Source organism: Lithobates pipiens, unplaced genomic scaffold (assembly GCF_037356315.1).
Source record: "Lithobates pipiens isolate NorthernLeopardFrog02 unplaced genomic scaffold, aLitPip1_a1.2 Scaffold_13, whole genome shotgun sequence".
Taxonomy (NCBI): Eukaryota; Metazoa; Chordata; class Amphibia; order Anura; family Ranidae; genus Lithobates; species Lithobates pipiens.
In genome coordinates this window covers 163349492-163493670 of record NW_027507718.1, presented here as the reverse complement: position 1 = coordinate 163493670, position 144179 = coordinate 163349492, and the positions used below count along the sequence as shown (strand labels likewise).

The 144179-nt window shown below is 45.5% G+C and overlaps 1 protein-coding gene and 1 pseudogene across 1 annotated transcript; both read left to right on the top strand.

The window, feature by feature from the left end:
- The first annotated feature begins 43195 nt into the window (after window positions 1-43195).
- On the top strand, window positions 43196-103269 carry MYDGF (myeloid derived growth factor). Its single transcript, XM_077475782.1, has 6 exons — window positions 43196-43348; window positions 74823-74873; window positions 78127-78188; window positions 78283-78364; window positions 78515-78569; window positions 102689-103269. Exons 1-6 carry the CDS (start codon window positions 43214-43216, stop codon window positions 102766-102768), a joined length of 465 nt encoding a protein of 154 aa, XP_077331908.1. The 5' UTR covers window positions 43196-43213; the 3' UTR covers window positions 102769-103269.
- LOC143979084 (5S ribosomal RNA) lies at window positions 58075-58183 on the top strand (annotated as a pseudogene).
- Window positions 103270-144179: the final 40910 nt, after the last annotated feature.

Genomic DNA, 144179 nt, shown 5'->3' with positions numbered 1-144179 from the left:
TAGGAGTCCTGGACCAGAAAATCAACAGCAGGGGAAACAAGATAAGTAAAAAGGAGAGACCTCCGATCAATCCAGAGAAGATATAAGCGCTGAAAGCGAACTGGAGACAAGTAAAATGGAAGAACAGCATGGAGGTGCTCAAATTCCCACAAAATCAGAAATGTCTGACATGTTATTAAGATTGGAAAATGCTATTAAAGGGGAAATAACTACACTACGAGTGGATCTGGGACAATTGCTGTCTCGTGTGGAGGAGACAGAGGAGGGAACGGACAGGCAGGCTCAGGAACTAAGTAAATTAAAAGAGCAAATCAAAATAACGCAAATAAACCAGTGGAAAATCATGTATAAATTAGAGGACTTGGAAAATCAAAGTAGAAGACAAAACCTGAGAATCCATGTGCTACCCAAGGAAAAAGGTGAGGATCTGAGAAATATTATGAATATAATATTTAAACCTTTGTTGGATAAAGGGGAAGAAGATGACTTTAAAATCGAGAGAATCCACCGGGTTAGAAAACATGCAAACATAGCAGCAGATCGTCCTAGAGACATCTTTGTGAGATTCCAATTGTATGAAGAAAAAGCAGAAATGTGGGGCAAGACCCCTTATAAAGTACGAAAGGATCGAGCTTCACATTTTTACAGATCTGGCACCTGAAACGCTTGCCAGACACCGACTCCTTAAACCACTACCTAAGCAAATGCGCATACAGAATATCAAGTACAACTAGGAATTTCCAGCATGCCTTATAGGCCAGAAAGATGGCAGATCTACGAGATTAAGGTTTCCGGAAGAACATCAGGAATTTTGTAGTAAATTGGACTTACATGTCCCATTCATCCCAGGTTGGCTGGAAGGAGAAAATGTTTTGTAGGGTGACGAATAGTATAGAAGCTCATTAAAAGATATCAGGGAGTAACACCTTGCAGGGACAAACAGTAACTACCCACAGTAGACAGAATCTCTATCAAAGGGTTCAACACCCTCAGACATGTAAGAGTCCTGAGACCCCTAATGTAAGTGAGAGATGCATTGGGTGGGGGAAATCCGGAATGATTGGTGGAGGACAGAAACCCTATATTAGGGTCTACCAGCCACCAATCTGTAAGAGGAAAGGAACCACCCAGGAAAGACTTTAGACTTATTGGGCCGCACCTAATTGGAGGTCTGGAGACCCCCTCAAACAGTCCAAATTCAGAAGGACAGAGGAAAACATAAAGGGGCAGTGACAAAAAAACAAATGACAGAAACAAATTTCCTGACATATAATGTTAGAGGTCTAAACTCTCCAGCTAAAAGACATAACATTTTACCTGTCAAATGAAGGATGTGTGGAGAATGCAGCACCCAAAGACACAAGATTACATGTTTATCTCCCCTGTACACGGGACGTACTCGAGGCTGGATTATATAATAGTGGATCATAGGTTATTGGAGCTGGTAATGGAAACAAACATAGAAATTCTACGCTATCTGACCATTCCCCTGTGTCAATGAGGATGAGGATACCAGGTACTCAAAGACAGCCGTACTCATGGCGAGTGAACGAAGCCCTTCTACAAGATGAGAAAATAGCAGAAGCAGTTAAGAAATAGAACACTATTTTCTATTCAATGATGCAGGTAAAATTTCAGGTGCTACCCTGTGGGAGGCACATAAATTCTACATTAGAGGTGTCTTTATCTTCATTGGCATGGGGGAAAAAAAGAGAGAATTAAAAAAATGTATACTCTAATAGAAGAGATACATAGATTAAAACAAGGACATAAAAAGCATAAAGGACAACATCAGGAGATATTTCACCAATTAGTTATTAAGAGAGATGAACTCAAAGATATAATGGAACAGGACTCAAAAAGGACATTTAATAGAATAGCAAAAGAAAGATACCAATGGGGAAATAAAGCAAGCAAACACTTGCGAGAATGTTGAAAAAGAAAAGAGAAATTAATTATATAGAAAAAATTCAAAACAAGAATGGGGAAATGGTATAGACAACTAATGAGATTGTGAAAGTGTTCAGGAGCTATTATGGGGCTCTATATTCTGTAAATCAGAAGGGAAGACAGGAAATAGAGAAAACTGAGAAGATCAAAGAATTCTTAAAAAGTGCCAGATTGCCTCACCTATCAGCAAGAGACAGGTCCATTTTAGACCCATAACAGAGGAGGAAATCCATAAAGCACTTAAAGATTCACCCCCGGGTAAAAGCCCAGAAACAGAAGGGTTTACGACCTGTTATCTCAAAAAAAAAAATAAAGACATTTTAGTCCCGTTTTTGTCAGCATATGAACGGGCTGTGTGTAAAGTATGAAATGGGTGGGGGTGCCCTGTCGGCATTAATAACGGTTATTTTGAAGGAGGGGAAGGATTTAGCTTTGTTCAAATTATAGGCCAATAGCCTTATTGAATGCAGACATCAAACTTTATGCTAAATTATTAGTGACCGGCCTTGTTCACCAGGACCAGGTCGGGTTTATCCCAGGGAGGGACAACGGTGTGAGAACGTTGCTCCTCCTTCAGACTATTAAAACTAGTAAGTCCCCAGGCCTATTCCTGTCCATAGATGCTGAAAAAGCATTCAACAGGGTAGACTGGGGACTTATGATACAAACGTTAGAAGTCTTGGGCCCAAGAATGATCCAATGGATTAAAGTTTTGTACAACCATCCTACTGCCTCTGTAAAGGTGAACGGCGTGTCGTCGTCCCTCTTTGATATGGGAAGTGAAATCAGGCAGGGGTTTCCGCTGTCATCGCTTTTGTTTGCCCAGATATCAAAGGGATTAAGACGGGGAAGGAAGAGCACAAGCTGGCAGCGTTTGCTGATGATGTGCTGTTCAACATTTCAAACACAATGCCAAATTTACTGAAGATATTAAAACAGTACGGAGTAATTTCAAACTTCAAAATGAATCTTAGTAAATATGAGATCCTAAGTATAAATATAAGTAGCCAGGAAGAAGCGAATTTGCAAAAAGAATTACATTTTCCATGGGGAAGGACTTAAAAAATATGGGAGTCAGATTAACTACCTCTCTACGAAAAATATATTTAATAAATTACATTCCCTTGTTAGATGATATTAAGAATGAAATTAAAAAAAATATATCCACTCCACCCCTTTCCTGGATAGATGATACTGGTCCCGAAATTTTTTTTTATAAGTTCCAAATGTTGCCTTTATCCCTGCCACAACTATATTTTAAAACTTTAAAAACTATAATACCGAAGTTCATATGGCAAAATAAAAAACGAGAATTGCATCAGCTGTACTAGGAAAGGGGAAAAAACGGGGGCTTAGCCGTCCAATATCTCAAAAAGTACTATAATGCAGTGGCACTTACACATGTGGTGGAATGGGCGAAGGAGGACAATGAAAAGAGGTGGGTTAATTTAGAGAATGAAATAGGTAGCACACAATTGAGAAGCATAATATGGAACCCTCAACAATACAGAACACTGGGAGTGAACATGCATGAAATGACACGAAACGCACTAAAAATTTCGGACATGATTCATAAAAAAAACAAATGGGCATACAACTCATCTTTGATTTTTTTAAAGGAAAAAGATTATTTTGCACCAGGGAAAAGGTCAGTTGGGGGGAATTGGATAAAAAAAGACAATGCACAGTTGAAAGACATATTAAATATGGGTAAAATATGCACTTACCAAGACTTAAGACTTGACACAGATCTAATGGTGATTGACAGATGGCGGTGCCTCCAGTTAAGGCACTTCGTGGAGAATTTGCCTCACCCAATAAGATCTGGGGAAGATCTTAGGCCGCTTTGATGCGGCTTTGCTTGAGGGGAAAAATCATGAAACAATATATCTCGGATATATAAAATAATATATGCAGGGGAAGACCTGGAGGTTCCGTCATATAACAAAAAATGGGAAAATGAATTGGGGTCACGAAGCAATAAATAGATTATTGAACAGATTATGAAATTAACACATAGTTCCGCTGTAGATAAAATGATGGCTGAAATGAACTACAAGTGCCTGGCAAGGTTGTATGCGTTCCCAGATAAAACACATAAATACCAACCAGGGAAATCCTCGGAGTGCTGGAGACGGTGTAAGGCAGTAGGAACAATGGCCCACTTGTGGCGGGAATGCCCTATAATTAAAAAATACTGGAAAGCAGTTTTACAGTTAATTAAGGAAATCACTAATAAAGTAATACCGGAAGATCCTTGGGCATGCTTGTTCCATGGGTGGACGACTCCGTTAAACAATATAAAGCATCTGTAATCCCCACTCTGATTAACGTAGTGAAAAGTCTCATACCCAAAATATGGCAGGCAGCCGACAGCCCCAAAATCCGGGACTGGATACGCGGTATAATTTCAACATAACCCGGAGAGTTTAAATTATAGTAGGGAAGAAGATATGGTAGACTGAAAGGATAAATGGGAAAGTTGGAAAGTGTTTAAAGCGGGAGTCCGCCGGGACTCCGCGTTTTTTTTTTTAAAAGCCAGCAGCTACAAATACTGCAGCTGCTGACTTTTAAAATAGTGACACTTACCTGTCCAGCGCGCCCGCGATGTCGGCACCCGAAGCCGATCTCTGGATCGTCTTGTCGGGTGCTGCCGCCGCCATCTTGGGTATGGGAATCAGGAAATGGAGCCTTTCGGCTTCATTTCCCGGTTCCCTACTGCGCATGCACGAATCGCGCTGCGCAATAAGGATGGTCCCCGCTACCTCTGGGATCTGTGTGTTTCCCAGCAGGCAGCGGGGCACTTGCGGAAAGGGGCGGGCACTTGCGGAAAGGGGCGTAATCTACGCCCCTTTCCGCAGAGAGCTATCCCGGAAGTGGGTGCAGAATACCTGTACTGTACAGGTATCTGCACCCCCTCCCCCCTGAAAGGTGCCAATTGTGGCGCCGGAGGGGGGGAGGGTTCCGATGAGCGGAGGTCCACTTTAGGGTGGACCTCCGCTTTAAAATGACGTGGAGATACATCAAGGCAATAAGTCAATAATAGAAGGGGGTATTGGTTGAAATGGGTGAAAATAAAAGTTAACTTGACTGTTCCTTAAGCATGAGGTAGGGTGTGGGGGGTGGGGTGAGGAGGTTGGAAATACGAAAAATGTTTAAGATGTTAGTAAACATGTGGTTTGTATTATTGTATTATGACATTTTTATAAATGGATTTGCCTCGGTCTCACTGCAATCTCTTTCCCCCACCTGGAACTGTGTTCCTAAGCTTCAGGGTATGCATTACAGCCCGGGAACCATGGGAGGAGGAGGAGGCGCCGGCGGGGCAGAAGCATTAAGGGGAGGGGGAGCCACTGCGCGACTGACTCTGAGAAAGTGGTCGGCAGCTTTGGAGCTGGTGCATCAATATCACTTTGAAGCCGGTCTCTGGCTGAACAAAACTCACACAGCCTGTGATTAAGGGTTCACTCTTTGGACATATATAATACTTCCAAAAAGCTCAATAGGTTAAAGTGTCTGTGAACATAAAATAAGAAATCATGTTCCTGTCTCTTTAAGACACAATAATTATTTTTAAATAACAAACATGTTATACTTACCTCCACTGTGCAGCTCGTTTTGCAGAGTGGCCCCGAACCTGCTCTTCTGGGGTCCCTCGGCGGCTGTTTCGGCTCCCTCCTGCAAGGACTCCACAACTTCATGCAAGCTTCCTCTTATACTGTGGAGCGCTGTATCCCCGCCGGTGTGCTGCGTCATTGGATGTGATTGACAGCAGCGTGAGCCAATGGCTGTGCTGCTTTCAACCCATCCACTCTAGCCAATCAACGGCCAGGATGAGCAGCAAAGAGGATGTCGGGGTCGAGGGGTGAGGTAAGTAAAGCGGGGGGGCTGGGGGGCCGGTATTGTCATATGTTTTTTCACCTTAATGCATAGAATGCATTAAGGTGAAAAAAGGTTTACCTTTACAACCCCTTTAAACTATCACAGTACTGAAAATTAAACACTTCAGCCCCGGAAGAATTTACCCCCTTCCTGACCAGAGCACTTTTTGCGATTCAGCACTGCCTCGCTTTAACTGACAATTGCGCGGTCATGCAATATGGCTTCCAAACAAAATTGACATCCTTTTTCCCACAAATAAAGCTTTCTTTTGGTGGTATTTGATCACCCGGTTTTTATTTTTTGCGCTATAAACAAAAAAAGCGTCAATTTTGAAAATAACGCATTATTTTTTACATTTTGCTATAATAAATATCTCCCAAAAATCTTGAAAAAAATTTTTTTTCCTCAGTTTAGGCCAATACATATTCTTCTACATATTTTTGGTAAAAAAAAAAATCACAATAAGCGTTTATTGATTGGTTTGCACAAAAGTTAAAGCGTTTACAAAATAGGGGATAGTTTTATGGCATTTTTATTAATTTTATAAATTTTATTTTTATTACTAGTAATGGCGGCGATCAGCGATTGTTATCGTGACTGCAACATTATGGTTGACACATCGGAAATTTTGACAAATTTTTGGGTCGATTGTCATTTATACAGCAATCAGTGCTATACAAATGGAATTAATGAAATGGTATCGGGTTAAATGGCGCTACCTAAAAACAGGTTTCCATTCCAAAGTGGACTCATAGAGGATAAATAGATAGAAATAAAAGCCAAGGTCTTTATCCAAAGAGCCCAATAGCCTCCCTCAGCCTAATGCTAATGAACCTCTATGTTGATGAACCCAGGAAAACAGAAAGAACCTCAGCTTCACCCAGAGAAGGTTATATCAAACAGTGAGTGTAATAAATCTATAGGCCACCAGGGATAGTGGTCACAAAACATAGAATTCTAATATCGGGGACTAATAATCAAGCCCATTACATATTACATCTCCAAAACAGCGGAAATATCAGGAACTGATGGTTCCTGATATTTCCGCTGTTTTGGAGATGTAATATGTAATGGGCTTGATTATTAGTCCCCGATATTAGAATTCTATGTTTTGTGACCACTATCCCTGGTGGCCTATAGATTTATTACACTCACTGTTTGATATAACCTTCTGTGGGTGAAGCTGAGGTTCTTTCTGTTTTCCTGGGTTCATCAACATAGAGGTTCATTAGCATTAGGCTGAGGGAGGCTATTGGGCTCTTTGGATAAAGACCTTGGCTTTTATTTCTATCTATTTATCCTCTATGAGTCCACTTTGGAATGGAAACCTGTTTTTAGGTAGCGCCATTTAACCCGATACCATTTCATTAATTCCACTCTTAAAAAGAAACCCTATTAAGGGATTCCTTTTTTCCGGGGGGCAGCAGCCTATGTAGTGTTTTACATACAGGTATACTATATTTATACAGAGGTTTTATATTGATCTGGCTTAAGTTACTCCTGGTGTTGAATAGCGCGGTTCCTCTATATTTTTATTTTTACTATTAGTGCTATACAAATGCACGGATTCCTGTGTAAATGACACTGGAAGTGAAGGGGTTAACCACTAGGGGGCAGTGTATGGGTTAAGTGTGCCCTGGAGAGTATTTCTAGCTTGGGGGGGCGTGGCTACGTGTAACAGGTCACTGATCTCTGCTCCTGATCACAGGGAGCAGAGATCAGTGACACTGTCACTAGGCAGAACGGGGAGATGCTTGTTTACATTAGCATCTCCCCGTTCTTCCTCCCCGTGAGGCGATCGCGGGTATCCCCACGGCGATCGAGACCTGAGACCCAACTCATGGAGCTTGCCGCTGGCTGCCTCTTAAAGGACAACGTACAGGTACGTTCGTTTGCCTGTACGAGCCCTTCTGCTGACGTAAACGGTTAAAAACAAATCAAGGGAGTGTAACATGCTGTTACTGAGGACAAGAGCGCCTGCAGAACTTTTTTTGGGGGGCATCATTTTAAAGTCATTCATTCTCCACCCCTTTTTGACAATGTTGTGAAGGGGAGAGGTTTAGCCATTCATGATTACATAAAGCGCAGGCCAGGGTCCCCCATATAGATCCCCTTTAGAGCAGGCCAGTGCAGGTCCCCCTCTTTACTTAGTCTGCTTACCTTTTTTTCACCACTCCGCATTACATGGTTGGTACAGCACATTACACAGTGGGCACACCACAATACACAATACAGTGGGCACAATACACCACATTACATATGGGTACACCACACGACATGGTGGGCACAGCACATTACACAGAGGGCACACTACACTGCATTACATAGTAGGCACTGTACAGCACAGCACATGACATGGTGGGCACAGCACATTACACAGAGGGCACTCTACTCCGCATTACATGGTGGTCACTGTACAGCACAGCAGATGACATAGTGGGCACAGCACATTACATGGAGGGCACGCCACTCAGCATTACATGGTGGGCAGTACACATGGTGGGCACAATACATCACATGGTGGTCACTGCACATGGTGGTCACAATACATCACATGGTGATCACTGCACATGGTGGGCACAATATAGCACATGGTGGGCACAATACATCACATGGTGGTCACTGCACATGGAGGGCACAATACATCACATGGGGGTCACTACACATGACATGGGGGAAGCAGCAGCTTGCCCCCCAGTACAATCACTTCACCCCCAAAGGACAGTTTCTGCACAATCCCGCCTGTTTACTGACCTAATTTTAGCAGCATGGTAGATCTTCTTCCTCCCGGGCTCCTGCTGAAGGGGGTGACATCAGCACCCCTCCCCCACAGAGCTGCCTGAAGCTCCTGGAGACTGAGAGGATCTGTGTGTGCAGATCCTGTGATAGGAGCTGGGCAGTACTGGCAGTTCAGCTCCCCTTCTCTGCCTCAGATTGCAGCGCCTGGGTGCAGTGCACCCAGTGCAGCCACTTTCTGGGGGGCATTTGACCCCCCCTTACCCCCTCCTGTGGAAACTTATGACTGAGGCAGTTAAAGCCCATATCTTGGCATACAAAAACAAGGAGACCTTGTCATGTGACCCCCTGTAGTTTCTTCTCTATGGTTCACACTGACTGCAGGAATGAAATCATTCGAGTTCAGCTGAACTTGCACGATTTCATTCCCGCATGTCAGTCCCAACTTTGGGGGTGATTTCAGAGACATCTGTGAGGGTTTCTGCACAGATGTCAATAAAGATCACACCCTGAAATCGCCAAAAGTAGTACAGAAACTACTTTTGGGAATCAGCGCGGTGTCATTGCCGACAATTGCCACTGATTTGAACCAGGGCTGAAGGCTAGAGATCAACTGCTGGAGTCCAGTTTTCCACCAATTGGTCTTTGTGACTAGTGATGGACGAACTTCCGACGGGACGTTTCGCGAACGCGAAATGCGAACGGACCCAAACGTTCGCGAAACCGAACGTTCGCCGCGGGCCCCATTGACTTCAATGGGAGGCGAACTTTGCAAACCTTCATGTCGAATTTGCGGCCACGTGGTAATTATTAGGGGGTAAAACGTAGTCCCACCATCTGGACAATGACATAATACATGTATGAGGTGAATTTGGGATCGATAACTACAAGCATTTTTATTTTATTTGGGAAATTGTTCTAACAATTCAGGACTATGGAGCTAATGAAGGCAATGGAGGAGAGGGAAGGTCAGGGACCAGGGTAGGCAAAGAAGAGGGTGCAGGAGATGATCACCAGCAGCGTGACATACCGGAATGACACATGCACCGTGATAGAGGCATCTGACAGCAGCACCGTAATACAGAGCACTGACAGCAGCACCGTGACATACAGCGCTGACAGCAGCACCGTGACATACAGCGCTGACAGCAGCACCGTGACATACAGCGCTGACAGCAGCACCGTGACATACAGCGCTGACAGCAGCACCGTGACATACAGCGCTGACAGCAGCACCGTGACATACAGCGCTGACAGCAGCACCGTGACATACAGCGCTGACAGCAGCACCGTGACATACAGCGCTGACAGCAGCACCGTGACATACAGCGCTGACAGCAGCACCGTGACATACAGCGCTGACAGCAGCACCGTGACATACAGCGCTGACAGCAGCACCGTGACATACAGCGCTGACAGCAGCACCGTGACATACAGCGCTGACAGCAGCACCGTGACATACAGCACTGACAGCAGCACCGTAAGCAGCCCCAGGAGGAAGTCAGCACAGCACAGGGATGGTGTGATCCCCTCATAATAAGAACCCCCAGGAGGAAGTCAGCACAGCACAGGGATAGTGTGATCCCTTCATAATAAGAACCCCCAGGAGGAAGTCAGCACAGCACAGGGATATCATAAGCAGCCCCAGTAGAAATATGACACCGCTCAACCTCTTCAAAGAGGAGGGTAGGGGCATATAGTACGGTGTGCTTTTTTGGGTCAAGGAAGTGAGCCAAATGAATTAAGAAGGTCTGTGTGCTTGATTAAAAAAATAGTTTATAGACATATACATGGTCTACTGGTCACATGTGTTGAATTCCTCCGAGATCCATGCCTCATTCATTTTTAGAAATGTGAGGTAGTTAACACTGTGGTGAGCTAGGCGAGTACGCTTATCGGTCACAATCCCCCCTGCTGCGCTGAACGTCCTTTCGGACAGGACACTGGATGAGGGGCAAGCCAACAGTTCGATTGCAAATTGGGCAAGCTCTGGCCAGAGGTCAAGCCTGCCCACCCAGTAGTCTAGGGGTTCATCACTCCTCAGAGCGTCCACATCGGCCGTTAACCCAATGTAGTCGGACACCTGACGGTCTAGGCGTTCCCTGATGCTGGATCCGGATGACACCTGTCGATGGGTCGGCTGAAAGAATGACCTCATATCCGAAGTCACCAACACATCTTCAAACCGGCCTCTTCTTGCAGGCGCTGTTGGATTGGTACCCGCAAATCCTTCTCTGGGAGTGGGAATTGCTCCTCTGCCAGCGCACGCAAAAGCAGAATGCAGCATTTCTCGAAGCAAGGCCTGGAAGTGCTGCATTCTGACAGCCCTCTGCGACGGCGGTAACATTTCCGCCATTTTGTGTTTGTACCGGGGGTCTAAGTACGTTGCCACCCAGTACTGGTCCTTGACCCTCATGCTTTTTATACGGGGGTCCCTATTAAAACACTGGAGCATGAAGGCCCCCATTTGCACTAAAGTGGAAGCGGTGTGGTGGCCTGGCTCCTGCTCATCATCCAGGATAATGTCGTCCTCTTCATTCTCCTCTCCCCATCCTCGCACAACAGGGATCCCAGAAAGGTTTAAAGCATGCTCTTCTTGCTCCTGCTCATCCGCCCCGGCACCATCCTCCTCTGACTCCTCATCAGACTCCTGTTGTTGACTTGTCTCAGATAGAGTAGCCCCCCCTGGGAATTCATCCAGCATTGCGACTTCCTCATCTTCCCGCTCCTGCTCCTCCACAGCCTGATCAATGACACGACGCAATGCACGCTCCAGAAAGAAGGCATAAGGTACCATGTCACTGATGGCGCCATGGCTGCGACTGACCAGTTTGGTGATCTCCTCAAATGGCCGCAGAAGTCTGCATGTGTCGCGCATGAGCAGCCACTGGCGCGGTGAAAAAAAACCCAGCTCCCCAGAACCGTTTCTTTCGCAGAGTTCATACAGGTAGACGTTAACTGCACGTTTCTGCTGGAGCAGCCTATCAAGCATATAGAAGGTTGAGTTCCATCGCGTGGGGCAATCGCAAATAAGACGTCTGACCGGCAGATGGTGTCGCCGCTGAATGTCAGCAAGGCGAGCCATGGCCGTGTAAGATCTTCTGAAATGGGCCGAGATTTTCCTTGCCTGCCGCAAGATGTCCTGGACCCCAGGGTATTTGACAAGGAATCGCTGCACGACCAAGTTTAAGACGTGTGCCATGCACGGCACGTGCGTGATTTTGCCCTGTTTCAATGCGCTAAGCAGATTGGCACCGTTGTCACACACCACTTTACCAACTGTCAAATTGAGCGGTGTTAGCCACTCATCTGCCTGTGAACGCAAAGCTGAAAGGAGTGCCGGGCCAGTGTGGCTCTTTGCTTCCAGGCACAACAGACGCAGCACGGCATGGCAACGTCTCACCTGGCATGTGGAATAGGTTCTGGGGAGCTTGGGCGGTGCAGTGGAAGAGACGCTAGCAGCGGAAAAGGAGGAGGCAGCTGAGGAGGAGAGGGAGGAGGATGGAGTAGGAGGAGGAGAAGAAGAGTCAGGCCTGCATGCAATCCGTGGCGGTAAAACCAAATCTACACGGGTGCCACGGGTTACATGCTTGACGGCCGTCAGAAGGTTCACCCAGTGGGCAGTAAAACTGATATACCTTCCCTGCCCGTGTTTGCTAGACCACGTGTCTGTGGTCAGATGTATCTTGGCACCGACACTGTGTGCCAGAGATACATTCACTTGCCGCTGAACATGGCCATATAGCTCTGGGATGCCCTTCTCTGAGAAATACTTCCTTCCTGGGACCTTCCATTGTGGTGTTCCAATGGCCACAAATTTGCGAAAGGCCTCCGAGTCCACCAGTTTATATGGCAGTAGTTGGCGGGCTATGAGTTCTGACAAGCCAGCCGCCAACCGTTGGGCAAGAGGGTTATCCGGCGTCATCATTTTTTTACGCTCAAACATTAGGCCCACGGAAGCCTGCCTTTTTGCAGAAAAATGTGAGCTTGGCGTGATGGAAGGTGGAGTGGAGGACAATTGTGAGGAGAGAGGAGAAGGAGAAGTAGAAGACGAGGCTGGACGGTGAGAGCCTGCAGTGTGGCTTTGTGTGTTCCGTTGCTCCCACTGGGCTCGGTGATGGCTGCTCATGTGCCTTCTTAAGGCGGTCGTCCCTAGGTGAGTATTGGGCTTACCGCGACTAACGCGTTGACTGCAAAGATTGCAGATGGCAACGCTATTGTCAGCAGCGGACACGTTAAAAAAAGCCCACACTGCGGAGCCATGTGCCGGTGTCCTGGGAGCGCCAGATGTGACCGTACATGGTCGATGACTCGCTCCTGATACATTTGCAGTCTGCTTTGTCCCTGCTGTGCAATGTAAGTCATTGCTGCTTCTCCTCCCTATCTGCTGGTCCATATCTCCCTCTGAACTCCCCTCCTCTTCCTCTCTTGTGGGCACCCACGTGACATCACTAGACACGTCATCATCAACGTCACCTTCCCCACCGCTATAAGTAGAGATCTCGGAGTAGGCAGCAACACCGGGGACCAACCTCCTCCTTGGGCTGATCTGGGTACTGGCGTCAGACTGCTGAGTAGCGCTTGTTGCTACCTCCTCTTCCTGATCCAATACCAAGAGTGGCTGCGCATCAGAAATGTCCTCTTGATATGGATCGGAAAATAATTCCAGTGACTCAAGCGGAAGGTATGTGGTGGTGGTGGTGGTGGTCGTGTTGTTGGTGGTAGTGTCTTTGGGGGTGCACATAGCAGAGAGTGAAGAAGAGGGTGCAGATCGAGAGGATGAGGAGGGTGCAGAAGAGTAAGGCTGAGCGAGCCACTCAACCAAGTCTGGTGCATCCTTTAAAGTAATTGAACGCACCTTCTGCAACTTCCCACTTTGGCTCAAGCCTGTTGCTCCTGCCCTACCCCTACCACCCCTGCGGAAGGGCCTGCCTCTTCCTCTGCCTGTCATTTTTTAAATGACCCTGTGACAAAACTCTTAGTCCCTATACCGATGAAGGACTGCTGCAGTATAGGGCAGCGGTCAGCAGTGGTGCACGTCAACCCTATCTATTGTGGACCGATAGCGGTCCTTACAGAACAGCAGACTGTACCGCACTCAAGCCTATGTACCGTAGCACCCTATACCAAGTTACCAGTCCTTATAAGAACTTTTGTGGACCAAGCAGGTTGTGTGTTAGTGTTTAGCAGACTGTACGTCAGTCCCTATACCGCTGAAGGACTGCTGCAGTATAGGGCAGCGGTCAGCAGTGGTGCACGTCAACCCTATCTATTGTGGACCGATAGCGGTCCTTACAGAACAGCAGACTGTACCGCACTCAAGCCTATGTACCGTAGCACCCTATACCAAGTTACCAGTCCTTATAAGAACTTTTGTGGAACAAGCAGGTTGTGTGTTAGTGATTAGCAGACTGTACGTCAGTCCCTATACCGCTGAAGGACTGCTGCAGTATAGGTGAGCGGTCAGCAGTGGTGCACGTCAACCCTATCTATTGTGGACCTATAGCGGTCCTTACAGAACAGCAGACTGTACCGCACTCAAGCCTATGTACCGTAGCACCCTATACCAAGTTACCAGTCCTTATAAGAACTTTTGTGGAACAAGCAGGTTGTGTGTTAGTGATTAGCAGACTGTACGTCAGTCCCTATACCGCTGAAGGACTGCTGCAGTATAGGGCAGCGGTCAGCAGTGGTGCACGTCAACCCTATCTATTGTGGACCGATAGCGGTCCTTACAGAACAGCAGACTGTACCGCACTCAAGCCTATGTACCGTAGCACCCTATACCAAGTTACCAGTCCTTATAAGAACTTTTGTGGAACAAGCAGGTTGTGTGTTAGTGATTAGCAGACTGTACGTCAGTCCCTATACCGCTGAAGGACTGCTGCAGTATAGGTGAGCGGTCAGCAGTGGTGCACGTCAACCCTATCTATTGTGGACCTATAGCGGTCCTTACAGAACAGCAGACTGTACCGCACTCAAGCCTATGTACCGTAGCACCCTATACCAAGTTACCAGTCCTTATAAGAACTTTTGTGGACCAAGCAGGTTGTGTATTAGTGTTTAGCAGACTGTACGTCAGTCCCTATACCGCTGAAGGACTGCTGCAGTATAGGGCAGCGGTCAGCAGTGGTGCACGTCAACCCTATCTATTGTGGACCGATAGCGGTCCTTACAGAACAGCAGACTGTACCGCACTCAAGCCTATGTACCGTAGCACCCTATACCAAGTTACCAGTCCTTATAAGAACTTTTGTGGAACAAGCAGGTTGTGTGTTAGTGATTAGCAGACTGTACGTCAGTCCCTATACCGCTGAAGGACTGCTGCAGTATAGGGCAGCGGTCAGCAGTGGTGCACGTCAACCCTATCTATTGTGGACCGATAGCGGTCCTTACAGAACAGCAGACTGTACCGCACTCAAGCCTATGTACCGTAGCACCCTATACCAAGTTACCAGTCCTTATAAGAACTTTTGTGGACCAAGCAGGTTGTGTATTAGTGTTTAGCAGACTGTACGTCAGTCCCTATACCGCTGAAGGACTGCTGCAGTATAGGGCAGCGGTCAGCAGTGGTGCACGTCAACCCTATCTATTGTGGACCGATAGCGGTCCTTACAGAACAGCAGACTGTACCGCACTCAAGCCTATGTACCGTAGCACCCTATACCAAGTTACCAGTCCTTATAAGAACTTTTGTGGAACAAGCAGGTTGTGTGTTAGTGATTAGCAGACTGTACGTCAGTCCCTATACCGCTGAAGGACTGCTGCAGTATAGGGCAGCGGTCAGCAGTGGTGCACGTCAACCCTATCTATTGTGGACCGATAGCGGTCCTTACAGAACAGCAGACTGTACCGCACTCAAGCCTATGTACCGTAGCACCCTATACCAAGTTACCAGTCCTTATAAGAACTTTTGTGGACCAAGCAGGTTGTGTATTAGTGTTTAGCAGACTGTACGTCAGTCCCTATACCGCTGAAGGACTGCTGCAGTATAGGGCAGCGGTCAGCAGTGGTGCACGTCAACCCTATCTATTGTGGACCGATAGCGGTCCTTACAGAACAGCAGACTGTACCGCACTCAAGCCTATGTACCGTAGCACCCTATACCAAGTTACCAGTCCTTATAAGAACTTTTGTGGAACAAGCAGGTTGTGTGTTAGTGATTAGCAGACTGTACGTCAGTCCCTATACCGCTGAAGGACTGCTGCAGTATAGGGCAGCGGTCAGCAGTGGTGCACGTCAACCCTATCTATTGTGGACCGATAGCGGTCCTTACAGAACAGCAGACTGTACCGCACTCAAGCCTATGTACCGTAGCACCCTATACCAAGTTACCAGTCCTTATAAGAACTTTTGTGGAACAAGCAGGTTGTGTGTTAGTGATTAGCAGACTGTACGTCAGTCCCTATACCGCTGAAGGACTGCTGCAGTATAGGTGAGCGGTCAGCAGTGGTGCACGTCAACCCTATCTATTGTGGACCTATAGCGGTCCTTACAGAACAGCAGACTGTACCGCACTCAAGCCTATGTACCGTAGCACCCTATACCAAGTTACCAGTCCTTATAAGAACTTTTGTGGACCAAGCAGGTTGTGTATTAGTGTTTAGCAGACTGTACGTCAGTCCCTATACCGCTGAAGGACTGCTGCAGTATAGGGCAGCGGTCAGCAGTGGTGCACGTCAACCCTATCTATTGTGGACCGATAGCGGTCCTTACAGAACAGCAGACTGTACCGCACTCAAGCCTATGTACCGTAGCACCCTATACCAAGTTACCAGTCCTTATAAGAACTTTTGTGGAACAAGCAGGTTGTGTGTTAGTGATTAGCAGACTGTACGTCAGTCCCTATACCGCTGAAGGACTGCTGCAGTATAGGGCAGCGGTCAGCAGTGGTGCACGTCAACCCTATCTATTGTGGACCGATAGCGGTCCTTACAGAACAGCAGACTGTACCGCACTCAAGCCTATGTACCGTAGCACCCTATACCAAGTTACCAGTCCTTATAAGAACTTTTGTGGAACAAGCAGGTTGTGTATTAGTGTTTAGCAGACTGTACGTCAGTCCCTATACCGCTGAAGGACTGCTGCAGTATAGGGCAGCGGTCAGCAGTGGTGCACGTCAACCCTATCTATTGTGGACCGATAGCGGTCCTTACAGAACAGCAGACTGTACCGCACTCAAGCCTATGTACCGTAGCACCCTATACCAAGTTACCAGTCCTTATAAGAACTTTTGTGGAACAAGCAGGTTGTGTGTTAGTGATTAGCAGACTGTACGTCAGTCCCTATACCGCTGAAGGACTGCTGCAGTATAGGTGAGCGGTCAGCAGTGGTGCACGTCAACCCTATCTATTGTGGACCTATAGCGGTCCTTACAGAACAGCAGACTGTACCGCACTCAAGCCTATGTACCGTAGCACCCTATACCAAGTTACCAGTCCTTATAAGAACTTTTGTGGACCAAGCAGGTTGTGTATTAGTGTTTAGCAGACTGTACGTCAGTCCCTATACCGCTGAAGGACTGCTGCAGTATAGGGCAGCGGTCAGCAGTGGTGCACGTCAACCCTATCTATTGTGGACCGATAGCGGTCCTTACAGAACAGCAGACTGTACCGCACTCAAGCCTATGTACCGTAGCACCCTATACCAAGTTACCAGTCCTTATAAGAACTTTTGTGGAACAAGCAGGTTGTGTGTTAGTGATTAGCAGACTGTACGTCAGTCCCTATACCGCTGAAGGACTGCTGCAGTATAGGGCAGCGGTCAGCAGTGGTGCACGTCAACCCTATCTATTGTGGACCGATAGCGGTCCTTACAGAACAGCAGACTGTACCGCACTCAAGCCTATGTACCGTAGCACCCTATACCAAGTTACCAGTCCTTATAAGAACTTTTGTGGACCAAGCAGGTTGTGTATTAGTGTTTAGCAGACTGTACGTCAGTCCCTATACCGCTGAAGGACTGCTGCAGTATAGGGCAGCGGTCAGCAGTGGTGCACGTCAACCCTATCTATTGTGGACCGATAGCGGTCCTTACAGAACAGCAGACTGTACCGCACTCAAGCCTATGTACCGTAGCACCCTATACCAAGTTACCAGTCCTTATAAGAACTTTTGTGGAACAAGCAGGTTGTGTGTTAGTGATTAGCAGACTGTACGTCAGTCCCTATACCGCTGAAGGACTGCTGCAGTATAGGTGAGCGGTCAGCAGTGGTGCACGTCAACCCTATCTATTGTGGACCGATAGCGGTCCTTACAGAACAGCAGACTGTACCGCACTCAAGCCTATGTACCGTAGCACCCTATACCAAGTTACCAGTCCTTATAAGAACTTTTGTGGAACAAGTGAGTTGTGAATGTTTAGCAGACTGCAGCAGAAGGGCAGCAGTCAAGTATAATATCCTTTCTATATTTGGAAGAAAGAATATTATACATGTACAAGCCTATTACTGTACCACTGATACCAGTCCTGAAAAGAACCTTTGTGGAACTAATAATAACAGCAAGTCTTTAAAATTACCCTCACTGCCTGACAACACTGCTTCCTTCCTGTCCCTATACAAATTGGCAAAAAAAGAGAACGATTAGTGGTTACTGGAACAGCTCTTTTGTGGACCTTGATAGTAACAGCTAATGATGATGATGATGATGATGATGATGAAAGACTAATCTGGCTGTCCCTGTAGCATACACCGTCCTTTCCCTTTCTCTAAACTAACAAAAGACACTCAGGCTGCTGCAAGAATCAGCAGCACAGCAAACCTATCAACACCTAACACCTATACCAGTCCTGAAAAGAACTTTTGTGTACCAAATAGCTAGTGGTTTATCTCTCCCTACTCCACACAGGAACCTGTCCCTATCGTAACAGAAGAAAGAATGTAAAATGGCCACCGGATCGGGTGTATTTATAGGTTAGGGGGAATGTACAAGTGTCCATGTGCTGTCATGTCTCAATTGGCTGTCCTGTATCACATGATAAACGTGTCACCAAAGGTTAAAGTTCTTGTATACATTAAACACGTAAGTCCGCCGCGGCGAACGACGGAAAAAGGCGTTCGAACGTGCGGACCGCGAATGTCGGAAATTCGCCGCGAAACGACCGCCGGGCGAACCGTTCGGCCATCACTATTTGTGACATCATCATGCTGCTGCAGTTCTCAGGACCTAACAAGGCCACACTGCTGGCCAGCCAGTTGGGATCGTTATGCAGTTGTATGAATTGTTCCATAGACAATAATGCGCCTATGTTCAGATCACATCACGTTTTATTCCCGTGTGCAAGAGGCCAAAGGCCTTGTTCACATGGGGCTTACTACAGCAACACCCACGGGCGCTATGTTTTCCTGCATGTGGATGCACAGGTGTTACGTGTATCCTTGTGCAGACATTCTCATTGATATAAAAAAAACTGAGTTACTTACCGTGAACATCCTTTTCCAGGAATCTTTCAGGACAGCTAACATCGAGAGACACTGGCTCCTCCCCTCTCAGGAAACACCACCTTCCAATTCAAGATTTAATCCTCACCGTCCCGCCGGCCCCTCAGTTCTTCAAGAGTACCTCTGGCCAGCTGGAAAGACACAAGAATACATCATACTAACCTTTATCTTAAAACCCAGTCACTTCCAGCGCTAATAGGTCTTCAAAGGTGAGGAGTAACAGATATCAAATAAAATGGTGGTGTAAAAGGTATATAATGGTATCCAAAACCGGGTGGAGGCTGCCTTCCTCAGATGGTGTAATCTGAAAGGAACTACAAGAAAAACGGAAATGGAAGACGCTCTAGGCTGAGAAAGGGGGTGTGCCCCCGAAACACGTTAGCTGTACCCCGTGTTCTGTGCATGCATTGTTTTTATGGCCTTTTGTCAGTTGCATTTTGTGAGTACCCACTTTTATATAAAACATTTTTATTATTAAATTATCTTTGGTAATGCACTAGGTGTGCGTGCCTTTCGTTTCTGTTTTTCTTGTAACCCTTATTTTACATGATGATCTCATGTGATGAGTTCTCAGAAATAGTCAACAATTTGGGTGGGTACCAGTGCTGTCCTGAAAGACTCCTGGAAAAGGATGTTACCAGTAAGTAACTACGTTTTTCCCCCAGTTTGTCTTTCAGGATAGCCACCATAGAGAGGATAAGCGAGCAACTTACCTTCGGGTGGGACTAGTCTGCAACACTTTACACCCAAAGGCCTGATCTTTGGCTGACAGCAGGTCCAACCTGTAGTGCTTCACGAACGTGACAAAACTGGACCATGTTGCAGCCCTACAGATCTGCTCTGGAGAAGCACTAGCCCACTCTGCTTGAGAAGTCGCCATTGCCCTGGTGGAATGTGCCTTAATATCCTCCGGGGGCTCCAACCCCCTAGCCACATAAGCCTGACTAATGGCCAACCTTAACCATCTGGCTTTTGTAATGCCGCGTACACACGACCAGACTTTTCAACATCAAAGGTCCGGACCCAGTTCCTACCGAGAAATCCGCTTGTGTGTATGCTAGTCTGACGGACAAAAACTGACGCGAGGGAAGCTATTGGCTACTGGCTATGAACTTCCTTATTCTAGTCCGGTCGTACGTCATCAAGTTCGAATCCGTCGGACTTTGGTGTGATTGTGTGTGGCCAAGTTCATTCATTCGGAAAGTCCGTCAGAATTCTGTCAGAACTCTGTCAGAACTCGTCCCTCGGAAAGTCCGGTCATGTGTACGCGGCATTAGTCTAAAGGCTCTGGACCCTTTGCTAGCCCCTGAAAATAACACAAAAAAAGGAATCAGATTTCCTAAACTGTTTTGTACTAAGTACTGAAGGACGCAACTTCTAATGTCCAATTTATGAAAAATATGTTCCTGTTCCCTCACAGGACTCGAACAGAAGGTAGGTAAAATAATTTCTTGGCCTCTATGAAAACTAGAGGCCACCTTTGGAAAATCTGTTTTAAAAATCACAAGGTCCGGGAAAATCTGAAAAAAGGGTGCCCAATGAGAGAGGGCTTTGAGTTCACTCACTCTCCTTGTCGTGGTGATTGCCACAAAAACACTGTTGAGGGTGACCAATTTTAACGTACAGGACCCCATCGGCTCAAAAGGTTCCCCTGTAAGGGTCTGTAAAACTAAAGAAACATCCCACACGGGAAGGGGGGGGGGGGATTCTGAATGGTTTCCGCCTGCCTAAGGCTTTGAAAAACCTAGCTATCCAAGGATCTATTGCTAGCGGCTTTTCCAAGAAAACGCTCAGGGCAGATACCTGTCCTTTCAAGGTGCTAAAGGCTAACCCTTTGTCCGCTCTTGACTGCAGAAATTCCAACACTGCTACAGAGCTGCGTACATCGAAGGAGTTTTTCTGTGCACCAGCTATTGAAGCATCTCCACACCTTTAGGTAGATAGCTTGCATCTCCCTTTTTCTGCAACTTAGGAGAGTCACTACTAAATGATCCGAGAAACCCTTGCCCTTCAGCAATTCCTCCTCAGTAGCCACCCTGCGAGATTCCACCGCTCCACCTGGGGATAACAGATCGGCCCCTGAGAAATAAGATCCTCCTGGATAGGCAGAATCCAGGGAGGTTCCACAGCCAGACCCATCAAGGTGGAGAACCATGGCCTCCTGCCCCTGTGTGGCGCGATCAGAAGAGGAGTTGTGTCTTCTGACTGAAACTTTCTCAGAACTGCTGAAATCAGTACAGGAGGGGGGAAGGCATAACACTTGGATAAACACCAGCCCTGAGCCAGTACTTCCACCCTGACCGTCCTGTCCCATCTGTTCAGGGAAAAGAAAAGGTATGCTTCTGTGCTCTCCCTCGAAGCAAAGAGATCCACACAAGGTACCCCCCACTTTCGAGTGACCATCTCGAAGATGTCCTGGTTCAAAACCCAGTTGCCCTCCCTCAGCATCTTCCTGCTGAGAAAGTCCGCTACCTGGTTTTGTTCTCTTTTCAAATGTACCGTGGAGAGCGATAGAACGTCTGTTTTGGGAAACCTGAGGATGGATTCCGCCAGGACCCACAGGGATCTGCTCCTGGTACCCCCTTGCCTGTTGATATAGGCCACCGCTGAGGAGTTGTCCGAACGGACCCGCACGTGCTGTCCCTGGAGTTGTCCCTGAAAGGCTCTGAGTGCCAAACCTATTGCCCTCAGTTCCCTCCAGTTCGAGGACTTCTCTGCGTCCTCTCTCCTCCAAGTACCCTGTACCATCCCGGAATCCAGGTGCGCCACCAAACCTGTGCTGCTTGCATCGGTCGTGACCGTCCTGGAGACTGGTAGGACCCACTATAGGCCCTGTGATAGATTAAACACTTTTCTCCACCACCACAGGGACCTCTTGACCTGACTCAGCACAGATACCAGGGAGTCCAGGGACCCTTGACTGTGGTCCCAAACCCTCAGGATAAACAGTAGTAGATGGTGAAAATGCAGCCCTGCTCACTGAACTGCCGGGAGCGTGGACATGTCAGTGAGCCCAAAGCTGAAATAGCTTTTCTTACGGACAGCTGCCCTGAAGAACCAATATTGCCTTGTCCACCTTCTAGATCTTTTCTAAGGGAAGGAAGTCCTTTTGCTTTGTTGAGTCTAATACGTAGCCCAGGAATAGGGATGAGCTTCGAGTTCGAGTCGAACTCATGTTCTACTCGAACATTGCCTGTTCGCCTGTTCAGCGAACAGTGAACAATTTGGGCTGTTCGCAGCAAATTCGAAAAGCCGGAAAACCCTATACAAGTCTATGGGAGAAATCTAAAGTGCTCATTTTAAAGGGTAATATGCAGGTTACTGTCCTAAAAAGTGTTTGGGGACCTGGGTCCTGCCCCAGGGGACATGGATCAATGCAAAAAAAGTTTTAAAAACTGACGTTTTTTCAGGAGCAGTGATTTTAATAATGATTAAAGTGAAACAATAAAAGTGTAATATTCCTTTAACCACTTTCAGACCGGACCATTTTGCTGGTAAATGACCAGAGGTCTTTTTACACTTTGGCACTGCGCTGCTTTAACTGGTAATTGCGCGGTCATGCAATGTTGTACCCAAACAAAATTTGCGTCCTTTTCTTCCCACAAATAGAGCTTTCTTTTGATGGTATTTGATTGCCTCTGCGATTTTTATTTTTTGCGATATAAACGTAAAAAGACCGCAAATTTTGAAAAAAAATGATATTTTCTACTTTTTGTTATTAGAAAAATCCAATAAACTCAATTTTAGTCATACATTTAGGCCAAAATGTATTCAGCCACATGTCTTTGGTAAAAAAAAAGTCAATAATTGTATATTTATTGGTTTGCGCAAAAGTTGTCACATCTACAAACTAAGGTACGTTTTCTGGAATTTACGCAGCTTTTAGTTTACGACTGCCTATCTCATTTCTTGAGGTGCTAAAATGACAGGGCAGTACAAAACCCCCCCAAATGACCCCATTTTGGAAAGTAGACCCCCTAAGGAAATTGATAAGAGGCATGTTGAGCCCATTGAATATTTTATTTTTTTGCCTCAAGCGATTGAATAATGACAAAAAAAAAATTTTTTTTTTTTTTTTACACAAAGTTGTCACTAAATGATATATTGCTCACACATGCTATGGGCGTATGTGAAATGACACCCCAAAATAAATTCTGCTGCTTCTCCTGAGTACGGGGATACCACATATGTGGGACTTTTTGGGAGCCTAGCCGCGTACAGGGCCCCGAAAACCAAGCACCGCCTTCAGGCTTTCTAAGGGCGTAAATTTTTGATTTCACGCCTCACTACCTATTACAGTTTTGAAGGCCATAAAATGCCAAGATGGCACAAAACCCCCACAAATGACCCCATTTTAGAAAGTAGACACCCCAAGCTATTTGCTGAGAGGCATGTTGAGTCCATGGAATATTTTATATTTTGCCACAAGTTGCGGGAAAATTACAAACTTTTTTTTTTTTTTTTTTTTTTTCACAAAGTTGTCACTAAATGATATATTGCTCATGCATGCCATGGGCATATGTGAAATGACACCCCAAAATAAATTCTGCTGCTTCTCCTGAGTACGGGGATACCACATATGTGGGACTTTTTGGGAGCCTAGCCGCGTACGGGGCCCCGAAAACCAAGCACCGCCTTCAGGCTTTCTAAGGGCGTAATTTTTTGAGTTCACTTCTCACTACCTATTACAGTTTTGAAGGCCATAAAATGCCAAGATGGCACAAAACCCCCACAAATGACCCCATTTTAGAAAGTAGACACCCCAAGCTATTTGCTGAGAGGCATGTTGAGTCCATGGAATATTTTATATTTTGCCACAAGTTGCGGGAAAATTACAAACTTTTTTTTTTTTTCACAAAGTTGTCACTAAATGATATATTGCTCACGCATGCCATGGGCATATGTGAAATGACACCCCAAAATAAATTCTGCTGCTTCTCCTGAGTACGGGGATACCACATATGTGGGACTTTTTGGGAGCCTAGCCGCGTACGGGGCCCCAAAAACCAAGCACCGCCTTCAGGCTTTCTAAGGGCGTTACAGTTTTGAAGGCCATAAAATGCCAAGATGGCACAAACCCCCCCCCCCAAATGACCCCATTTTAGAAAGTAGACACCCCTAAATTTAGGGGTACACTAGTGAGACTAGGTAATAAATGGCGGGTGCCCTGAAACTATAAAAAAATAACTAACCAACCAGCGTCACCTGTAACAGTTATATGGTGATCACTGGTGAAAGGGTTAACTAGGGGGCAATCAGGGGGCTTTATGCGGTAGTATATGGGGGTCCCTGGCGCTATAAAAAGCTGCGGCGAACCTAAATACCTACCTGCCTAACTAGCGTCACCTGTGACACTAATACAGCGATCAGAAAAACGATCGCTTATTAGGCTGGGTTCACACTGGAGCGATGCGGGAACGCCACGAATGCGCGGCGGGTTCCCGCATCGCATGCCTCCCGGCGGCAGTTCACACTGCCCTATGCGAACTGCTGGGAGTGTCAGTGAAATGTTAATGACACCCCCAGATCAGTTCGCATATCGCAGTGCGATCTGCAAACTTGGATCGCATGGTGTGAACACCCATGCGATCCGATTCTGCTGCGGACCAAAAAAAGGGTCCCGTGCGAGTTTGCGGCGGGTGCGGCGGGTGCGACACGAATTCAGCCATACTATCTGTATAGCTGAACTCGAATCGCACAGAGATCGGATGTGATTTGCACTGCAGTGCGGTGCGAATCACATCCGTTCTCATAAACCGCTGCAATGTGAACCCAGCCTTAGTGACACTGGCGACGGGGGGTGATCACGGGGTTAAACCTTTATTGGGGGGGTTAGGGGGGTACCTTAGAACTAAAGGGGGCTAACCCTAACTGCCCTAACAGTTATTAGTCACAAATGACACCTGCCGGGTGATCAGGGGGTTAAACCTTTATTAGGTAATAAATGGCGGGTGCCCTGAAACTATAAAAAAATAACTAACCAACCAGCGTCACCTGTAACAGTTATATGGTGATCACTGGTGAAAGGGTTAACTAGGGGGCAATCAGGGGGCTTTATGCGGTAGTATATGGGGGTCCCTAGCGCTATAAAAAGCTGCGGCGAACCTAAATACCTACCTGCCTAACTAGCGTCACCTGTGACACTAATACGGCGATCAGAAAAATGATCGCTTATTAGGCTGGGTTCACACTGGAGCGATGCGGAAACGCCGCGAATCCGCGGCGGGTTCCCGCATCGCATGCCTCCCGGCGGCAGTTCACACTGCCCTATGCGAACTGCTGGGAGTGTCAGTGAAATGTTACTGACACCCCCAGATCAGTTCGCATATCGCAGTGCGATCTGCAAACTCGGATCGCATGGTGTGAACACCCATGCGATCCGATTCTGCTGCGGGCCAAAAAAAGGGTCCCGTGCGAATTTGCGGCGGGTGCGGCGGGTGTGGCGGGTGCGGCGGGTGCGGCGAATGGCTGAACTCGAATCGCACAGAGATCGGATGTGATTTGCACTGCAGTGCGGTGCGAATCACATTCGTTCTCATAAACCGCTGCAATGTGAACCCAGCCTTAGTGACACTGGCGACGGGGGGTGATCACGGGGTTAAACCTTTATTGGGGGGGTTAGGGGGGTACATTAGAACTAAAGGGGGCTAACCCTAACTGCCCTAACAGTTATTACAGTCACAAATGACACCAATGCAAAAAAAAAAAAAAAAAAAAAAAAAATGACATTGGTGTCACTGTGACTGGGGGGGCAGGGGTAATTGGGGGGGTGATCGGGGGGTAAAGGGGGGGTGTGAGTGTGCCTGGCATGTTCTACTGTGTGTGGGATGTGTTGGTGCAACTCACTGATCCGCTCTCCTCCGTGTCGGAACGAAAAATACCGACACGGAGGAGAGAATACATCACTTCCTCTCCTGTGTTTACATTACAGGAGAGGAAGTGATGTCACCGGGGATTTCCATTCGTCGGGAGCGATCGCGAGGGGGTGGCCATGAATGAATGGCCGTCCCCTCGTCCGGGATCGCTCCCGAACGAAAACCGACCGCCGCAGGCACCGGGCGGGGGCCCGATCGGGCCCCCGACCCGCGGGAGGCAAATCACGTACATGTACGTGCTTATGCCTGCCCGTGCCATTCTGCCGACGTACATCGGCGTGAGGCGGTCGGCAAGTGGTTAAATTTCGTAGCTGGGGGGTATCTATAGTATGCCTGTGAAGGGGCGCATGCTTCTGGTGCTTAGAACTGTCCCTGCACAAAGTGTCATTTGTGCAGGAAAAAAAGTCTTTTAAAATCACTTGCGGCTAAATTGTCGGGTCTCCGTAATACAGAGAACACTCAATGAGTGTTCTCTGTATTAGCCGACAATTCATTCATTCATTGATTAAAAAAAAAAAAAAAAAGCGTGGGGGTTCCCCTAAATTCAATTACCAGGCCCTTCAGGTCTGACATGGATATTAAGGGGAACCTCGTGTCAAATTAAAAAAAAAATTGACGTGGGGGTCCCCCCAAATATCCATACCAGACCCTTCAGGTCTGATATGGATATTAAGGGGAACCCCGCATCAAATTAAAAAAAAAAATTGACGTGGGGGTCCCCCTAAAAATCCATATCAGACCCTTTATCCGAGCACGCAACCTGGCAGGCCGCAGGAAAAGAGGGGGGGGCGAGAGAGCGGCCCCCCTCCCTCCTGAACTATACCAGGCCACATACCCTCAACATTGGGAGGATGCTTTGGGGGTCTGTGACCCCTCAAAGCACCTTGTCCCCATGTTGATAAGGACAAGGGCCTCATCCTCACAACCCTGGCCGTTGGTTGTGAGGGTCTGCGGGCGGGGGGCTTATCAGAATCTGGAAGCCCCCTTTAACAAGGGGACCCCCAGATCCCGCCCCCCCTGTTTGAAATGGTAAGGGGGTACAAAAGTACCCCTACCATTTCACAAAGAAAGTGTCAAAATGGTTAAATAAGACAAACACACTTTTGAAAAATTCCTTTATTAAAAATGAAAAAAATAAAAAAAAAGATTCCAGCGGTGCTAATCCACTCTTGCTATCCAGCGACTGATCTCCGGGGTCCAGCGATGGATGATCATATCCAGCGACGGGGGATCTCTCAGTCCAGCGCTGTCCATACATCCTTCTTCTGTCTCCACTCCGGAGACACTGCAGAGAGCCCAGCGCTGACGTTTCTTATATTAGGAGGGCGGGGCCACCCGTCACCTGACCCCGCCCCCTCTGACGCTGGTGAAGGGAGCCAGGGGTTCCCCAGTGACGTGTGGGTGACCCCGCCCCCTCTGATGTAACGGAAACCTGCATTACATCAGAGGGGGCGGGGTCACCCACACGTCACTGGGGAACCCCTGGCTTCCCTCTCCAGCGTCAGAAGGGTGGGGTCAGGTGACGGGTGGCCCCGTCCTCCTAATATAAGAAACGTCAGTGCTGGGCTCTCTGCAGTGTCTCCGGAGTGGAGACAGAAGAAGGATGTATGGACAGCGCTGGACTGAGAGATCCCCCGTCGCTGGATATGATCATCCATCGCTGGACCCCGGAGATCCGTCGCTGGATAGCAAGAGTGGATTAGCACCGCTGGAATCTTTTTTTTTATTTTTTTCATTTTTAATAAAGGAATTTTTCAAAAGTGTGTTTGTCTTATTTAACCATTTTGACACTTTCTTTGTGAAATGGTAGGGGTACTTTTGTACCCCCTTACCATTTCAAACAGGGGGGGGCGGGATCTGGGGGTCCCCTTGTTAAAGGGGGCTTCCAGATTCTGATAAGCCCCCCGCCCGCAGACCCTCACAACCAACGGCCAGGGTTGTGAGGATGAGGCCCTTGTCCTTATCAACATGGGGACAAGGTGCTTTGAGGGGTCACAGACCCCCAAAGCATCCTCCCAATGTTGAGGGTATGTGGCCTGGTACGGTTCAGGAGGGAGGGGGGCCGCTCTCTCGTCCCCCCCTCTTTTCCTGCGGCCTGCCAGGTTGCGTGCTCGGATAAAGGGTCTGATATGGATTTTTAGGGGGACCCCCACGTCAATTTTTTTTTTTAATTTGATGCGGGGTTCCCCTTAATATCCATATCAGACCTGAAGGGTCTGGTATGGATATTTGGGGGGACCCGTCAATTTTTTTTTTTAATTTGACACGGGGTTCCCCTTAATATCCATGTCAGACCTGAAGGGCCTGGTAATTGAATTTAGGGGAACCCCCACGCTTTTTTTTTTTTTTTTTTTTTAATCAATGAATGAATGAATTGTCGGCTAATACAGAGAACACTCATTGAGTGTTCTCCGTATTACGGAGACCCGACAATTTAGCCGCAAGTGATTTTAAAAGACTTTTTTTCCTGCACAAATGACACTTTGTGCAGGGACAGTTCTAAGCACCAGAAACATGCGCCCCTTCACAGGCATACTATAGATACCCCCCAGCTACGAAATTTAAAGGAATATTACACTTTTATTGTTTCACTTTAATCATTATTAAAATCACTGCTCCTGAAAAAAACGGCCGTTTTTAAAACTTTTTTTTGCATTGATCCATGTCCCCTGGGGCAGGACCCAGGTCCCCAAACACTTTTTAGGACAGTAACCTGCATATTACCCTTTAAAATGAGCACTTTAGATTGTGAACGTTCGAGTCCCATAGACTTTAATAGGGTTCTAAAGTTCACACGAAGTTTAGGTCTGTTCGCAGGTTCTGGTGCGAACCGAACAGGGGGGTGTTCGGCTCATCCCTACCCAGGAAGGTGACTTTTTGGGAGGGAACCAAGCTGCATTTCTCCAGATTCAAGAGCCACCCCAAGTTTTATAGGATGTCTCTTGCTACCTGTAGATCCTGGGATAACTGTTCCAGGAAAGAGGCAAACAAGAATAGATTGTCTATGTATGCGACTAGATGCCTCTGAGAAGCAGAAAGGCCAGGACCTCCACCATGACTTTGGTGCAGATGTGGGGGGAAGAGGATAGCCCAAAGGGGAGTGCCCTGAACTGTAAATGGAACGTCCCTTTCCTGGTTTTTACCGCCAACCTGAGAAACCTCTGGTAGCTGTCTGCAACTGGGATGTGCAGATAGGCATCCTTCAAATCCATCTCTGTGACGAGTTCCAGGACTTCTTCAAGAGCGAGTCCATCCTTCTGTCCATGGGGTCTGAGAGTGCCCACATGTCCTCGAAGGCCAGGTCCTTATGCCTGGAAACCTGTGAAAAAGCTGCGTCTAGCCTAGGAGATTTATTCCAGACTAGAGCCTCCTCTTCCGCAAAGGGAAACCTTTGTTTCAAAGCCCCTGAATAGAAAGGTTTCTTTGCTCTCTCTCTGGTGGTGCGGGTACAGCACAGCTCTCTCTCTCTGGTGGTGCGGGTACAGCATAGCTCTCTCTCTCTGGTGGCGTGGGTACAGCGTAGCTCTCTCTCTCTGGTGGTGCGGGTACAGTGTAGCTCTCTCTCTCTCTCTCTCTGGTGGTGTGGGTACAGCTTAGCTCTCTCTCTCTGGTGGTGCAGGTAAAGCGTAGCTCTCTCTCTGGTGGTGCAGGTACAGCGTAGCTTTCTCTATGGTGGTGCAGGTACAGCATGGCTCTCTCTCTGGTGGTACAGGTACAGTGTGGCTCTCTCTCTGATGTTGCAGGTACAGCGTGGCTCTCTTTCCGGTGGTGCAGGTACAGAATGGCTCTCTCTTTTTAGTGGGACTGTGACATTGTGGCGGACAAATCTGACCCCAAGTGACACATTTTGGGGACCAGTGGCATTATTACAGTGATCAGTGCTAAAAAAAAATGCACTGATCAATGTATAAATGACAGTGGCAGCAAAATTATTAACACTAGGGGCGATCAAAGGATTAACTGTGTTCCCTGGGTGTGTTCTAACTTGGTGGGGGGTGGGCTCACTGGGACAACACAGAGATCACTGTTCCTGATCACTAGGAACAGCAGATCTTAGTATTGTTCTGTCAGAATGTGGATCCGCCTTGTTTACATGTACCGTGATCCTTGGTAGCCAGTGGACTTGATGTCCAAATGGGCGTGGTTTAAACAAATAATGGCGTGGCTTAAATGGGGTGTGGCTCAAGGAGTGTGGTCCGAGTCTGAGATGAACGAAAAAAAGAGATAGGGAAGGAAGGAGTGAGAAGAAAGGAAAGAAAGGGGATGGAGGAACAGCAGGCCCAGATCCTACACCACAATGGAAATGTGTATGCTAGATAGTTTAATCATCAGTAGATAAAGATACTCCAAACACCTGGTTAAAAAGGAACGGAAAGGGGTAAATGGGACTGTTGCGGTGCTGATATTAGTAAGGAACATAGAATTTATTTAAAAGGGATATTTTATTGAATATGCTAAAAATGGCCTAAGAAAGGTCAATGAATACAAAATTAGAAAATAACAGATATTAATTTTCATACAAACAATGTACAACGTCCATCAATTAATTTAAATAACCAAATTCTTGGCGGTTCAGATGTTAAATTCCCGACATGTTTCGCCTACTATTAGGCTTCTTCAGGGGAGCCAATGGTTGATGGAAGGAGAAATATTTTATTTGTAAAAACAAGTAAGAGAATTTGCTGTAGAAAAAATATATAACAAAAATTAATGGAGCTGGTCATGTTGAGGAAACACTTCCTAAATCCCCACCAAAGCCCTCCTGTCTCAAAAAGTTCAACCAATGATAAATGTAAAACAATACCTGTCAATCTTAAACAAATTCGCCTATGCCCTGAAATGAAGACCCCACTCAGAGTTGGAAGCGAGCCAGTCCCCAAAAAATCGCCAAAACAAAAGGTGACTGCAGGAGATAAATTGAGCAAACATAGAGGTCCAATATGTTGCAAAGTTCACAAGGAGCCTAAAGAGGCTTCCAAAGAATTTATTGTTTTAAGAAAAAAGATCCATATACGGCAAAAGGTCATACCTGTATTGGTTGGATATGAGGTGTGTCACATAAAGATAGCTGTAGGTTAGCAAAAAGGGAGTCCTTAAAGATTTTTGAAACTGGTGTGATAACCTGAATTATAATAAATAAGAAAAAGAAAAAAGGGGAGAGGGGTTCTTTAAGTTTTTTATCCAAATAAAACTAATGGGTAATATCAAAATAATAAATGGAGTATGCCTAAAGATAAGCAAAATAAAAAAATTTCTTTTGCTTGGCAAAATGCTCAAAAAGGTTTAACAAAAGTCATTAGTAATTGCTTACCATAAAACAGAAGGAGGCAACAGACTCAGCTGTTGCTATATTGAACTAGCTATCAGCAAGGAGACATTATGTAGCAGGATGCTGCAGAGTCAAGCCAGTCACGCTATTGGTAGAGCGGTTTAGGAAGATTGGTCTAGGATATGAGAAGAGAACAAAGCCAGAGCTAGTGATCAAAAGTTAAAAAAGTGGAATAAAGGAAATTGGAAGAGCTACATGGTATGTGTGGACATGCCATGTGCTTTTCTACAAACTAACCTTCGCGGCGGGATCGTCACAAACACGCTCTGCAGGGCCGATACACCTGCATTGTGAGTGTGCACCTTTTATCTCCCTCAACATCCGGCGTCACAGCAGCGGCGCCGGATGTGAGCGGACTATAGATGCGGAACTGCGCATGCGCGCCGAGCAAGTGAGCCTACAACCCCCATAATGCTCTGCGGCGGCGTCTCCGTAGCCCAGGAAACCTAAACACCGTAACAGGCAATAACGGGGATCGTAAGAGAGACAACAAGAGGATCCAGACGAACCCTCCAAAAAAAGATGTCAATCGAAGGACACAGCAAGGTGCATGCGCTGGCATAGCAGCCCGCATGTTAACAGGTCCAACTTCCACATAGCTGGACCTGTGTGTCCATACAGACACCCAAACGGAGACAGAGAGAACAGGCTCGCCCCTCCAGAAAGGGGGGTCTCCACCACAAGGGCGGACTTGGAAGCAGCGAAAGAAAAGCCAATATGTAACAAAACCATTATGGACTAATCTTTAAAATCATAGCCCTGTAGGTGGCCGTTCACAGCATGTTATATTATTTCTAGTATATAAATTAATTCCCGAGACAGGTGGGCTAAAGGAAAAGGGAAGGATAGTGCCTGTCGGCCGACTCCACAAAAATGCATAGACTTGTAATAAGAACAATATTATAAAGTAAACAAGTGATTATTAATTTAAGGACATTCATAGAAATCATAACGGTATTACAGAGATCGACTGCATTGTTCCTATTAAAATAATGATCAGCAATGATTGAAATACCTTATGTGAACGATAGATGGCTTTAACGAATTGTATAAGTACTTCAACAGATAAGAATGCCAACAAATAGTTAATAAGATTGATGGTACTCCAATTTACACTATGCAGAAATTGTGCAAAAAGGTGTGGCCAGGATAGACACACTCATACATAGATGCAGTTGTTGAGACAAACAGACGAACAGACAAACAAACAAACCGACAAACGAACAAACACGTAGGAAAGGAAGGGAAAGGAAAAGGATAAAGAGATAAAAGGAAGAGGGAAGAAGGAATAAAAAAAGGGGGGGGGGGGGGGAGAGGCCAAGTATGGAAACTGACAGTTTGCGGAAAGTTGATGGCCCTATTTACATGGTTCAGATTCCCTATGAAGAGTTCTGTAAAATGAAACTTCAACGTACTAATTATTTTATCAAATATAAAATGATAATAATTACAGAAAATGCTTATATGTAATATATTCGTTTAGACCTGGGTGGTTTGTAGCTTCTAAAGTATATATCCATTGGGTTTCTAATTGAAGTAAACGTGTGTCAATTTCCCCTCCCCGAGCATGAATGGGTACATGCTCCAGGGCTGAGAAATAAACGCCATTGGGATTGAAATTGTGAGAACTGGCTATATGTCTATTTAATGCTGTGGTGCATAGTCGTTTGGATAGAGGCAACATGTGATCTCTAATTCTTTTGTAAAAAGGACGTTTTGTCTTGCCGATGTAAAAACATCCACAAGAACAGGTGGCAATATAAACAATTCCCACAGTTTTACATGTCACATTGTGTCTAATGGTATGAATGGAACCATTTGGCAATGTGACTTGTGAAGATCCTGAGATAAAACGACAGATATCGCAGTAGCCACATGGATAAGTACCAGTACGGTTTGGTCTTACAGATTGACGAGTGTTGAAGTGACTCGTAACTAATCGGTCTCTCATAGATTGACATCTACGGTAAGTGAGCTGGGGAAAGGGCTTGATATATTTATGAATTGTTTGATCAGCCAATAATAGGGGCCAATATTTGACAAGGATAGCTTTCATTTGATGGTGTTGACGAGAATACTGTGTTATGATACGTAAAGGTGTGTTAGAAGTAGGTCTGGGTTTGGAGTAAATTAAATCACTTCTATTCAATTTTAACACTTTGTTATAGGTACGTTTGAGTAGCGCTTTACTATACCCGCGTTGAATGAGTCGAGTCGTGAGATCCCTGGCGGCTGATTGGAAATCTAAGTCTAGAGAACAATTTCGGCGTAAACGAAGATATTGACTGTAAGGTATACTGTCCAAAAGTGGTTTAGGATGTGCGCTTGCGGCGTGTAGAATAGTATTACCCGCAGAGGGTTTACGGTAAAGAGATGAATTAATGACGCCGTTTTTATCCAATTTGATGCACAGGTCAAGAAAGTTGACCTGGGTCTGACTATAATCCATCGTAAATTTGAGGTTAAACTGGTTGACAAACAAACTATCGAAAAATTCATGTAATTCAGCTAGGGAACCTGTCCATAATAGCAAAATGTCATCAATGTAACGGTGCCAGCCGAGGATAAACTGACTCCAATCCCGGGATTGGTCACTAGAAAAAATTTGTCGTTCCCACCCCCCCAGGTACAGATTGGCGTAGGTAGGGGCACATTTGGTGCCCATAGCTACGCCCTGCACCTGGAGGTAGTGGGAACGATCAAACATAAAATAGTTATGCGTGAGAATGAACTCCAAGAGTTGGAGCACAAAATTATCATAACTTTTCGAAATGGAACCTCGTTCCTGAAGAAAAGAATACATGACTTGGATACCGGTTGAGTGCAGAATGGAGTTATATAAACACTCAACATCCAAGGCCACTAGCCAAGTATCTGGGGGAAGTTGTTTACCATCTAGAATTCGTAATAAGTCAATGGTATCCTTTACGTAGGATGGCAAGGACAGTACATGCGGGAATAAATGTTTGTCGATTAGGGCACTAGCATTCTCGGTTAGACACTGACAACCTGATACAATAGGTCGACCCGGAGGGTTGACCAGAGATTTATGTAATTTAGGTATCGAGTAGAATGTAGGGGTTTGTGAATTTTTCACATTTAAATACTTCCATGTATTAAGATCAATGGTGCCACCCTCACTACCCCACTCACAAATGCACTGAATCTCGAGGTTGTGAACCTATCCTCGGTCTCCTTAACCAAGGAACAAATCAAAGTTTTGAAATTCGGTCTATCATTTTGCCCATCTACAGACTTAGACAAATTCCAATTCGTTAAAGACATACATCTTTTTGCTAGACGTCTCCTTTTCAAGGTACTATATGATAAAACTGTAGGCACAACTGTCCCCAATACTACCCCTGTGGAACCATCGTCCAGCGAACTTCGGGCTATGGAAGACCTGATGTCTCTTTGGGACGATGGAAACACAGAGGACGAACAGTCTTCTGATTTAACCACTCCTCGTGTATCAGTTCCGGGAGTATTATTTCCTGCTCCGGCAACTTTCAAACCAAAGTCGAAATCCTTTCCTCTGCTCCAGAGCAATCCTAACATTTGGGCTTTTGTTAGCCAACTAACCATGGAAATTAAGCATTTAAATTTGGACACACAAGAATCCCATAATCTACCTTTCAAACATAGAAAGGCACTTCAAGATCTTCACAACAATCCTGACATAATTATTAAACCTGCTGATAAGGGGGGTAATGTATGTGTCATGGATGTGGAGGCATACAGGAAAATGTGCTTGGACATCCTTAACAATAGGGACTGGTATCGTCCAATATCCAAACTTATTATTGAAAATTCCATTACAAAGTATTATCACCTCATTTTCCGGGCTTACCGACATGGCACCATTGATCTTAATACATGGAAGTATTTAAATGTGAAAAATTCACAAACCCCTACATTCTACTCGATACCTAAATTACATAAATCTCTGGTCAACCCTCCAGGTCGACCTATTGTATCAGGTTGTCAGTGTCTAACCGAGAATGCTAGTGCCCTAATCGACAAACATTTATTCCCGCATGTACTGTCCTTGCCATCCTACGTAAAGGATACCATTGACTTATTACGAATTCTAGATGGTAAACAACTTCCCCCAGATACTTGGCTAGTGGCCTTGGATGTTGAGTGTTTATATAACTCCATTCCGCACTCAACCGGTATCCAAGTCATGTATTCTTTTCTTCAGAAACGAGGTTCCATTTCGAAAAGTTATGATAATTTTGTGCTCCAACTCTTGGAGTTCATTCTCACGCATAACTATTTTATGTTTGATCGTTCCCACTACCTCCAGGTGCAGGGCGTAGCTATGGGCACCAAATGTGCCCCTACCTACGCCAATCTGTACCTGGGGGGGTGGGAACGACAAAAAAAATTTTTCTAGTGACCAATCCCGGGATTGGAGTCAGTTTATCCTCGGCTGGCACTGTTACATTGATGACATTTTGCTATTATGGACAGGTTCCCTAGCTGAATTACATGAATTTTTCGATAGTTTGTTTGTCAACCAGTTTAACCTCAAATTTACGATGGATTATAGTCAGACCCAGGTCAACTTTCTTGACCTGTGCATCAAATTGGATAAAAACTGCGTCATTAATTCATCTCTTTACCGTAAACCCTCTGCAGGTAATACTATTCTACACGCCGCAAGCGCACATCCTAAACCACTTTTGGACAGTATACCTTACAGTCAATATCTTCGTTTACGCCGAAATTGTTCTCTAGACTTAGATTTCCAATCAGCCGCCAGGGATCTCACGACTCGACTCATTCAACGCGGGTATAGTAAAGCGCTACTCAAACGTACCTATAACAAAGTGTTAAAATTGAATAGAAGTGATTTAATTTACTCCAAACCCAGACCTACTTCTAACACACCTTTACGTATCATAACACAGTATTCTCGTCAACACCATCAAATGAAAGCTATCCTTGTCAAATATTGGCCCCTATTATTGGCTGATCAAACAATTCATAAATATATCAAGCCCTTTCCCCAGCTCACTTACCGTAGATGTCAATCTATGAGAGACCGATTAGTTACGAGTCACTTCAACACTCGTCAATCTGTAAGACCAAACCGTACTGGTACTTATCCATGTGGCTACTGCGATATCTGTCGTTTTATCTCAGGATCTTCACAAGTCACATTGCCAAATGGTTCCATTCATACCATTAGACACAATGTGACATGTAAAACTGTGGGAATTGTTTATATTGCCACCTGTTCTTGTGGATGTTTTTACATCGGCAAGACAAAACGTCCTTTTTACAAAAGAATTAGAGATCACATGTTGCCTCTATCCAAACGACTATGCACCACAGCATTAAATAGACATATAGCCAGTTCTCACAATTTCAATCCCAATGGCGTTTATTTCTCAGCCCTGGAGCATGTACCCATTCATGCTCGGGGAGGGGAAATTGACACACGTTTACTTCAATTAGAAACCCAATGGATATATACTTTAGAAGCTACAAACCACCCAGGTCTAAACGAATATATTACATATAAGCATTTTCTGTAATTATTATCATTTTATATTTGATAAAATAATTAGTACGTTGAAGTTTCATTTTACAGAACTCTTCATAGGGAATCTGAACCATGTAAATAGGGCCATCAACTTTCCGCAAACTGTCAGTTTCCATACTTGGCCTCTCCCCCCCCCCCCCCCCCCCTTTTTTTATTCCTTCTTCCCTCTTCCTTTTATCTCTTTATCCTTTTCCTTTCCCTTCCTTTCCTACGTGTTTGTTCGTTTGTCGGTTTGTTTGTTTGTCTGTTCGTCTGTTTGTCTCAACAACTGCATCTATGTATGAGTGTGTCTATCCTGGCCACACCTTTTTGCACAATTTCTGCATAGTGTAAATTGGAGTACCATCAACCTTATTAACTATTTGTTGGCATTCTTATCTGTTGAAGTACTTATACAATTCGTTAAAGCCATCTATCGTTCACATAAGGTATTTCAATCATTGCTGATCATTATTTTAATAGGAACAATGCAGTCGATCTCTGTAATACCGTTATGATTTCTATGAATGTCCTTAAATTAATAATCACTTGTTTACTTTATAATATTGTTCTTATTACAAGTCTATGCATTTTCGTGGAGTCGGCCGACAGGCACTATCCTTCCCTTTTCCTTTAGCCCACCTGTCTCGGGAATTAATTTATATACTAGAAATAATATAACATGCTGTGAACGGCCACCTACAGGGCTATGATTTTAAAGATTAGTCCATAATGGTTTTGTTACATATTGGCTTTTCTTTCGCTGCTTCCAAGTCCGCCCTTGTGGTGGAGACCCCCCTTTCTGGAGGGGCGAGCCTGTTCTCTCTGTCTCCGTTTGGGTGTCTGTATGGACACACAGGTCCAGCTATGTGGAAGTTGGACCTGTTAACATGCGGGCTGCTATGCCAGCGCATGCACCTTGCTGTGTCCTTCGATTGACATCTTTTTTTGGAGGGTTCGTCTGGATCCTCTTGTTGTCTCTCTTACGATCCCCGTTATTGCCTGTTACGGTGTTTAGGTTTCCTGGGCTACGGAGACGCCGCCGCAGAGCATTATGGGGGTTGTAGGCTCACTTGCTCGGCGCGCATGCGCAGTTCCGCATCTATAGTCCGCTCACATCCGGCGCCGCTGCTGTGACGCCGGATGTTGAGGGAGATAAAAGGTGCACACTCACAATGCAGGTGTATCGGCCCTGCAGAGCGTGTTTGTGACGATCCCGCCGCGAAGGTTAGTTTGTAGAAAAGCACATGGCATGTCCACACATACCATGTAGCTCTTCCAATTTCCTTTATTCCACTTTTTTAACTTTTGATCACTAGCTCTGGCTTTGTTCTCTTCTCATATCCTAGACCAATCTTCCTAAACCGCTCTACCAATAGCGTGACTGGCTTGACTCTGCAGCATCCTGCTACATAATGTCTCCTTGCTGATAGCTAGTTCAATATAGCAACAGCTGAGTCTGTTGCCTCCTTCTGTTTTATGGTAAGCAATTACTAATGACTTTTGTTAAACCTTTTTGAGCATTTTGCCAAGCAAAAGAAATTTTTTTATTTTGCTTATCTTTAGGCATACTCCCATTTATTATTTTGATATTACCCATTAGTTTTATTTGGATAAAAAACTTAAAGAACCCCTCTCCCCTTTTTTCTTTTTCTTATTTATTATAATTCAGGTTATCACACCAGTTTCAAAAATCTTTAAGGACTCCCTTTTTGCTAACCTACAGCTATCTTTATGTGACACACCTCATATCCAACCAATACAGGTATGACCTTTTGCCGTATATGGATCTTTTTTCTTAAAACAATAAATTCTTTGGAAGCCTCTTTAGGCTCCTTGTGAACTTTGCAACATATTGGACCTCTATGTTTGCTCAATTTATCTCCTGCAGTCACCTTTTGTTTTGGCGATTTTTTGGGGACTGGCTCGCTTCCAACTCTGAGTGGGGTCTTCATTTCAGGGCATAGGCGAATTTGTTTAAGATTGACAGGTATTGTTTTACATTTATCATTGGTTGAACTTTTTGAGACAGGAGGGCTTTGGTGGGGATTTAGGAAGTGTTTCCTCAACATGACCAGCTCCATTAATTTTTGTTATATATTTTTTCTACAGCAAATTCTCTTACTTGTTTTTACAAATAAAATATTTCTCCTTCCATCAACCATTGGCTCCCCTGAAGAAGCCTAATAGTAGGCGAAACATGTCGGGAATTTAACATCTGAACCGCCAAGAATTTGGTTATTTAAATTAATTGATGGACGTTGTACATTGTTTGTATGAAAATTAATATCTGTTGTTTTCTAATTTTGTATTCATTGACCTTTCTTAGGCCATTTTTAGCATATTCAATAAAATATCCCTTTTAAATAAATTCTATGTTCCTTACTAATATCAGCACCGCAACAGTCCCATTTACCCCTTTCCGTTCCTTTTTAATTGCTAAAACCGGGATGAGGTGCGCTGATTATTCCTTGCCTGATTTAGTCCTTTCCATCCTTCCAAACACCTGGTATTAACGCTTCAATCATTATAACACCATGGTTGTTATGGTGTCAGGATGTTTGAAGTGCATTATTTCTATTATTACATTGTAATATAAAATGAAATAATTCAACTCACCATAATGCAGAATCAGTGGGAGCCCTGAGAGTGTTACTTGTCACATTGCCTGCTACCAGAGGCCATCAGGCTTCCCCAGCGGAGTCCCTCCTTACATCAGGCATCCCCAGCGGAGTCCCTCCTTACATCAGGCATCCCCAGCAGAGTCCCTCCTTACATCAGGCATCCCCAGCGGAGTCCCTCCTTACATCAGACATCCCCAGGGGAGGCCCTCCTTACATCAGGTGTTCCCAGCTGAGGCCCTCCTTACATCAACGCGTCCCCAGCGGAGTCCCTCCTTACATCAGGCATCCCCAGCGGAGTCCCTTCTTACATCAGGCATCCCCAGCGGAGTCCTTCCTTACATCAGGTGTCCCCAGCGGAGTGCCTCCTTACATCAGACATCCCCAGCGGAGTGTCTCCTTACATCAGGCCTCCCCAGCGGAGTGCTTCCTTACATCAGGTGTCCCCAGTGTATCAGAGTCCCTTGGCTCTGCCTCTCACAGACCAGCGTTGTGCCAAGAAAACCCTTTTCCCCTGGCTCTTGGCTCCTCTCAGCTGCTCCCACTCTCCCTCACAATATTACTCGGGCTTCTACCGCCCCCTTCCCCCGTTTTTTCATGGGGAGAACTGTCTCAGTACAACACCATGAAAACAAGGGGCACGGATGGGGGCGGGGCAGTAGATGGCCAAGTAACTTTGTGAGGGAGAGTGGGAGGAGCTGCAGTGCAGGAGGGCTAGAGGAGCGGAGATCGGATCTGAGCTGAGAGCTAGGCGAAAACAGGAAAGAGATCTTGCGGTGGCGGCCGCTGTATTTTTGGAGCCAGAAGCAGCTCTGGCATAGTTGCCAACTGTCCCGGGGTTAGGACATTTGTCCTGAATTAATTTTGTCCTGGGTAATTGAATTTCCTGTTTTTTTGGCGCCGGTCGCTAGAGGTCGGCGGCCGGCGGAGACAATGTCTCCGCCGGCCGCCATTTTTAAGAAGACCAGAAGTTGGTCTACAATATAGAGTACCTGTGGTGCCGCCCACCCCCGCTGCCAGTGTGTGTATATGTGTAAAGTGCAGTGGGGGCAGCGCCACACTCCGCGCGGCATCGGCGGCATGTCGGGGGCCAGTGTCTGTCACTGTGGATGTCGGGGCGGGGGCCAGTCGTCGGATGTCGGGGGCCAGTCTGTGAATGTGGGGGCCAGTGGTATGTCTGTGGGCCAGTCTGTGAATGTGGGGGCCAGTGCCAGTGGGATGTCGGGGGCCAGTCTGTGGATGGTGGGGGCCAGTCTGTGGATGTCGGGGGCCAGTCTGTGGATGGTGGGGGCCAGTCTGTGGATGTCGGGGCCCAGTCTGTGGATGTCGGGGGCCAGTCTGTGGATGGTGGGGGCCAGTCTGTGGATGGTGGGGGCCAGTCTGTGGATGGTGGGGGCCAGTCTGTGGATGTGGGAGCCAGTCTGTGGATGTGGGGGCCAGTGGTATGTCGGGGGCCAGTCTGTGGCTGTCGGGGGGCCAGTCTGTGGCTGTTGGGGGCCAGTGGTATGTCGGGGGCCAGTGGTATGTCAGGGGCCAGTCTGTGGATGTGGGGGCCAGTCTGTGGATGTGGGGGCCAGTGCCAGTGGGATGTCGGGGGCCAGTCTGTGGATGGTGGGGGCCAGTCTGTGGATGTCAGGGGCCAGTCTGTGGATGGTGGGGGCCAGTCTGTGGATGTCGGGGCCCAGTCTGTGGATGTGGGGGCCAGTCTGTGGATGTCAGGGGCCCAGTCTGTGGATGTGGGGGCCAGTCTGTGGATGTCAGGGGCCAGTCTGTGGATGTCGGGGGCCAGTCTGTGGATGTCGGGGGCCAGTCTGTGGATGGTGGGGGCCAGTCTGTGGATGTGGGAGCCAGTCTGTGGATGTGGGGGCCAGTGGTATGTCGGGGGCCAGTCTGTGGCTGTCGGGGGGCCAGTCTGTGGCTGTCGGGGGGCCAGTGGTATGTCGGGGGCCAGTGGTATGTCGGAGGCCAGTCTGTGGATGTGGGGGCCAGTCTGTGGATGTGAGGGCCAGTGGTATGTCGGGGGGCAGTCTGTGGATGTGGGGGCCAGTGGTATGTCGGGGGGCCAGTCTGTGGCTGTCGGGGGGCCAGTCTATGGATGTGGGGGCCAATGGTATGTCGGGGCCAGTCTGTGGCTGTCGGGGGGCCAGTGGTATGTCGGGGGCCAGTGGTATGTCGGGGGGGCCAGTCTGTGGCTGTCGGAGGCCAGTCTGTGGCTGTCGGAGGCCAGTCTGTGGATGTTGGGGTCCAGTCTGTGGATGTCGGGGGCCAGTCTGTGGCTGTCAGGGGGCCAGTGGTATGTCAGGGGCCAGTGGTATGTCGGGGGCCAGTCTGTGGATGTGGGGGCCAGTCTGTGGATGTGGGGGCCAGTGGTATGTCGGGGGCCAGTCTGTGGCTGTCGGGGGGCCGGGCTGTGGCTGTTGGGGGGCTGGTCTGTGGAGTATGTGGGGGCAGGTCTGTGGGGTATGTGGGGGCAGGTCTGCGGAGTATGTGGGGGGGGGGCGGTCTGTGGATGTCAGAGGGGCACCAGATGTAAGGAGGGGCTCTGCTGATGGACACAGATGTGAGGAAGGTCCCTTTGATGGGGCACCTGATGTAAGGACAGACTCTGCTTGGGACACCTGATGGCATCTGGTGGCAGGCAACGTGGCTAGTGACGCGCTCATGGCTCCCACTGATTATGCATTATGGTGAGTTAAATGATTTAATTTCATATTACAATGTAATAATAGAAATAATGCGCTTCAATCATCCTGACACCATAACAATCATGGCGCCGGGATGATTGAAGCGCCAACATCAGGTATTTGGAGTATCTTTATCTGCTGATTGTCAAACTCTGGAAAACACATATTGCTATTGTGGTGTAGGATCAGGGGGCTGCTGTCCCTCCTTTCTCTCTCCCCCTCCTTTCCCTCTCTCTCTCCCCCTCCTTTGCCTCTCTCCATCCCGCATTCATCTCAGACTCTAACCACACCCCCATTGAGCCACGCCCCGTGTAAGCCACGCCCACTACTTCCCGTAAACCAAGCCCGTATTTCGCAGCGGCGCGTGAAGCATTTTTAACCTTTTCTTATGCCACACCTATAAACGCATGCTCCGCCCCCTAATTATACCAAGACTCCGCCTACTGCCAAAAAAGTGTCCCAAATTTTTTTTTTACAATGTTGCCAACTATGCTCTGGTGCCAAAAACAGTCCTGATTTCCCGGGACAAAAGAAAAATCCCAGGATTTTAATTGAGAGAAGGGTCCCAAAATTGGGATTGGCCTGGGAAAATCGGGACTTTTAGTAATTATGCAGTTAGAAGGCGGCAAATTTATTATTTATACTGGTAAAAATAAGTGTGAAATGCAAGACTTCGGTGGGTGTAAAAAGATGTCCACTTGCCGCCTTCTCAATGTAGGCTTACTGCAGACGAGTGCGGGTGTACCAAGATGGCTGCTATGGAACGTCACTTGCCTTGCATTTTTTTTTTTTTTTGTTGATGGGTAGCGGTGCGGCTTTCTGACAGGACAGCTGATACATAACGCTGAGTCTGTGAAGGGAAGTACAGTTACCAATACCAAAGTGTCAGCAATATCGAATCAAGCTTGTCCACGTTTCTTAGAGTATGTCAACGGACTCCTACAAAATGGCGGCGATAAAGACTAGCTCCTGGAGCTCCGCGCCACACAAACTATGCGGCAAATATTTACAAACGCATTCCGCGTATACAATCCTTTCCTTTCTTGATTATTTACCGGAATTCATTTGTATTATTTATGTCTCTAGTTAAGTCTACGTGTATAACAAGACGTGGGCTTTTGGCTCCCCCTAGTGGTAAGTGGTATTACTGCTCTTCCTGAATATGGCGGCCTCCGTGATTGTAGGGACTGTGCTTGGTCTGCTGGTTGTTGTCGGGGCTCGGGCAGAGGACACAGCGAGTACAGAAGAATTTGACGTTAAGCCAGGCGGTGTGGAGTACACATATACCCGGACACTGGTCAGATATCTTTTAATTGTTAAAACGCTAATGGAAATCTGTGCTGTCATTTTGAACTATATCACCTAAGATGTCCACCAGACAACATACTGAGCATCGTAGGTATGTGGTTCAAATGCCAACGTAGCATCACTTCCACTGTGTGCCATTACTAAATTCCTCCAAGGACGTATTGATGAAAATGTGCCTTTCCAGCACTGGACACCTGTGTGTACCCGCGGTATGAAAGCGGTAGAAAGATGCCAGAAAATAGAAGATAATTGGGCCCCCTTCAGTTTAAAAGAGAAGTATGGGTTTGTTTTTTGGATATCTATACTTCCCTAGGTGGCTGCAGCATCAGAGCGATGCTGCAGCTGTCCCCCGGCACCCCTACACTGAGAACCAAGCGAACGAATGAACATCGTCGATGGCTCGGTTATCGCTCCTCTCCAAGAGTAGAGCTGCTGACTGTCAGTCAGCATCTCTCCTCTCTGATCCTCCACGCTGATTGGAGTGCTGAGACTGCCATCAATCAAGGCAGCTGTAGGATCCAGACTTGGAAGTCGGGAAGACGCGGGGCCTGGACTGATGGCAGTGACATCAGCGGAGAGCGGACTTCAGACCGCTCTCCACTGAAAAATGGGTCACAGGAGTGCAAAACGAATTGCATTCCTCTGACTCAGAGGAGAAGCCCAGCCTAAAAAGCTCAAGCTGGGCTTCTTTAAAGCATAGTTCCACTTTAAGTGCAGATGATCCCCTGACATGCCACATTTGGCATGTCATTTTTTGGGGGGAGGAGCAGGTACCCTGTTTTTACGGGGACCCAGTTCCCACCTCCTCCTCTAGCTCTGCGGCACTGGAAGGAAGATCACCTCTCCCCCTTCCATTCCTGCAATCTTTTGGGTCACAGGTCCCAGAAGATTACCTGGTCATTCACAAGCCACAGCCGGGCACCCACAGTTAGAAGATGGACTTCTTTAAAGCGGAGTTCCACCCAAAATGGAACTTCCACTTTAAGTGCAGGTGACCCCCCCTGACATGCCACATTTGGCATGTCATTTTTTTGGCCGAGGAGAGGGTACCCTGTTTTCGTTCATTGATGGACAGAGCAGCTCTTCTTGACCTTAGGGTTATATCGCCCCTTTAGAAGAGGACTAGGCAGCAACTGTTAAAAACAGCAACACTTGCACAGTACTGCCCAGGGGGCAGTCCTACTGGCTATAACCCCTCACACTGCATCCAGCAGCTCAGATTTTTCTGCCTAGTATAGGAGAAGGAATTGGCTCCTGATGGGACCATTGGTCCTGGGAATTTTTTTATTTTGTCTGCATTTTTGATTCCTGTGATCTTCAATCAACAGCTGAGCTGGGTGACAGGCTGGATAACATTGATCCCTGTAGTCTCCCCAGCCTGGCCATCGAGCATGAGCAGGCCCTAGCTACGCGCTGGGTCGGCCCCGACATGCCCCATCTATTCCAGGGGTGGCCGGTGAGCTATATGCACCGGGGCACACACATGACCAGACTACTGCTGTCAGTGTCACAGTGCGCCGTGGCTGGCAGCCACCCCGTACTGCTCGGATGATGGGTCTGTCTCTGGAATGCGTCCAGCAGTTCCTGCAGGAGGACTAAGTATGGTTCCACCTGTCTCTGCAGGATGGAGCAGCTGGGCAATCCCTGGGAGTTCTACTAGGGGGTCTCTCACTCCCTTTTTTTTTCTCCCTGTCCTTCCCTCCTCCCCATGCTATGGGCCACTGTGTGACAGGGCTTAGGGGGTGCTGTGCACGTACCTGGCTGGGGGTCCTCCGGGGGGGGCTCTGGATCTTCCGGGGGTGGGGGGGCTCTGGGTCCTGGCAGGGCGCTGCGATGGGTGTTGGGGGTCCGCTCATCCTCTTCCCTTTTTTCTGGGCCACGGTGGATTTCTGTGCTGTGTGAGCCATGTGGGGAGGCTTTAGCCATTTTCTAGTAGTTCGGCGGCCATTTTCTTGGCATTCTGACGTTTTTTTGCTGAGGAGTGCCCGGCGGACATTTTCTAGTAGCCTTAGGTGGTTTTGCCTCTAGGACTGGGCGCTTGTTTCCTTCTAGAACAGCACGCTTCCATACAGACACCTTGTGGATGTCACAGGGGAGAGCAGACCGTAGCAGCACAGTGCAGTACCTGGGTCAGGGTAGTGAGTCCTGCGGAGGGCCCCTCAGTCTGTGCAGCTAGGAGGGTGGACTTTTGTGTGACTTGCCTTAGGTCTCTAAGTGTTGACAGGGGAGTGTGGGTCAGCATGGTGTCAGAAGCTGGCACTTCTTCCCCAGACATCCCTGTGATTGCAGCTGGTTCCCCTGCACCTGTCGGCGGTCCTGGAGGCCTTTGTTGCCAGGGTGGAAGTGGCGTGTGGGTGCAAGGGGGGTAAAAAAACATCCACTCCCCCCACCGTCTTCTGGGAAAATCTCTGATTTAGACTCGGGCCCCGCTGTGACTGGCGGGCCCCTGTTCTGATGTATCGGAGGAGGCGGACAAGGACCTTATATATAAGCTCAGTAAACTAAGCTTATAGATAGTGAAATACAGTATTTTGAAGTCCATGACACAGTTTTGATCTTGAATTTTAAAAGCAGCAAGCCTGATCTCACGGGTTTGCTAATCTGATGGAACACCGCTGCTTTTAAAATTCAACATGAAAACAGACAGATTTGTACATATTGTATTTTTCTACGTAAGCTCAGTTTAGTGGTAAAAACAAGTGTGAAATGCAAAACTTGGGTGGGTGTAAAAAGGATGTCTGCTGCAGCCTTCTGACTGCAGGCTTACTGCGGTCGAGTGCGGGGTGTACCAAGATGGCCTTAGGTCAAGGAATTTTACATGCAATTTTGTTCTAAAATTTTAAAACGGGTAATTTTTGTCCGTCATTGATCTGTGCTGATGAGGCAGCAGTGATGGGCACTGATCGGTTACACTGATAGGCAACACTTCTATGTGGCACTGATTGGCACCACTGGTGGGCATTGATAGGTGGCACTTGGCACTTTCAGGTTGTAATTATGAGGCATAATTGCCTCTTCCATTTCGGGACCGATGTCTCTTTAAGGTGAGCCGATGATTGGCTTTTTTTTTTTCTCCTCCACTGTCAGCGTGAGAAGAAAAAAAAAAACGATCACTGAGCTTTTGTTTTGATCAGCTGTCATTAGCCAACAGCTGATCACATTGTAAGGAGCCAGGACCGGCCACTTACTCAGATCGGTGATCACCCAAGTCTCAGTGACTCGGTGATCACAGTGCGCTCCGCGCGCACGCCCTGCAGGGAGCGTGCACAGGGAAGGCCATCAAATGACGGCCTCCCGGGAATTCACATCCGTGCTGTGGCCATCATTTGGCCATAGCGCAGATGTCAGGTGGTTAAACAGCTGATGCCATGTCACTGGAAGTGACGTGGGTTCAATATTCTGGCAGATTCGACATTTTGTCTAAATACTGTCCCTTCAGAACACATGCCCCAGTGAGCTCACTGGCTGCATGCTGTGTGAATATCTCCTAAACAGTGCAAGTTTAGGAGATATTCACTGTACCTACAGGTAAGCCTTTATTACAGGCTTACCTGTAGGTACAAGTTAAAAAATGGACTTTAAACCCAACATCAAAATGCAATCTGTTGCAGCTTACCAATCATTAGATGTGTTTTCACCTAGTGATCAGGCCAGAAATGCACCAGTATTAGAGTGCCCCCACTATGGATAGAGGATCACAGGGGCACAACAAACAGCATCATTGTCAGTCTGGGGCCTCTCAACCTTTTTTCAGTCAGGGGACCCTCTAAATTTCCACACAATCTGGAGGCACCCTATTGTAAAATTTAAAAAACAATACTAATAGCTTTGCATAATGAGGCGACATCCACATGCATAGGACACCTATAGCGGTGATTTATTCTTCCGAAGCCTTTGCACACTGATTAGTATCTCTTCTCCCTTGGTTTACCTCTCTCTCACCCAGCTAATGTGATCCTGGTGCTGAAGGAGTGGGGCAGGTGCCCGATATCCTTCTCATTAACTGATGACATCATTGGTTGTTAGGACACTGGCGGCTAGATGGCTGAAATGGTGCACAATGAAAACCTGTAGCTTTGTGTAACTAATAGGCAGGCTTGATCCACTAACTTGTGTAACACCGAACCCCTGCTGATAATTGATTGAACCTGCACTCTGCCTCTCAACCCCAGAAAATGAACTTGACCTACTTGGCACAACTGTGTAGTAATGTTAGTGTAAGACCCAATGGTAAAGAGCCACACAATATATTGTATATTTACTGTCGCCTGAGTAGCCATCACTCCACCAGCTGTAGCAAAAGATAGTCTCACACCAATTGTAAATTAACCACATGAAAGGTTTACTGAGAGGAATTTGTTCAATACATTAGACACAGCGATAATCCCAATATTTACAAAATAATCTGGAGTCGGTGACTGGGGACAAAGAGAAGGCTAATTTATTAAATACTTTGTATATTTAAATACTTTCTTCAGCTCTGTGTATACAAAGGAGCATGGGGGAGCTCATGTCCATAATGGGGGTGGTAGTGACGCAGCCCCAAATCCATAATGGCTCAAAAGTGGTATGGTCCATAAATATTTAGACAGAATAAAGGTGGATCAAGAACCTGATGGCATCCACCCACGGATCCTAAAAGAATTGAGCTCTGTAATTTCAAAGCCATTGTATCTAAATTTTAGGGATTCATTAATGACAGGAATAGTACCACTGGATTGGCGCAGGGTGGTGCCTATATTTAAAAAGGGAACAAAGTCTTTACCAAGTAATTATAGACCTGTTAGTTTAACTTCTATAGTTGGGAAGATACTGGAGAGATTAATAAAAGACCACATAGACGAGTTCTTGCTGGAAAAAAATATTTTAAGCAACAGACAACATGGATTCATGAAAGACAGAAGTTGTCAGACAAACCTGATTTCTTTTCATGAGGAGGTAAGTAAAACCTTGGACAGAGGGGTGGTGGTGGACGTGGTATACTTGGATTTTGCAAAAGCGTTCGATACAGTTCCGCACACACGGCTCATGTGTACAGGTTTGGAAATATCAGTTTGTAAATGGATAGAAAATTGCCTAAAAGACAGAATTCAGAGAGTAGAGGTTAATGATTCTTACTCGGAATGGTCTAAGGATATCAGTGGTGTACCCCAAGGTTCTGTGCTGGGACCCTTACTTTTTAATATCTTTATATCAAAAAGAATGGGATCAAAAGTAACATTTCCATCTTTGCAGATGACACCAAGCTATGCAGTGGAATAACGTCCTTACAGGATGTCTCCTATTTACAAGCCAACCTCAATGCTCTGTCTAATTGGGCGACTATGTGGCAGATGAGGTTTAATGTTGAGAAATGTAAAGTTATGCACTTGGGGGGGCTAAAAAATATGCATGCATCATACATACTAGGGGGAGTACAACTGGGGGGATCCGTAGTGAAGGATCTGGGGGTTTTGGTAGATCATAAGCTCAATAATAGCATGTAATGCCAAACTGCGGTTTCCAAAGCGACCAAAGACCTTTCTTGTATTAACAGAGGTATGGACTCCAGAGAGAGAGAGAGAGAGAGAGATCATTTTGCCCCTGTTCAAATCATTAGTAAGACCTCGTCTGGAATATGCAGTTCAGTTTTGGGCACCAGTTCTTAAAAAAGATATCGGGGAACTGGAGAAAGTGCAGAGAAGGGCAACAAAACTGATAAGAGGCATAGAGGAACTGAATTTATTCTCTCTTAATAAGAGGAGATTAAGGGGGGATATGATCAACATGTACAAATATATAAGGGGTCCATATAGTGAAGTCGGTGTTGAGTTATTCACTTTACAGTCAACAAATAGATTTTTTTATTTTTTTTTGGTTGAACTAGATGGACTTGTGTCTTTTTTCAACCTGACTCGAACTATGTAACTAATGTATATAAAGAATAAAAGTAATAACCAAATTGTAGGTGAAACCCAAAACTCAATAGTAACTTGAGAAGCATATGCAGACAGGCAGATGGTGGGACTCATACCCAATATGATAAATTCCTTACACTGAACACAGTCCCACTCCCTCCTCAGAGCATACACACGTTGAATAGGCAGTACACTATCAGATACAATGCAGCAGTGTAATACAGTACATATATCTATGTCATATACACAAGGGCTCCCCCTAGGTTGTAATGCAGTTCTCAGGATATGTATAACAAGGTAAGAACCCTTTATAGTGAATGAAGTGTCTTGTCTTCTTCCTCTTCGGCTAGCTTATTAAACTGCAGTATTTGTAATCCAGGAAAAAGGTGAGTAGCAAATACTAGCAAAGGTGATGTGTAGATATAAATATGAATATTAGTGCGCTAAAAAACTAGGATGATTAAACAATAATTGAAACACAATATTGTGTCTTCACTTTACATGAATTTACGGGATATACCCTTTTCTTATATCCATGAGAAAGTGCTGTGTAGATAACTGTGTGCTCAGTTATATAAAGCACCTATAGAACTTCTTCCTGGCTGGAACATGCAACTCAAAATTAGCTCTGTAGTACAGGGAAAACTAACACTGAGGTTTCACTGTACACAGTCATTGAGTAAGTGAAACCGCTTCTGTGGGACTACAGGTCTCACCAGCCGCCCGGGACCTATTTGCACAGTAACAAAGTATTCTATCAATCTCGGCAAGTGCCCGCTCACCACACAAGTCCCAGATGCTTGTACTGCTCCTCTTCTGATATCTCAGTCCCGCTCCAAGCTGGTGCCGTCACACCGTACTCTCCTCTTGATGGTTGGTGACTGCAATGCAGGAAACGCTCGGGTTATCTTGAGCCCTCCGATCCATCCACGTGCTGATCCAGCACACTGTGTTCCGGAATTCCTTGGAGGCCACACTATTCCACTCCGCGCCACATAGGCCACAGTCTTTCAATCACACCCCACAGCTCCCTGCAGGCAGGTCTTTAATGGCTTCCCAGCAAGAGACAGAAATGTGCCACGCCTGTCCCTTATATCTCCTTACCCAGTAGGCTGTTCGGTGGCTTGGCCTTGTGGGTAGGTAAGTGGGGCATTGTGGGTAGGTAGTTCCTTGAATGGTTTAAACATGAGTCACTTCCTCATTCACTGCATCTCCCACAATGCTTTGTATTATGGCTTAATGAAACCAAACAAAAGTCTACCTGGTCCTGAGCTCCGTGGCTGTGGGACCAGCGATCGGGTCACAGAGCTGAAGAACGAGGAGAGGTCTGTGTAAACAAACCTATCCCTGTGCTTCCTACTGAGCCTGTCATTGATCGTCTGTTCCCTGTTATCGGGAAAGACGATCAGTGATGTCAGACGCCAAGCCATGCCCCCCCACAGTTTAAAAAAAAACACACACACACACACACACACACACACTTAACCCCTCCCCGCCCCCTGATGGTTAACTCCTTCACTGTCAGTGTCATTTACACAGGAATCAGTGCATTTAAATAGCACTGATTGCTGTATAAATGACAATGGTCCCACAAATGTGTCCGCCATAATGTAGCAGTCACAATAAAAATTGCTGATCGCCGCCATTACTAGTAAAAAAAAATTAATAAAAAACTATCCCATATTTTGTAAACGCTATAACTTTTGCGCAAACCAATCAATAATCGCTAATTGCAATTTTTTTTTTTTTTTACCAAAAATATGTAGAAGAATACGTATCGGCCTAAACTGAGGAAAAAAAATGTTTTTTTTAAAATATTTTTTGGTAATATTTATTATAGCAAAAAGTAAATATTGCATTTCAAAATTGTCGCTCTATTTTTGTTTATAGCGCAAAAAATAAAAACAGCAGAGGTGATCAGATACCACCAAAAGAAAGCTCTATTTGTGGGAAAAAAAAGTACGCCAATTTTATGTGGGAGCCACGTCGCACGACCGCGCAATTGTCAGTTAAAGTGACGCAGTGTCGAATCGCAAAAATGGGCCTGGTCGTTTTGGCTGCAAATTGGTCCGGGGCTTAAGTGGTTAACTACTTCCTGACCGCCGGCTGTCAAATGACGGCCAGGCGGCGCACCTATTGTGGCGAGACATATGACGGCCTCCCGTTTAAACAGAGAATGCGCGCATCCCTGTTTCTTCGGTGGCGGCGTGTCACGGAGACACCGCTCGCCACCGAAGGGAGTAAACAGCCATTGGTTATGGCTGTTTACCACGTGATCGGCCGCGATGAAGTCATGATCGCACGTTGGTGGCCAGCTGTTTACCCATGTGATCGGCTGTGATCCTTTCACAGCTGATCACTAAAATGTAAACAAACCGCGGTAAGGAGATGTTACCGGTTTCTCCTCCTCACACACTGATCGTGTGTGAGGAGGAGATTGCGGTAACATCTCGTTACCGCTTACAGTGCCCCCCCCCCCAATAAAGATGACCTGTCACGGCCCACCTGAGTACCCGAGTACCTGTCACGGCCCACCTGAGTACCCGAGTACCTGTCACGGCCCACCTGAGTACCCGAGTACCTGTCACGGCCCACCTGAGTACCCGAGTACCTGTCACGGCCCACCTGAGTACCCGAGTACCTGTCACGGCCCACCTGAGTACCCGAGTACCTGTCACGGCCCACCTGAGTACCCGAGTACCTGTCACGGCCCACCTGAGTACCCGAGTACCTGTCACGGCCCACCTGAGTACCCGAGTACCTGTCACGGCCCACCTGAGTACCCGAATACCTGTCACTGCCCACCTGAGTACCCGAGTACCTGTCACTGCCCACCTGAGTACCCGAGTACCTGTCACGGCCCACCTGAGTACCCGAGTACCTGTCACGGCCCACCTGAGTACCCGAGTACCTGTCACGGCCCACCTGAGTACCCGAGTACCTGTCACGGCCCACCTGAGTACCCGAGTACCTGTCACGGCCCACCTGAGTACCCGAGTACCTGTCACGGCCCACCTGAGTACCCGAGTACCTGTCTCCAGGCCATCAGAGTACCTGTCTCCAGGCCATCAGAGTACCCGAGTACCTATTTGCAGCCCATGCCTCATAGAAAATACGTTGGGGTGTTTGCTTTCCAAAATGGGGTCATTTTGTGGGCAATTGCACTGTCCTGGTGCTCCAGGACCTTCAAAAGTGTGATAGGTAGGAATGAGATGTCATTTATGCTCCTAGAACGCCTGAACGTACTACTTCAGTGTTCGGCCTCTCTATGTGGCCAGGCTGTGTAAAAGTCCTACACATGTAGTATTGCCATACTCGGGAGGAGTAGCAGAATGTGTTTTGGGGGTGTAATTTTTGCTATATACATTCTATGTGTTTGAAATATCTTATAAATTGAAACTGGAAAAAAATGAACTGTTCAAAAGACTCATTATGCCTCACAGATTATACCTTGGGGTGTTTGCTTTCCAAAATGGGGTCATTTTATGGGAAATTCCATTGTCCTGGTGCTCCAGGGCCTTCAAAAGTGTAATAGGTGTAATTTTTGCTCGTAGAACGCCTGAAGGTACTACTTCAATGTTGGTGCTCTGTATGTGGCCAGGCTGTGTAAAAGTCTCACACATGCGGTATCGCCATACTCGGGAAGAGTAGCAGAATGTATTTTGGGGTGTAATTTGTTGTATGCATATGCTGTGTGTAAGAAATAACCTGATAATATGACAATTTTGTAAAAAAAAAAAAAAAAATCAAAAAAAATCTTCATTTTGCAAAGAATTGTGGGAAAAAATGACAACTTAAAAAAACTCACCATGCTACTTACTTAATACCTTGGAATGTCTACTTTGTAAAAAGGGGTCATTTGGGGGGTATTTGTACTTTCCTGACTTGTTAGGGTCCGTTCACACAGGGGCAACATGACTTGTAGGCGACTTGAGTGAGGCAACTTGGACACGACTTGAGTTTAGATCACAGCGCGACTTCAACACGACTTGTGATGACTTCAACCTGACTTGGGACGACTTACAAGTCGCCCCAGGCCAGGCGACTTTTGCCGAAGGGGGAACTCCACGCCAAATTTCTGAAAAAAATTTGGCGTGGGTTCCCCCTCCGAGAGCATACCAGGCCCTTAGGTCTGGTATGGATTCCAAGGGGAACCCCCTACGCCGAAAAAACGGCGTGGGGGTCCCCCCAGATCCACACCAGACCCTTATCCGAGCACGCTACCCGGCCGGCCAGGAAAGGGGGTGGGGACGAGCGGGCGCCCCCCCCCTCCTGAGCCGTACCAGGCCGCGTGCCCTCAACATGGGGGGGGTGCCTTGGGGGAGGGGGGGCGTGCGCCCCCCCCCACCCCAAAGCACCTTGTCCCCATGTCGATGAGGACAAGGGCCTCTTCCCGACAACCCTGGCCGTTGGTTGTCGGGGTCTGCGGGCGGGGGGCTTATCGCACGCCCCCCTCCCCCAAGGCACCCCCCATGTTGAGGGCACACGGCCTGGTACGGCTCAGGAGGGGGGGGCGCCCGCTCGTCCCCACCCCCTTTCCTGGCCGGCCGGGTAGCGTGCTCGGATAAGGGTCTGGTGTGGATCTGGGGGGACCCCCACGCCGTTTTTTCGGCGTAGGGGTTCCCCTTGGAATCCATACCAGACCTAAGGGCCTGGTATGCTCTCGGAGGGGGAACCCACGCCAAATTTTTTTCAGAAATTTGGCGTGGAGTTCCCCCTTCAGAGCTAATAATTCTGTCAAAGTCGCCTCCGTATAGGCAGAAATCCGACTTGGAGGCGACCTCCATTGAAATCAATGGGTACCGGTCGCCTACAAGTCGGATTCAAGTAGTACAGGAACTTCTTTTGAAGTCGGAGCGACTTCAGTAGCGTGCATTAAGACAGCTCTCATTCACTTACATTGGTTTTTAAATGTTGTCCGACCTGAGGCGACTAGGGGCGACCTGAAGTCGGATCCCAAGTTGCCCCTGTGTGAACGGACTCTTAGTGTCTCAAGAAATGAGATACACCTGATGTATTGAAGGCCTGATCAGATGTGATACATTTTCAGTGATTGGCACCATAGTTTGTAGACTCTATAACTTTCACAAAGACCAAATAATATATACTAATGTGGGTTCTTTTTCACCAAAGATATGAAAAAGTACTAATTAGCAAAAATTTATGACATGATGTAAAAAGAAGTCCAGTATTCATGAGGATGACTAACCTAAAGTTAGCCAGACTAACTTTTTTTTTTTTTTAAAGTTGAATTCTAGGGAGAGTGAAAAGAAGATCAGATTAGTAAAACGTATTTATTTTCATACATCAGGGGAAACAAAGCCATAGTAATTACTATGTGGGTTATAGGCCACCTTCAGGTGATGGACACTGGCACGCCCTAAATTAAAAAGTGCACTCCCTATATAACCCCTCCCACTGGTGGGAGCGCCTCCATTTTTTTTTACCAGTGTCTAAGGTGTTGGTCACGAGTAAAGATGTGCTGTGCTGAGCTTCACTGGAGCAATCTTTGCTGGGGCTGGCTATACAAACGGATCTATTCAGAGTGTCTAATCTTGGCCGTATTGAATGGTACCCAGGCCTCGTATCCGAAGAAACAAGGTTTTTGCCTGTGAGTACTCTCCTTTGGGAAGCTGGACCCTGGGATGCAGTACTTTTTTGGTATTAAGGCCATAAAGTTTTTACTGCCAGGGTGCTGTTGCAGGCCCAGGATTGTGGGTTTTCCTTTTTGGATCCCCAGCTCCTGAAGGTTTAACGGATCCCACCGTGAAAAGTGAAGATTGGGTCTGTTGGTTTACTACAGAAAATCCTGTAGCGGGAAAAGATAAGTGAAGTTTTCTAAGAAATTTGAAAAAATATTTCTTATGAAATGTCTGTGTCACCACTGGGAGCTGTACTGAGTACTCACGTCTCATGCTTCTCAGAGCCACCTTGTGTTTTGAAACAGATGCTTCTCCGGCCGAATGACAGACCTCCGGTAAGTCTGGTGGGGGTTCTCTCTCCTCACAGACGCCCCTCTATTTCGAAATTTCTTCCCCTCTTCTTTGTGGAAGGAAGCACTGCATTTTTATTTTATTTTTTTAAATGGCACGCTGCTCACAGCTTATGGACCCCCCTGCCATTTCTCCTTTCTCCCAGGGATCCCACAGGATTGAGAGCTTGCGCGGGAAAGAGGCTCTTAATGAAATGGAGGGCTGTAGGTGATGCAGGGGGGGGGGGGGCAGGGTTTAGCATGGCGTTGACGTCCAGTGCGGGAGAGTTTGTTTCTAAAAATACCTCCCATGTGTATTTTGTAAAACTAAGGAGGGACACGAGCAAAAGTGGCATTTAAGATTCGGTGACACAGTTTTTTTTATTTTTTTTTTTATTTTTTTTCCCCTCTGACATGTTTACTGCTGCATCATGCTGAGCCTTAATAGCGGTGTTGAAGCTAAACTATTGCTCAAGCAGTGCATGCAATTTCTTCTGATGGTGACTGATTAGAGTGAGCATCAGGGGAATGAAATGTTAACAGTTTTCAACTCTGCAGCAGCCCCTGTGTATTTTACCAAAGGTTTTTTTTCCCTCAGCCTCAAACGGGGGAACTAGGGGTGGGAGAAGACGAATCCTCTCAGGGTACCGCGGATTACTCCTTTTCTGAGGTGTCAAATGCGGGAGAACCAGCTGGTTTCAATGTCCCCACATTTATGCTCCCTTAACGGAGTGTTTGGGTTTGTTAAAGCCTCCTCAGACTGTGCATGCTTTTTTCTGTCCATTGTCAGAAAATACTTTTTTAGACCTCTATCTCCCAGATAAATGTTATTTTCCTCCTAAAAAAGTTTTTACACTTTATCCATTGGTGGAGGAAATTTACTAAGTACTAGCAGATAACGCAGTATAAGAGCTGTTATTGGCAGACAATACTCAAATGCTTATGCATCCAACGAATAAAGTTGGAATTCCTGTTAAAAAAACAAAACCAAAAACGTTTTTCTCTGGCAGATTGAGCAGCCTGCTGACAGCAATTTCTTAATCGTTGAGACCAGTTTAACAGGTGTTCTAGGTGTCCTGCTCAGCAGGCCCAGTATTCTGGCAGCTTTATGCTTGCAATAATTGATTTCCTTTTGTAGAACTTTCACAAGGTCCTCATGCAGGTGCTGGCTTATAAAACAACTGCTGAGATGCCTACAGCGGTTTGTACCTGTAAAGGCAGGTGCTATACATGGTTCTGTGCACATTGTTGCTAAACACAAGCAGCTAAAACGCATGAGTGCAGGAACGCACATCAGCGGAGGATAAACTTCCTTTCACCATGCAGAAACTCCTGGCTTAGTCTTCCTTTTCAGTGGAACAGCTATTTGAGGATGTTTGGATAATTCATCCAAAGAAATTCTAGTGGGAAAAGTACCCCCTTTTTTTCCATTTAAGTAAAGGAGTAAATATATTTTTATTTTGAAAAGCTCCTTCTGTTTGTGCCAGGGGCATCAGCCTCCAGGCAGTCATGATGGCTTCTGTCATCAGGTTCAATAGGTAATCCTCAGATTTATCCCTAGGGGATACTGTAGCCTCCTTATCAGGAGGCGCCCCACTAGCTTAATAGGGGGAATTCTTCTGCAGTTCTCATAGATCGGACAGGAAGACGAATGGGGGACTTCCTCAATAGCTCCAATCTGGAGTTCCAAGAGTTCCCGTCTCCTTGTTTTTTCTCAGATCAAACGTTCCTAAGGATCCAGAGAAAAGTCTTTAGCTCCACATGGAATTTTATCCGATCAGTAGTCTCCTTCTTACAAGGGGGAAAACTTTGTATTTCTACGCTTCAAGTTAGAAAGTCTTCATTTCCAGTTTGTAACTACCTTTTTTCAAAATAGCTTCTGCACCTCGAGTGTGTATGAAGATCCTGGCCCCTCCTTTAGCCAGGTTAAGGGCTCAAAGTATAACGATACTAGCCTTCTTAGACGATCTACTATTGCTTGATGGGTCAATCGATAGCCCGTTTAAAACAAGGTCTGGTTACCACAGTCAGCTACCTGAAATACTTGGGTTGGCTCCTCAACCTAGTAAGATCCTCCTTAAAACCATCAAGGAGATTGCAGTACTTAGGGCTGATTTTATAGATACAGTCCACTAAAGGGTATTTTTACCTCAGGAAAGAATCGGTTCCTTAAAGGAACTGATTTGGTGGATTAAAACAAGTGGGGTATGCCTGTAGAATTCTTTAAGTACACAATGGGGTTTATTTACTAAAGCTGGGAAGTGCAAAATAAGGCTCACTTCTGCATAAAAACCAATGAGCTTCTAACCCCAGCTTGTTCAATTAAGCTTTGGTTATAAAACCTGGAAGCTCATTGGTTTCTATGCAGAAGTGAGCCTGATTTTGCACTTTACAGCTTTAGTAAATAAACCCCATTGTGTACTTAAAAGTGGGGTATGCCTGTATTTATCTTTGCATGTGTTTATTAGGAAAGATGGTGGCTTCTTCAAGGCCATTCCTTATGCGCAGTTCCATTCAAGACTGCTGCAAAACCGTATCCTGTCAACTTGGAACAAGAAGATCCAAACTCTGGACTTCCTATTGCGTTTATCCACCAAAGTGCATCAGAGCCTCACTTGATGGTCGATATTCAAAAATCTTCTAAAAGGAAGATCCTTTCTACCAGTTACCTGTAAAGAGGTAACAGATGCCAGCCCTTTCGGCTGGGGAGCAGTCCTGGAAGAAGCATCTGTCCAAGGGAAATGGTCCAGATCAGAGATGACTGTGCCCATCAATATTCTAGAGATTTGGGCAGTATGCTTGGCCCTGGAGACCTGGATGCTCAGACTGTTGTCCTGTCAGGATCCAGCCTACGGCGACACCACCCTGAAAGTATCTGATCTCGGAGGCTAAGCAGGGTCGGGCCTGGTTAGTACCTGGATGGGAGACCGCCTGGGAATACCAGGTGCCGTAGGCTCAATCTGACAATGCCACAGCTGTGGCTTATCTCAATGACCAAAGGGGCACGAAAAGTCGTGCGGCCCAGAAAGAGGTGAATTTTTTTTCTGTCTTGGGCAGAAAGCCACATTCCTTGCCTATCGGCAATTTAATTTCAGGAATGGAGACTTGGCAGGCGGATTACTTGAGTACTATTTTTTATTTTATTTTTTTCCAGGAGAATGGTTCCTTCTCCCCGGCATCATTCTGTCAATATGCCAAGGGGAGTTCCGGACGTGGGTCTATTGGCTTCCGGGTTCAACCTTGTGTCAAGGACAAGGGATCCAATGGCATGAGAAACAGATGCCTTGTTATTTCCATGGGATCAGTTTTCACTGATCTATGCTTCCCCTCCTGTTCTGCTTCCGTGCCTTCTTCGCGGGAGCAAGCAAGGTGGGAAGGAGGTGATTCTTGTGGCCCAGGAGATATTGGTTTGCTGTGATCATAAAGATGGTGGTAGGGGACCCTTGGTCCCTACCAATGTGGCCAGACCTTCTTTCGCAAAGGTCTGGTATTCCATCCTTCTTACAAATGCTAAATTTAACGGTTTGGCTATCGAGACCAACATTATAAAATAAGACCGTGGGCTGTCAGCTTCACTAATTAATACTTTGGTTATGCTAGGAAGCCGGCCTTCAGTGTCATATACTAAAGGAGTCTAGAAGGCATATGTCTCCTGGTGTGAATCGAGGGGTTAGCACCCCAGGAAATCTGTCATAGGTAGGATCCTTGATTTCCTAAAGATGGGATTAGAAATTAAGCTGGCCCTGAGTACTTTCAAAGGCCAGGTATTGGCCTTATCTGTGTTTTTTCAATGACCCCTTGCTTCTCACTCTCTGGTTCGTAATTTATTCAGTGGGAAACGTGGATTAATCCTTCCGTTAGGTTACCCCTAAATCTTTGGAATTTAAGATTATTCCTGTCGGCTTTAAAAATTCAGGATTTTTCCCTTGGTCCTCGACGAGGAACATAATTTCCCTGATTTCCATATTTTCTGCAAGAAGAGTATCAGGGTTGGCTGCTCTTTCTTGTAAAGAGTCATTGGATTATTTTTAAGGATAAGGTTGGATTATGGCCTCGTCCTAATTTCCTTCCAAAGGTAGTGTCAGTTTTTTTTTTTTCATATTAAACCAAGATTTTGTTCTGCCTTAATTTTTTTTTCAGAACTTAATTTTCTGAAAGAAAGGTCACTACATTTCTCTTGATGTGGTGAGAGCGGTCAAGGTGCATTTAAAGGTGACCGATTGGATGCATAAACACAGATGTTTTTTGTGTGTTTCTGCAGCTTGACAGTCCTAAAAGAGGACAAGCAGCATTGGAATCCTATGATTTCTAGTTGAATTCGTTATGTGATTGTTCAAGCTTTTGGCTTAAAAGAAGAGAATTTCTGCTTTATCATTTTAAAGGCACTCTACCAGGGCCGTTAGTGCTTCTTGGGCAGTGCATCACCAAGCCTCCATGGCTCAGATCTGCAAGGCCGCAACTTGGTTTTCAATCCATACATTTACCAGATTCTGATTCTATCAAGTAGATGTAAAAGATCATGAAAATATCGCCTTTGGGCGCAGTGTACTGCAGGCTGCAGTATGAGTTATCTAGTCTCTTGGTGCCCTACTATTGTCTCCCTCCCTTCAGTTGGCATTGCTATGGGACAACCCACATAGTAACTACTATGGCTCTGTGTCCCCTGATGTATGAAAAGAAAACAGGATTTTTAAAAACAGCTTGCCTGTAAAATCCTTTTCTTTGAAGTACATCAGGGGACACAGAGGTCCCTCCCTTCTTTGGTATACATGTGTATTGATTTTCTACAAAACTGAGGTGCTCCCACCAGTGGGAGGGGTTATATAGGGAGTGCACTTTTAATTTAGGGCGTGCCAGTGTCCATCACCTGAAGGTGGCCTATAACCCACATAATAACTACTATGGCTCTGTGTCCCCTGATGTATTTCAAAGAAAAGGATTTTTCAGGTAAGATGTTTTTTTTTTAAATCCTGTTTTTTCCTGGCACATTATGGCAGCATACAATGGGTTGCGGCTCTGCTCCCACAACATGATATGACTGGTTAACTATAAATCAAAGTCAGACCCAGCACTACAGTCCATTTAACATGGTTTCCTATGGAACCCGTTCTGTAGTGCAAATATGCAAAAAGCACTAGAAATGCATAGGTGTGAATCCAGCCTAAATGAGCTATTTACTGTACAGGAGCCCCAATCTGGTGGTGCAGGCCTGTCAAGGCGTTAAACAAACTTTGGCATAAATGGCAGCATTTCCCTTTTGCTTTCCAATTATTATTTTTTTCTCTGTTTGTCAGTGCTTTCCTACATCTGTCTGTGTTGTGGACGTTTGCCATTTCCAAGATGGCTGCAGCAGTGCAAGTACACTCTGAGCATTGATGGCAGGAAGTGATGCAGCTGCTGTGGCCAGTTTCCTGGTTTGCCCTTTTTCTAGATGGCGCTGGGAGCACCAGATAGTGATCTGAGCATGCTCAGGTGCTGATTTCATCACTAATTGCAAAGGGTGCTAGTTGCAAATAGTTTTAAGGCATTTTTGGGAAACACGTGTTGGTGTTTATTCATGCATGCTGGATGCTTATAAAGTCATTGTTTGCAGATGTGGTTTCCCTTTTTATCTCAGTGCTGCTTTAAGCTGGTTTCACACATTGCGAATTGGATGCACTCTCCTCATCCAATTCGCAGTAGCAGAAGATATTGACTGGCCCTCTATGGAATTGGTTCACATATCTCCCCAGCAGGTCCAGTGCGATTTGTCCAAAAATGCTGTGTGTCTTTTGGTCCGTTTCAGGGTGTCCGTTTTAATAAACTGTGATATTTCACATCTCATGAGTTCACGGCTCTTCTTTGAGATATCTGTTCTCACCCTTGTGGCAGTTTAATATACCGTGTAGATCACTTCTCCCTCTGTGAATAGAAGTGATCTACAAATGCTTTGAGAATCCTGAACGGCTTCTGTTTCTGTAATCTCGTGATAGCTCTGGAGATTTCCGTATCAGAACCCCAAAGTGAAATACGAAGCACTCCACATACACTGCACATATTAAGTTTAATAATATATAATCCCCCTACCCAATAAACAGACAGTATATATGGTGTTTTTCACACAGGCGTATTAACATGCAAACGCAGTGTGTACTGGACTCATCTGATGCTCTTAATTTTGCAGCCATTTGTGTACACATCACCTTGCGTTATCAGTGATGCATCATCTGCGCAGCTGTCAAAATTACAGCATCAGTTGTACTTCTGTAGCCACAACACTGCCTTTGCACGGGTGTATACTGTAATACACAAATGTGAAGGACGCGGAGGATATATAGATATACTTTCTTTCTTTCTTTCTTTCTTTCTTTCTTTCTTTCTTTCTTTCTTTCTTTCTTTCTTTCTTTCTTTCTTTCTTTCTTTCTTTCTTTCTTTCTTTCTTTCTTTCTTTCTTTCTTTCTTTCTTTCTTTCTTTCTTTCTTTCTTTCTTTCTTTCTTTCTTTCTTTCTTTCTTTCATCTATCTCTATTAGGGGTGCAACAGATCGTCACTGATCCGTGATTGGAATGGGTCACCCTGTTCGGATCGCCACACCCAGCGATCCACGGTCTCAGCCTTAGGAAAGGTCGCGGCTTTGGCCTAGCTCTGGAGCGGCAGCTATCTTGGTGCACCCGTCAGCCGTTTACAATTTGATCGCTCTGTCAAATGATGGAGCGATTACTTGTAAACCGGCGTCATGATGAAGCCAGTTCCTCTCTCCCTTCTGTAAAGTGGAGGGGAGAGATCGGATAGGACCAGCGCTGTGGGCCTGGATCTGTAGTGCCCACATCGCTGCTCTATAACAATTGTAGTCACAGCCATCCCTCCATACTCTGCCAATACTCTGCCATACCCTGCCAATACTCTGCCATACCCTGCCCATACTCTGCCATACCCAGCCAATACTTGCCAATAACCAGCCATGCTCAGTAATACCCAGCCATACTCAGCGATACCCAGCCATGCTCAGCCAATATTACAGTGGGGGAGATGTATATTACAGTGGGGGAGATTGTGGATATTACAGTGGGGACTATATGGTGGTAGAATTTTCACAGGTTTTTGCAAATTCAATTATTATTTTCTGATCTGAAAAATGATCCGATCCGTGACTCTGATCCGAGAAATGATCCGTTCCGTGAGTTTTTTGATCCGTTGCACCCCTAATATATACGCACACACACACACAACAGGTGTAAGTAAATATATATACATACATATAAATAAATGTGTGTGTGTGTGTATATATATATATATATATATATATATATGTATATATATATATATATATATATATATATATATATATATATATATATATATATATATATATATATATATATATATATATATATATAATCTCTGTGTGTAATTCTATAGTTAATGTAATTGTAACCTGCTGTTGGTGTATTTTTCACTGCATTTAAGAAAGTGTTTTTTTTTTTTACTTTTGGCCACGGAACGAAGGAAGAAGCTATTCTCTGGCAGAGATCTCCTCTTTCTTCCTGCTAACTCTACCTCTGGGCTGGAGAAGCAAGAAAGGAGAATTTGAAAGAGAAGCACAGTGATAAAGTGGCATCTCTGTTTATTAAACAGGCCATTTCTGCTGCAGAGAATGCAGCCGTTCTGTGTACAGAGATGAGAAGAGAATAAGTTCTCCAGCACTCATCTCAGTATATTAAACCGACAATGCTCTGAGATAAGCGGTGATCATCATGATCTCGGCTTATCACAGTTTATTAAACGGACACCCAGGTCCAAATTCAGCCCAAAATTCAAGTTGAAATCGGACCTGAAATGGTGAACCAGGATGCACCGGACCCCTGTTGTGAGCTGCATGCAGCTCATATGTGAACCCAGCCTTAAGGTCATTGTGTCATGCAGCTTTTCATTTCAGTCTGCTGCTTTGCTCTGTTTCTATGGGGAATGCTGCCCAGACAGACCACCTATTGCTTGTAAGGTAAAGGGATTAGGTAAGTAGTGAAGATATTGAGGGAAAAAGAGAGCTAATACTGTTGTAATATCTACAGCCCTGTAAGGACCTCAAGATGAAGGGAGCCCTCTAAAGGTCAAGAGAAGCTGCCATCTAAGAGCAGACATCAAGGTCATCATCTCGCCTCTCATTATCATTGCTCGCTGTCTACAAACATCACAGGTTACCAGCTCTAATAGTTGCTGTGTTGGTGAATGAAAGTCATTGCCTAACAAGCTAATATGTCAAGTCTACCTGATGCAAGCGGCATACAGCCCAGCAAGGACCTCAAGATGGAGGAAGCCCTCTGAAGGCCAGAAAGGTCTCCATTTAGGAGCAGACATCCAGGTTCAAGGTCATTTTCTCGTGCCTCAAAATTGTTGCTCTCCCGTCTACAAATACAGGTTGCCAGCCCTAATGGTTGCTGCGTCTTTGGTGGAAAGTCATTGCCTGACAAGCTATTATGTCATGTCTGCTTGAAGGAATGGCAACTGACAAATAAGAGGATGTCCGAGAAGTAGCAGCCTTGGTTAAGGCAACTGCCAAGGAGTTGATACATGAAGCATCTACTCCTCAGTCCGTGACTGAATTAACTAACGTTTCCAACCAGAATCAGTAGGTGGTGTCTGAATTGGAGAGCTAGTTGGAAGATAAAGACATTAAAGGGGCGTCAGGCTTTGACTTTTGCCAAATATAGGAGCCTTTTATAAGAGCAATTGCCTTGGGTAAAGTGGAGAAAACTCTCCACAAGGTTATAAAATATTTCCCAAATCTCGATTTTCGGTCTCATTTCCCTTCATTGAAGGACTGGGGGAGTTAATCCAACAAGAATGGCAGGGGCCAGAGAAAAAAGGCCTGTGTAAACAAGTTGTCAAATCTGCATCCCCTGAAAGCCAAAGGGCAATCTGCTGTTGTCGCCTTTGATGGTGGATACATCATTAATGGGACTGGCAAGTCAGGTCACCTTGCGGTTACATTCAAGGATGCTCTAGTCTGAAAATTTGATTTAGATCTGAAGTGCTTTATGTACTGTAGCATCTGCAGGTGCCTGCAGACCATTAATAACATTTTCCGAGGTAAACGGAGCAATATCAGATGGACGGGTAATTTTAACCACTTAAGGACCGAGCCTCTTTCTGAGATTTGGTGTTTACAATTAATAACTTTTTTCTTTTTGCTAGAAAATTACTTAGAACCCCCAAACATTATGTCTTTTTTTTTCTAACACCCTAGAGAATAAAATGGCAGTCTTTGCAATACTTTCTGTCACACCGTATTTGCGCAGCGGTCTTACAAGAGCACTTTTTAAACTTTAAAAAAATAAGACTGCAGTAAAGTCAGCACATTATCTTTCACAATATAAAAAAAAAAAATGTTGTGCCGAGTAAATTTGAAACATGTCATGCTTCAAAATTGCATTCACGCTAACGATCACGGCGATACCTCACGGTGTGGTTTGAACACTGTTTTCATATGCGGCTCTGCTTAGGTATTCGTTTGCTTCTGCTCGGCGGGACGGGGCAGGTGGTGTGTGTGTTTTTTTTGTTTTGTTTTTTTATTCTTACTTTTAAAAAAACAATTGGGACACTTTTATTCCTATTACAAGGAATGTAAACACCCCTTGTAATAGAAAAATGCACGACAGGACCTCCTAAATATGAGATCTGGGGTCAAAGACCTCAGATCTCATATTTACACTAAAATGCAATAATAAAAAAAAAAAGTCATTTGGGAAAAAAAAAAAGTCTCATCACCTACCCAATACCATCCCAACAGTGAAGGATGGCAGTGGCAGCATCATGGAGGGGTTCAGCAGTAGGGACCCGGTTGAGGGAAAGCTGAATGGACCAAAGTACAGAGAGATCCTCAATGAAAATCTGTTCCACAGCGCAGAGGCTTAGTTTACACACATGCGTTTTTTTTTTTTTTTTTTTGCTTTTTGTACTACAGTCCATTTAACATGGTTCTCTATGGGACATGTTTTACATCTGTTTTTTTTAGCTGCTGCATTTTTGGAAAGGGTCAGGGACTTTTTTATAAAGCAAAATGGTGTGTTTTTGGTTCAATAAACTTCACTGGAGAAGCTGCAGTGAGTTTTTGCCATGATTTGCATTTTTAATCCACTCAACAACAAATTGGCAAAATGCACTGCAGAAACTGAATTAAAAGCAAACTGCATAGGTGTGAACTAAGCCTCAGACTGGGCCAAAGGTTCACCTTCCAACATGACAATGATCCTAAGCACACAGCCAAGACAACATAGGAGTGGCTTAGGGACAACTCTGTCAATGTCCTAGCGTGGCCCAGCCAGATCCCTGACTTCAACCCTATCGAACATCTCTGGAGAGATCTGAAAAATAACTGTCCACCAACGGTCATCATCCAACCTGACTGAGCTTGAGAGTATTTGCCAAGAAGAATGTAAAAAAAAAAATCCCCCAATCCAGGTGTGCAAAGCTTGTTGTGTCATATGCAAAAACTCTCAAGACTGTAATTGCTGCAAAAGGTTCTTCAACAAAGTATTGAGTAGGGGTGTTGAAAATAATCGTCGAATCAATGCATCACAATGCAGCCTTGAACGATGCTGCATTGTGATTGCATGAATGATGTCATCCCTGCGTGCCCTGCCTCTCCTGGGAGAGCCCAGCCAGCGTACCCTAAAGTTAAAAAAAAATTCACTGCCAGCCCATCTGTTTAATGAATCCATCCTACACTGTGTAAGTGTTAGTGTGAATCGATGCCTCTACCTTATCTCCGATCTTTTATGGCTGGTCACATGACCTCCTGCCGCTCTCCTACGATGTAAGGAATGCACATTACGCAACTCCCCCCCCCCCCCTTTACATTACACAGACCCACTGCACTCCCAGGAGACACCTGCCAGCATACTTTAATTTTAAAAACTAGTCAATTCCAGCCTGTTTTATGAATTAATCTTACATTGTGTAAGTGTAAACCAATGCCTCTAAATACCTCATCTCTATTTTTTTTATGGCTGGTCACGTGACCACCGGTCACTCTCCTCCTCTGATGTAAGGGCTACAGCGGGAGGGGCAGAGATCTCCCTCAGAGGTCAGCTAGGGAGGTCTTGTGGACGACCATAAAAGGTCAGATGAGGTATTTAGAGGCAGCGGTTTACACTAACACTTAAGCCCTGTACACACAGGCAGAATGTCGAGAGACATTTGGGGGAACAAGAAAATCTGTCGGACGTGCATGCTGGAAAACCAGCAGCTGACCGACTCGTGACCAATGCTCTCAGCCAATTCCAGGGAGCACTGATTGGAGTGTTCTGGCGGAGAGTGGGTTGATGTGTATGAACGTTCTCCAGAGCAATCGATGTCTGCTCGTCCCTGCAGGTTGCAAGCTGCAAGCTGCAAGCTCTGTGATCACCGAGTCTATGAGACTCTGCTGATCACAGATCCGAGTTAGGGATCGGTCGGCTGATCACGTGATGTAAAGAGAAGCTCGGTAATCTGTGTTTTTTTTTTTTTTTTTTTCTCCCTCATGCTGAGGGGGAAAAAACTGTTCACTGGCTTCTGTCAGTCCCTCACACAGAAAGCCGTGGCTGCATTTTCTGTGCCCACCAGTGTCAGCTGCCAGTGCCATCCATCAATGCCCACCAGTGCTGCCAATCAATGCCCATCAGTGTCTCATAATCTGTGCCACAGATCAGTGCTGCCTATGAGACACACCGATGGGCATTGATTGGCAGCACTGGTGGGCATTGATGGGTGGCACTGATAAATGGCACTAACCTGTGGCACTGATTATCAGTGTCACCAGTGCCCGTTAGTGCCACCTTTTCAGTGCAGCCTCATCAGCGCACATCAGTGAAGGATCTTTTTTTACAACAAACTATGAATGTTTTTTTTTTTGTTTTGTTTTGTTTTTTTATAATTTTCGGTCCTTTTTTGTTTTATTTAGAAAAAAATAAACAACCAACCAGCAATTAAATACCACCAAAAGAAAGCACTATCTGTGTGAAAAAATGATAAAAATTTAATTTGGGTACACTGTATCATGACCGGGCAATTATCATTCAAAGAGTGACAGAGCTGAAAATTGGTCTGGGCAGGAAGGGGGTTTAAGTGCCCAGTAAGCAAGTGGTTAAACAAAATTTCACTAGTGTATAGTTCAGGCATGGCCCAATTACGGCCCGCGGTCCGGTTTTTGAACGGCCCGCCTAGCTATCTAAACCAGCCTTTCTCAACCAGTGTGCCGCGGGATCAGGGCTGTCAGATGAGCCCAATCTCCTGATCCCCTGTCGAACTGTACATCGACACTGTGAGAAGCTCCGTCAACTTCAAAAGTGAAAGTAAAGTGCAGGGGAGTGTGCTGTGCTCTCTGCTTCCCCCTATAGTGCAGTACCCAGATGAATGAGGAAGCTGGAAAGGTACAGTACTGTGCTAGAAGCTGGATTCATTTTAAAAGGGCTTTATTCGTGTGTGTGTGTGCCTGTATGTAGGTGTGTGCATATGTGTGTGCACACGTTTGTATGTGTGTGCATGTGTCTGTATATATGTATGTGTATGCATGTGTCTGCATGTGCGTGTGCATGTGTATGTTACTTTTAATTCGGACACCCCCCTCCCCCAATTCCTATACCATCGGAACTGCTTTTGTAGGGCTTGTGTGTGATATCGGCCAGGACAGCTGCGCCTCTAAAAAGAAATCCATGCACAAATCACTTTTCAGAGGCATTTGAAAGGCAGTAAAGAGGCATTATGTTGTCTCCCTACCACCTGTTTTAAGCCTGTAAATGCAGCATCACTATACCGCAACTGTGCAATCCACTCTGTTGCGGGGTAGTTGAAGTGCAGGCCAATTCTCCCTTGGTATACCTTCAGCTACCCTGCAGCATGTGTACACACCCAGCTGCTCCCTCTGCAGCTAAAGAGGCAGAAGTTGGGGGTGGTAAAAAACAGCTTAACCATGTGGTTTTACTGCCTCTGCTACCTGACATGTGAACAAGCCCTTGGTTCACATCTGTGCAGCTGCATGCTGCGTGTAGGGCAGCCCATTCATTTCAATGGGCTTCTCTACCCACAAAAATGCAGAGAAAGATGCCCCCGGGCTTTTTTCTTTTAAATTGCACTGCACCAAAAGCCCCGCACGTTTTCCAATGTTTGGGCTACCATTAAGAATTAACAGTGCCCCTAAAGATCAGAGCATTCGTCTGTGTGTCGGGAACGAGCGTGACAAAGTCAAGAGAATTCTTGTTGGGCCATGTATTAGTGCTCGAACGAACACACTTAGACCGAATTTTAATGGTTCAAAGAATGTCAGGCAAAATGGTCGGCCTCACGCACTTCATCAAATCTGGCCTTCTATGAAAAAAGTTTGGACACCCCTGAGTTGCTTAAAGTTGATGTAAACCCCAAAAAATATTTTTTTTGATGTCATAATGTAGAGAATAAGATTACCTATCATTTGAGCCCAGTCTTGCCACACAGATTTAATCCAGCTCTGAGCAATCATCTTTTATTGTTCAGTTAGAGAAATCTTGACAAAGTCTCTAAAACTTTGTCAAATCCTCCCCCTTGCTGTGAGTGACAGGTTATTTACATATTTCATGCACTAGCCTGAGACAGGCACATCCTGTGTAAAAAGTTCACAATTTACATCCCCTTCCCCTCCTCTCCCCTCCAGCTCTCCCAGGATTGGCTGCCTTTACTGTGTTTTGACTGGATGTTTCTCATCATGGGAAGTGATCCTCCTGTTTGCTGCAGTGAACAGCAAGAAGAATATACACAGACAAGTGATTTAGGGGAGCTGTATCTAGTCAGAGCTGGGCAGAGTAGAACATCCAGTGATCTGATGATTTATAGTGCAGTGCGTGTGTTCGAGGTCACCTGATCACAGTTGCAACATTCCTTTCCATCACCAGGATTTGTTATGTGGGGGAGGGGTGGATTTCTCACTTTTTATAATTACATCCAGTAAGGCTGAATGAGCTTAGGGCCAGTTCACACCAGTGCGCTGTGCGAGATCGCATGTGATTCCCACTGCACTGCAGTTAAAATCACATGCGATATCTGTGCAGTGCGATTTCAGCCATACAGATAGTATTAGAGGTCGACCGATATGGGTTTTTCTCTGGCCGATGCCGATATTTAGAAATCATGGCGGTCGATGGCCGATATATGATGCGGATTTTTTTTGGGCCAATATGTTAGGCCGATTTTTTTTTTTTTTTTTTTTATCCCCCTTCATCTCATAAAACCTAACAGACACCTTTCCCACTGAGGCTTTTTTTAGGCGCTTTTGGGCTAAAAATAGCACCTGTAAAGTGCCTGCAAAACGGCTCCCTGCAGTCTGTGTGAAAGGCAGAGTGCTTTCACACTGAGGCGATGCGCTGGCAGGATGTTAAAAAAAAAAAAAAAAAAAAAAAAGTCCTGCAAGCAGCACGTTTGGAGTGGTGTATACCGCTCCTCCACCACTCCTGCCCATTGATATTAATGGGCATCACTGCCGAAGCGCATGCAATGCGATTTGGCAGCGGTGCTTCACGGGCGCATTTAACCTCTTCTTCGGCCGCTAGCTGGGTTATATGCTAAAAAAATATATATAATTTTTGGGGGTCTAAGTGATTTTCTGGCAGAAAATACAGGATTTTTACTTGTAAGCAACAAGTGTCAGAAAAGATTTAGTCTTTAAATGTTTAAACTGAGAACTTCTACACACAGAGTTGAGTTCATTCATTCAGGTGTAAACATTGTAACTTTTTGCTCTTTTCTTGGCAGACTGCCCAGAGAGGAGGAAAGTCAGGTCTATGAAGACTCAGACAACTTACACTGACTTCTATTACAGAAGTAATTTCCAAGTCGCGCTGTTCTAAATCAGCCTTTTTATCAGCTCAATCGGCCGATGCCGATTAATTAAAAAACGGCAAATATCGGCCGACCTCTAGATAGTATGGGTGATATCGCACCGCATTCCGACCAGTCGCACAGGACCATTTTTTTTGGTCTGCACCAGAATCGCATGGGTGTTCACACCTATGCGATCCGATTCATGTCCTAACTGTCAGTTCGCAGAGCGATATGCGAGCTGAAATGGGGGTGTCGTGTCGTTAACATTGTATGACACTCCCCAGCAGTTTGCATATGGCAGTGTGAACTGACAGAACATGAATCGGTTCGCATAGGTGTGAACACCCATGTGATCCTGGTGCAGACCCAAAAAAGGGTCCTGTGCGAGTTTGGTCCGAATGTGAAGCGATTTCAGCCATACAGTTTGTGTAGCTGTAATCGCAAGACACAGACTTTGCATGTAAACTGAACAGCAAGGCGGTGCAAATCACAGGGATGCGGAGTGTACAGTGGTGGGTAGTACATATGCAGGATGGTGTCAGGATAGTGGACAGTGTCAGATAATTTTTTTTTTTTATTTTACAATTAGATTTTTTTTTCAAAAGTTTTTTTTGGGGCCAGTGGATTCTTTTTATTTTTATAAATTTTTACAATAACATTTTTAAAAATTTATTTTTAAATTTTTTGACTTTTTTTATTTTTTTTTTTTTTTTTTTGCACTATTCTAACAATGATGGGAAGGTGGGGTTTTATTTTTTTAAATATATTTTTTCGCTATGCTTTTGGAAAAGGGGGTGGTCGGTGTCGGTGGGGGCAGTGGACGGTGTGAGTGGGGCAGAGGATGGTGTCAGTGGTCTTGGGGCTCTGGACCGTGTCGGTATAGGGGGTGGCGCTTGTGGTGTCAGTTGTGTTTTTATTTTTCAATAAAATTTTTTTTTTTTTTTTTTTATCAGCGCTGTTGGGGGCTTTGGTGGCATGTCAGGGGCCCAAACAGAGGCCCCTGAAATCTCCCACTTGAGACAGAGAAAGGACAGAGGATACAGATTCCCCAGTCCTTTCTCTACACAGAAGATGAACGGAGGGGAGACAGCAGCGGGGGGAAGGAGGTGGGGGGAGGATGAAGACACAGCTGAGGGAATGACATGGGGAGGAGCTGTCCCATCGCACCGATCATCCCCCACTGTCATGTGTATTTACTGAAATGACAGGGGGCTGTGAGCACGCTCTGGCCAAGGGGAGTGTAGAGGTGGGTGGGGAGTCCGCTGACATGACTCCGCCCACCGAGCACCGGAAAACAGACCCGCCCACTGAATCTTGACTTCTTTGGGGCTTCAAACAGCTAAATGGTGGACATTTGACAGGTGAGGATGCATGCAGGAGGCATGTATATCCTTATAGATAGGTAGCCCCTATGGCAGTAGTTTAGAATTGATGAGAGTGGGTTTACATCCACTTTAAAGCGGGAGTAAACCTAGTTTCAAAAAACACTTACATTCCCGGCATGCTGGAAATGCTAACTTTCACATTGGTTGTGCTCTCAACCAAACATTCAAACCATCCAATGGCTGGAGTCATAACTGATCACATGTGCAGCATTATGCCAGTTGAAGAATTATTAGAGGCAAAGATGGCAGCTTCCTTGACTGAAAACGATAGAAGGGTTTACTTCCATTTTAATGCTCAGTTTACCTCCCTGTTGATCTTTTTAAATGTGATGTAGCTCAGTAGTTGCCTTAGCTACAGTTAAAGAGGATGAGTTTACTTCCTCTTTCATTCCCTGCAAAGGCAAAGCATAATGGACTACTATGCATCACATAGTAGCCCATTATGTGTCACTTACCTGACACAGGAGCCAGCGAAGTCACCGCTGTCCCCTGTAGTTTGGCGCATCCATCTTCTCGGTGGGGTCTCGCAGCTCCGCCGCTGTCATTCGGCGAAGCCACGATGACGTCACTCCCGCGCATGCGCACGGGAGCCGGGACGCGCGGCATCTTCACCATCGAGGATGCCACGCTCAGTGCGCCTGCGCGCCGCTGTCTACGGCGCATGCGCTGTAGACAGCGGTGCCTGTCTTCGGGCAAATATCTCCTAAACTGTATAGGTTTGGGAGATATTTCTTGGACCTACAGGTAAGCCTTAATCTAGGCTTACCTGTAGGTCAAGGTGGTTTGTAAGGGTTTACAACCACTTTAATATTTCACACCTTTTGTCAACTCCAGTTATGAGTTTATGGGAGTAGGGAAATGTAAATGAAAGGTAAGCTCTAATCTGATGACTTTCAAATGTACCATACAAGATTTTTGGATAAATGCTGTAATACAGGAATCCTTTCAAAAATAATGCTAGAAATTGTTTTTTCTAAATCTCAAATCTCAATCTTAAAGTGGTTGTAAACCTCAGACATGAAATATATACAAAGCATATCCCATAGTGTGTGTACTAGTCTCAATTAAGAGCACTAAGGGGTTTAATTTACAAAAGGTAAATCCACTTTGCACTGAAAGTGCACTAGGAAGTACAGTCGCTCTAAATCTAAGGGGAAGATCTGCAATGAGGGGAAGCTCTGCTGATTTTATCATCCAATCATGTGCAAGCTAAAATGCTATTTTTTTTATTCCCCTTGCATGTCCCCCTCGGATCTACAGCGACTTTACTTCCAAGTGCACTTGAGAAACATGGTGACGGGAGGGACCTCCAGCTGATTGACAGCCTCAACTTGCTGTGTGTAAGGGGGGCATGTCTCCTCCCTCCAATCAGCTCTCAGAGCTCTCCTCACTGAGCTCTGCAAAGGCTCTCCACCCTCTTTGTTTCTGAACTCTCAGACAAGCTTTATAAGTTTTGCACTTTGAACAAATATAGAGAGAAGAAGATAGCAGATAAACAGGTACAACCTATGTAGGAGAAAGTGTTTCATCTCTGTGTATTACCTGAGGCTAGTCACTTCACTGGGTATATGTAAGAATTTACAACCACATTAATTCTTAATCAAGAAACATCTGAAACATATAAAAATGAGATTGCAGCTGAGCTCCACCAGTATTACACCAGTTATACATTCTTTTGGCAGAAAATAGACTCTCTGCTATCCTAGCTGTGCTCAACAGCTGTTAGATCTGCTCTTTTACATGTGGGGGGAAGGGAAAAGTCCTGCTGTACTTATGTGGCTGCTAAGATGCAAGCAACACTAGTCAGACACCCCCCCCAGCACTACGGTTGCATCTTTGCCCCCCCCCCCCCCTTCTCCAGGCCATTCACAAAGCGGAGCCTGAGTTTGTATTTTGTGGATAGCCTGGAGGAGAGCGGGATAGAGGCAGCTGTAGTGCTGGGCTTTGTTGGACCTTCATTGCTTACATCTGAGTGGACACATAAGTACAGTGGGAGTTTTCTTTTTTGCCAACAGAATGTAGAACTGATGTCATTTTGGTGAGTTTATTTTGCCTGGAGTTGGTCTTTAATATTTGGGTTGATCACACTTTATAATACAGTAGCAGTTCTCTTGGGTACAGTTACGTGCAGTTTCTGAAAGTACATGCGTGGTAGGTTGTTTCAAGCATCCTGAATTTGCACCAGTTCCACCACAGACCTTGACCGTCTTGCATCCTTCTGTCTCTGTAGGTTATACTAGACTGGCTCCCTGATATGGAGAGTAGGGTTTTATGAAGGCCAGACCATCCATTGCATAATTCCTTGTTCTTTTGCAGCAGGTAGTTCTTTTATGCGTTCCCTATGTGTTTTTTCAAGCAGCAAAATTAATTTGCGACTGATTAGAAGCCTCTCTGACAGTACTGCATGATGGATAAATATCTGCGCTAGATTGACTTCAATTTTGACCAAATCACCAAATACATTTGCAGAAGTAATGGTACAAAACCGTAAGGAACCTCTTGCCATGCTTTACTGTAACCTGCAGGCACAATTCTCTAGCCCTTCAATGTACAACTGCATTCTGTTAGAGCCATTCATTTCATCAGTCCTAGGCATTTTTCAGTGCCCTAGATCTAATGTTTTCATACATAGGTCAAGTGAGTCTCTCGGCTTTGCTTCCACCTTAGAGTAATAGCTTTTGGCTCTTTACATACAGACCAAGTCTAATAGGACTTCTTAAGACTATAGATAGGTATACCAGGGTCTCAGTGTTGTTGCGTTTCCATGGTCACTGCATTGCCAGTCCTCAACCATGACAGTTTGCTTTGGCTTTGCAGAACAACTTTGACAGCGCAGTCTGCTGCAGTTATTTTGTATTTATTTTTTTGGTTAGGAGGGGTATAGCTCGTGCATGATGACTTTTTCTTGTGTCTTGTTGCTATGCTTTATGCATTGCTGTGCAATGATCATTAGCACCTGTTTGTTACATTTCACTTGGCTATAAGCCTATAAAGAGTTCACATTTTTATTTATTCATTTTTCCCTTTAAGACCTTTACTTTTTGCTAAAAGAATCTTTGAAACTTACACAGTTGCTTTACTTTAGTTCACTAAAATAATTTTCTTAATTATTTTAGGTCTCCTGCATTAGTGCGTTAATAAAGTTCTACTTAGTTACTGTATATCCTAAACAGAGGAAACTATAATTTTTGTCTTTATGAAATGGCTTCCACTTCCTTCTTCTTCTTCTTCTTCTTCTTCTTCTTTTTTTTTTTTTTGTTTTTTTTTATTAGAGTGATGAATATCTATTCCTGAGCATGTACTATGTAAACTGTTCAGACCTGCAAGAATGTGGTCTTCAAGGTGCTTGTTTCCATTCTAACCAGCCTTTTGTTTTTTGTTCTTTGTTTTTCCCCCCCCCCCCCAGGGAAGCTTTTCATGCAAATTTACTTATGCTGCTCAAGGAGGAACTAATGAGGTATGAATTCTGATTGCCTTTAAGGGAATGTAAAGTGGTTTCAAATGTATATTATAGTCATAAACATTTATAAAATATATTTTTGTTTTAGGAAATCTGATTTTGAGCCATCAGATGGAAGATGGAGATTTAGGCTTCATGTACACGGGACGTTTTTACAACCTTTCCTGAACGGTTTAACTTGACAGATAGATAGACTCTTAGAAGAGTTTGGCGCTTATAATGCCACTAAACTCAGCTTCTGAACCCATTTTTTTGCGTTCCTAAAAAAGCCTCTAAACTCAACTGCCGTGAAACTAACGCAGGCGAGGATAACAGAGGAGAGTTCAGGAGCAGTTGAAAAACTTGCTCAACTTCTCCTAAAACCCCTTTCACACCGAGGACGTTTTGCAGGCCCTATAGCGTTAAAAATAGCACCTGCAATCCACCCTCAAACGGCTGCTTCATTGCGGTGCGCTGGCAAGACGTCGGGAAAATCAATGGGGCAACGCGGCTATACCGCCGGCAAAACGCCGCTATTGCAGGTGGTTTTAACCCTTTCTCGGGCGCTAGCGGGGGTTAAAAGTGCCCTGCTAGCGGCAGAAATACGGCGGTAAAACGTCGCTAAAAATAGCGGCATTTTACTGCCGACACTATGGGTGGCACAGTGTGAAAGGGGGCTAAACGTCCGTTTCCCAGCAGCAGTATACATGAGGTCTTGGGCTTCTTTTTACATTTCCAGTCTGTTTTCCTTTTTTGTAAAGGCTGTTTACAGAATTCATAAACTCATGCTAAAATCTACACACACAGTGACTTACCCCGTATTGGATGGACTACTCAAAAGTTTGTCAGACAAATGGTTATCTGTAAACATTCAAGGAACACAGACGATTCAGTACTTCATGGAATGCAAGAGGATTGCTTGGTGCAATTGTGCACTCCTATGAATCTGGTGTCCCCCTTTTCTAATTGTCTATTTTTGTACTCTGTATACCAAACAAAAAATGTAATCAATTTTATAAATTAAACAAAGAATTGCATCAATAACATCATAGTTTTGCAGTAGCCCTAAATCTGCAATTCCATCATGGAGCTGAATATAAGGTATGTATACAGTACTTGTAGAATGCCAGATGTATAGGTATTCACAATTGCACCTAAAACCTATAGGGAAATTGAAGATGAAAAAGGATCTGGGGGTCCTTGTAGATCAAACTCAGCAATAGCATGCAATTCCAAGCTGCACCAAGGCTAGCAATCTGTTAGCGTGCATTAAAAATATTTGCTTAAGAAAGAAAACCATAATTCTAGCACTTTACAAAACTTTGGTTTGGCTACATCTTGAGTATGCCATTTTAGTTTTGGCCACCAATACAAGTAGAATGTGCTTGAACTGGAGAGAGTCCAGAGAAGGACTAACAATCTAATCCATCTAAATCTGCAAGTGCATCCAACACTACCTTCCCTCCAGATTAACAATGCTGCTGTCCAAGTGTCTCTGATGCTTCTCCATACAGAGTAGAGGCAGGAATTATGCTATTGGATGGATCATCAGGTGAAAATATAGGGGGGGGGGATAAACACCGGGGGGGGGGATGGACACCGGTGGCAAGAAAAAGCGCCCAGAGGCGATTCAGTTCGTATAGGTAGCGCTATATAAGTCATTCATTCATTCATTCATTCATAAAGAAGAAAGCTAATGCAGCCACCACATTTAAGGATTATAAAGCTGCAAAATATACAATTTTGGCTAAATACCTTGTAGAGTTCAAAACCTTAGACCGAAGACCTTAGGTGGGCAGTCTAGGCTCTGCCATTTGACAATATAATGACAGGTGTGGTGCTTAACTCTGCTCTTCACCCTGTGTTTTCTTTGTATGGACATTTTTTGCAATTTTAATAAATCTTTGACTATGAACATCCGTGTGCGGTCATCCAATTTTCATGTCTGACATTTCACAGTATGAGCCATGTCCGCACTTGATTGGAGCTGAATGATGGTTTGGGGTTTAACCCTAAGTTATGCCAAAGTCGAGGCTCAATACACTGCCTGGGCCTTGGATCTAAGAGGTTCAAAAGCATTGATGGGATTCATTTTAAGCCTAACATTAGAGCTGCACAATTAATCATTAAAAAATTGTGATCTCGATTCAACCCCCCTGACTATCTCTATTGCAGAGTTTGCCGATTTCTTTCATATAACAAGTGGAGAGACTTATCTGCTCACTCAGTTGTCAAAAGAAAACATCTGGCAGTCTGCCAGGTTTTTAAAATGAAACGTAACTCTTCCTTCTTAGATCAAAGGGAAACTTTTCTGTGTAAAGAAAAAAATCCAGGCAGTCTGCCAAGTTTTTAAAAATGTGTAAACACAGGAAGTTTAACCACTTACAGTCTAAATCTTTTTCTGACACTTGTTTCTTAAAGCGGGACCTCCACCCTCAAGTGGAAGTTCCGCTCATCAGAACCCCCCTCCCCTCCGATGCCACAATTGCCACCTTTCAGGGGGGTGCATATACCTGTATAATCCAGATATCTGCACCTACTTCTGGGAATAGCTAGCCGCAGATGCCCCCCCCCCCCCCTCCCGTTGTGTTCTGGGAAACACAATTCCCAGGACACAACGGGGACACTTCACTTCATGATTCCCTGACAGAGGATGACGACAGGGGCAGCCGAGAGATGAGCGATTGCTCGTCATCTGCTGCTGACATCGCTGGACCCTGGAACAGGTAAGTGTCCATTTATTAAATGTCAGCGGCTGCAGTATTTGTAGCTGCTGACTTTTAATATTTTTGTTCAAAGGGGCATTCTTCTTTTTACGTTAAAATTAATATTTTTTGCTAGAAAATTACTTGGAACCCCAAACATTATATATATTTTAGCAGAGACCCTAGGGAATAAAATGTTAATTGCTGCAATATTTTATGTCACACTGTATTTGCCCAGTGGTCTTTCAAACACAATTTTTTGGGGAAAAAAATACACTTCAATGAATGAAAAAAAAAAAACGAAACCGTAAAGTTAGCCCAATTTATTTATTTTTTTGTTTTAATGTGAAAGATGATGTTACGCTGCGAGAATCGTGATCCTTATTTTAGCCATAATCGTGCAGCTCTAACTAACATAGGCATTTACTGTTACCATAAGATGTGTCACATCAGGTTCTGTTTAACATGAATGTTTACAGATGCAAATATTAGTAAGGATACTAATATTACTCTCTTATATGTATTTTATATAGACTGCATGTATTTTTTTTTTTTTCATCCAATAGAAATGGCAGATGACCATTGAGATGAACGAGGATAGACAATATTTTTCCTGCTCAATATGGAGGTAAAAGAGAATACAGCTTCTTATGCAAGCTAGCATATCGGTGTATACTACAAGTACATTGTGCCTTTCACAACTGCTGTGGTCGTTTTTGCAGGCCTCTGGGAACATCTTATTTATTTTTCCTCAAATTCAGAGCGGAAGTAACAGGAGGAAAAATAGAGTTCTGTGAAGCTTATGTAAGTATGACCTAAAAAAATAGTTTTTTACCACATTTTAAAACGATAAACCATATTTGGTAATGCAGTCAAATGTAGAAAAAAAAATGATTTGACTATGACATGGTTAATTACTCCATTAGTTAATATACACGTCTATTTTATTTTCAGTCTCAGGAAAACAAACCATTGAAGAAATCGGAATATGATGTAACTGATACTGCAGGTGAGATCTGTATTTAACGTTATTTTTTTAATAATGGAAAATACCAGTTTTGCCTTCTAGTCTTTTATGGGGAATTCTCCTCATAGACAGTTGTTCCTAGAACAAGGGTCCCAATTAAATGTTCCCTCAACTCTTGCCCTGGGTACAGCTTTAAGGGTGCATTCACACCTGCGAATGTACCTGCACTCAAATTACATGTGAGAATTCCAGCGGGGTTCAGCTGCATGAGCCAGCCCCATTGAAAGTGGTGGAATGATGCCCCTTGCATATAAATCCTCATGCAGCAATCACATGCGAGTGATTAAAACAAATAATCAGAGGCAACCCCATTGAAAGCAATGGGAAGCTGCAAGCTCCCACAGCTAATTACGCCCACTTGCATGTAATTTATCAAACAGATGGTACAGCGCTCTAACTAAAATAAAATTATTACTAACATATTAAAATTAATTAAAAGTCCAAAATAGCTTTTATGTCAAAAGGTCCAGGGGAGGGATCTTCAGTGGTATACAGTCAGTTCATGCATAAAGTGACTTTGTGCCAAGGGGGGGACCACCACCAATGGTAAAATTAGCTGCTCACCTCATCGTATGGACCTTTTAAATTACAGAGGGTCGTATGCTTATCAATTCGTCCAATCACTGTACTCCTCTCAGACAATATCCGACCAGTTCACAAACAAAAACACAGCTTTCTCCCATTCAGAGTCAAATGAACTGACACGTTTGTGGAATACCCACACTGGATCGGTATATAGCAGTATTCACATTTCCTCAGACCAAGTGGATAGAAAGACAGGCCATAGTGCTCTCCCATAGAAAAATATTTTAATGATGAATATACATAAAAAACACACTTACAATAACGAAGCTTCATACGATCGTTAAAATGAACAATGACCGCGGGTGACGTCACGTGATCTTGCCTATGCAGTGATCAGCTCTAGATTCAGACTGGCTGCTTAGGTTCCCACATGTAATCGGAGTGTGGGTGCATTCGCAAGTGGGAATGCACTTTAAAAGTTTGGCTTTACCTCAGTTTTGGTTGTGGCAACAATAGTCATGAGTACAAATAGTGGTGAATCTCCCCAAAAGGGAAACGGAAAACAAATAAAACGTAACAAATTCTCCCACTCTGTTGAAAACTACAAAATACAGTTTTGCCTAGAGTTGCACTTTAAAGCGGAGGTCCACCCTAAAGTGGACCTTCCGCTCATCGGAACCCTTTCCGGGGGGAGGGGGGTGCAGATACCTGTACAGTACAGGTATCTGCACCCACTTCCGGGATAGCTCTCTGCGGAAAGGGGCGGAGATTACGCCCCTTTCCGCAAGTGCCCGCCCCTTTCCGCAAGTGCCCCGCTGCCTGCTGGGAAACACACAGATCCCAGAGGCAGCGGGGACCGTCCTTATTGCGCAGCGCGACTCGCACATGCGCAGTAGGGAACCGGGAAATGAAGCTGAAAGGCTCCATTTCCTGATTCCCATACCCAAGATGGCGGCGGCAGGACCCGAGAGACGATCTAGAGATCGGGTTCGGGTGCTGACATCGCGGGCGCGCTGGACAGGTAAGTGTCACTATTTTAAAAGTCAGCAGCTGCAGTATTTGTAGCTGCTGGCTTTTAAAAAAAAAAAAAAAAAAACGCGGAGTCCCGGCGGACTCCCGCTTTAAAGGGTAACTCGACTTTCGTGGGGAAGAAAAATGGCAAATAAGGGAAAAATAATAGTGTATACAATTGCAACTCAAGTCATATTATTAACCAGTTCCCTACCGCACATAGTCAAATGATGTCCCCACCCCTCCCGCCGCCATTCGGTGCTTCTGCAGGCTCTCCCGTGCCATCGGGGGCCCGGAGAAAGAATCGGCCAGCACCGGATGACTACGATAGAGTTTTCCGATGATCACATGGTCACCAGTCATCTCTATGACCATCGGAGGCCCGCATGCGACGTGTAAACAAAGCCGCGATCTTGGCTATCAGCATGAGACCGGTGAATTTTTTTTTTGCAATCTCATGCTTTCCCGTCTGGAGGAGACCTGTCACATAGATTCCTATTACAAGGGATGTTTACATTCCTTGTAATAGGAATAAAAGTGATCATAAAAAAATAAAAATAAAAGTGTAAAAAATAAATTAAGTAAAATAAAAATAAAAAATAAAAAAACATGTAAAAATGCCCCTGTCCCCGGTAGCTTAAGCTCAGAAGCCATTCCATGAGCGTGCGCAATTTTAAGCGTGACGTGTTATGTATCTATTTACTCGGCGTAACATCATCTTTCACATTATACAAAAAAATTGGGCTAACTTTACGGTTTTATTTTTTAATTCATGAAACTGTTTTTCCTTCCAAAAAAAGGTGTTTGCAAAATGATTGCGCAATGGCCGCCATTTTATTCCCCAGGGTGTCTGCTAAAAAACATATATAATGTTTGGGGGTTCTGAGTGATTTTCTAGCAAAAAAAATATGATTTTTACATGTAGGAGAGAAGTGCCAGAATAGGCCCGGTATTGAAGTGGTTAAACATATTATCCACAAAAGTGGAGTTGCGCTTGCCACATGTCACACCTATATAATCGGGGTGTAACATGTAACGTTTTACTGCTGAAGCATCCCCCCGAGTTCCTGCTGTGACAGCAGTCTGGAATCTTCTCTGCATGCCTGCTGTCACAATAAAAAAAAAAAAAAGATGTGGTTGTGACAAGCTCCGCCTGCCCAGCCGTGTCATGCATACATTCAGAGAGTTCTGTGAGTGGGAAAGTACAAGTACCGACAGCGTTTGCGGCTGACTGCTTGTAGTTCTCAATTAACTTACCAGGGTGTTGTTCAGCACTCTAGGAAGTTCATTGAGTCTTCCTGTCATTATGTAACTACTTGCTGGTACGAGCAGACACCTTACACTGACAAATCTGTAAAAGTCCTGCGTAGCACCTACGATCTTCTGATTGGGGGTGTAATGCTTTACAGTTTCCTGATTTAAAAAACAAAACAAAAAACAATAAAAACACTTTCTCTTTTGTTCATTGACGGACGCAGCTCCTTTAATTCTTGACCTTAGGGTTATCACGCCACCTTCAGGAGAGGACTAGGCAGAACATGTAAAAATGGCAAGACTGCACAGCACCGCCCAGGGGGGCGGTCCCTCTGGCTATAACTCCTCACCCTGCAGCTCATTTTTTTTCTGCCTAGTGTAGGAGAAGGACCTGGCTCCCTGAGGGGACCATTGGTCCTGGGATATTTTTTCTGCAATTTTGATCCTGTGATCTACAATCAACAGCCGGGCTGGGTGACAGGCTGGATAATATAGATCCTTGTAGTCTCCCCAGCCTGGTCATAAAATGTGAGCAGACGCCAGCTACGTGCTGGGTCGGCCACAACATGTCCCTTCTTCTCCAGGGTCGGCCGGTGAGCTATATGCTCCAGAACACACATATGACCAAGGCTATTGGTGTCCGTGTCAGTGTGCCATGGCCAACAGCCACCCTGTACTGCTCGGGTGATGGGTCTGTGGTGGAATGCTTCCAGCAATCCCAACAGGAGGGATAAGTACAGATCTCCCTGCCTTGGCAGGATGGAGCAGCTGGGCATTCCCTGGGAGGTCAACTAGGGGGTGTCTCTCACTCTACCTTTCCTCTCTCCCTATCCCTCATTCCCTCCTCCCTCTGCTGGGGCGGCTGTGTGACTGGACATGAGGTGCGGTGTATGTACCTGGCTGGGGGGGGCTTCGGGCTTTGGCGGGGGTCTGCGCTGTTTGTTAAGGTCCACTTTTTCTTTCACTGCCCTTTTTCCCTTTAATTGTGAGGTACTAAGGCTATTTTACATGAGGAGAGGCTGTTGCGCGAGCCATGGCCATTTTCCTGTAGTCTTATGTAGTGTATGTGCTGTCAGCCATTTTCTAGAAGGTTCGGCGGCCATTTTCTTGTCAATTTTTTTTGCTAGGATGGCCGGCGGCCATTTTCTTGTAGCCTCAGCGTGGTTTACCTGCTGGTGTCTGTGTACCTCAGAACAGCGTGTTTTTTACTCTGGGCACTTTGTGGCTGACACAGGCCAGAGCGGATGGCGGCAGCACAGCGCAGCACTCGGTCAGGGTGGTGAGTCCTGTGGGGGGGCCCCTCAGTCTCCGAGCGGCTAGGAGAGTGGGATTTGTGTACCTTGCCTTAAGTCCCTAAGCAAGCGAGTGAGGGTCAGTATGGCGTCAGAAGCTGGCGCTTCTCCCCCAAACATCCCTGCCATTGCAACTGGCTCACCTGCTCAAAATGATGTGCCTGTGGACGCTTTGACGGCGGTCCTGGAGACCTTTGTTGCCAGGGTGAAAGCGGCGTGTGGGGGCAAGGGGAAGAAAAACGCCCCCCCCCCAATCTTCTGGGGAGAGCTCTGATTCAGACTCAGGCCCTGCAGTGACTGGCGGCCCCTGTTCTGATGTGTCAGAGGATGTGGACCAAGACCGTTCGAACAGTGAGAATGACTCTGTGTCCGGGTTAGCACAGGAAAAAAGCACTAGTAGGAGCACTTATCACTGTGGTGTGGGATACCCTGAAGATACAGGATGCAGCAGGAACTTCTGCAGAGGTGGTGGTCCCGCAAACAGGCCCGCGCACCTAAGGTGTTTCCGTATTTGGCTTATTTTGATAAGTTCATCTACAAGTAATGGGGAAGCCCGCAACGGGCCTTTTCAGTCCCAAGAAGAATGGCGGTGCACTACCGCTTTGAGGAGATCCTCCTGAAAAAATGGGCGTCTCCTCCGGTCGTTGACCCCCCTGGTATCCAGGTTAAATAAAGTAACCACGATTCTGGTAGAAGGGACTCCTGCCTTCAAGGACCCTGCCCGGGCCATGTTTACGGTGGTGGGGGTCGGCGTTACGACCTGTGCTGGCCACTGCCTTGGTTTTGCAGAAGCTTACTGAATGGGCAAAGTTGTTGCACCGTGAATTGGAGAAGCAACCGTCTTCCCCAGTCTGCGTAGAACTGGCAGATCAGTTAGTGCATGGCCTTTAAGTATGTCTGTGATGCAGCCCTGGATACGGCCCCCTGCTCTCTAGAGCATCAGTATCAGTGGTGGTGCAACGGCGCCTGATTTGGCTGAAATCTAAAAAAGCACTGGTGGATTTGGAGCTTCTCTGGATGACATTATTAAAAATGTTACCGGTGGGAAGAGCACGTTGCTCCCACAGTCCAGGAAAGGTAAGGAGCCATGCCCTAGGCAAGGGCCCTCATTTTCCACTCAGAAACTGCTTTTTCGCCCGCCCGGGTCAGCAGGTAAGCGTTCCCAGTCCGACAAGGCGCCTGCTGAAGGACAAAAGTGTCCCTGGTTTCGCAAGCCAAACAAGTCTGCGAGCAAAAATGTTACCGCATGAAGGTTTACCCCCGCCTGACTCTCGGGTGGGGGGTCGCTTTCGGGAGTTTGCAGCTCGGTGGACCTCCCTACTATCCGACTAATGGGTCTATGAACCGGTTTCATCAGGATTCAAGATAGTTTATTTCTTGTACACCAAAAAGATCTTTTTTCCCTCCAACCTACCTCTGCTTCCGGCTCGTCGGGAAGCCCTGTTTGGGGCAGTACAGGACCTGCTGCTGCGTGGGATGATAGTACCTGTACCAACGCTGGAAAGGTTTCAGGGATTCTACTCCAATCCGTTTTGTAGTCCCCAAAAAGGAAGGGGTACGTCCAATCTTGGACTTGAAGGCCCTCAACAGCTTTGTGAAAGTGCAAAGGTTTAGGATGGAATCAGTTCACTCTGTGGTCGCTGCACTTCATCAGGGGGACTTCCTGGCGTCCTTGGATATCAAGGACACGTACTCACATGTACCCATATGCCTCGGGCATCAGAGGTTTCTGCGATTTGCAGTCGGGGAAGAGCACTACCAGTTTGTGGCTCTCCCTTTTGGCCTGGCGTCGGCGCCCCGAGTCTTTACCAAAGTGTTAGCTCCAATTCTGGCGCTGTTAAGACAAAGTGGGATCGCAATCGTGGGTTACCTAGACGACCTCCTTCTGAGAGCAGCTTCCGCCTCAGAATTAAGGGATGATGTAGCGATCACCATGCAGACTCTCCGGGAGTTTGGTTGAGTACTTAAACTAAAGAAATTGGTGTTAGTGCCGACTCAACGGCTTACTGTTGGACTCCTCAGAAGCGAGAGTTTTTCTGCCTTCAGACAAGCTGCAGACTCTTCAAGCTGCGTTAGAGTTGTTGTTGAACCGCAGGTGGTCGTTGCGGCGCTTCTGCATGCGAGTTCTGGGCCTCATGGTAGCCACTTTTGAAGCGGTACCGTATGCTCAATTTCACACTCGAGTCCTGTAAAGGGAGATTTTGTCAAAATGGAACAAATCTCCGTTATCCCTGGATTGTCAAATTTGGGTGAGCCAGCTAGTCGGGGATTCCCTTCTCTGGTGGCTGAGGTCTCCGGCCCTTCGGTCCGGGAGATCGCTCCTTCCTCTCCATTGGACGGTGATCACAACGGACGCCAGCCTGACCGGTTGGGGGAAGTTTTTGGCGTAGTCAGCCCAGGGCCTCTGGTCGCGGGGAGAATCCCAACTGTTGATCAATGTGCTCAAGCTTCGGGCGATCAGGCGGTGCCTCTCCACATGGTCAAGGAGGCTACAGGGGCGTTCGGTCAGGATCCAGTCAGACAACGCCGCGGTAGTGGCATATGTCAACCATCAAGGAAGAACAAGGAGCTTGGCTGTAGCACAGGAGGTCGCTCACATCCTCCAGTGGGAAGAGTGGCACGTGTCGGCCCTGTCAGCCATATACATTTCGGGCGTAGAAAACTGGCAGGCGGACTACCTAAGTCGTCAGATGCTGGACCCAGGGGAATGGATGTTGCATCCGGATGTATTCCGGCTCTTTTGCCTAAAGTGGGGCACACCGGATGTGGACCTTTTGGCCTCTCGGCTCAATCGAATGGTGCAGAGGTTTGTGTCCAGGACAAGAGACCCCTGGGCGGTCAGATGCGTTGGTAGCTCCATGGGGGATTATCGACTGATTTATGCCCCCCCCCCAAACTTCTACCACATCTGGTAGGGACAATTGTAGACATTGAACTGGCTGTACTAGTATCTTTATTCAACCTTACTAACTATGTAACTATCTGCTGCGCAAAGCAGATGCCAAAAGGAGGTAATTTCCACTATGCTGAGGGCACGGAAGTCGTCTTCTCAAAAGATTTACCATTGTATGTGGAAGGCTTACATCTCCATGTGTGAGGAGATGGGGTGGCGTCTGCGCACGTATTCAGTTTCCAGGATCCTGCTGTTTTTGCAGCGAGGAGTGGATCAGAAACGTGCCTTAAGTACCATCAAGGGGCAGATATCAGCCTTGGCTGTATTTTTCCAATGTCCTTTGGCAACTCACTCATTGATGAGTACTTTTGTTCAACCACCACTACCTCCATGAGATCTGAATCTGGTGCTATCTGCGCTTCAGAAACTGCCGTTTGAAAACATTAGGGAGATTCCCTTTTTAACTCTTTCTCAGAAAGCAGTCTTTCTAGTGGCTATTACATCTGCCAGGAGGGTTTCTGATTTGCTGGCCTTGTCATGCAAGTCTCCCTACCTGGTCATCTGCAAGAATAAGGCGGTGCGACGTCCGCAGCCCTCTTTCCTTCCAAAGGTACTTTTGGCATTTCATCTAAATGAGGACATTGTGTTACCATCACTATGTCCTATGCCGACACAACCGAAAGAAGTTGCCTTACATCCCCTGGACGTGGTCCAGGCTCTACGGTTGTATCTGTCTGCTACGGCTCCCTTCCTGAAGTCAGACTCTGTCTCGGTTGCTGGTCTGAAAAGAGGTCTGGCGGTTTTGTCGTCCACCATTTCTCGGTGGATCAGACAGATCGTGGTTCAGGCCTATGCCTTAAAGGGGCGGGTGCCCCCTTTTCCTGTCACGGCTCATTCCACCAAGGCAATTGGAACTTCCAGGGCTTTCCGACATAAAGCGTCTGTCTCCCAGGTGTGTAAGGCGGCGACTTGGTCTTCCATTCACACTTTTACTAAATTCTACCAAGTTGACATAAGCGCATCTTCAGGATGCTTGCTTTGGCCTCAAAGTTTTACAGGCGGCTGTGTAAGATTGCAATTTACGCTTTCAGTTACAAGTTTGTTGTGAACGCATCTTTTGATGCATAAGTTGGCCGCAGGTTTTGATGGCGGCCGTTTGAGATGGCCACTCCTCTGAGGTGTTTCTTTTGTTGTGGGTGAAGTTATGTTTTGCTGTTTCCGCCCCTCGTTTTTTTGACACTGCTCGGGGACGTTCTTAAGGTCAAAATTAAAGGAGCTGTGTCCGTCAATGAATGAAACCGAAAATGGGATTTTTGTACTCTCCATAAAATCCTTTTCTCTGAAGTTCATTGACAGACACAGCACCCACCCCTCCTATTTATGTTTTTACTACTTTTTGATGAACTGAACTGCAGGAAGCGAGAGGTTATAGCCAGAGGAACCGACCTCTGGGCGGTGCTGTGCAGTCTTGCTGATTTTACATGTTTTAAATGTTCTGCCTAGTCCTCTCCTGAAGGTGGCATGATACCCTAAAGTCAAGAATTAAAGGAGCTCGTCAATGAACTTCAGAGAAAAGGATTTTACGGTGAGTACTAAAATCCCATTTTTTTTCCCCTCCCCGTCTTTCAGGACAGCCACAGTGAGAGACATTGGCTCCTCTTCTTCCTTGGAAACACTGTGCCAGCCCCCATAAATTTTCACCTCCCCCTACCAGCCTCAGTTATTTGTGTTTCCCCCGGTGGGGAGACACTGTGCAGGAACCTGGCCTAAAACAGTCCGAGAGACTGGGGGCTGTATGTTTAAGTCCTTGCTTTGGAGACAGGGGTTCTCCCAGGGTGGTGGCATGGTACTTACCGGCCACTTGATTGCCTCCCCAGCTTCGCCGAACGCAGGTGGAAGAATGGGGGCCTGCTATCACAGCCACAGGGCTTTTGCTGGGAAGCGTCATTGTTCCCCCTGTACAGGGTACAATGAAACCAAGTGGGTCGGACGGCTGGTGATGTCATTTCCGGCGGGGAGGGGTGGAAGTTTTCCCGTTGAACTGCAACTTCCGGGTCGCAGGGCTGATAGGGGGCTGGACAGAGGCTGGAGACGAGTCGGAGCACAGCACAGGCGGTGTGAACACTCCACAGGCAGCACCACCAGCATGTTGGAAGCAGACGCTCAGACAGCGCTCAGCGATGCCAGCTCCAGCCATACGAAGGTAAGGGCATCATGGGGAAGGGTCCTCTCTGCCTAGAATTTCTTCTCCCACCATGGTTCCTGTAGTGGGGGGGGACAGAACCCCTCTAGGAGCTCAGAGAGGGAGAGTCCAAGACCCTTATTTTTTAAGAGAAGGAGCTAGGTATTCCCCATGGTTTTCTGTGTGGTGTCTTATCAGGATACTGATTTGTGCTTTTTTTTTTTTTTTTTTTTCTTTTTTGTATGTATTTCAGAAAGCTACTGAGAGAAAAAACACGCATAGCTCTAAGAGAAAGGTGCGCCTCCTGTAGGGACACCCTAGGGGAGGCTTGGAAGAAAATTTTATGCAAGGATTGCATTAATGCTCTGGCTAGGGAAAGGGCATCAGAGCAGGAGACAGGGTTAGCAGCATCAGTTAAAAAATTGTCAACCTTTCAGTCTTTTAAAACCATGTTTGAGGGCTTACAATTTCCCACTAATCTCTCGCCTGCTACACAGCACAACCCCACCCCCAGCACAGGGCTCTGCATCTTCCCTACCTATACCCTCTGTTTCGACAAAGGAGACTGCGGGGGCTTCCAGAGAGTAGGCTAGGGAGGAACCAGACAGTGCTACCTCCAGTTCTCAGGACGAATCGGAGGGAGAGAACCGGGGTGGGGAGTCCAGGAAAGCCTCAAGATACAAGCTGTCCCTTGATGAGGTAGAGGACCATTTGGACCGTTTGGGGGCAGTCTATACCACCCTGGGTATTCAGGTGGACAAGAAACCCCTATCTCTCCACGACCAGATGTATAAGGGCTTGGGAGAACAGAAAAGGAAAGTTTTCCCAGTCCACGAGGTCCTGGTAGAGACGGTCAAAAAGGAATAGCAGAATCCGGAGCAGAAACCCTTCTTTTTCAGGTCCCTGAAAAGAAGATTTCAGTTTTTCAGATGACCCTGTGTCAATCTGGAACAAAAACCCCAGGCTGGACGCAGCATTCTCACAAGTTTCTAGAAAAAAAAGTGATCTGAGCTCTGACAGATACCATGGACGAGAGAATTGATTCCCTTCTAAAAAAAGACCTGGGAATCTACTCTGGGTAATCTGAAACCAGAGATGGCGGTCACAGTGGTGGCTCGCAACCTCAAACATTGGCTTACACAGATTCAAGCCTACATCGAGACAGGTACGGCAAAATAAACCATTTTGTCATCCTTTCCAACTATTTTGTGAGGAGTTGCATATATAGCGGATACTTCTGTTGAGTCGGTTCACATGACTGCCAGGAGCGCTGCATTGGTCAACTCAGCCAGATGGTCCCTCTGGCTCAAAACATGGCCAGGCGACAATGCCTCTAAAGGTTAAATTATGTGGCATTCCGCTGACTGGGGACCTTCTTTTTCGGCCCATTAAACCGTACAGCTGACAAAGGGCCGAAAAAGGCGTTCCTGGGGAAAAGGCAACCCCCAACTCAGACCGAGAGGGTTTTGTCCACAAAAAAGAAAACCCTCCAAGCCTGAAGGGGAAAAGAAGACCTGGGGCCAAAGGGGTAAGGCAAAGGAGGAGCGATTTTTCGCCCTCCTGAGCAGCCCCTTAAAAGCTAATGACCCACTGATCACAGTGGGAGGAAGACTGGGGGCTTTCCTTCCACAGTGGGAAATAATTTCCCCCAACCAATTTATCCTGGGAATCGTAAGGAGGGGACACTGCCTAGAGTTTACAGAGCCCCCTACACGGCGAAGCCTAGTCACGCTTCTCCCCAGATGTGCAGCAAAGGCAGAGTCCCTCTTGGGGGCATTAAAGGAACTAGAGCAACAGAATGTTGTTTGCAGGGCTCCAAAAGTGGAGGAAGGGGAGGGGGGGGGGGGCTTCTGTTCACATGTTTTTTGTGGTGAGAAAGCCCTCAGGAAGTTACAGGTTAATCCTAAACCTGAAACCTCTAAACCGATCAATTGCCTACAAAAGGTTTCCGGATGGAATCTATATTCACAGTCAGGGCGTTGCTACCCCTGGTTTGTTACATGGTGTCTTTGGATCTCAAAGATTCCTACTTCCACATCCCTATTGCAGAAACCTTTCATAAGTTCCTGTGCCCAGCTGTGGATGTAGGGGAGGAAACCATTCACCTGCAGTTTCAGGCACTACCATTCGGCCTATCCTCGTCACCCCGAGTATTTACAAAGATCATGGCAGAGGCCATGGCTTTTCTGCGACTTGGGAGTATCAATTATCGCATACTTGGACGATTTACTCATCTTCGCAGTATCCCCAGAGCAGCTAATCAGGGATCTGTAACTAACAAAACAAACCCTGACGGGGCTAGGATGGCTACTAAATCTGGAAAAGTCCAGTTTAATTCCAGCCCAGCAAATCTCCTATCTGGGGTACTCGCTGGACTCAACACAGCTGAGAGTTTTTCTCCCAGCAGAAAAGATACTAAAGTTGGACAGAGCGGTAGCTCAGGGGATGTGGAAAAAAGAGGAACTCAGAGGTCATTCAACTGGAAAGAACTAAAAGCAGTTGGATTGGCTCTCAAAGCCTTCAGAAGGGAACTCCTGGGCCAACATATCCAATACGGTTGGATAACTCCTTGGTCATTGCTTATATAAACAAACAGGGTGGGCCAAGGAGCGGAGTCCTGTGGAGTCTAGCAACAGAGATCCTGAGCTGGGTAGAAGGCAACACACTTTCTCTTTCAGCAGTGTTTCTGAAGGGGTAAGAGAATGTAGTGGCCAACTTCCTCAGCCAAAATCAACTGAGAGAAGACAACTGGGTCCTCAATCAGGAGGTGTTCGACCTTATAATCGGGAGATGGGCCCCCCCCCCCCCCCAGCGGTGGACCTATTTGCTTCAGGGAGCAATGCAAAAAGCCCATGCTTCTCACTAAACAGATGGGGGAAAAAGCTCTAGGAGTAGATGCCTTGATACAAAGATGGCACTTCAAAACTTTCTACGCCTTCCCACCTCCGGTTTTGCTTCCGGCAGTACTAAGAAAATTCCAGTTCAAAAACACCTTTCTAATCTTAGTGGCTCCACACTGGCCCAAAAGGGCTTGGTTTTCGATCCTCGGGCAGTTGGCAGTGGAACCCCCCTGGCTTCTTCCACTTTGAAAGGCTCTCCTATCACAGGGCCCACTTTTCTGTCCCCAGGTACACTGCTGGAACTTAGTGGCCTGGCTTCTGAAGAGAAAATACTAAAAACCAAAGGATTTTCTGATCAACTAGTAGCCACCCTTCTCAATAGTAAGAAGGAAGAGCACCAAATCTACCAAAGGGTTTGGGGGCGCTTTAGAGAATGGTGTTTAGAGAACTCCTTTAACCACTTAAGCCCCGGACCAATTGTCAGCCTAAGGACCAGAGGTCTTTTTACAATTTCGCACTGCACTGCTTTAACTGGTAATTGCGCAGTCATGCAATGTTGTACCCAAACGAAATTTGCGTCCTTTTCTTCCCACAAATAGAGCTTTTTTAAATTAATTTTTTACGATATAAAAGGAAAAAGACTGAAAATTAAAAAAAAAAAAGATATTTTCTACTTTTTGTTATAAGAAAAATCAAATAAACTAAATTTTAGTCATACATTTAGGCCAAAATGTATTCAGCCACATGTCTTTAGTAAAAAAAAAAGTCAATAAGCGTATATTTATTGGTTTGCGCAAAAGTTATAGCGTCTACAAACTAGAGTACATTTTCTGGAATTTACATTTTTCATTTATGACTGCCTATCTCATTTCTTGAGGTGCTAAAATGGCAGGGCAGTACAAACCCCCCCCCCCCCCCCCAAAATGACCCCATTTTGAAAAGTAGACACTCCAAGGAAATTGCTGAGGGGCATGTTGAGCCCATTGAATATTTTTTTTTTTTTTTTTGGCCCAAGTGATTGAATGACAAAAAAAAAAAAAGTTTACAAAAAGTTGTCACTAAGGCCTCATGCACACGAGACGCTGTTAAATGCGTTTTCAGATGCAGTTGGACACTTTTTTCAACTGTCCCTGAACTCATTCAATGTTATCCTATGTGCCCATGCACACAGTCTAGTTTTTTGCCGTTTTTATGTAGTTGCGTTTAACCTCGTTTTTCCAGAAGCAAAAAAATGGGTTCAAATGTCAAAGTTTCAGATGCAAAACGCAGCTAAACGCGACACCCGCGTTTAGCCGCGTTTGCATTTATAAGCGATTTTAAAGGAACCCAATTTTTTGGACCTGAAAACTCAGAAATATGATCTGAGAATGACATTTTGCGACCCGACTTTGGGGGCCCATATCTTGGGGCCACTTATTGCTAGGAACCCCAAATTCGGTATACAGACACTGTGGAACTAGCACTACAACATATCCTAGATAGGGGGCCCCAAAGTCGGGTCGCAAAATGTCATACACTTTTCTGCATCAGAGAATGACATTTTGTAACCCGACTTTGGGGGCCCATATCTTGGGGCCACTTATTGCCAGGAACCCCAAATTCGGTATACAGACACTGTGGAACTAGCACTACAACATATCCGAGATAGGGGGCCCCAAAGTCGGGTTGTAAAATGTCATGCACTTTTCTGCATCAGAGAATGACATTTTTATATCCGACTTTGGGGGCCCATATCTTGGGTCCACTTATTGCCAGGAACCCCAAATTCAGTATGCAGACACTTGTCATGCACTTTTCTGCATCAGAGATACATGGCCTCAAAGTCAACTGTGACCATCTGCGGCAATGTAATTTGGTCATTAGGGTTGGGTGTTATGGTAAGTGGTTATCAGTTAGGGTTAGGGTTATGATTTAGGATTAAGGGTTGGATTAGGGTTAGGGTTGTTTAGGGTTGGTGTAAGGGATAGGGTTAGCTGTTAGGGTTTTAGTGTTAGGGGTTAGGGTTAGTGGTTAGGGTTATTGTTTAGGGTTAAGGGTAGGGTTAGTGGTTAGGGTTAGGATTCTGGATTATTTAATAAGGCATTAAAAAATATTATACTACCATATACAGCAGCAAAGAATTAAAATATATTAATCAATACATAAAAAAGTAAAAAATTGGCCAAATAAATTTAAAACAATTATAAAAAATCTAATTATCATAGATTTGCATTTAAATAAAACAATTTGAAACTAGAAAAAATGAATAAAAAAATATATTAAGATTAAAAAAAAAACTATTTTAATACTGTTTTATATTAGAAATAATGAAAACATTTTAAAAATTGGCACAAGAAAATTTTTATATATTTTAAAAAATTGGATAATTTTTCTATAAATAGACATTATTTTTTTTTTTAAATAAAGGACAGAGAAAAAAATTAATCTGTACATCTATAGATAAATATATTTTATAAATATATACACATACCTGATCGTTACCAACAGACGTTCCTCTGGTGACACACTGTTTCTCATATTGGTGTCCATGAATGTCAGACCAGGTCGTACTTTTTCTAAGAGCAGATCAAATGTGACAATGGACATCCAGCTAAAATGAAAAAACTTGTCGGGGTAAGTACGCAGCTGCACATACATGTTTGTGAAGTATCCAACGGACATTCGCTGTCCCATCAACGGATGGGTCCAATATCGACGGGCTCTGACTCTGGACCTCTCACGAAATTTGCGACAACATTGCTGTCTCAAGAGCAACATCAGGAGCATTTCCTGACATATATTCAATATGGGATCAATTTCAAAATATATACCACAGAAAGAGAGGCAAATGCAAGTGTAAAACTGCTCTCTATGCTGCTGCTGCTCACTCTGATCAAAGTAGCAGAAATAGTTTAAAAAACATGCTTTGAGAGCTTGGGGAGGGGTCTACATGATGTTATCTTTATAAACACAAACGCGGCAAAACGCGTGTTTCAGCTTTTTTTGAGCAGAGTTTTCACCTGCGTCTCGTGTGTATGAGGCCTTAACGATATATTGCTCACACATGCCATAGTTATATGTGGAATTGCACCCCAAAATATATTCTGCTGCTTCTCCTGAGTACGGGGATACCACATATGTGGGACTTTTTGGGAGCCTAGCCGCGTACAGCACCCCGAAAACCAATCACTGCCTTCAGGATTTCTAAGGGTGCAAATTTTTCAGGCCTGACTCTGCGAATGCTGCAGTTATGTGTTTAGTGTTTTGTAAGTGACAGTGATCGATCGATACTGCACTTGGGTGGGCTGGGCGGAGGGGCAAAACGCAGGTGCTAGCAGGTATCTGGGCTGATCCCGCTAACAATGCGTTTTTTTGGAACCATAAACTGCTGGGAACGCTAGTATAGATCTGATCAGATCAGATATTGATCTGTTCAGATACTATACCACTACGGGAGGTTTATGCTTTTGTGCGTGGGTGTTAGCGGTACTGGCACTAACCTAGCGCTGCCTGGGGCGACGCAGACCCTGGCCCTAAAACCTAATTGATAATAAGTGGTGGGTGTCCTGATGCTATAAAAAGCAAACTAACCAGTCACCCGTAACACTTATATGGTGATCACTGGTGAAAGGGTTAACTAGGGGCAATCAGGGGGTTAAAATCTTTATTGGGTAGTATATGGGGGTCCCTGACGCTATATAAAAACCTTACGGGGAACCTAAATAACTAACTGGCTATCCAGCATCACCAGTGACGCTTATACGGTGATCGCTGGTGAAAGGGTTAACTCTAGGGGCAATCAGGGGGTTAAAACATTTTTGTTGGGTAGTATATGGGGGTACCTAGCGCTATAAAAACCTGGCGGTGAACCTAAAAAAATAACTAGCTACCTAGCGGCACCAGTGACACTAATACAGCGATCAGAAAAACGATCGCTTAGTGACACTGGCATAAGGGGGTGAAAGGGTTAACTCTAGGGGCAATCAGGGAGTTAAACCTTTATGAGGGGGGTAGGGGGCTACCCTGGACCTAACACTAACTGCCCTGACACTTTTTACTGTCACAACTGACACTAAATGCAGTGATCAGTAAATAAATGATCACTGCAATCAGTGACACTGTGACTGGGAGGGGCGGGGGGGGGGGGGGGTGATCGGGGGGTAATTTGTGTGCCTATGTGTACCTACATGTCAGTGTAGTGTTTGGTGCACTTACTATGTGTTCTCCTCGCAGTCTGGTCAAAAAGACCGCCCCGAGGAGAATGACATCACTTCCTCCCTGCCTGTGTTTACACTACACAGGCGGGGGAAGCTTCTCATTCGCCAGGAGCGATCGAGAGGGGATGGCCAGAAACCAACGGCCATCCCCTCATCCCGGATCGCTCCTGAAGCGAAACGGACCGCCGCAGCCAGCGGGAGGGGGTCCGATCGGACCCCCCACCCGCTGGAAGACAAGCACGTACATGTACGTGCTTGTGCCTGTCGGTGCCATTGTGCCGATGTATGTTGCCATGCGGCGGTACTTAAGTGGTTAAGGTGCAGAGTCCTATAGCAGTCTTGGAGTTTTTGCAATGCAGGGCAGATAACGGGGTAGCCACCAGTACCCTTAAGAGCCAAGTCTCAGCACTTAGTGCGTATTTAGAGAAATCCCTGGCCACCAACCCCTGGGTAGTCAGATTTTTGCTCTAGCAAGACAGAGGCCAGTACAGGGTCCATCCTTCCCTAAGTGGGACCTTTCCCTGGTCTTACAGGCCCTAACGGAGCCTCCCTTTGCGCCTTTAGAAGATTGTTCTGTAAAGGACCTAACTTAAAAAACCGTTTTTTTGGTGGCAGTGACCACTGCCAGGAGGGGCAGCGGAATAGGAGGCTCTTTCAGTTAGACCCCCCTTTTTGTGTTATTTTTTTCAGATTGTGTCATTTTAAAAACGGATCCATTTTTACAAACGCTGGCTTCAAAATACCATAGAAGCCAGGAGGTAATTTTTCCCACCTTTTGCCCTAATCCCTCAAGTGAAAGGGAATTTATGTTCCATACTTTAGACGTAAGGAGATGTATTCTGCGGTATTTAGAGCTGACAAAGAGTTTTAGAAAGTCAGACTCTGTTTATTTTGTTTGGTGCAAGGAGGGGGCAGAAGGCTTCTAGACGCACCATTGCCAGATGGCTCAGGGTAGCCATTAGCCAGGCCTACAAACTGGCAGGTAAAGAGGCTCTCATGGGAATTGAAGCACACTATACTAGGGCTATGGCAGCTTCGCAAACAGAAAGAGCTGGAGCAACGCCAAAACACATCTGCAAGGCTACAGTATGGTCAAGTTATACCATCTTTGTGAAACATTACAGAGTGGATCTGGTATTGGCAAATGAGCAGGCCATTGGGCGAAAGGTTCTGCAAGCCGTTGTCCTGCCCTAAAGTGGTAAGTGCTTGTCTAGCCTCTCATTGTGGCTGTCCTGAAAAGACGGGGAGGAAAAATTAGAGTTACGCTTACCGTTAACATCATTTCCTGTAGTCTTTTAGGACAGCCCTAGTTACCCACCCAAATTTTTTGGGGGTTCTTGAGGAAGACCTAAACGCAGACACAATAGTAATATGTGATATGTTATTAACTTGTTCTTGTGTCTGCCCCGCTGGCCAGAGGTGCTCTAGAAAAAACTGAGGCTGGCAGGGGGAGGTGAAATTTTATGGGGGCTGACGCAGTGTTTCCAAGGAAGAGGAGCAGCTAAGGTCTCTCATTGTGGCTGTCCTGCAAGACTACTGGAAAAGACGTTACTGGTATGCCTAAGGAGGAGGAGCCAGTGACGTCACCCCAGTGTTCGGAGACACTGAGGTGAAGTGAGGAGAAGCAAGGCTGTGTAGGCTACGAGCCTGAGTGTTGACACACGCTGGTTTGAGAGTGCATATTGTGAGCTTACATACACAGTTTGATGTAAGTTATTGTTGTGCAATGAGCTTTCTTTCTTTTTTGAGATCGATATCTTATGGATATTGAGGAGAGAAAGCATAGAATTCTGAGAAGTGTATTAGGCACCTGAAGGAGGTATGCGCCTCTTACCATCATTGTCTCCATGGCTAAAGAGGCCAGGCAGGCAGCTACTGGTGTGTAGCTTTTCCCGCATGTCTGTCCCAGCTAGCAGGTGACATTACGTCTGGTGATGCAGCCTCCTATAGGGGCGGGGCAACGGGAACCCGTCGCCTGGAACACAGAGGTCAGGGGGCGGGTCCATCGGCTGGTGTTTCCGGTTCCGGCCCTCGTGGATGACCCCGGGACTGGGAGATTCAAAGCCAGATGGCTTCTGTCAGTTCCCCGCTGTGCTCATTGCAGAAATTGACAAGAAACTGACAGCCCAGGCAGAAGCAGGCACCTCAAGCACCAGCCAGGACCAGGTAGGAGGGGTACAGTAGTGCCCCTGTCTTCTCCATATGGGCTGTGTATTTAATGTTTGTGCCTCCCTGTGGGGACCCTGCGACTGCAGGGTCAGAGGGGACTCTGCTCGGAACCTGCAGCCTGGACGGAGGTGGTTTCCTTTCTGGGCTGACACCTTTTTGTGGCACACAGTTTCCTTTTTGTTTGGTGGAGGGCTGTCTCACTAAGTGGTGATGGCTACAAGGGTAAGAGACGCTTGGCTGAATCCTGTTTCTATTCCTTATTGGTTAAAGCATAAGCAAAAGCTAAACCTCCTCCATCAGCTCAAAGGAAATGGCCATCTTGCAAGAATCCTCTCAGATTTGTGGCAAAACCCATGTGCAAAACCTGTATAGCAGAGCTTTTTGAAGAGGAAACATCCCAACAATGCAAGGATCTGTTTTCCTCTGTACAAGAACTTACAAACTCCCTGAGCTTGGTCAGATCTCTGCTGCTCAAAAGCCCGGTGTCTTGTCAATTAGGGTCCTCTATCAGATGCTGTCCTCTGCGTACTGCGCATGCGCAGTACACAGGAGCACAGATTCCGAAAATTGCCGAGGACGAACGGCGCCTGCGCCGTGAGTCCAGGTTCTATCCCCACTATCCAAGTGGACATAGAGTTAGAATAAAAAAGAGCCGAGCGCAGCGAGGCCGAGCCCGAAGCGTGGCGAGCGAAGCTCGCCCGCGAGGGGCCCTCTAAAATTCTAAACCCTATGTCCGCTTGGATAGTGGGGCTACCTCCTCCACTCACGGCGCAGGCGCCGTTCAGGTTCGGAGATTTTCCGAAGCTTCGTCTGCTCCGTACTGCGCATGCGCAGTACGGAACGGACACATATCGATGGCCGGACTCTATTAGGCAGAACACCGGCAAGCCAAGTTGAACCCCAACAAACACCGTCCAGGCCCTGAGCATCCACCTCTAGGCAGCAGAGGCTATTGACTCAGGATGAGGGAACAAGTACTCTTCCTTCACTCAGGGACGAGGAAGATGATAGCCGGGTGTCCAGGTACAAGCTATCCCTGGAGGAGATCTCTTAAGAGAAATCTATACAACTCTAGAGATCCAGGAGGAAAAGGTGCAATTGTCAGTACATGACAAGATGTATCAAGGATTGGGTGAAACCAAATGTGGAGTATTTCCGGTCCACAGGGTCCTCTCTGGCGCAATTAAAGAGTGGAAGGACCCAGAGAGGTCCTTTTTTCTTTTTCAAAACCCTCAAAAGAAGGTTCCCCTTTGTAGAGGAGGAGACAGAGGTTTGGAACAAGCAACTCAGAGTTGATTCCACGTTCTCGCAAGTATCCCATTACACGGACCTAGCGTTCAAAGATATGGGGGTACTAAAAGACGCGATGGATAAAGAGGGTGGATTACCTCCTGAAAAAAGCGTTAAATTCCACATCATCCAGTCTCAAACCCACTATGGCTTCCACGGTTGTAGCAAGGAACCTGGAATGTTGGATAAAAAAGCTTAAGGGTCATGTAGAGGCAGGCGCATCATGGAAAGACTTGCTGGAATCCTTTCCACTGATGCTGAAAGCAGTAAAGTATATGGCTGATGCTTCAGCAAAATCAGTAAAGATGTCAGGGAGATCTTCAGCGCTGGTGAACTCAGCTAAGTGTGCTATCTGGCTAAAGACTTGGACTGGTGATACATCATCCATGATAAAGTTTTGCGGACTACCCTTCTCGGGCGACCTACTGTTTGGTCCAGATCTTGAGACGGTACTGGACAGAACATCTGACAAGAAGAAGGCATTTCCATCCAAGAAGAAACTGCCACTCAAAGAATTTTCGTGCTGTTCAACAGCTCCACAAAAATAGGGACCAGGACCAGAAGAACCACTGGACCTCCAAGAAGGGCAAGGGAAAAGGAGGAGTTCTCTTCAGAGCCCCTGATCAGCCCCCTAAAAACAAGTGGAAATCTCATCCGGGGGGAGATATCTTCTTTTCACCCACAGTGGTAAAAGACAACTACAAGCCTGTATGTAAAAAACATAATCACCCAGGGGTACAGTTTGGAGTTCTTGGAAACCCCCCCTCCAAGCAGATTCCAAGTCGCCAATCTTCCAAAAGACCAGGAAAAAGCTTCCGCAATGATGAGCCTACTTCAGGACCTGATACAACAGGAAGTCATTATCCAAGTCCCAAAACATCATGGGGTTTCTATTCACACATCTTCCTAGTGAAGAAACCCTCAGGAAAGTATAGTTTGATACTGAATTTGAAGATTCTGAACAAGTCGATTTTGTTACAAACATTTCTGGATGGACACAATCTACTTGTTATCGAAACTGTTGTTCCCAAATTGCTTTGAGATCCTTGGACCTAAGGGATGCTTATCTGCACATCCCGTTAGCCCAGTCATCCCAACGGTTTCTCCGTCTAGCCCTCAACCTGGGGAATTCAGTATGGCATCTCCATTTCAGAGCTCTGCCTTTCGTACTATCATCCTCCCCCAAGATCTTTACAAAAGTAATGGAGGAAGCACTAGAGCCTATGAAGCTAAGAGGGATAGCGATTGCCTGGACGATCTGTTACTCTTACTTTCTAAAGTCAAATCTAGAACCAGCACAGGAGGTTAAGTTTCTGTGCTACACAATGAACTTGGTGTTTCAGAAAGTCTACCTCCCACAGGAGAAGATGGACAAGGTCCAATCTGCACTAAAACGGATTCAAACCAATCTCTGTCTGTCCAGGCAGCTATGGCAGTGTTGGGACTTTTCACGGCGTCCATTCCAGCCATAAAGTGGGCCAGACTACATTCCTGAGAGCTCCCAGATGAACATTAAATATGGTCATACCAGGAGCCTCTGGAAAAACAGATCAGGCTTACCTCAAATGTAAGAAGAGCGCTCTGGTGGCGGAATTCGATCAACCTAATAAAAGGTCTTTCCCATGGACAAGCGTCTGTCGGATGCGAGTGCCTGGGGTTGGGGGGCCCACCTGGACGGCTGGGCCTCACAGGGTTCCTGGTCCAAGATAGAAGCCCAGAAGTCCGCAAATTGGCAAGAACTAAGAGCCATCTTTCTCAGACTCCTATCCCTTCAAGAGGTAGTCGGGGGTCAGCATGTGCAGGTACTCTCGGACTATACAACAGCGGTAACCTATGTATTGAAACAGGGAGGAACCAGGAGCAAAGGGCTCTTAGAGCTAGCCATCCAGTTGCTCAACTGGGCAGAGCGAAAAGTGGCATCGCTGACGGTGATTCATCTGAAGGGGTCCCAGAACTTGCTAGCAGATCTGCTAAGCAGAAGGAGAGTAGTAGAAGCGGAGTGGAGTCTGAACCAAGGGGTCTTCTTGAAGGTCATCGAAATTTGGGGACTACCCCAAATAGATCTGTTCACCAACCAGCACAACTCAAAAGTGCAGATGTTTTTCTCGCTTCACTGGGAAGATCAGGACACAGGCATAGACCGTGTTCGCCCATCCCTGCCATTACCAGCTGTGCTACACTCCCCCCCCCCCCCCCCCCCTTTCCAGCTGATACCACTGGTCCTCAGGAAGTTTAGAGTAGAAACCACGATTCTGATCCTGGTCACTCCCTTGTGGCTGGCCAAAGAGGCCCTGGTTCGTGGCTCTGCTAAATATAGCTGCAAAACCTCCCTGGAAGCTACCACCCAGGAAGAACCTACCAACACGGGACTCTGAACCATCCGGGAAGCAGGTCGACTACAACTGACCGCCCACTTGCTGAAAAAGACCTCCTAAGAGCCAAGGGCTGGTCAAAAAAGCTTGTGAAAACCCTGCTCTCCAGTAGGAAGAAAGTGACACATGACATACACCGTAAAGTATGGAAAAAGTTTAACTCCTGATGCTCTTCTAAGGGGTTCCAAGTCAAAAGTATAATTTCGGTCCTAGAATTCCTCCATGTGGGAATGGAGAAAGGGCTAGCGGCCAGCACCCTCAAACCCCAGGCTCTTTCAGTTTTCTTTGAAAAGACTCAATCCAAAGAAGTGTTTATTTCCAGATTTTTTATGGCTTTGGCACAGAATAGACCTCTAGCCCTTAGGCTGGGTTTACACCATTGCAAATTGATTGCGGGATGCCCGCATCCAACTTGCGATAGCAGGAGATTTTGACTGGCTCTCTATGGAGCTGGTTCCCATATCTCCGCAGCAGGTCCGGTGCATTTTGCAGAAAAATGCTGTGCGTCTTTTGGTCCAAATTCAGCCTAAAATTCGGGCTGAAATTGGACCTGAAACTGTGAACCAGCACGCATCGGATCCCTACTGTGAGTTGCACATGGCTCATGTGAATCGAGCCTAAAAGTTTTTCCATTGTGTTGCAGGGTCTCATGGAAGCTCCTTTTGAACCCCTGCAGGAAGCATTCTTAAAATATTTAGTTCTCAACATTTTTTTTTTATTTATTTTTTTTAGTGGCCATCACGTCAGCCAAAAGGATCATTGCCTTGGCGGTTACGGAACCCTATTTGACTGTTTGTTCAGTTTGGGTAATCCTTCGGACAGAGCCGGCATTTCTACCTAAGGTTGCCCCACCTCAGCTCCAGCTAATCCAGGAGAGGAAGCTTTCCATACACTGGATGTAAGGAGATGCCTGCTACAGTACCTAACAGTCACCAAAACATTTAGGAAATTGAATGCTCTCTTCATAATTTTCTCGGGATCCCGCAAAGGGGAAAAAGCTTCCAAGCGCACTCTAGGTAGGTGGCTTAAATGGGCAATCATAGTTACATAGTAACATAGTTAGTAAGGTTGAATAAAGACACCAGTCCATTCAGTTCAACCTGTGTGAGTGAGTGTCTACAATTGTCCCTATCCCTGTACATTGCACACTCACGTTGGTCTCTACCCTCAAGGAGCCCGCAATCCAAGTTCCCCATTCATATACTAGTGGCAGTTTTGGACAGAACCAACTAACCTACCTGCATGGCAGTTACAGGAAGAACATGCAAACTCCAGGCAGGTAGTGTCGTGGTTGGGATTCGAACCAGTGACCCTTCTTACTGCTAGGTGAGAGTGCTAACCATTTACCGCCCAATCATAGAATCCTACAAAGCTAAGGGAGAAGTACCCCCTTCAGGTATCACTGCCCACTCTACTAGTTCAACAACGGTTTCCTGGGCCGAAAAAGGGACGGTGCCATGCCTGAACAAATATGCAAGGCTGCTACCTGGTCCAACTTCTCTACATTCCTCAGGCACTATCGGTTGGACCTGCTATCCTCCGCAGATCAAGCCTTCAGTGGGAAGGTGCTGCAGGCAGTAGTCCCACCCTAGGGTAAGTTTTCTCGGTTATCCTTTCCAAGGCTGTCCTGAAAGGCTATTTGAGAAAAACGTAGACTTACCGGTGACGGTTTTTTAAGAGCCTTTCAGGACAGCTGTTACTACCCTCCCTGTTGTATTTAGAAGTGTTTTAAGTATCTGTCATGGTTGTTTGGTGGTCTTCCGTGCTTTATTTTCCAGCATGTCGGACACCACACAATAACTGAGGCCATGGTGGAAGAGGGGGGTTTAAAAAGGCTGCGTGTGTTTCCTGGAAAATGGGCTGAGCTAAGCTCTCTGCAATGCTGTCCTGAAAGGCTCTTAGAAATCCCGTCACCGGTAAGTCTAATTTTTTATTTTATTTTTTTCCTGAGGGGTCATATGTAAATTTAACCATTCCACATTTAGCCATTGTTTCTTTGAAACCCTGTGGAGTATGTCAGCATTAGATAGAAAAATTCTCCAGCCTGCATAATAGTTTTTTTTTCTTTTATTTTTAGTATCTGACAGACCTGGTTCCTTTTCTGCATCTTTATACAAACTATTACTCGTGGCAAAGAGTGACCGAGAAGAACTGTGAAGCAAACGGCACGATTCTGAAATAAGAATTATAATAAACATAAGCGGGTGGACCTGGATTTACCAATACAAGCAGTACACAACTCTGATTGTTTCAGGGACTTCTTTTTGGATACAAAAACCCAGCTATATCAGACCTGATGTATATTGTATTTGTATGGCAAAAACGTTTTTTAAGCATCTATCTATGCCATCAGTTCATCTGTACTAGATTACAATACCTGTAATAAGTATTCACCCCCTTGGAAGTTTGCAGAGATCAGTTTTTACTGTTATATAAGTGTCTTTCTACTTGGATTTTAACTGTAGAAAAAATGACTTATTTGGTGTTCTATGAAAACAAATGTAAAGGGGGATAGATGCTTTGTATAGAAGCTGTCTGGTAAGAAAAAATACAACTTCTGAATGTATCCATCTTGAATGAAACTGTCCTTTCTAGGGAGATTATACAGTATCATCACTTGGGGGTTTGTGGGAATTAAAAATTTCTTTTTTCACTAAAGCTGTAGTAAGTACTTTTTTTTTTATTATTATTTTTTTTAACATTTCCAAAATAATCAGTAAATAGTTTCTTGAATATGCATGCTAGCTAATCCTGGGTTAAACGCACTAATGCAACAAGGTCCAGTGCAGAGTGAAGAAAGGTTGGTACTTTGCCTTTTAAACACGTGCCCACTTTGCACTTAAACCCCCTTCCTGCCAAGGCCAATTTTCAGCTTTCAGCACTTTAACACTTTGACAATTACGCGGTCATGCTGCACTACCCAAATAAAATTTTTATAATTTTTTTTTACACAAATCAAGCTTTCTTTTGGTGGTATTTAATCACTACTGGGATTTTTATTTTTGGCTAAAAAATAAATAAAATAAAGTTTGTTATAAAATTTTGCGAACAGATAATTTTTCTCCTTCGTGGATGTGCCCTGATGAGGCGGCACTGGTAGGTGGCACTGGTGAATATAGAATAGATAGGTGGCACTGGTGGGCATTGATGGGCAGCATTGATTTGGACTGGTGGGCACAAATGAGGCAGCGGCTCTCCGTGTTTGGGACCAATGTCCCTCTGACAAAAGCCAGTGATCGGGTTTTTTTTTCCCCTACTTGCGCTTTCAGCGTGAGAAAAAAATAGCCGATTACCAGCTCTGTTTACATCACGTAATCAGCTGTCATTGGCGGACAGCTGATAACGCGGTAAGGTGTCAGGATCGGCCCCTTATTCTGATCTATGATCAGCCGAGTCTCATTGACCCGCTGATCACAAAGCCTGGGAGCATGCAAGCAGCTCATGTACGGGGAGGACTACTTACATGGAAGCCCTCCTGGCAATTGGAGCCCACGCTGTAGCCATATTTTGGTTAATTTCCCCCTATTTGCACTTTAATGTGTATGTATGCTCTATTAATGAACATCTATTAATGAACATCTCTTAATAGTTACATTTAAAGTGATATTAAACCCAGAGTACCAATTTCCTATAGATTATACTACTTTACCACCTTACAATAATCTATCTGTATGATTCATCACACAGAGTGCTATAGTTCACCTCTAGAGATCCGCGCTATAGCCGAATGACGGCTACAGCGCGGACCCGCATTGCTGGGACAAGTCTATTGACTTTGTCCCGTGCACAAGCGGCCTGCGTGCCCCCTGAAGGGCGCGCTCTGTGATCAGCGAGTCTGAGACTCGCTGGATCACAGATTGGAGTAAGGGTCAATCCTGACCCCTTACCACGTGATCAGCTGTCAGCCAATGACAGCTGATCACATGATGTCAACACAGCCGGTAATCGGCTATTTCTTCTACTTGTGCTGACAGCGCGAGGAGAAAAAAAAGCAGATCGCCAGTGGCAGTGAGCGGGACATCAGTCCCGATCACTGCATTGTGCCCCAGCGCCACCTGTCAGTGCCCTCAGTGCCCACAGTACCACCTATTGGTGCCCAGAATCAGTGCCTGGACAGTGCTGCTGCACATCAGTGTCACCTACCAGTGCCCATCAGTGCCATCTATCAGTGGTACCTATTAGTGCCCATCCGTGACACCCATCAGTGCTGCCTTAACTGTGCCTATTAGTGCCCACCAGTGCAGCCTATCAGTGCCGCCTCCTCAGCGCATATCAATGAAGCAGAAAAATTATCTGTTTGCAAAATTGTATAACAAACTATTAAACATGATTCTTTTTTTTTCAAAATTTTCCATCTTTTTTTGTTTGTTTAGCAAAAAATAAAAACCCCAGCTTGTGATTAAATGCCACCAAAAGAAAGCTCTATTTGTGGAAAAAGAATGATAAAAATTAAATTTGGGTAAACTGTTGTATGACCGCGCAATTGTCATTCAAAATGCGTCAACGCCGAAAGCTGAAAATTGGTCTGGGCAGGAGGGGGGTTTAAGTGCCCACTAAGCAAGTGGTTAAAGCATTTTTCTTTATATTTGATGATAATGGCTTACAGCTGGTGAAAGCCCCAAATTTCTGTATATCCGAAAATTTTTATATTACATAAGACCAATAAAATGATTTCCCCAGTTGTCTTCCAGGACAGCCCTTGAGAGATGGAGTCCCTCCCATCGCCACAGGAAACACATTGCCAATCAGTTCAAAAGGCGGATCTTCAGGTCCCTGGTCAGTCATTTGTGTTTCCTCCGTCGGAGGAACATGTTGCCAGGAACCAGGAGGACTACATCTCTCAGGGGCTGCCTGAAGAGGGTGAATCTGCACTGGGGGACTGGGTCCTGTCTGGCAGGTTCTCTGGACCCTATAGGGCCTAAATAGGGCCCTATTTAGGAGCTATCACCTCTGTATAGAGAGATAGAATATACCCACATGCAGTGTCAGTAGTATATACATGTCAGGGGTATACATATGTCACAGTGAATCCTGCTATTTCAAAGTGGGATGCTGCACTCAGTTAGAGTGTAAACAGTGCATGCCCAGAAAGGAAACCAACACCAAACAGGAACACCATATGCAGAAGGAATAGAAAAGAAGGAGGGAAAAGAAAGAGGGGAAAAAGAAGGGAGAAAAAAGGTGAGGTGAACACAAACTGGTGCAAAATAAACATGCGAAATAAACAAAACACAAACGTGACTGAAGGGGGAAGTGAAGGAAAGTTAGAAATGAAAGTGCAATAATGTTGCAACGTCCGATATAACCCAGCGTGACCACAGTGATGCTGGGATTGGGCAATATGTATATACCTGTAACCGATTTCCAATGGGTCCACATTGGATAACAGAACCAAAAGGAAAACACTATGATAATTAGTGGTAAAGTGATTAAAGGTGACGACCTTTACAATACAGCCCCTCACATTAGTATGTTTTCATGGAGCGAGAGAGGTCTTATGTCTGCAAATAAACAAGAGATAATCTTATACTCCTGCTAGCAGAACTATGTATAGTGCAAATAAAGAAAGTGAAAGGACATTGAGTAAAAAGACCCAGAGACTTACCCCGATGCGTGAAAACAGTACACGTGTTATCCTGTGATTGAAGGAATAGTGTGCCAGTGTGAGAGGGTGGGGTATAAATAGACAAGTTGAGTTGATTTGTCAATCATGGTCTCCACCTGTTGTACCATAACCCTTATTGGTCGCCTTAACGGCCGACCGGATGTGGTCCCCTCGGCGTTCCGGAAGTGACCCTCCCAATATGGCGGGAGGGTGCACGGTAGCGTCGCACCAGCGTGACGTAGGCGCGTCACGTCGCACGCTTAAAGCGCGCGTGCGTAGTGAGGCCCCCAGTCCGATACCGTTCGGAATGCCGCCGACCAGATTTGTCGTCCCGGGAAGACGGGCGGCGCCCACCCGTTCGTATCCCGGGAAGACGGGCGGCGCTCACCTGTTCGTGTCCCGGGACCTAATGGGGAGAGGCATGCGTGCGCCGATGCCGCTCCCCTCTTCTGGTCGTGAAGCCATACCCCATTCGTCCATCCAATAGACATAAGTAAGGCCGGGAAGTCGCCTCAAATGGCACCATCCAGTGGAGGAAATGGGGAAATGTATCCGGACTTTCCGTCGTACCACATGTAAAATACTATAATATAGGGAAAAATATTTTGAATACATTTTAATAACAACATGTCAGAAGTAGAAAATAACAATAAATTAATATAAGCAAAAACATTTCATAATGAGCATATGATTTACAGGTAAACTGGGCATACAAGAAGAAAAATCTACTGGTTGGTATATAGGAATATGGCAAATTAGTAGTCACGGGGCACAAACTTATATATTGCATTAGTATATCACGCATGTGCATGTGCATCCCATCGGGCGCAAAAATGGACAGATACAGATGAAATGCACCCATTTCAATAAGTAATGGGATACCTAAATATGTTACCATTTTCAAATTCAATCTCATAACTGGACATTAGATGGTTCCAATCATCACCCTGGAAGCTATTCATATTATCAACAGACAACAATCAGCAATACCCAAAAGAGGAATTGTGCCAAATACAAATAAACCAAGTAGAACTCAAGTCCCAGACCTCTTATGTTACCGAATGGGGAAGGGTGTTTAACCATCCGGGTTTAAAGAACTAGACAAAAAGGACGGTAACACCCCAAAAACAGGGTCAGAGGGCGCTGATCACCCCTGGTATGTTACAAACAAAAAAGAAAGAAAAAGTGTCCCCAAGGTGGGGCTTTTTACCAGCATATATTACCTGTGGAAGCTAATAACTATGAATGTAAAAAATACTGACATGTAGCAAAAAGGCTAGTAATATAAATATTTTATTGATAAAAAAGAGGATTAGATAGGTAACACAGTGGTCAGGGACTGAGCTCCACTATGTGAGTAAAAATGTATAGTGTTACATGTATAAGCAGAAATACACATATACATACGATTATAATGCTTGGAACATAGTATCAATACAATAAAAGATATATGCGTATAGATAATATAAACCCTTTACGCGTTTCGACCCTCTCGGGGGGTCTTCTTCAGAAGGTTATTATCTATTATAGAAAGGGGGAAAAAAACAAGCATAAATATATATCCATACATGATACACTGTGTTGTACTGAAAATAATCTGCTGTAGGCAGAATATACATCAAACATTGTGAGATTACACAGTTAGCGATCAAGTAATGTATATTATAACATTAAATACCTATATTAATCACAAAGGGAATCCTCTTTAAAAGACCGGACAAGACTCCGTCACTTCTCCCATAACCTTCATGGATGTGCCGACCTTGTATAGATGGAAAATGATGGCTAGTCAATTTGCTTGTTTTAGGGGCTCGGGTACCGTCCAGCATTGTAGTAGCAGACCCGCTCCCTTCCTCTCTCCAGTGCCAAGGTGGCCAGCACCAGGATGATGTTAGTTCCCCCTGAGAGCAGTGTGGCAGTCTGTGTCCTCCTCTGCTCTCTGTGCTGATAGCGGTGGGGGTCGGTGACGCCGTTGCGTCATTTCCGGCGGAACTACGTCATCCCTGTGTGCCGAGACTTCTGGTTCCGGGTCTCTGAAGGCACAGGGAGGAAGAGGGAAGCCCACGCTGTGCCTGTATGATCCCGCCAGCGTCCAGCTGCACCAGACTAGCGGCGGGATCCGGATCTCAAGGGGGACCATGAAGGCTAATCTCCAGGACGCTCCGGTGAAGGCAGGCACCAGTCAAATCCAGGTAGGCTGCTGGGCATGCCATTACACTGGTGGTTGGTGGTGATATTAAGGCTGGGACTTGTAGTACACCAGGGCGGTGTTCACTTAACAGGTCGGGTGATTATGTGCGGTGGTGGTACAGCACAGGTGTTCCCTAGGTATTAAGTCTAATTACTAAGGATGCCCTCTTTCTTGTTTCAGACTAAGGAAGCCCCAAGGGAAGATAAATCTGGCCGCAAAAAATTTCCTAACTGTGGAAATAGGTTATCTTCAGGTTCTGGTAAAGCCTTATGCAAACAGTGTATTGCAGGCATTCTCAAAACAGAGGCAGATTCCCCCTTGGCTAAGTTTCTTGGCTCCTTTAAAGAGGAGATGGCTTCAACTTTTAAATCCCTTCGTGATTTAATTACGGACGTAGGTACAGCTGTTTCCACCACTAAGGCAACCACAATCTCCTCCTCACCATGCCTTACAACACCTAGTTCCGGGGAGCCCCGTATAGTCAGGGAGCATAGCCCCACGTTAGTTAGTCCTGAATCCTCTGACGTTGATTTGGTTCAGGATGAGGATCAGGCTGTAGCTAACAAAGGCGCAAGGTATAAGCTTTTTCTTGAGGAGGTAGAGGAGCTATTAAGCGCCATTTATGATACGCTGGAAATTGATGAAAAAGAGACTCAATTATCCAGGCATGATTTAATGTATGAGTCTCTGGGGAAAAGGAAGGCGAAAGTTTTTCCCATACATAAGGTACTTTCTGATCTGGTCCTTAAGGAGTGGTCTGAACCAGACAAAAAAGTCTTCTTTCCCAATTCCTTAAAAAGAATATTCCCTTTTGACGAGAGCCCAGAGGCAGTCTGGAATAAGAATCCAAAACTAGACACACCTCTTTCCAAGGTCTCAAAGCAATCTGACTTAGCCTTCGAGGACATGGGTCACCTAAAGGATCCAATGGATAGAAGGACAGATGTGGTCCTAAAGAGGGCCTGGGATGCCTCCATGGTCGGGTTAAAACCAGCTCTAGCCACATCTTGTGTGGCTAGAAATTTGGAGTTCTGGCTATCACAACTGCAGGAGCATCTAAAAGCAGGCACTCCTAGGGCTGAGCTATTAAAGACCTTTCCTATGCTCTTTAAGGCCACGAGTTTTATCTCTGATGCCTCCACTGATTCAGTGAAATTTACGGCTAAAACGTCAGCACTTTCAGTGGCAGCTAGGAGAGCGGTATGGATGAAAACATGGGGTGGTGACACGGCGTTCAAATCTCACTTGTGTAGTGTCCCTTTTACAGTGGATTTGGTCTTTGGCCCTGAATTAGATACTGCCTTAGAAAGGACGGCAGACAGGAAGAAGACTTTTCCCATCAAAAAGAAAAATTTTCCAAGAATTTTTTTTCGACCCTTTAACCACTTTCAGACCGGACCATTTTGCTGGTAAATGACCAGAGGTCTTTTTACACTTTGGCACTGCGCTGCTTTAACTGGTAATTGCGCGGTCATGCAATGTTGTACCCAAACAAAATTTGCGTCCTTTTCTTCCCACAAATAGAGCTTTCTTTTGATGGTATTTGATTGCCTCTGCGATTTTTATTTTTTGCGATATAAACGTAAAAAGACCGCAAATTTTGAAAAAAAATGATATTTTCTACTTTTTGTTATTAGAAAAATCCAATAAACTCAATTTTAGTCATACATTTAGGCCAAAATGTATTCAGCCACATGTCTTTGGTAAAAAAAAAGTCAATAATTGTATATTTATTGGTTTGCGCAAAAGTTGTCACATCTACAAACTAAGGTACGTTTTCTGGAATTTACGCAGCTTTTAGTTTACGACTGCCTATCTCATTTCTTGAGGTGCTAAAATGGCAGGGCAGTACAAAACCCCCCCAAATGACCCCATTTTGGAAAGTAGACCCCCTAAGGAAATTGATAAGAGGCATGTTGAGCCCATTGAATATTTTATTTTTTTGCCTCAAGCGATTGAATAATGACAAAAAAAAAAATTTTTTTTTTTTTTTACACAAAGTTGTCACTAAATGATATATTGCTCACACATGCTATGGGCGTATGTGAAATGACACCCCAAAATAAATTCTGCTGCTTCTCCTGAGTATGGGGATACCACATATGTGGGACTTTTTGGGAGCCTAGCCGCGTACGGGGCCCCGAAAACCAAGCACCGCCTTCAGGCTTTCTAAGGGCGTAAATTTTTGAGTTCACTTCTCACTACCTATTACAGTTTTGAAGGCCATAAAATGCCAAGATGGCACAAAACCCCCACAAATGACCCCATTTTAGAAAGTAGACACCCCAAGCTATTTGCTGAGAGGCATGTTGAGTTCATGGAATATTTTATATTTTGCCACAAGTTGCGGGAAAATTACAAACTTTTTTTTTTTTTTTTTTTTTTTAACAAAGTTGTCACTAAATGATATATTGCTCATGCATGCCATGGGCATATGTGAAATGACACCCCAAAATAAATTCTGCTGCTTCTCCTGAGTACGGGGATACCACATATGTGGGACTTTTTGGGAGCCTAGCCGCGTACGGGGCCCCGAAAACCAAGCACCGCCTTCAGGCTTTCTAAGGGCGTAATTTTTTGATTTCACTCCTCACTACCTATTACAGTTTTGAAGGCCATAAAATGCCAAGATGGCACAAAACCCCCACAAATGACCCCATTTTAGAAAGTAGACACCCCAAGCTATTTGCTGAGAGGCATGTTGAGTCCATGGAATATTTTATATTTTGCCACAAGTTGCGGGAAAATTACAAACTTTTTTTTTTTTTTTTTTTTTTTCACAAAGTTGTCACTAAATGATATATTGCTCACGCATGCCATGGGCATATGTGAAATGACACCCCAAAATAAATTCTGCTGCTTCTCCTGAGTATGGGGATACCACATATGTGGGACTTTTTGGGAGCCTAGCCGCGTACGGGGCCCCGAAAACCAAGCACCGCCTTCAGGCTTTCTAAGGGCGTTACAGTTTTGAAGGCCATAAAATGCCAAGATGGCACAAACCCCCCCCAAATGACCCCATTTTGGAAAGTAGACACCCCTAAATTTAGGGGTACACTAGTGAGACTAGGTAATAAATGGCGGGTGCCCTGAAACTATAAAAAAATAACTAACCAACCAGCGTCACCTGTAACAGTTATATGGTGATCACTGGTGAAAGGGTTAACTAGGGGGCAATCAGGGGGCTTTATGCGGTAGTATATGGGGGTCCCTGGCACTATAAAAAGCTGCAGCGAACCTAAATACCTACCTGCCTAACTAGCGTCACCTGTGACACTAATACAGCGATCAGAAAAACGATCGCTTATTAGGCTGGGTTCACACTGGAGCGATGCGGGAACGCCACGAATGCGCGGCGGGTTCCCGCATCGCATGCCTCCCGGCGGCAGTTCACACTGCCCTATGCGAACTGCTGGGAGTGTCAGTGAAATGTTACTGACACCCCCAGATCAGTTCGCATATCGCAGTGCGATCTGCAAACTCGGATCGCATGGTGTGAACACCCATGCGATCCGATTCTGCTGCGGGCCAAAAAAAGGGTCCCGTGCGAATTTGCGGCGGGTGCGGCGGGTGCGGCGAATGGCTGAACTCGAATCGCACAGAGATCGGATGTGATTTGCACTGCAGTGCGGTGCGAATCACATCCGTTCTCATAAACCGCTGCAATGTGAACCCAGCCTTAGTGACACTGGCGACGGGGGGTGATCACGGGGTTAAACCTTTATTGGGGGGGTTAGGGGGGTACCTTAGAACTAAAGGGGGCTAACCCTAACTGCCCTAACAGTTATTAGTCACAAATGACACCCGCCGGGTGATCAGGGGGTTAAACCTTTATTAGGTAATAAATGGCGGGTGCCCTGAAACTATAAAAAAATAACTAACCAACCAGCGTCACCTGTAACAGTTATATGGTGATCACTGGTGAAAGGGTTAACTAGGGGGCAATCAGGGGGCTTTATGCGGTAGTATATGGGGGTCCCTGGCGCTATAAAAAGCTGCGGCGAACCTAAATACCTACCTGCCTAACTAGCGTCACCTGTGACACTAATACGGCGATCAGAAAAATGATCGCTTATTAGGCTGGGTTCACACTGGAGCGATGCGGAAACGCCGCGAATCCGCGGCGGGTTCCCGCATCGCATGCCTCCCGGCGGCAGTTCACACTGCCCTATGCGAACTGCTGGGAGTGTCAGTGAAATGTTACTGACACCCCCAGATCAGTTCGCATATCGCAGTGCGATCTGCAAACTCGGATCGCATGGTGTGAACACCCATGCGATCCGATTCTGCTGCGGGCCAAAAAAAGGGTCCCGTGCGAATTTGCGGCGGGTGCGGCGGGTGTGGCGGGTGCGGCGGGTGCGGCGAATGGCTGAACTCGAATCGCACAGAGATCGGATGTGATTTGCACTGCAGTGCGGTGCGAATCACATTCGTTCTCATAAACCGCTGCAATGTGAACCCAGCCTTAGTGACACTGGCGACGGGGGGTGATCACGGGGTTAAACCTTTATTGGGGGGGTTAGGGGGGTACATTAGAACTAAAGGGGGCTAACTCTAACTGCCCTAACAGTTATTACAGTCACAAATGACACCAATGCAAAAAAAAAAAAAAAAAAATGACATTGGTGTCACTGTGACTGGGGGGCAGGGGTAATTGGGGGGGTGATCGGGGGGTAAAGGGGGGGTGTGAGTGTGCCTGGCATGTTCTACTGTGTGTGTGAGTGTTGGTGCAACTTACTGATCCGCTCTCCTCCGTGTCGGAACGAAAAATACCGACACGGAGGAGAGAATACATCACTTCCTCTCCTGTGTTTACATTACAGGAGAGGAAGTGATGTCACCGGGGATTTCTATTCGTCGGGAGCGATCGCGAGGGGGTGGCCATGAATGAATGGCCGTCCCCTCGTCCGGGATCGCTCCCGTACGAATTCCGACCGCCGCAGGCACCGGGCGGGGGCCCGATCGGGCCCCCGACCCGCGGGAGGCAAGGGACGTACATGTATGTCCTTATGCCTGCCCGTGCCATTGTACCGACGTACATCGGCGTGCGGCGGTCGGCAACTGGTTAAGGAACCCGCAAAAGGTGAGGAGTTCAAGCCTAAAAAGCACTGGACAGGTCAAAAACAAACAAGTTTGTTTTAAACATAATAAAAAGAGGGTATGCGCTAGAGTTTCACAGCTGCCCACCCTCAAAATTTCTTGTAACAAAGCTCCCAAGCCATTCAGAGAAGGCCAGGGCTTTACCTTTGTTGATAGGGGAAATGGTGGATCAAGAGGTATTGACACCAGTCCCCATTCAGGAACAGGGGGACGGTTTTTACTCTCATATATTTGTGGTAAAAAAGCCGTCCGGGAAGTTCAGACTGATTATGAACCTCCACCCTCTGAATCTCTCCATCTGGTACAAGAAATTTCAGAGGGAGTCGATCTATTCAATAAAGAATCTCCTCCAAATGGGGGTATTTATGGCTACCCTGGATTTAAGGGACGCCTATCTGCATATACCTATAAGGAAGGAATGCCAGAAATTTCTTTGCATGGCTATTCAGATAGAGGCAAAAATGTATAATTTTCAGTGCAGAGCTCTTCCATTCGGACTGTCAGCACTAGTTCGTTAAGACTTCAGTCGGTCTCGATCATTCCATATCTAGATGACTTACTGCTGACGGCCCACTCAGAGAAAAAGCTCTCTCAGGACTTAGAGTTAACACAGCTCAGTCTAGGTCAGCTGGGATGGATTATCAATCGGGAAAAATCCAAGACTGTTCCTACTCAGGAGATCCTATACTTAGGCTACAAAGTCAGCTCAGTGGAGCAGACGATAGTACTACTGGAGGAAAAGATTTTGAACCTATGGCACAGAATCTCTTTTCTCCAAACCTCTTCCAAGTGAACAGTAAGAGAGATCATGTCGGTGCTAGGCCTCATGACGGCAGCCATTCCAGCGGTGCAATGGGCCAGGTTCCATCAAAGAGACCTCCCAGTGTTTCTTGCTGGAACACTTGAAGGGTAAGGAATTGGAGGAAGAGGTATTCCCAGAAGAGTAAAGCAGTCCCTCTGGTGGTGGAAGGACGCAGGGAACCTAAACAAGGGGGTTCTCTGGGTCTTGCCCATCACCTCTACTCTGACCACAGATGCGAGCAGTTGGGGTTGGGGAGCTCATCTCAACTCAGACTGGGCCCAGGGCCGGTGGACTCAGGAAGAGAGGCTTCTCTCCTCCAATTGGAAGGAGTTAGCGGCAATCCTCAGAGCTATATTGGCTTTCCAGACCTTGCTATAAGGTCATCATCTACAGGTCCGCTCAGACAATATGACGGCTGTAGCATATCTAAACAAACAAGGAGGTACCAGAAGTCCTCGTTTAATGTCAGTGGCCAGGCACATTTTTCAGTGAGCAGAGTCCAGTCTAAAATCCATTTCTGCGATTCATTTAAAGGGGGAGATGAACAGCACTGAATGGTCGCTACATCCAGAAGTTTTCAATCTGATAGTAACTCACTGGGGAAGGCCAGTAGTGGATCTTTTTGCAAACAGGTTGAATGCAAAAGTTCAAAATTTTTGCTCTTTATGCCCAGGGGATCGCCCTTTGGCAGTAGATGCTTTACAAACTCCATGGACTTTCAGCCTGGCATATGCGTTTCCGCCACTCCACCTTATCCCAAGGGTTCTAGCAAAGTTACTTGCAGAGGAAACTTGCTTAATCCTTGTGGCACCATTTTGGCCCAAAAGGCCATGGTTTACAAAGCTGCTGCAGCTGTCGGTCCTGCCTCCACTGAGACTTCCCTGCAGACGAGATCTCCTGTCACAGGGACCTCTTTTTCACCCTCGGGTAACCTTGTTGAACCTCTCAGCGTGGTTACTGAGGAGGAAATCTTGAGAAGTAAGGGTCTGACGGACAGGGTGATTCAGACCCTGTTACAGAGTAGGAAGCCAACTACCAGGGCTATATATAGGAAAGTCTGGAGAAAATTCAATAGTTGGTTGGACAGCTGTGGGAGGAAGGGCATGGACACAGCTGAGTTCCTTCAGTTTTTTCAAGAGGGGGTAGACAAGGGGTTAACCCCTAGTACTATCAAGGTTCAGATAGCTGCCCTAATGTTTACTTAGAAAGACGTTTGCAGGAAGATCCTTTCATTTCTAGGTTTTGTAAAGCAATCTCTAGACGTAAACCAGTCAGAGTCAACCAAACTCCTTCCTGGGATTTAGCTGTCGTACTGAAAGCTTTCTTAGGATCTCCTTTCGAACCTATATCAGAGTCCTCTCTAAGACTGGTCACATTCAAGACAGTCCTGTTGGTAGCAATCACTTCAGCTCGTAGGGTTAGTGAGATGCAAGCTTTTTCTATAAGAGAACCGTTCCTACAGATTTTGGAAGATAGAGTTATTTTAAAGACAGACCCTGGGTTCTTGCCAAAAGTGGCATCTAAATTTCACAGGTCGCAGGATATTGTCCTTGTCCTTCCTTCTTTCTGTCAGAATGCATCAAATAAGAAGGAGGAAACCTTTCATTTGTTGGATGTAAAACGTTGCATTTTAGAATACCTTAAAGTAACAAGTCCATTTAGAATCTCAGATTCCCTCTTCGTCCTCTTTTCAGGTCAACGCAAAGGACAGAAGGCCTCAAAAGCCACCATAGCTAGGTGGATCAGGTTAGCTATAGCAGAAGGTTATAGAGCAATGAACAAGGATCCCCCTGGGGGTATAAGGGCCCATTCTACAAGGGCATTGGCGGCTTCCTGGGCAGAAAAGGCTGGTGCTACCCCGGAGCAAATTTGTAAAGCAGCCTCGTGGTCAAGCTTTTCCACCTTTACAAAACATTATCGACTGGATCTAATGTCCAGTCAGGATCAGGCTTTTGGGAGGAAAGTCCTCCAGGCCGTGGTCCCACCCTAATCTGGTGAGTACTTGGGGATCCTCTCAAGGGCTGTCCTGGAAGACAACTGGGGAAAACCGGAGTTAGTACTCACCGTTAACTCCTTTTCCAGTGGTCTTCCAGGACAGCACGATCCCACCCTTTATTTTTCTCATAAGTTTAATACAATAACGATATTGCTTGTTGTGGTTATGTTGTTGTTTTTTACAGTTCCATCCTTCGGTTCTTGGTAAATGACTGACCAGGGACCTGAAGGTCCACCTTTTGAACTGATTGGCAATGTGTTTCCTGTGGCGATGGGAGGGACTCCATCTCTCAAGGGCTGTCCTGGAAGACCACTGGAAAAGGAGTTACCGGTGAGTATTAACTCTGGTTTTTTAATACAGAAATGTTGTCCATATAGAGTATAGCATACACAAATTACTGTGTAAATGTGGTGTGGCATGGAGACGATCAGCCTGTGGTACTGCTGAGGTGTTATAGAAGCCCAGGTTGCTTTGATAGCGACCCTCAGCTCATCCGCATTGTTGAGTCTGATGTCTCTTATTTTCCTCTTGACAATACCCCACATATTGTCTATGGCAGTGTTCATCAACCCTGTCCTCAGGGCCCACTAACAGGCCAGGTTTTATGTATTACCTTGGGGAGTGGCAGACTAAAATAAGCACTAAGCAGCAAATGATATCAACTGTGATGTATTTCATTTATCTTGCAAACCTGGCCTGTTAGGACAGGGTTGATGACCACAGGTCTATTGGTTTAGGTCAGGCGAGTTTGCTTGCCAATCGAGCACAGTGATACCATGATCATTAAACCGGGTATTGGTACTTTTGGCAGTGTGGGCAGGTGCCAAGTCATGCTGGAAAATGAAATCGGCATCTCCATAAAGTTGGTCAGCAAAGGGAAGCATGAAGTGCTCTATAATTTCCTGGTAGAGGGCTGCACTGTCTTTGGACTTGATAAAGCACAGTGGAACAACACCAGCCGATGACATGGCTCCCTAAATCATCACTGATTGTTGAAACCTCACTTGACCCCATGCTTGAACTTGAATTCTGTGCCTCTCCACCCTCTCCTTTCAATAGACTCTGGTACCTTGATTTCCAAATGAAATGCAAAATTTACTTGAATCTTAAAAGAGGGCTTTGGGCCACTGTCCAGTCCCTTTTCTCCTTAGCCCAGGCAAGACGCTTCTAATGTTGTCTCTGGTTCAGAATTGGCTTCATCCAAGGAATGCAATAGTTGTAGCCCATGTCCTGGATACATCTGTGTGTGGTGGCTCTTGAAACACTGACGCCAGCCGTAGTCCACTCCTTGTGAATCTCCCCGAAATTCTTGACTGGCTTTTGCTTCACAATCATCTCAGGGCTGCGGTTATCCCTGTTGTTTGTGCACCTTTTTTACACCACACTTTTTCCTTCCACTCAACTTTCAATTAATATTCTTGTATACAGAACTCTGTGAACAGCCAGCTTCTTTAGCAATGACCTTTTGTGACTTGCCCTCCTTGTGATGGGTGTCAATAGTTGTCTTCTGGACAACTGTCAAGTCAGCAGTCTTCCCCATGATTGTGTATTGTCTACTGAATCAGACTGAGAGACCATTTAAAGGTTCAGGAAACATTTTACAGGTGTTTGAGTTATCTAGCTGATTATAGTGTGACGTTATTTTTTTTTTATATTCACAATATATTCACATTTTCTGAGATACTGAATTTTGGGATTTCACTACCTGTAAGCAATAATCATCACATCACACTCTGTGTAATGAATTTATGATATACAAGTTTCAATTGAATTACTGAAATTAACTTTTTGATATTCAGATTTTTGAGATGCGTGTGTGTGTGTGTATGTATGTGTGTGTGTATATATATTTGTACAAGTAACATTGTAGGAATAATAGCACTAATTGCACTAAAGGATAATAAAATAATGTCAAGAACAGAGTAAAGATGCTGTTAATAATATGTTTAGGAGACTCAAGGTACTATGTATTAATATAGGAATAATAGTCATTATTATAATCTTGACAATATAAAAGACTATATTAAGTGAGTAAAAATGAGAGCTTCAAAATCATCATGAAAATCATAAAGAAAATACAGAAAAGAAGAAAGGAGAGAGAAAAAGTAGAAGAGAAAAGAGTGGAAAAGTCTGCGAGATCAGGCCATGAGCCACTGCTGCAATTAGGGAACAGATGTTATAAAACTCCTTTTTCCAGCTACCACGGCAGTATTACTGGGTTGTCAAAGGTTGGTGGCATGGGATATGCAATCCAGGGCTGCCACGTTTTTTTTCAATTTTAGGGATCATGTCCATTTCTATTAGATTGTAAGCTCTTCTGAGCAGAACCCTCTTAATCCTCTTGTCTTTTATTGTATTGTAAATGTATTATCTCCTTTTATATTGTAAAGTGCTGCTTAAATTTTTGGCGCTATATAAATCCTGAATAATAATATTTTAAATAAATATCATTTTGGCATGGTTCATAGGGCAATTCACCTCTTAACCAATGCTTCCTTTATGACCAATTTAGAAGATTTCCAGGTCCTTGCTAATGTTTGTTTAGCTGCTGTAAAGAGTTGTACTAGCAGTTTAAATTGAGTATGTTATATTTTCAGGTTTCAAGTTGATTAACCACTTCAGCTCCGGACCAATAAACACCTTAAGGACCAGAGGTCTTTTTGCAATTTCGCACTGCGCTGCTTTAACTGGTAATTGCGCGGTCATGCAATATTGCACCCAAACGAAATTTGCGTCCTTTTCTTCCCACAAATAGAGCTTTCTTTTGATGGTATTTGATTGCCTCTGCGATTTTTTTTTTTTGCGATATAAATGGAAAAAGAGCGAAAATTTTGAAAAAAAAAGATATTTTCTTCTTTTTGTTATAAGAAAAATCGAATAAACTAAATTTTAGTCATACATTGAGGGCAAAATTTATTCAGCCACATGTCTTTAGTAAAAAAAAATGTCAATAAGCGTATATTTTTTGGTTTGCGCAAAAGTTATAGCGTCTACAAACTAGAGTACATTTTCTGGAATTTACACAGCTTTTAATTTATGACTGCCGATCTCATTTCTTGAGGTGCTAAAATGGCAGGGCAGTACAAATCCCCCCCAAATGACCCCATTTTGGAAAGTAGACACCCCAAGGAAATTGCTGATGGGTATGTTGAGCCCATTGAATATTTATTTTTTTTGTCCTAAGGGATTGAATAATGACAAAAAAAAAAAAATGATATATTGCTCACACATGCCATGGTTATATGTGGAATTGCACCCCAAAATATATTCCGCTACTTCTCCCGAGTATGGGGATACCACGTGTGTGGGACTTTTTGGGAGTCTAGTCGCGCACGGCACCCCGAAAACCAATCACCACCTTCAGGATTTCTAAGGGTGCAAATTTTTGATTTAACTCCTCACTACCTATCACAGTTTCGAAGGCCATAAAATGCCAAAATAGCACAAAACCCCCCAAAATGACCCCATTTTGGAAAGTAGACACCCCAAGCTATTTACTGAGAGGCATGTTGAGTCCATGGAATATTTTATATTTTGCCACAAGTTGCGGGAATATTACAAACTTTTTTTTTTTTGCACCAAGTTGTCACTAAATGATATATTGCTCACACATGCTATGGGCATATGTGAAATGACACCCCAAAATACATTCTGCTGCTTCTCCCGAGTACGGGGATACCACATGTGTGGGACTTTTTGGGAGTCTAGTCGTGCACGGCACCCCGAAAACCAATCACCACCTTCAGGATTTCTAAGGGTGCAAATTTTTGATTTAACTCCTCACTACCTATCACAGTTTCGAAGGCCATAAAATGCCAAAATAGCACAAAACCCCCCCAAATGACCCCATTTTGGAAAGTAGACACCCCAAGCTATTTACTGAGAGGCATGTTGAGTCCATGGAATATTTTATATTTTGCCAAAAGGAATATTACAAACTTTTTTTTTTTTTGCACAAAGTTGTCACTAAATGATATATTGCTCACACATGCTATGGGCAGAAGTCAAATTACACCCCAAAATAAATTCTGCTGCTTCTCCCGAGTACGGGGATACCACATGTGGGGGACTTTTTGGGAGCCTAGCCACGTACGGGACCCCGAAAACCAAGCACTGCCTTCCGGATTTGAATATAAAATGCTATAAAAAACAAACTAACCAGAGTCATCCGTAACACTTATACGGTGATCAGTGGTGAAAGGGTTAACTAGGGGCAATCAGGGGGTTCAAATTTTTATTAGGTAGTATATGGGGGTCCCTGGCGCTATATAAAAACCTGACGGGGAACCTAAATAACTAACTGGCTAACCAGCGTCACCAGTGACACTTATACTGTGATCGCTGGTGAAAGGGGGTGAAAGGGTTAACTAGCAGCAATCAGGGGGTTAAAACCATTATTGGGTAGTATATCGGGGTACCTAGCGCTATAAAAACCTGGCGGTGAACCTAAAAAAATAACTAGCTACCTAGCGACTGTAGCGACACTAATGCAGCGATCAGAAAAACGATCGCTTAGTGACACTGGCAAAAGGGGGTGAAAGGGTTAACTAGCGGCAATCAGGGGGTTAAAACCATCGGGGGGGGTTTGTGTGCCTGTGTGTACCTACATGTCAGTGTAGTGTTGGTGCACACTTACTTTTACTCTTCTCCTCGTAGTCCGGTCAAAAAGACCGCCCCGAGGAGAATGACATCACTTCCTCCTTCCTGTGTAAACAATACACAGGGGAGGAAGCTTCTCATTGGCCAGGAGCGATCCAGAGGGGGTGGCCGAAAACCAACGGCCATCCCCTCATCACGGAGCGCTCCTGGACCGAATCGGACCGCCGTAAACAGCGGGAGGGGGTCCGATCGGACCCCCCACCCGCTGGAAGGCAATCACGTAGATGTACGTGATTGTGCCTGCCTGTGCCATTGTGCTGACGTACAATGGCAATACGGCGGTCCTTAAGTGGTTAATGCTGTTGCAAGATCGAGAGGAATTTTCTTACCGAATAGTTTAGATGCAATCTTAAATATTCCCTTCCAAAATATTTGCGCTTTTGGACATGACCACCAAATATGAAATTGCGTTCCCAATTCAGAGCAAAAAATTGTGCGGAATAATTTGGTTCATATTTAGCTACCCTAGCTGGTACGAGGTACCATCTTTTTAGCACCTTATAATTAGCCTCAATCGCCAATATAATTGGGGATGTTGCTTTTGTTGTAGACCATATTTGATTCCATTCTGCACTATCCAATTTTTGCTCCAAATAATTTTTCCATTTCTCGACATAGTGTGGTTTGTCTATATTGGCTTGGACCAGCGAATGTGAATATAAAATGGATATTGTACCTCCTAGTATGTGGATTGTTCTTACAAATAGCTTCAAAACTGGTCAATTGAGTTAGTGGGGTTGCAGTATTTAATTAGAGTGTGAATTTTTGTTGATTTGGAGGTATCTAAACAACTCCGATTGTGGTATATTGTATGTTTCGCTTAAAGTCGGGAAAGGGATAAATGATGATGAATTTACAAATTTGTACATATATAGTACATCCTGAGATGTCCATTCTCTGAAGGATTTAGGGGATACCCATTCAGGATTTTTGTAAAATTAATGTAAAGGGTTATGTAAGGATTGTAATTGACTTTTCATTTTAAATCTATCCCAAAGGGAAATGAAGGTAATTGGATTTCGTATCCCTTCACGGTCTTTTGAGGAGATCCAGAGTAAGTTGGAGATTGAAATAGGATCACATTTAGCCGATTCAATTGATACCCAAAGTGGGGCTTCATGTTGAGCATGATATTTAGTAAGACTTGCTATATGAGCTGCCCTATAATAATATGCAAAATTAGGACATCCTAAACACCCATTTATTTTAGGAAGCTAAAGTGTATGTTGCTGAATTCGCAGTTTGGAAGAGCCCCATATAAATGACATTGTTTTCCTCAGTATCATTCTCAAGTAATATGTTGGAATCGGAATTGGTAAAATTCTGAACAAGTATAATAGTTTAGGCAATATTGTCATTTTAATGGCATTAATTCTTCCAAACCATGATAACGGGAGGTGGGGCAATTATTTCATCATATTTGATCGGTATTTCAAAAACTGAGGGTAATTGACTGAAAATAGATCTTAAAGAAATGATGTAAGTTGTATCCCAAAGTATGGGAGTGATCTATCCGTCCATGTAAAAGGGAGACCAATTTTTGCAGAAGATAATTACAAATTTGAATATAAAATGGATATTGTACCTCCTAGTATGTGGATTGTTCTTACAAATAGCTTCAAAGCTGGTCAATTGAGTTAGTGGGGTTGCAGTATTTAATTAGAGTGTGAATTTTTGTTGATTTGGAGGTATCTAAACAACTCCGATTGTGGTATATTGTATGTTTCGCTTAAAGTCGGGAAAGGGATAAATGATGATGAATTTACAAATTTGTACATATATAGTACATCCCGAGATGTCCATTCTCTGAAGGATTTAGGGGATACCCATTCAGGATTTTTGTAAAATTAATGTAAAGGGTTATGTAAGGATTGTAATTGACTTTTCATTTTAAATCTATCCCAAAGGGAAATGAAGGTAATTGGATTTCGTATCCCTTCACGGTCTTTTGAGGAGATCCAGAGTAAGTTGGAGATTGAAATAGAATCACATTTAGCCGATTCAATTGATACCCAAAGTGGGGCTTCATGTTGAGCATGATATTTAGTAAGACTTGCTATATGAGCTGCCCTATAATAATATGCAAAATTAGGACATCCTAAACACCCATTTATTTTAGGAAGCTAAAGTGTATGTTGCTGTATTCGCAGTTTGGAAGAGCCCCATATAAATGACATTGTTTTCCTCAGTATCATTCTCAAGTATTATGTTGGAATCGGAATTGGTAAAATTCTGAACAAGTATAATAGTTTAGGCAATATTGTCATTTTAATGGCATTAATTCTTCCGAACCATGATAACGGGAGGTGGGGCAATTATTTCATCATATTTGATCGGTATTTCAAAAACTGAGGGTAATTGACTGAAAATAGATCTTAAAGAGATGATGTAAGTTGTATCCCAAAGTATGGGAGTGATCTATCCGTCCATGTAAAAGGGAGACCAATTTTTGCAGAAGATAATTACAAATTTGAAAGATATATTTAATGCTAAACATTGTTTAGGGTTAATGTGTAAGCCTGAAAAGGCAGCACAATTATTAAGAATTGGAATAAGATTAGGGCCTGTCACTTGTGGGGATGAAAGAAATAGGAGGATATCGTCTGCAAATAGACAAAGGTTTGTGTTGATAACCTCCTATTTCAATTCCAGTTATGGTAGGGTCAGTTCTATTTTTTTGTGCAAGTGGTTCTATAAGAAGGGCAAATCGTAAAGGAGAAAATGGACATCCTTTTCGTGTGCCTCTTTTGATATTGAAAGAATCAGATTTATATCCTGCATATTTGACGTATGCTTTTGGTTTTTTGTACCAAGATAAAATTTGTGAAGTTTGGGCCAAATCGCCATTTATGTAAGGTATAATGCAGTTAGAAGTTCTGCTTGGTCATGTGTACAGTGAGGTGCACATGACAAGCCAGAACCAGGCCTGGTTGGATGTTTTGGGTATCGGCTTCATCAGTACTTCAGATGTTGGAGTCACGTGTTGAGTAGGAGTTTGTGATGCCAGAGCGGTCTGTTCTTGTTTCCTGGACCGGGGTAGCCCCATGATGGATCCCGGTCATGGGGTGTTCGACATCCCACAACATGATTCTATTGGTTACCCCCAATAGACCAGCCTGGTCTGGGATAGGGATATGTCTGTTCCCGAGTCTCGGAACCGGCTGGTCCGAGGCGCAATAACTGAGGGAGGATTCAAGGTGTCCGGGTGTGCTCTCGGCTTGGAGGGGCACCACAGCTCGTGAAAGTGACCGGGGGAGGACTCTTCGGAGGAGGGCCTACAGAGAAATGCCTGGTTACTGAGTTGGGAAGGACACTGACGAATCCACGTTTTTTCCAGTACTACCAAGGAGACAGAGAACGTTCCAGGTACTGAGGAAAAAGGTACCTGTTCACTTTCAGTTACAACTTGTTCAAGGTCAAAGATTTTACAAGTTCTGGATCAAAGTGCTGACTGCCATAATCTCTGGCTAGAGATTTGTTCAGCTTTGAAGTGCCCAGCTGCGAGTGGCTACTCTCTGGGTGGTATTAGAGACTTTGTTATGTCTGCAATTCAAGGTGCCTGAGTTTCTTCACCCTTGCCCTCTGTTCCCATATGAGACTGTGTTGTTAGACGTTACCCCTGCAAAATAAAACCTTTCAAAAGGACTTCATTGGTGTCAGCGTCCAAGTTGTTGGTTATCAACCCTGGGAACCCCTAGACGTGGAAGAACCAGCCAAGCGGAGGTAACCGGTAAGCCCAGGGTATCATCTGATTGTGGCTACAGAATCATACAGATAATAGCCATTAATGATTCTTGTCTGAATGATTTATTTTTTAATAGATCATTAAATGCTTCTGCAAGCATAGGGGAGATAATGTCCCTAAAGTTTTGATAATGCAAAGCTGAGTATCCATCTGGTCCAGGTCTTATTTATTTTTAATTCTTTGATGGCTTCCGCAACATCATTACCAGTAATGTGTTTTTCTAGTAGCGTTTTTGGAGCTTCAGTCATCTGGGGAATATTGATTTGTGAGAAAAAGGAATCTGCCTCATTAGTATTGTTTGTTTCTGAATATAGATCCTTTAACTGAGATTTCAATTTTGTACAATTTTTTTGTGGATTGCTAGTATATATTATTGGCCAATTTAAGTTTAATGGGTTTAAAAGATTTGTTAATGGATTTTAACGCCCTTGCCATAAATGTACCGTGCTTTTTAGATTTCACGTAGAATGCATATCTAGTTCTATGAATTGATTTATCAGCGGAATTGGTGAGAAAAAGGTCATATTCTAGATGTGCTTTCTCTAAACGAGGAGGTAGGATTATTTTGGAAAGATGTATAAATGCTGCATTAAATTCCGTCTCTAGTTGTTTTGCTAGAATTCTATTTTCTCTTTTGTAAATTCCTGCTTGTTGTTGGAATATGCCTCTTAGGACCGGTTTGTGGGCTTCCCAGAGAGTAAGCGAGGAGATGTCGGTACTCGTATTGTTTTTTTAAATAATCTTTTAAAGCTTGCTCAATTAATGGCCGGTGAGGGGGATGTTTAAGTAATGTGTCTGGGAGGTACCAGGTTGGGTCATGTGTTCTAGGTATAATAAAAGCAATGGTGGTATATACTGCATTATGATTGGACCAAGGGATGGGGATACTGGTAGATGTAAGTATTTCTGGTACCATGCCAATTGTTAGGAATACATGATCTGTGTGGCTAAATGTTTGATGTGGATTTGAGAAATAAATATAGTTTCTTTTTGTTGGGTTAGATTCTCTCCAAGAATCAACCAAATTGTGTCTGGAAAGAAGCTGAGAGAGACCCCATTTGGTTTGGTATCTTGGTGAGGTATATGGAGTTTTGTCCAGAAATGAGAGGAGGACCGAATTGGAATGAAGGGGAAGAAAAGGAGGAGGAAAGGGATTATCGCGGTGCCAAAAACTACAGGGACACTATATATATATATATATATATATATATATATATATATATATATATATATACATACTGTGAGGGGTTAGCTCGGTAGCGGGTGTGTGTGACCCCCTGGATGGGTTCACAACACAAAGTCAGGCACAGCAGACAGCGGTGTAGGTGCAAAAAACAAAAGATCCGGTTTATTTAGGCTACATGCAGTGATACATTTAACAGCCAAACAAAATAAAACAAGAAAATAAATCCTGGTCAGCTTGACCTCTAACTACACACGTAGACTCCCTGTCTAACAACTGGGTGCAGCCTTGTGCTGCCCCAGTCCCTGTCTCTATTGTAGGGGTTTGCCACACAGGCGTTAACTCACCGCACAGAACAGATCTCAGACTCCCCAGTCTATACACACAAAACTGGTTCCAGGATGGAGCATCTCCCTATGCATGCTGGGGTTTTTTGTAGAGGCCTTAATGAGCCCACTTACTTCAGCTGGGCTCATTAACTCTTCCCCTCTAATTGTAAAAGTCTGCATAAAGCCTGAATCTAGGACACACATATTTACCATCCTGGATACAACCAGGTGACTTTACCTGCCTGCTGCCACATACCCCCCCCTCTTGTTTCAACCTTGGGGTTGTAACACCAGCAGTCAGACACGCATGTATCCGAGACAAAGCATCCACATTCCCCATTTTAACACCAGGGCGATGCTTAACTGTAAAGTTAAATTCCTGTAGGGCTAGGAACCACCTATTTACCCTTCTATTGGTCTCCTTGTTCTGAGCCATCCACTTTAAAGGAGCGTGATCAGTCACCAGGTCAAAGTGCCTACCTAGCAGATAGTACCGAAGGGAATCTAGAGCCCACTTCACTGCTAAACATTCCTTCTCAATCGTGGAGTAATTTACCTCATGGGACTTTAACTTCCTGCTGAGGTAAATGACTGGGTGCTCTTCCCCGTTCCAGACCTGGGATAACACTGCTCCTAACCCAACGTCTGAGGCATCAGTTTGTACAACAAAGTCCTTAGAGAAGTCTGGTGAGTACAACACTGGCTGGCTACATAAGGCTGTTTTTAAGGACTGAAATGCTTCCTCAGCCTCTGGGGACCATTTAACCATGACCGACTCTTTCCCTTTTGTCAGGTTGGTGAGGGGCACAGCCTGAGAAGCAAAATGGGGAATGAAGCGTCGATAACAGCCAGCGATTCCCAGAAAGGCTCGTACCTGTTTCTTGCTGTTGGGACGTGGCCAACTCTGTATGGCCTCGACTTTATTGACTTGGGGTTTTATCACCCCCCTCCCAATAGTGTACCCAAGATATTTGGCCTCCTCCTGTCCAATGGTACACTTCTTTGGATTGGCCGTAAACCCAGCTTCCCGGATAGAGTCTAGGACTGCTTGTACTTTTGGCAAATGTGAGACCCAGTCTGTGCTATGGATAATCACATCATCCAGGTAAGCTGCAGCATATTTCTGATGGGGCCTCAGAATCTTATCCATTTTCCGCTGGAATGTTGCCGGTGCATTCTGTAACCCAAACGGCATTCTCTTATATTGGAATGCCCCATCTGGGGTTACAAACGCAGTTTTCTCCTTGGCCGATTCGGCCAGGGGAATTTGCCAATACCCTTTGGTGAGATCAAGAGTTGTCATATATCGGGCTGTTCCCAGCCGGTCAATCAACTCATCTATACGCGGCATGGGGTAGGTGTAAAATTTTGTAACTTTATTCAATTGTCGAAAATCGTTACAAAACCGCCAGCTCCCATCAGGTTTGGGCACTAGTACAATAGGACTGGACCAGTCACTCTGGGACTCCTCTATCACACCCAATTCCAACATCCTTTGAACCTCCCCACGTATTGCCTCCCGTCGGGCCTCTGGTATTCTATAAGGTTTTAGTTTTACCCTTTCTCCTGGCGGGGTGATAATGTCATGCTCTACGCCAGATGTTTGTCCCGGAAGATCAGAGAAAATCTCTTTGTTACGAAGTACAAACTCTTTAACCTCCTGTTGTTGGGGTTTCGATAAGGTGTCTGCTATTCCAACCTCAGGAACTAAGCAATTAGGCTGTACTTGTGACAAAGTCTCTGCGACTAGGGATTCCCTATCCCTCCAGGCTTTCAGCAGATTGACGTGATAGATCTGCTCCGGCTTTCGCCTTCCTGGCTGTCTAACCCTGTAGTTCACCTCACTAATTTTTTCAATTACTTCATATGGACCTTGCCATTTGGCCAGAAATTTGCTTTCAACCGTAGGGACTAGCACCAAGACCCTATCCCCCGGGGAAAAAGTACGTGTCTTGGCCCCACGGTTGTACACTCTCTGCTGTGCTAACTGCACTTGGGTTAAATGTTCCTTTACAATTGGCATTACCTGTGCAATTCTATCTTGCATCAGGGCGACATGCTCAATCACACTCCTGTGAGGAGAACTCTCATTTTCCCAAGTTTCCTTGGCGATATCCAGCAGCCCTCTTGGGTGTCTCCCATAGAGCAACTCGAAGGGTGAGAAACCCGTAGAGGATTGGGGTACCTCCCTAATGGCAAACATCAGATAGGGTATTAGACAATCCCAATTCTTTCCATCTCTATCCACCACCTTCTTTAACATTTGTTTTAGGGTTTTGTTGAATCTTTCAACCAACCCATCTGTTTGGGGGTGATACACAGATGTACGCAATTGCTTCACTTTGTACAACTTGCATAATTCTTTCATAACCCGGGACATAAAGGGTGTACCTTGGTCCGTAAGCAGTTCCTTACAAATACCCACGCGGCTAAAAACAAGAGATAGCTCTTTGGCTATGGTTTTGGCCGAGGTATTTCGGAGAGGAATTGCTTCCGAATAACGGGTGGCATAGTCCAATATAACCAAAATGTACTGATGCCCCCTGGCGGACTTCATTATGGGACCTACCAAATCCATTGCGATCCTTTCAAAGGGGACCTCAATGATAGGAAGAGGTACCAGTGGGTTACGGAAATGTGGCATAGGTGCCGACTTCTGACACACAGGGCAGGAGGAACAATAATTTTCTATTTCCTTCATGACCCCAGGCCAATAGAATCTCTGCAATACCCTCTCTCTGGTTTTCTCTGTGCCCAGATGACCTCCCAGAATGTGCCCATGGGCCAATTCTAACACCAACTTCCTGTAAGGTTTGGGCACTACAAGTTGCTCAATGGTTTCTTCTGCCCTTTGAGCCACTCGATACAGCAGGTCCCTTTCCATAGTGAAGTAAGGATAAGTGCAAGTCTTATCTGGGTTCACTAACTCGCCATCTATTTTCACCACATTTTCCCGTGCCTTTATTAGGGTGGGGTCTTTTAACTGTTCTGTGGCAAAATTTTCCCTGTGAACCTCAAGATCCGAAAACTCCACAGACGGCATGTTTTCATCTGAGGATGTTGGCTCCTCCCCAGTTTCTCGAGTTTCCCCGCCAATACCGACAAGGGAAATTCAGGAGAGTCTTCACCACCCCTAGAGGAATTCTGGTCATCTTCCTGGTTTATAGGGGCACCAGTGGGGGGCTCAGGACAATCCCAGAGTTCCCAGAATTTTGGAAAATCCCTTCCCACAATAGCATCATGTGGTAAGTGAGACACTAACCCCACCTGATGAGAAAGGTTACCTTTGGGGGTCTCAAAAAACACTGAAATTACAGGATACTCTCGGGTGTCCCCATGCACACAAATAACAGCCACCCTGTTCTTCCCAGAGACCTCTGTAGTAACTAATTCAGCTTTTATCAATGTTACCAGGCTACCTGAATCCAGCAACACATCAACATTTCTACCATTAATACACATTTTACATAAATGTTTCTCAGGTCCCCGAATGGCAGTGCATGCAACTGTCGCAAACAGCGACTGACGTCTCTCCCTTATAAAGTCACATTGCATAGGCTCATCCACAACTGGGCAATTGGCTGCAATATGTCCCTCTTGCCGGCAGCGGTAGCAAATAATCTTTTTCGCTGCCTCTTGCAGCCTGGGCTTCCTGGGCTGCTCCCGCCAGACCTTAGGTAGAACTCCCACCCTCTCACTCTCTCCACCCTCACCCCTTGGAGTCATCTTACCCGCCACTGGGGATGATCTGGTCTTAGGGGGGAAAGTCCGTGAGTCCCTGGAAGAGGTGGTCAGGTTCTCTGTAGCCAAGTACCTCTCAACCAGATCCACAAGTTTATCTGCATTTTCTGGGTCTCCATGGCTTACCCATTTTTGGATGGCAGTAGGAAGAGCTCTCAGGAAACGATCCATAACCACACGTTCCACAATGTTTGGTGCGGTCAAAATCTCTGGCTGCAGCCACTTCCTGCTCAGGTGAATGAGATCATACATTTGAGATCTGGGGGGTTTTCCAACCTGAAAAGTCCAATTATGCACACGCTGAGCCCGGACGGCCAGGGTGACACCCAGCCGTGCCAATATTTCTGTTTTTAGCACCACATAGTCTTTTGCTTGGTCAGGCTCTAGGTCATAATAAGCTTTCTGCGATTCCTCAGTTAACAGAGGGGCCACCAGTCCAGCCCACTGCTCCTTAGGCCACTTTTCCCTTTCAGCAGTCCTTTCAAATGTGGTCAAAAACACCTCCGGATCATCCTCTCCAGTCATTTTTGTCAGTAAACGGCTCACACCAAAGGATGCGGTATTATTGTAACCACTTGCTTCATTGGTCTGCGGACGTTGCTGTATCAATGTCTCTATTTGCTGTTGAAAGCTCTGCTCTTGCTTCTGTAACAGGTCTATGAAGCGGGCTTCAGATCGCTGCTGGGCTTGTTGCTGAGCTTCCAAACTCTGCTGCAAAGTTGCATTTATCTGCTGCTGATTTGCATTTGTCTGCTGCTGGGCTTGTTGCTGAGCTTCCATACTCTGCTGATGAGCTTTCTGCTGGGCTGCAAGGCTGTTTTGTAAAGCCGCATTTGTTTGCTGCTGATTTGCATTTGCTTGCTGCTGATTTGCATTTGCTAGAGCCAGCTGTCTCAGTATCTCCTCCATGCTGGCCTTTTAAAAAAAAAATTGAAAAAAAACTGCCAAAATTCTCCACCAACTGTGAGGGGTTAGCTCGGTAGCGGGTGTGTGTGACCCCCTGGATGGGTTCACAACACAAAGTCAGGCACAGCAGACAGCGGTGTAGGTGCAAAAAACAAAAGATCCTGTTTATTTAGGCTACATGCAGTGATACATATAACAGCCAAACAAAATAAAACAAGAAAATAAATCCTGGTCAGCTTGACCTCTAACTACACACGTAGACTCTCTGTCTAACAACTGGGTGCAGCCTTGTGCTGCCCCAGTCCCTGTCTCTATTGTAGGGGTTTGCCACACAGGCGTTAACTCACCGCACAGAACAGATCTCAGACTCCCCAGTCTATACACACAAAACTGGTTCCAGGATGGAGCATCTCCCTATGCATGCTGGGGTTTTTTGTAGAGGCCTTAATGAGCCCACTTACTTCAGCTGGGCTCATTAACTCTTCCCCTCTAATTGTAAAAGTCTGCATAAAGCCTGAATCTAGGACACACATATTTACCATCCTGGATACAACCAGGTGACTTTACCTGCCTGCTGCCACAATACACACAAATACACACAATATGACATAACAAAAGTTAATGCAATGGGTACTAGGCAATTGATTACTCAGCTATTAAGCAACCAAAAAGAACCCCACAGGCATAGATCTTGTATTAGCCTGTGATCTGAGATATTAGCTCCTACATTGTTTCGCCAAACCATTGGCTTCCTCAGGGAAATGATATCCGCTTGTACTAAAACAAAAAAGGACAAGGTAAAATTAAATAACAGAACAATTTACTTCAAAAAGCATGGCACGGTCACACATCCCCCCCCCCCCCCCCCAATAGAAGCCACTAAATCAGAAGAAGCACCAGCGGTACATACACCCAAATCACAGAGGCCACAAGAATGGGGGGCAGGAGACACCCAAAAAACCCAACAGGCACTCCCGACCAGGCGCCGCGTCTATTGCTGCAGAGGGCAAATAAAAACCTAACAATAAAATATGGTATTCATTGGTTATTGTATATTTTTTAGGATAGAAATAATCAAAAAATTAGAAGGGGCTAGCATAGCCTCAATTACTTACAATTATATATGAAAATCCATGTTAAAGCAGGGGCACTGAGAAACAGGTGTAGAATGAATAGAAGATCACTAAGGATAGGGATTGCAGCCAACTGAATCTGGCAAAAAGGCTAAAAAAGAAGAAAAGAAAAACTCATACTAATGATCCTCCACCAACGACCGTGTATTGTCATTAATACAGCACACTAAGGTGCAGCAAAAAAACAAGACAAAAATCTCACCTATATTTGCAATAAAGGCAAACTGCCGAACAGGTTTGCCCAGTCAAGGGGCTGATGTAGAATTTACGTAACCGTGAAGAAAATTGAGCTTATAGCTGAAAAAAAAAATACTTTTTAGTAATTTTTTAGAAGAGGAAAAAAAGCACATTAAAACTGCAAAAGAACCCCGTAGACAGGAAAACCTACCTGGCATCCTGTAGCTACACTTATCAGTGCCCCTGAGTCTACCAAAAAATGAAGTGAACAGACAGGTATATATAAGCCCCCCCACACCTGATCAGCATCAGGCTGATCGGTGAGCAGACACTCAGAGCTCTTGCGCATGCGCCGGAACAAATTAAACGGCGCGCCTACAATCCCCATAGTACATAGTTTTTTTGTTTTTTTTTTCAGCTGTTTGTTAGCTCAATATTTTTTATATAATAATATAGAGTCCCTGTAGTCTTTGGCATATAAAACCCCCCAACAGGGGACAAAGGGCCTTCGTCGAGTCTCCACATAATATTGTGGGGATCCAAGGAAAGCGGGATGGGGCACACGAAGCTTCCGTGCGCTGAGGAGCCGCCTAAAAAATTAATAATGTACATCACAAAGATGTAATAGAATTAGCCCAAACTATGTATATTTGTGTCAAATATATATTAAAGCTTAAAGAAAAGGAATGGGAGGAGAAATTTCAAGAAGTGTATCCAGGGAATTAGGTTTAGGAAAACAAATCAACCCTTTATGGTATGATAACCAGAGTGAGAACTAAACAGTGGAAACAAAACTGTGCTATTTAGTATCATATCTTAAGATAAATATAAAGTTGCAAAAATAACTCTCAATGCTGTCGGCTACATAGCAATAACCTTTGGATGATTTAGAAGTATAGAGTCCACAAGTAACAATGGACCCCATACTGAAAAAACTATAGAAATATATAATCTTAACAGTAATATCAATATGTTTCTATATTGAATGTAAAGTGAAAACAGACAATGTAGAATAATTTCTGTAAAACTAGAAATAAATCATTAAGTAATGTTATTTTATAATGGGTATTTCAATGCATCCCAAATTATGAACCACATATCTGGGAGCAATAAGAGATAATAAGTAATTAATAAGCGAATTAAAGTAATACTTAAAATTTTACTTTTTTTCCCAATAGGTGCTGTGTTAGCAAAAACAATGATTTGTGTCAGAAATGAATTCCATCCTGTCCTTGGGGTGAGGATGCTAATCGACCTCTTTTGTGAGAATGGTGATTTCCATTTCTCGCCTCAGATTGAGGTGTGTTTTGCAGGGAGGAAGCCAAAGCTGATCTTCTTCATGTAGTAGTAGTTGTAGAATTCCCATCTACCAAATTGAGATCTTGGAGGGCTTGTTGGAGTTCTTCGGGTGATCTGCAGGAGATTCTGGTTCCTTGATGGGTGAAGCGTAAAGAAAATGGGAAGCCCCATTGGTATTTTATGTTGTGGCATTGTAGTTCCATTAATTGGGGTTTCATTACCCTCCTTTTAGAAATTGTTAATTGAGAGAGATCCGCAAAGAGCTGGTAGTTATAACCCTAGAACATTAGATTATTCTTTTCTCTGGCTGCATTTAAGAGCTTCTCTTTTATTCTGTAAAAATTGAATTTTGCTATAACGTCTCGCGGGGGGGGGAGGACATCCACTTTTTTGAGCATAAGAGCCCTATGTACTCTGTCCATCTCCAGCCTTTCCATCGGTATCCCTGGCTGTAGCTCTTGGCATAGTGCTGCAATAGTTGCTTGTAGATCTATGACAGATTCAGGTATGCCTCTGAAACGCAGATTAGACCTTCTGGCACGGTTTTCATAATCCTCCAGTCTATTCTGCAATGTGATATTTTCTTCTTTCAGGATTTCCACTTCACACAAGTAGTCTTGGGTGGTGTTTTCAATTCCCTCCACTTTAAGTTCCAGTGAAGCTGTGCGGTGTCCCAGTTCTCTTATTTCCTTAGATTATTAGTGATTTGCTCTGAGGTTTGCTTTAAAGAGGAAGTAAACCCTGATGGGTTTACTTCCTCTTTTTTTCCCTGCAAAGGTAAAGCATAATGGACTACTATGCATCGCATAGTAGCTCATTATATGTCACTTACCTGACACAGGAGCCAGCGAAGTCGCCGCTGATCCCTGTAGTCCGCCGCGTCCATCTTGCTGGTGGCGTCTCGCAGCTCCGACCAATGACAGCGGCGAAGCCGCGATGACGTCACTCCCGCGCATGCGCACGGGAGTCGCGTCTCGCAGCTCCGCCGCTGCCACTCGGCGAAGCCGCGATGACGTCACTCCCGCGCATGCGCACGGGAGTCGACAAATTTGGCAAATCCATTCTTGGATTTGCCGCATTTAGTGCGCATGCGCGCCGCTGTCTACGGCGCATGCGCCGTAGACAGCGGTGCCCATTTTCGGGCAAATATCTCCTAAACCATATAGGTTTAGGAGATATTGCTTGGACCTACAGGTAAGCCTTAATCTAGGCTTACCTATAGGTCCAAGTTGTTTGGAAGGGTTTACTTCCTCTTTAAAGCTTTGTGGAGCATTTTTTTCAAACTGTTTTAAAATGCTCGAGGGCTCTTGAAGTGATGTATGTGAGAGAGTTAGTTCAGTCTCTGAGTCAGAGTCCCCAGTGGAGATATGTTGTGGCAGCTTCCTCTTTGAGGTAAATGTGACTGAGGAGACCGGCGCTTTTTTTGTGGCATTCTGCGCCTATGTGCCGTTATTAGGGATCAATTTAATTTTATTTAGGGCACCTCCCAACACCATTTTGGTCCCAAAATTTTCCCCTCTCCTCTTGGGAGTATGTGAATAAGGTTCTGTTTCTATGCCGGCGGGCTATCTCGTTATTGCGGTTTTCTCCCCCTCACGGAGCGGAGTTCTAGCCTGACGTGTCCGTCCATCTAACCTCCGCACATGCACTGTTAAAGCACCAATTTCATTTTCAGACCCATTCACACCTAGCATAGTGGTAGCACAAGTTTTGTGGCTCATTTTTCCTGTGACATGTGTAGGGCAGCCTGTTCATTTCAATGGGCTGCACTACATGTTGGTCATGGAACATTTTGGCATATTGTGTGTTGCGTGTTTTTTGCAACATTTGCCACTTGTATTTTCACATGGAAAAATGTGTGTTTGCTTCTGTGTGTGTTTCAAAATTTGTGTTTGCTTCTGAATGGCAGTGAATGTGCAACTAGATCATTTTTGGTGTATAAAGGTGGCCATATAAGATACAACCTGGTTGTACAATCTTCTTTAGATTTACCAAATTCTATATAATGGGAGGAAACTCTAATCTAGCCAATCACTCTCTATTCAATCAGGCAGGCCCTTGCACTACATAGTTTGTATGGTGAACGCTACAGAACCCAGGACACGTGTCTCCTGTTTTCAATACTACAGCTCTATCCACATAGGCTGCTCATCTCTCATTTATGCACACTTCAAAATGCCAAATGAATGATCCATGCAAGATTAGAACAAAGGAAGGGAAAAAAATGCCTGTGTATTTAGTGAGAAGGGTGATCACTGATTGATTTTCATTTAAAAAACATACAGCTAGGAGTGGGTGGGTAGGTAGGAGGGTGGATGATGCAGGGTGTGCGTTAATGAGGTGAACTCCTTCCTGTATCATGACCTATAGTCTGCCCAGGAAGTAAGGCAGAAGTAATGGATACATTTGGGAAACATCCGTGAAGTAAGTGTAGAATTGATGGAAAGTTTTGATATTTTTGCAAAAAAAAGTACACTATATGCTATATTGGTACATAGGGGAGCTGGAATTTAGAAAAAAAAAAAAAGGTGAACAAAGGTAAATGTTGCCTTTTAAGGCATTGGCATACCAAGACATTTTGGACAATTTCATACTCCCAACTTGTGGGAAGTTTGGGGATTGTTCCTTCCTGTTCCAATATAACTGCGCACCAGTGCACAAAGCAATTGGAGTCACTGCTAAGTCTGACACAAAGTGGTTGATTTACTAAAACTGGAGAGTGCAAAATCTGGTGCTGCTGTGCATGATAACCTATGACCTTTTAACTTCAGCTTGTTAAATTAAGCTTTGGCAAAAAAAAAAAAAAAGAAGAAAAAAACACCTTGAAGCTGATTGCTTTCTGTGCAGAGCTGTGCCAGTTTTTGCACACTCCAGTTTTAGTAAATCAACCCCAAAGTGTCACATGAGGCAGCTTTCAGAGGAAAAGGGGAAGTGAGCAACTTCTTCTCAGTCCACTGGCCAAGTAGTGCAATGGAGTGGGCAGCCTGAAATGGATATTTTATAGATAGGCAACTCCTATCCTCCTATTGATTAGTGGTTCCAAATTAATAATAACTACTGCAGTAGGGAACAGACACAAAAGATGCGCTTAGCATCTTTCCAAATAACCGTTCTCCTTTATTATGACGCATTTGAAGGTTTTTATACACATAATTACGTAGGTATCACATTAATATTACAATTGTACGTTTACGGTAACAAGAGGCGTTACATAGGCAGGCTAATTCTAATCAGGACTCTAAAAGAATGCAAAACATGTAATGAAAACATTATTATTGCCATGTGTACAGTGAGGGCATTGTGCAATACATATAAAATAGAATACAATTATATACAGAACCTACAAATTTCCATTACAGTCTCCTCTCTTTTTTGGTTAATATTTTGATCACTAACCATACCTGCTATCACCTTTAACCTGGAACCTCCACATGCTTAGGTGGAGGTAGTCCTGGCCAAAGAGGCAAAAACTCCATTGTGGAGAAAATAATAGCTGAGCAGCTTTTTTCATTACAAAATGACTTTTCATTGTGAAAAACAAATGGTTGATAAGACATATTTACAGAGTACTGACTGTACACTCCTGTGGGCAGAATGGCCTTCTAGCTTAATTGTTGGTATGCTGACTTATCAGCATATGTAAACACAGACAATTCTACATAAAATGGAAGAGGTACAAAAGACAAATATGACTTCAATATGGCTAAACTAATTTCAAATATATATATCCCTTACAATTAAAGTAATTGAATCAAAAAGTACCCTAGACTGTGATCGCAAGAGGGAAACAAATCAAACACAGAGATTTCTTTCATTTAGTCATTTTTGCAGTGTCTGGTGTGGATCCAGGTGACTTTTCCTTCAAGTTTTGCAAAACTGTACATGAAATAGATGCTGTATTGAGTCTCCAAACATTTCTTTATATATAAATGTCTCTTAACAATCCACAAGTCACCTGGCTTTAGTTTTAGATCCTTCCAAACTTTTAGCATCTGGAATTGGGGAGAAAACACATAAACCTTGGAGTGGGCAATGGTACAGCTGAATAATCAGCTGCTATTTCATGAGAAAGTGAGGAGAAACGGCAGGATCAAGAAGGTATTTTAGAGGACATGCAACATTCAAAGCTTGTCATTAACAGTACGATACCTATTTCTCTGAAGTTCATTGACAGACACAGCAGCGCTTCTTGACCTTAGGGTTATATTTAGGAGAAGACTAGGCAGAGAGTGTTAAAAACAGCAACACTTGGACAGGAGGCCGTCCTACTGGCTATAAGCCCTCACATTGCATCCAGCAGCTCAGTTTTTTTCTGCCTAGTATAGGAGAAGGTCCCGATGGGACCATTGGTCCTGGGAATTTTTTTATTTTTTCTGCATTTTTGATTCCTGTGATCTTCAATCAACTGTCGGGCTGGGTGACGGTCTCCCCAGCCTGGCCATCGAGCGTGAGCAGGCCTTAGCTATGCGCTGGGTCAGCCCTGACATGCCCCATCTATTCCAAGGGCGGCCAGTGAGCTATATGCTCCAGGGCACACATATGACCGGGCTACTGCTGTCCGTGTCGCAGTGTGCCGTGGCCGGCAGCCACCCCGTACTGCTCGGGTGATGGGTCTGTCTGTGGAATGTGTCCAGCAGTTCCTGCAGGAGAGGTAAGTATGGTTCCACCTGTCTCGGCAGGATGGAGCAGCTGGGCATTCCCTGGGAGGTTGACTGGGGGGGTCTCTCACTCTCCCTTTCCTTTCCCTCCTCCCCATGCTATGGGCGCTGTTTGACTGGGCACATGGGGGTGCAGTACACATACCTGCCCAGGGGTCCCCGGGAGACTCTGGGCCCTTGCAGGGGGTTGTGCTGCGTGTTGGGGGGGGTCCGCTCATCCCTTTTTTCTGGGCCATGGTGGGTGTCTGTGTTGTGTGAGCCATGTGGTGAGGCCACCGCGCGCCATTTTGTGGTAGCCACAGCTAGTTTTTTGCCTTCAGCCATTTTCTAGTAGTTCGGTAGCCATTTTCTTGGCACTCTCAGACATTTTTTGCTGAGGCGGCCATTTTCTAGTAGCCTCAGGTGGTTTTGCCTCTAGTACTGGGCACTTGTTTCCTTCTAGAACAGCACGCTTTCACACGACACCTCTTGTGTGGCAGAGGGGAGAGCAGACAGCAGCACAGTGCAGTACCTGGGTCAGGGTGGTGAGTCCTGCAGGGGGCCCCTCAGTCTGTGCAGCTAGGAGGGTGGACTTTTGTGTGACTTGCCTTAGGTTCTAAAGTGGTGACAGCCGAGTGTGGGTCAGCATGGTGTCCAGAAGCTGGTGCTTCTTCCCCAGACATCCCTGTGATTGCAACTGGTTCCCCCTGCACCTGCTGTGCCTATGAACGCTCTGTCGGTGGTCCTGGAGGCCTTTGTTGCCAGGGTGGACGTGGCGTGCGGGCCCAAGGGGGGTAAAAACGGTCCCCTCCCTCCACCATCTTCTGGGGAAAGCTCTGATTCAGACACGGGCCCCACTGCGACTGGCCCCTGTTCTGATATATCAGAGGATGTGGACCAGGACCATTCGGACAGTGAGGATGACTCCGTGTCCGGGTCAGCACAGGAAAAGGTGCTTGTAAGAGCACTTATTACAGCAGTGCGGGATACCCTAAAAATGGAGGATACGGTGGGGGCATCTACAGAGGTATTGGTCCCTTTCGGGTCCCACAAGCCGGCCCACACACCTAAGGCGTTTCCTTACCTAACTTATTTTGATAAGTTTATTTACAAGGAATGGGAAAAAATGAACAGGCCTTTTCAGTCCCAAAATTCATGGCTGTGCATTACCCCTTTGAGGAGAGTTTCCTGAGGAAATGGACATCTCCTCCGATTGTTGACCCCCCGGTATCCAGGTTAAATAAAGTAAACGCGATTCCGGTAGAAGGGACTCTTGCTTTCAAGGACCCTGTTAACAGAAGGGCCGAGGCGGTTGCCCGGTCCATGTTTACTGTGGTGGGGTCAGCATTGTGGCCAGTGTTAGCTATGGCCCTGATATTGTAGACGCTGACTGAATGGGCTAAATTGTTGCACCGTGAATTGGAGAAACAACAGGCTTCCCCGGTCTGCGTGGAGCTGGCAGAGCAGTTGGTACAGGGCCTTAAGTATGTCTGTGATGCAACCTTAAATATGGCTCCCATGCTCTCTAATGCCTCAGTATTGGCAGTAGTGCTACGTTGCATGATTTGTCTGAAATGCTGGTCTGCGCACTTGCCCATCCAGGGAGAGAGGCTATTTGAAGCCTCGCTGGACGACATTATTAAGAATGTTACTGGGGGTAAGAGTACGTTGCTCCCATAGTCCAAGAAAGGTAAGGAGACACGCTGTAGGCAAAGGCCCTCCTTTTCCGCAGAGAAGCGGATTTTTCATCTGCCTGGGTCGGCAGGTAAGCGTTTCCAGTCTGACAAGGTGCCTGCTGAGGGACAAAAGCATCCCTGGTTTCGCAATCCAAACAAGCCTGTGAACAAATCTGTTACCGCATGAAGGTTTGCCCCCACCCGACTCTCGGTGGACCTCCCTGCTTTCTGACCATTGGGTCTGCTAACTGGTTTCCTCAGGGTACAGGGTACAAGATAGTTTCTTTCTTGGCCGCCAAAGAGATCTTTTCCCTCCAACCTTCATCTTCTTCTGGCTCGTCGGGAGGCCCTGTTTGGGGCAGTACAGGACCTGCTGCTGTGTGGGGTGATAATACCTGTACCGACACCGGAAAGGTTTTAGGGGTTCTAATCCAATCTGTTTGTAGTCCCAAAGAAGGAAGGGGTCTGTCCGGTCCTGGACCTCAAGGCCCTAAACAGCTTTGTGAAAGTACAAAGGTTCAGGATGGAATCAGTTCGCTCAGTGGTCGGTGCACTCCATCAGGGGGATTTTGCTGAGGCAGCGAGGGATTGCAATCATGGGTTACCTGAACGACCTCCTTCTGAGGGCAGCTTCCACCTCAGAATTAAGGGAGGATGTGGTAATCGCCATGCACTCTTCAGGAGTTTGGGTACTGAACCTACAGAAGTCGGTGCCGACTCGACACCTGGAGTACCTGGGCTTGCTTCTGGACTCCTCAGAGGCGAGAGTCTTTCTGCCTTTGGCCATGTTGCAGACTCTTCAAGCTACAGTAAATTTGTTGGTGTCCCGCAGGTGGTCGTCGCTGAATTTTTGCATGCGAGCCCTGGGTCTCATGGTAGCCACTTTCAAGGCGGTATCGTATGCTCAATTCCACACGCGAGTCTTGCAAAAGGAGATATTGTCCAAATGGGACAAATCTCTGTCGTCTCTGAGTTGCAAATTCGTGTGAGCCAACTAGTTAGGCATTCCCTGCTCTGGTGGCTGAGATCGCCGGCTCTTTGGTCCGGGAAGTCGTTCCTTCCTCTTCATTGGACTATGATCACAACGGACGCCAGCCTGACCAGTTGGGGGGAAGTCTGGGGCATACAGTCAGCCCAGGGTCGGTGGACCCAGGAGGAATCCCGCCTGCCGATCAATGTAGGAAGGAACGGGGAGCTCGTCTGCTACACTGGAAGTTGCTCACATCCTGTGGTGGGCAGAACGGCACATGCCGGCTCTGTAGGCCGTGTACATTCCGTGTGTAGAAAACTGGCGAGTGGACTACCTAAGTCATCAGATTCTGGACCAAGGGGAATGGTCGCTACATCCAGATGTATTTTGGCTCCTTTGCCTAAGGTGGGGCATGCCAGATGTAGATCTCCTGGCTTCTCGACTCAATCGGAAGGTACAGAGGTTTGTGGCCAGGTCAAAGGATTCCTGGGCGGACGTGACAGACGCATTGGTGGCTCCATGGGGGCATTATTGGCTGATTTATGCCTTCCCCCCACTCAAACTTCTACCACGTCTGCTTCTCAGGGTGGTGGCCGAGGGGATTCCAGTGATTCTGATTGCCCCAGATTGGCCTCGGCGTCCATGGTACGCCGACATAGTGGCGGATGTTCCTTGGCTACTGCCGATGCAAGAGGACCTTCTGTCGCAAGGTCCAATATTTCATCCTGCTTTACCGTCACTGGCTTTAACGGCGTGGTTGTTGAAAGCCAGGTGCTAAGGGACTGAGGTCTGTCGTATTCAGTAATATCCGCTATGTTGAGGGCACGGAAGTCATCTTCTCTGAAGATTTACCATCGTACGTGGAATGCCTCATCTCCATGTGTGAGGAAATGGGGTAGCATCCGCATACATATTCATTTTCCAGGATCCTGCTGTTTTTGCAGCGAGGAGTGGATCAGAAACTTGCATTAAGCACCATTAAGGGGCAGATATCAGCTTTGGCTGTCTTTTTTCAGTGACCCTTGACGGCTCATTCATTGGTGAGTACTTTTGTTCAGGGGGTTCGACATGTGGCCCCTCCGATTCGGCCACCGCTACCTCCGTGGGATTTGAATCTGGTGCTTCAGAAACTGCCGTTTGAAAACATTAGGGAGATTCCCTTATTGACACTCTCTCAGAAGGTGGTCTTTTTAGTGGCTATTACATCTGCCAGGAGGATTTCTGAGTTGGCGGCCTTGTCTTGCAAGTCTCCCTACTTTATCCTCCACAAGGATAAGGCGGTGCTGTGTCCGCAGCCTTAGTTTCTTCCAAAGGTTGTTTCGGCCTCTCCTCTAAATGTGGACATTGTGCTTCCATCCTTATGTCCTTGGCCGTCACACCCTAAAGAGGTGGCTTTGCATTCCCTGGACATGGTCCAGGCTCTGCGGGTGTATCTGTCTGCTACGGCTCCTTTTCGGAGGTTGGACCCACTGTTTGTATCAGTGGTTGGTCCAAAGAAGGACTGGCGGTCTCATCGGCCACCATCTCTTGGTGGATCAGACAGACTGTAGTACAGGCTTATGCCATACGGGGATGGGCGCCTCCCTTTCCTGTCACGGCACATTCTACCAGGGCAATTGGTGCCCCTTGGGCTTTCCGATAACTAACAAGCTTCTGTTTCTCAGGTGTGTAAGGCGGCAACCTGGTCATCCGTTCACACTTTTACTAAATTTTACAAGGTTGATGTGAGTGCATCTTCGGATGTTTGCTTCGGACGCAAGGTTTTGTAGGTGGCTGTTTAAGGTTGCAACTCCTCCGTTGAGGAGCTCTGGCAGAGTTATTGTTGCTTGCTGTTCCCACCCCTCATTTGACACTGCTTGGGGACATCCCTAAAATCAAGAAGAGCTGCTGTGTCCATCAATGAATGATAGAGAAAATAGAATTTCTCTTATATTCACCGACCGACACAGCTCCTCTCTGTAACAAATGGGTTGTTAGCCTTATCACTAGGAGAATACTAGGCATAGTTATAACACAACACTCAGAACTCTTAGTTCCACCCAGGGGGGCAGTCCCTCAGGCTACAACCCTCCACCCTGCCAAGCAGCATCAGTTTTACTTTGTCTAGTAAAGGAGAAGGACCTAGGAACCCTGCGGGCCCATCGGTCCGTGCTTTTTTACGCAGAAGCTTGGGTTTTTGCGCAAGATGAATGATCCTGTGATCTACTATCAACAGCCAGCTGGGTGACAGGCTGGAAACCCTTATCCTTGTAGTTTCCCCAGGCCGGCCATCGAGCATGTGCAGGTCGCAGCTATGGCAGGCCACAACATACCTCAGCTCCAGAGGTGGTCATGAGCTTTTATGCTCCGGGGCGTACATATGACCGGGCTACTGATGTCTGCGTCAGTTTGCCGAGGCCAGTAGCTACCCTGTACAGATCAGGTGTAGATCTACAATGGAATGTCTCCCAGCTTCAGAACTGGTAAGTACAGCTCTCCCTGCCCCGGCGGGGTTGAGCAGCTGGGCATTCCCTGGGAGGTCAATTCAGGGGTCCCTCACCTCCCTCTCTTCTCTCCTCTGTCCCTATCTTCCCTCCCCTCCCCCTCACGGGGGGATGCTGCATGTGGTACTGAGCGGTGTGTGTGTAAGATCCCTGAGGGCTCTCACTGGGATAGGGAACTGGCTAGCTGGTGGTGCCTGGATCCTGTGTGTTAAGCTCCTGGGAGGTGCCTGTGAGGGTCTGGCTGTGTCTTTGGTGCAGCGCTGTGTCTCTGCCACATATCTGTCTCTGTCCCTCATGGAAGCTGGCCGGTGGCCATTTTAGGTGTGGGCAAGGGCAGCAGGTCTTCTGGGCTTCAAGTGGCCATTTTCCCAGTGCTTCCCTATTCAGGACACTGTCGGCCATTTTCTAGAAGCCTGAGCACGTTTCAGTGTTCTCCAGCAGCAGCTACATATGCTTTCAGCTTCCTGTTTGTTTTACTGGACGCTGGGGGGCCTTTTTATGTAGTCTGAGCAAGTTTTTCAGATCGTTTTTGCGATCGTTCTGACGGACTTCCACCGGCACAGTTTGGGTTTCCTCTGCACCTGGGAACACTAGGGGTCTACAGGTACTGCTGTGAACAGCGCAGAACTCCTCAGGGTGGTGAGTCCGGCGGGTTAGAGCCCCTCAGTCGGCGGCAGCAAGGAGGGTGCGACTTTCACTGTCCTAAGTCCCCTTCGGGTGGCAGACAGGGTAGGGTCAGCATGGCTTCAGAAACATGGACACCCTGACGGCGGTCCTCAATTCATTCGTTGCCAAGATGGAGGTGATGCGTGGGAAGAAAGGTGCTAAAAAGCAGCCCCTGCCCCCCTGTCCTCTGGGGAGAGCTTTGACGCAGACTCGGGTCCTGCCGAGGCTGGTGACCCCTGCTCTGTCTTGTCAGACGACGCTGACCAGGAC

Coding starts and splice junctions, on each gene's coding strand:
- MYDGF (XM_077475782.1), top strand. CDS start 43,214: ATGGCGGCCTCCGTGATTGTAGGGACTGTGCTTGGTCTGCTGGTTGTT. Junction 78,189..78,282: donor TTTTCCTGCTCAATATGGAG/GTAAAAGAGAAT, acceptor TCGTTTTTGCAG/GCCTCTGGGAACATCTTATT. Junction 78,365..78,514: donor TAGAGTTCTGTGAAGCTTAT/GTAAGTATGACC, acceptor TTTTATTTTCAG/TCTCAGGAAAACAAACCATT.